This window comes from Amborella trichopoda, chromosome 9 (genome assembly GCF_054954075.1).
Source record: "Amborella trichopoda isolate Santa Cruz 75 chromosome 9, AtrichopodaSantaCruz75HAP2 v2.0, whole genome shotgun sequence".
In the NCBI taxonomy this organism is placed as follows: Eukaryota; Viridiplantae; Streptophyta; class Magnoliopsida; order Amborellales; family Amborellaceae; genus Amborella; species Amborella trichopoda.
This window is the reverse complement of record NC_142344.1, coordinates 21,581,538-21,725,716: the sequence shown is the minus strand read 5'-3', so window position 1 is coordinate 21,725,716 and position 144,179 is coordinate 21,581,538. Positions and strand designations below refer to the sequence as shown.

The 144,179-nt window shown below is 36.3% G+C and overlaps 3 protein-coding genes and 1 long non-coding RNA gene across 24 annotated transcripts; 2 read left to right on the top strand and 2 right to left on the bottom strand.

The window, feature by feature from the left end:
- Positions 1-2,781: 2,781 nt before the first annotated feature.
- Positions 2,782-15,873, bottom strand: LOC18436438 (Pentatricopeptide repeat (PPR) superfamily protein). 5 transcript variants are annotated; one of them, XM_088846694.1, is made up of 4 exons: positions 13,001-15,867; positions 7,644-7,789; positions 5,024-5,092; positions 2,782-3,331 (listed from the first exon to the last, which is right to left on the bottom strand). In XM_088846694.1, the coding sequence occupies exon 1, from the start codon at positions 15,357-15,359 to the stop codon at positions 13,152-13,154; it is 2,208 nt and encodes a 735-aa protein (XP_088702820.1). In that variant the 5' UTR covers positions 15,360-15,867; the 3' UTR covers positions 2,782-3,331; positions 5,024-5,092; positions 7,644-7,789; positions 13,001-13,151. The 5 variants fall into 5 exon arrangements, with proteins under 5 accessions (XP_088702820.1, XP_088702819.1, XP_020524228.1 ...); XM_088846693.1 differs by lacking the exon at positions 5,024-5,092 and having other exon boundaries at positions 13,001-15,082; positions 15,306-15,849; XM_020668569.2 differs by lacking the exon at positions 5,024-5,092.
- A 16,409-nt stretch (positions 15,874-32,282) lies between these two features.
- LOC148780450 (uncharacterized) lies at positions 32,283-33,430 on the bottom strand. Its single transcript, XR_016040723.1, has 2 exons — positions 33,285-33,430; positions 32,283-32,721 (listed from the first exon to the last, which is right to left on the bottom strand). It is a non-coding gene; the product is annotated as an uncharacterized LOC148780450 (long non-coding RNA).
- Positions 33,431-44,281: 10,851 nt separating this feature from the next.
- LOC18436437 (DUF3754 family protein, putative (DUF3754)) lies at positions 44,282-118,207 on the top strand. Of its 17 annotated transcripts, none has more exons than XR_016040721.1 (15): positions 44,282-44,896; positions 46,551-46,841; positions 52,686-52,865; positions 67,138-67,273; positions 81,212-81,549; positions 81,942-82,071; positions 83,913-83,991; positions 85,629-85,757; positions 85,866-85,910; positions 100,535-100,614; positions 102,682-102,778; positions 116,806-116,895; positions 116,967-117,020; positions 117,659-117,724; positions 117,810-118,207. XR_016040721.1 is itself a non-coding variant. In XM_088846679.1 (15 exons), exons 1-15 carry the CDS (start codon positions 44,379-44,381, stop codon positions 117,957-117,959), a joined length of 2,319 nt encoding a protein of 772 aa, XP_088702805.1. In that variant the 5' UTR covers positions 44,282-44,378; the 3' UTR covers positions 117,960-118,207. The 17 variants fall into 17 exon arrangements, 15 of the variants coding, with proteins under 15 accessions (XP_088702805.1, XP_088702806.1, XP_020524189.2 ...); XM_088846679.1 differs by having other exon boundaries at positions 85,693-85,757; XM_088846689.1 differs by having other exon boundaries at positions 44,325-44,896; positions 46,633-46,841; positions 85,693-85,757.
- Positions 118,208-141,891: 23,684 nt separating this feature from the next.
- On the top strand, positions 141,892-142,523 carry LOC18436436 (uncharacterized). The gene has a single exon (XM_006846456.4). The coding sequence runs from the start codon at positions 141,966-141,968 to the stop codon at positions 142,287-142,289; it is 324 nt and encodes a 107-aa protein (XP_006846519.2). The 5' UTR covers positions 141,892-141,965; the 3' UTR covers positions 142,290-142,523.
- Positions 142,524-144,179: the final 1,656 nt, after the last annotated feature.

The window sequence follows — 144,179 nt, the reverse complement described above, 5'->3', positions numbered from 1 at the left end:
ATTTGAAGATCTAAGCCTTTACAAGCTCAAAACCATTTTTTCTTTTTCAACAACGTTCATCTAATGATCACAAAGCGATCTAAAAATTTCGATAAGAGAAAAACTCCTTCTAAAGCTTAGATCTAAGCCTCTTAACAAAATGGACAGTGTATGTTAATTGGGCTTGAACATGACTTTGTGTAAGCATCAAAGAGAGAATATAATATATTAGTAATACGATATTATTGTAAAAACAAAAATGGTATATATTAATAATGAGAGTCATAATGATATAATAACATGTATAATGGTATCACATTAATATATATTAAATAATAATACTTTATTATTTATTTTTATTATTACTTTTATTATTATTATTACTTTTATTTTTATTATTATTATTATTATTTTATTATTATTATTATTATTATTATTATTATTATTATTATTATTATTATTGTTATTATTATTATTATTACTATTATTATTATTATTATTGTTATTATTATTATTATTATTATTATTATTATTTTCACACAACTGAGCCACACACTTTATCAAATATACAACTAATTCTGCCAAAACACCTCCACAAATTAGAGAGATATTATCTCAAATTTCAAGTTTTAGAAAGAGATAATATCTTAAAATTTTTGAGAGAGAAAATATATCAAATTCTAATTTTAGAGAGAGTAAGCATCTTAAATTTTTAGAGAGAGAAATTGCCTAAAATTTTTAGAGAGAGAAACTATATCAAATTTTCAAAGAGAGAAGCTATCTAAAATTCCTTAAAGAGAAAAACTATGTCAAAACTTTTAATTTTTAGAGAAAAATTTTATAAAGAGAAACTATCAAAAAACTTAATTTTTAGAGAGAGAAACTATTAAAAAATTTACTTTTTAGACAGAAAAAATATCTTAAAATTTTAAAGAGAGAATATATCAAATTTTAGAGAGAAACTTCCGAAAAACATTTGGACAAATAAACTATCTCAAAAAAAATTAGAAAGAGAAACTATCTTAAATTTAAATTTTTAGAGAGAAAAAGCATCTTAAAATTATAGAAAAGCTACATCAAATTTTAGAGAGAAATTATCTCAAAATGTTTAGAGAAAAAAACTATCTCAAATTTTAATTTTTAAAGAAGTATCTTAAACTTTAAAGAGAGAAATTATTTAAAACTTTTTAGAGAGAGAAACTATCTTAAAAATTTTAAAGAGATAAACTATCTCAATTTTTAAGTTTTAGAGAGAGGAAGTATCTTAAAATTTCAAAAAATTTTAGCAAACAGCTACTTTAAAAATTAAGTGAGAAACTATCTCAAAAATTTTAAAGAGATAAACTATCTAAAATTCTATGTTTTAGAGAGAGAGAGAGTATCTTAAAATTTTAGAGAAAAACTATATCAAATTTTAAAAAAAAATTACTTAAAAAATTTTAAAGATAAATTATCACAAATTATTTAGATAGGAAAACTATTTAAAATTTTAACATTTAGAGATAGAAAGTATCTTAAAATTTTAGAGAGAAAAACTACCTCAATTCTTTAGAGAGAAACTGGCTAAAAGTTTTTAGAGAGAGAAGCTATCTTAAATTTCAAATTTTTAGATAGAGCCATCTCCAAATTTTTAGATAGAGAAACTATATCATATTTTAAATTTTAGAGTGATAAGCTATTTCAAAAATTTTAGAAAAAATATCTCAAAATTTCAAAGTTTGATGTGCTCTCTTTGCGTGTTTCCAACTGTGTTTATCTACCATGGGAAAAGTCTGCTTCAGTAATTTTAATTTTTTCATGCATATATAAATATTTTTTCTGTAAATATTATCATGTTGAACTTTCATGCATACCAAATAACCCCTACTAGCAAAACAAGACGAGATTTGCATACCCTGAGTATCACTCAAAGCCATCCAAATAGTCCCGTTTCAGTAACCGAGTTTAAATATTAAAAAAGGTCAATCCATAAGCAAATATCACCTCCCTACCTTCAATTGAACTTGAGGTTGGTTGGTTGGAAGACTGGACCCTTAAGCCCTTCCTCATGTTTGAACCAAGATAGAGACAAACCCCAACAGTTTCAACAAACGCCTCCATTTGCAGGACCCTTATACTAGGGTACCATCATTTTCGGAAAATTAATATTTAATGGTTATTCATAGGCAACGCCTAATGGAAAATATATTATCTTCAAATTCAAACACTCCCACTAACTCCCCCGTTTATAGCTTTACCAAGTTCCATCCACAACTCGATTCTTATCAAGGTAACATTCTCATCCAAGACAAAATTAGAAGGAAATATATATATATATATATATATGAATAATAATCCTATGAGACCCTACCACACTCGTGTGTGTAGAACCTTAAAAGATCATCATTAAATTTAGCACAAATCTATAAAAAAATTATCACATAAATGTAAGACAGGACTTTTTTAGAGATCTGTACCAAATTTAATAGTGATCTTTTGAAGCCCTACACGCATGGAATATACATGGATGTGGGAGGGTATCAAAAGATCATTGCTATATATATATATATATATATATATATATATATATATATATATATATATATATATATAAAGAAGATCGTATCCCAACCGAATGAATTTGATATGTTTAAGAAAAGTCACATTGGAATGAATTTCATGCATTTTTTTTATTTTCCTGCACACTAAATTATTGATTGTAGAACCAGGTCAGTCATCATCTACCCCTTAAAAGGATACAACAAAGATTCAGTATCACACACACACATGCGCACGCACACCCACGTATACACACAGAAAGGATGGAAAACAAAAATGAAAATAATTAATTTTAATCAAATCAATTATCTGTCATGTACAATCTTTTGGGTATAATAGTTAGGCTGTTTCTGTCCTAAAATACATTTAACACAAAATAGTGGGGCCTAGACCCTTCCCTCCCCCAGTTGTTCTTTTCGTAATCCTAGATCATAATATCAGTCTCGAGTTATTTTCTACATTCTACTACTGTTCCACAATTGTGATTATCAAATCAAACCACCCTCAGCATTTGTATTACAAAAAGGTCAAAAGAATATATCATTATCCAACTGAGTGTGGTACATGGTACTCAATAAGAGCCATCCAACATCCATTCCTGATAGTAGATGCCAACAAGTAATTGCACATGAGCATGAACGTCATGCCCACTACACTTATCCACCATCCATCATCCAGGCAGGCAGCAGATGCTAAGTGGAATTCCTTCATTGCCTTTCCCCAGGAGCATAGCTCATGTTTTTGACAGTTGCATCTTTTTCTTGCCCCCTCATGCCCCTCAAGAACCAGCAGTCACCCCCAACCTCAGAGTAAGCTACAGAAACACCAGCAAAACAATATTTATTCAAGGACCTGTATGAAGGCATATCCACAAACTTACAATTATGACGCATTGTAGGAATTGATATACCAAGGAAATGCATACTATCTGAGGATATAGAATATGGAAAACATAGTCCATTGGGGTCAATTTATCATTATCCAATGGAATAGTGGATGATAATGGAGAAAGTGTGACCCATCATTGGGATTATAACTCTTATGTAAGCACCAGAGTCTCGTCACTATTAATCATTTCATCAGATGGTGATAACCTTACGGACTACAGCATAACATGGTCCACTTGATTACAATTTACCTTCTCTGAACAAATCCATATCCTTGAAAAAGCAAATTGCATGCAACTCTCATTTTAGCAATGCCAACCATTTAATGATGACGTATGTGGGGATTTCATCGAATTATACACTATCCAACAATTTAACTCCAGATATAACTTAGTAGTCTCAGACAACATCCAATCCTCGGTTACATTAGATAATTAAACTAGGAAACTAAACTAAATGGAAAAGCTATCACCACTAATCATATTACAATTTTTTGTCACAAGTTATCATGCATTAAATATAAGAAGACTAATCCCTTGATAATGAGTGAGAATAGGACACAAAATGAACAACCAAAATCTTGACTTCCCATTTCATGATGCATGAAGCAAATCTCTAATTAGATGCACAAAAGCTTAGACAAATCCACTTCTAAAAAGCAGCAAATCCACTTCTAAAAAGCACAAATTCTGCCAGGTTTTCTTAATAACCAATGAAATTTGTGAGCAATTAGACCACTTTAATCCATCTTCCTCCAATGAAACCATAGTTGTCAAAAGAGGAAACCATTGAGAAAGAATTTTGGGATTGCATAAGATAACAGAGTGCAAGAAATGTAAAACATAATTGCATATGAAATATAATAACCTAGAAAGTGCTAGGACAGATCAAGATTGGCATGCAAACATGGAAAACATGGGAAACATATATGGAACTTGAGAAAATTCAAGGGATAGTAAAAGTTGGGGAAAACGCATAAAATCTGCAGGGAAAGAAATGGCGGCAATGTAAGAGATACATGAAACGAGTTTTGCACAAATTTGGAAAACAGGCTCTTACCAGTTATTAGGAAAGGCAATAAAAGTAAAACTTCTCAGGTTTATATGGCATCCATATGACGGACTACTTGAAATATGCTATCGTAGGATGCACGAGGGGTGTAAAATGTGTTCCAGAAAGTGAATCATGAAAAGATCAGGATATCCTTAGAACATAACAACTGATGTCAACATAGGCACAATATGTAAAAATACAGAAGTACATTTACAAACAATTAATGCACATAACACCCTCAAGCTAAAGTCGAAATTCAACCCTCTCGAGTATTGAACAGCTCATATACTGCTTGTCCATTACCTCAGTGGCTGCGCTACCACTGCTTTTATGAGTGCAGCAGGTGCACGTTAGTACCACTTTTGAGTGGCTCAACCAAATGTCAGCAAAGGCTTGCTTAAATTTGGTTACATTCATTCTCTCTCTCTCTCTCTCTCTCTCTCTCTCTCTCTCACACACACACACACACACACACACGCACAAAGTTTAGAGGCTCTCATAAACCCTCTGAACCAAAAGCTAGAGGCTGACATGGAGTTCCCTAGCAGTCAAAGCAAGAGCCTCACATAAAACTCTACTGCAGCCAAAGCTAGAGTCTAACATAGAGCTTTGCCAAAAGGTCCTTCTCTCACCGTCTGCAAAGAAGAGGGGAAAAAGGAAATAAAATTTTCTTATCAGAATCCATGTTACCCAGATAATCCATTCATGCTGCCATTTTGCCGGTCGACACGTGTCAGCACTTGGACACCGTGTTGACACTTTCAAACACAGGGAACATTGAAAAGTATAATGCAGGTGTTTGAACCCAAGATATCATGTGCCATGTTCATGCAGTCTACCTCTATGTCAACTACATATCTCATAAATATGAACTATTCAATATAAATACATTAAAAATCTATTATTTTATTGATAAATTAAAATCCAGTAGAAATGTCTTCCCATGTCACTATTTTAGGCCAATGCATCTGCGTGTTAGACAAACATTGGATTCTGAACTTGGGTATCCTGTTTGGTTTGTGGGAAGTCCCTCTCCGGGAGAGATTTTCATAGACCAAGCCACTTTCCCATATTTGCTTCATGGGAAAGCGTGTTGGCATGACATGTGAAAGCGGCTTAACACTCTCCTAAGTATGAAGCTTATTTCTAGGAAAACTCTCTTTACGAGATATTTCCATTGAACCAAACATGCCCGAATAGAATAAATCCACAATTCGTGAACCACAACTACAAGTCTACAACATGTAAAAGAAAGCAAAGTTTACACTAATACCTAGTGTCCCTAAACTACCCCAAGTTTACCATGTCAATTCAGTGTTGCACCAATGCAACCCCTCATGTGCAAGAGTCTCTCTCTCTCTCTCTCTCTCTCTCTCTCCACACACACACACACACACATAAGCAGCAAGATTCTGTGAGCCATCTGGCCTACAAAGAAGTTGTGATGGCCCAGTTTTAAACAACTGACAGCTTCGTTCTCCTGAAAGAGATCTATTTGGGGTCGGCTAGTAGAGAGAAAAATGATTTGAAAAAAATGAATTGTTTCTATTTGAGAGAATAATGGTTTATAAAAAAAGATAAAAAAAATGAAACAATGCACTTATACATCGGCCAACCAAATGATAAAGATGACCAAGTTATCCCTATGAATATTTCAAGAGTATTCTGGTCATTTTATTTTTTGGTATTTATTTTTTTGACATTTTTTTTTTGAGAGAAATGCTCAGACGTATGCACGCCCCAAATTTTAGATGAATCTGATTTGTAGAAAAATTATTAAAATTCAAACGCTATCAGACAACCGTGACCTTGTGATGGACTTTGGATGGTGATGAGCCATGTGAAATACTGTAGAAATTTACTCATAACTGTTTGTAACTGTTTATATATATATATATATATATAGGAAGATACTACAAAACGCCTATAGGCGAAAATGAACAGTGACTTTTCCTACCCTCATCACTGTCCAAAGTTCATCGCACGATGATGATTGTCCAGTAGTGTATTATTTTTTTTTTATTTTTTTACAAATCGGAATGATCTGAAATTTGGAGCGTGTGTTCATAAAAAATAAGAAAATCTACAGAAAATATCAAAAAAAATATTTTATATGAAATAAATTGACCAAAATACCCCCGAAAAGTTTCAGGGATATTTTGGTCAATGTTTTTGTGAATTATTTTTTTTATATTTTTATTAGGTGCGTCTTACTAAGATGTACACACGCTCCAAATTTCAGATCATTCCGGATTGTAGAAAAAAAATAAAAAATGAACACTACCGAACAATCGTGACCGTGCGACGAACTTTGGACGGTGCTGAAAGTAGGCGGAATCACTGTTCATTTTCGCCTATAGGCATTGAGAAGACTTTTCCATATATATATATATATATATATATATATATATATATATATATATATATATATATATATATATATATATATATATATATATATCGAGTAAGGGCGTTATTAGTTTCATACAACCAATCTTGATGGATGGTTGAGAGTGCATCCACTCTTTGAATTTTGATTTTTTTATATAAATGGGATTAAAATGAAATTTGGGACTTTAGCACATCAAAGTAGGGTGTACTTGACAAAAATATTTTAAAAAAAAATTCAATTATTTGAAGTGACCAAGACACCCTTTAAAGTTTTCTGAGTACTTGAAATTTTTTTAAAATTATTTTTATCAGATGCCTCCTACTTTGATGTACTGACCCCCCAAATTGTAGTTTAATTTGATTTATATAAAAATAATAAAATAAATCAAAAAATAAATAAACTCTCAACCAATCGATCAAGATCGGATGGTTCAGCATATGAGTGATCTACTCTCAAAAAAACACTCTAGCATATTTCAATTTTTTTATATACGTTTGTAACTTTGTATGTATGTGTGTATTATGCATGCATGTCGCAAAGCGATAGAATTTCAAGAAATCATTCCTGTGTTAAACCATTGGTTTCTCATGTATGCACACATCATTGCAACGTAATAGCATCAAGAGTCAGATGAGAACCACATCCAATTATGAAGATGCTTAAGAAAATTTTGAACTATGCATTGCTGTCCAAAAACAATTAATTTAATAAATCATACACAGAGATCCCGATTGAAAATCAGTTTGCCTAGGCTAATATTAGTCAAATAAATAGAGTTTCGAGGAACAAGTTACCACATAATCTTTGCAACATCATCAAACATCACACTACATGCATGCATAAGAGTTGAGAAAACTTTCAGAGATGGAAGGATATCCTTAAATTTGCAGCATTAAGATACTCCATTTGGCATGAAGCACCGAAGATATCCAAACCATACCTGCAGTTAGTCAATACAGTGATATGTGAGGCTTAGCATTTTGACATTTTGATAGTTCATAATTTTAATGACATTTCTCATATGTATTACAATTCCTCCAATCACAGTAAGTGATACATAGGAAGTTAAGGAGACTAGTTACATATTCACTGTGTATAACATATTCACTGTGTATAGTATAACTGTTGAATACATAGGATTTGATTTGTTAGCCCACAGCTCACAAGAAGCAAACAAATAATACTTCTAGTGAAACATAAAAGATTTAAGCACATTAAGAGACTGTTTGATAACACCCTAATATTGTAATATTTTAAGATAATATAGAATCTAAAAAGTCTTGGGGGCCCCTATTTGTTAGCCGCCCTATTGGTTCTTGAGGCCCCTTCTCCACCACTAAATCTCAGACCCCAATAGAGCTCCTTCTTATCTCTCTCCTCTCAACGTTCATGCCTTTTTTCTCACTCCTGTACCTCAATCCCAAAAAGTCCCCATTGCTCAACTCCTTAAGATTTCCAAAATCCCCAAGCTTGGGTTGGCTGATTAACATGGGCATGAGCTCAAATAATTGTGTTAAAAAGGAATATATTTTTTGTGGGATTGTTGAAGAAGAGGAGGTTTGAAGAGGGGAGGTCGTTGCAGAAAGAGTAAATGGTGATCATGCCAGCAGCTGCGGAGATTAGGTGGTGGAAGCCAGAGCCTATGAAGAGGGCATGGGCATGCCTTGCTTCCTTGAGAGAGAGTGGTTGAGTAGAAAGAGAACGAGATAGTCAAGAGTGCAGGAAGTTTAGCTCATGGAATTTGAGTTGCAGATCTTTTTGGGATGTTGAGTCGAGTTTTTTGAACTCGGCCTTAAAATATTTGCAGGTGAATTAGGGTTCTCCCTTATTTATCATTTTGGGTTCTCTCTATCTCTTGGTCTTCCATTTTTAAGTCCAATTCGGCTCTGTGTAGTCTATAGTCTATAGGGCATGTTTAGGCATGTGGGTAATTCTCACTCTTTCAGTTTATTTAATGGTCTAGGATTCTTGGAACATATCACGGCATTCATTTCTCCCTATTTCTCTCTAAATTTTGGCCTCTCTTCTCTCTATCTCTCTCTTTGTTATTTACGAGTTTTGGTTGTCATTTGGGTTCCTCTGGATTAGAAAAATAATAAGAAGTCCTAATATTTAGTATTTTAGTGATATAGTAAAGAGCAAAGAGAGAGAAACCAATGAGCCAAAGTTGTTACCTGTGTGCCTGGGGAAGGCCCAATTAAGAGAGAGAAAGTCCTAAAGTTCTGGCGTACACAGAAAACTAACCCCCCATGCTCAAAGTGGCAGCAGGTGTGGGGAATTTCCTCCTCTCAAAACCTCAAGATCACCAAGTATGCCATATCCAGCAAGCTAAGGATGCAGTCGCATTATTAATGAATGACCACACAATCACACCTCCTCAATTGCATGCCATCATGCAATATCATATCATGGAATGCCATGTTATCAACATACATACATCATGGCTATTTCAGAGAGGCAGTCTCTCTCTTTGATGCCATGCCCATCGGAGACGCATACTCATGGACCGTCATAATCAAAGGCTTGGCTAATAATGATCAGTTGGGTAGTTCTAAGAAGCTCTTTGAGATGACCCTAATACATGATATTTATTTATTTAATATACAAGTGGACAGTCAAACGTGCACGGAAAACACATATTATGATAACATAAAATCTGAATATATAAGAAGCAAGGCAATGTCTTTATTCAAATTTTTAAATATTGTAATACTTATATCCTGTTTTATCCAACATACCCTAAGGGTCAGATGACTGTCTCTATTTCGAGCTAAATGGTAACCTCTGGCATATCACAAAAAGAAGGGAAAAAAAATTGAAATTGAAATTGAAGTCACGTCATCAGCCACGTTCTGATAACTGCTATACGTCCCAGTTAGACTGAAATCAACATGTAATGATATCATCTTCAACAAACAAACCCTAATATGGGTGTGACTAGGCACAAGAAGGATAATAATAGAATTAAAGGCCAACACTAACTTTCATGTCCAAGTTTAGACTTTCTTATAAATCCCATTCTAGCTTAGAACAGGTTGAACAAACAAGGAGTTAAATATAGTGAAACGGTACACATGAAGCAATAGCCTGAGTAGACCTACTGATGAAAACCATTAGGCCAACAAAGATAAATTTGCCGTTTATTTCATAGTTGGTGGAGGTAGGAGCAGTTCAAGAGGAAGATCGGTTCGGGGAATGCCAAACTGCAATAGGTTGGAGGGCCCTGGGGTTAGATAGCCGTCCATATAGTCAACGAGTTAAGGAGTTAGGTCCTAGGATACTTGGGAGCTAGATCCCATGTCACTGGGAACGAGGTTTTGACTTAGAGGGATCTAAGCTCCACCATACATAAAATGATCGAGCCAATACCCACTCGATCCATTATCATACACCTTAGCTTATACTAATGCCATAGTTATAGCAGTAACACAATTTAATAATATCATGAACTGACTTAGTATGATATTTTTTGATACCATAATTCTAGTATACCATGATGTGATATGCACCACGGTTTAACATAATCTAAAGAAATAAATCTATAATACCCAGGAGATGACCATCAGCACAATTAATAGTATAGCTCCTCTACTTGGAGGGATCCTACAAGCATGTAGACAAGTGTAAGCTAATGAACACTCAACATTTGATGAGCCATATTGACAAATATAACAGGTGAAGGAGAAGAATATAAAGATGATTGATATGCTAATTGTACACAAATCTATTGTTAGAATTTTTCTTTTCCTGATAAACTCAGTTGATAGAATTATATGTAGAGTTGTCTCATAATTCGTTCTATAGTTTTCTACATACAAAATATTTAGGGCATTTCTCTTCCTTTAATACATTATTGTAAATGTAATGCCTTTGTAAACCTGAGAATGCTCTTTAGATGACAAAGGAGGGACACTGTCTCCACATAAATGTCTCAAAAAATAGTAGTTGTAGCTACTCAAAAGTTCAAAGAATGGAAATCCAATTCTGAAGAGGAGGACCGGGGGGGAGGGGGGGGGAAGGGAGGGAGAGAATCTCCAAAGCATAGTTCCATACTTTATTATTGCAACTCACCCAGAAATATAGTGCTATTATTATTGGTAAGAACTTGAGTGCATAATAGCACTTGCAGAAGAGGCCCTCGAACTGGAATCAAAAACTAAGTTTTACAGAGGAAGCTGCTAAATCTACATAATCTGTGCCAACTGCAGTATTGGAAAAATAACAACATGCAACAACACACAACCACACACAATGTATTCCAGTATCTCTGGACTCTCTGCAAATACTAAATAGAAGCTCCAGCCATGTCAGTTTCATAAATTAAGCCTCAGGTGATGAGCCTACTTAGACAGTGACTTAGGGATCAGTCATATGGCCCAAGACCATCCCACATCTAAGAAGTTCAAATTTAAATTTTAAACCTTAAATATATAGAATTATGGTTCAAACTTAAACCCCAAGGAACAAACAACACATCATAGCTGTATCACATTTTGTTGTTTTAACATTTCTTCATTTGGCAGCCATTTTCTCAGTTTCAATAAATTATTTAATATACATAATTGCATGTGAATCTGATATCTAATTGGCAAATAATTGAAAAGAATGAATTGCCTTCTTCAGCAATCAGTAATGTTTACTATAAGACCTTGGGACAAAGAAGCCAACTGCAGCAGGGCCTAAGGTAGGACAGTGCCTCTACCATAACTCTGACAAAGGAGTCTCTTCAAACAAATTATATATGCAGTCCATTCAAATATTTCCAATTCAACTTGGAGCCATTGGTCAACTTGGAGCCATTGGCATCATAAACTAGGGTTATCTAAATTGTGACAAACTTTCTCTTCAATTATTAATTGGCCCTTTCAAACCAAAGGCAAATAAAGCAACTTGAACACGTGCAGTATGTCTACAAAATTATACATTATGTACTTATTATTTTATGTTATCATCACTGTACGTTCTATAACTACAGCAACAATACTTGGAGTTTATTTCTAACAAAGAGTTTCAGACTATGAGGAAGCTACAGTATATAAATGGCCATTTTTACCATATCCTGAGGTTTTATGCATACGTTTCTACATTATGTACTGCAAACATGTACCATATGAAATACTGAAAAATGGAAAGCAATACATCAAGGCATCAATATAAGTTGTATATCATACAAAGCTATAGTGTTGTTATATGTATATTACTTTCTTTCTTCGTCTTTAAATCTCATGCGTGCATGCAAAGATACATGCATGAATTTATGTATGTAATACATATGTTGAAGATGCATATCATTATGTATATATGGCTAGGAAAAGAGGTATGGTTAGGCTATGACATGACTGAGATTTCATCATCCTATCATTCTAAAACCTCCAAACGAGGTATTGAGAGGAATGATCACTAGTTCTGGAGGGTCCAGGTACTAAGCCTTGATAGATGCCAATAGATTTGGGGCCATGAACCACATTCATACACGCATGTTTGGCCACACACACAACGCACTTGATATAATGTTCATGTATCTTTTCTTATAATTATATAATGTTGACAAAATTCATAGTCAGATGTCAAATATCTCAATCACAATGCATAAGTATATTTCTGTTATGGATTAGAAACTTTTCTATTACATTATGCAGTGTTTCTACCAAAATAAAAACTAAGCACCATGCTATTATTACATGCCTATCATAAATCATTAGATGCCTATCATGCAAGTTCTTTTTTTTTCGTTTTCTTTCCCCTTATATTGATAACTGGATGTATATCATACAAGTTTTCAGTTCTTGAAGTATCTAAAACTTAATAATTAAATATCTGACTGAAATATGAAGCTGATTTAGTAGCACATAATACAAGCCTCAATTTAGAAAGAACCAGTTCCAGGATCCATCATGATACACCCAAGGAAAAACCAAGACACCATTCAACTTAACATTACTGAAGCATTATCACAGTTGGGAAATATATGGATTGGAGCAATCTAAAACAACAAAACACATCAAAATTCCAAAGTAAACAAAATAAGAACAAATCTGCCAAAAAAATTAAAAAAACGAAAGGGCAGATGCAAAATTTAAAAAACAAAAGGGCAGATGCAATGTTCAGAGAAAAGCAGATAAAAAAGAAGACATGTGGCATAGGATATTACCTCCTCATGGAGTGATTCAAATGTTGATACAAGAGCAACACTCGAACCAATGAGAGGCTAACAAGCGGAATGTTACATCAAATTCAACTTATTCATTAGTATAGCAGCCAAAAAGTTGCTATAGTCATGGTTTGAAGAGTCACCCCACTCATCACTCCTCACAAAATTTCTCGGCAACCATTTCACTACTGAGAACTTCATTCACCAAAACCCGAATAGCATGGATTTTGTGGTCCTTTCTTAATCGCTTAAACAATACAGCATGAGTACAAGAATCAGGCTCAAGACCTCTCCCCAACATTTCGGCATACAATCTAATAGCTTCCTGCCAATTACCCATGTTGCAATTCTCATCCATCAACAAAGTATAAGTGTATTTATTGGGGGATAATCCCTTTCCTTCCATCTCATAGAAGAGGCTATAAGCCTGGTCTATGCGTCCCTCTTTGCAAAGACCATTTATCAAAGCATTGTAAGTGATTTCATTTGGTGATAACCCACTCTCAATCATCTCAAAGAAAAATCTAAAGGCCATATATAGCCTACCTTCAGCCGCATGAGCATGGATCAATACCGTGTAAGTAACAATGGATGGGGATAATCCCCTCCACTTCATTTCGCCAAAGAGCTCCCTCGCTTCTCTAAGCTCCCCTTTTTGGCAGTTTCCCCAAATTAGTGAAGTATATGCCACAGAATCTGGAACAAAACCATCTTGCACCATCTTTTGCAAAAGTCCATATGCTTCATGTAAACTACCCCACCTGCAAACACCACCTAACAATACATTATATGTAATTCCATTTGGCGAGATTCCCTTCTCAACCATCTCATCCTTTAAGTGGAAAGCTTGGGCCACAAAGCCTGACCTAATCTCACCATCAATTAGAGTAGTGTATGCATAACAATCGGGATGCATTCCATTACCAACCATCTCATCAAAAAACTTCCTTGCCATAATCAAATCACCAGCTTTGGAGTACCCATTTATAAGAACCGTATATGTAAGAGTATCAGGAAAACACCCCCCAATGACCATCTCATGCATCACTCTTTTAGCCTCCTCCAAGGCCCCAACTTGGCAGAGGCCATAGATGAGAGTGTTATAGGTTATAATTGTGGGCATGAGATGTTTCCTTCTTAATTCATCAAACAACCAGAAGGCCTCCTCTAATTTTTTTTCGTGACAGTACCCATATATCAGACTGTTAAAAGAAATTATATCAGGAGTTAAATTATTGCTCAAAATCCCATCAAATTGCGACCTTGCTTCTTCCAACCTCCCTTTCTTGCAGAGCCCATTGATTAAGGTGTTATAGGTGGTGATAGTGGGGGAAACCCCATTGCTTATCATCTCATTGAAGAATTTGAAAGCATTTCTGAGATTTCCTCCAATGCAGTACCCATATATCAAAGGATTGTAAGTGTAATTGGATACAGCCAACCCATGAATTTGCATCTCTGTAACCAACTCCACAGCCTTGTCCATTTTGCCTACCTTGGATAACCCATTGATCAATACATTATAAGTAACATCACTAGGCATGCACCCTTTCTCCTGCATCTCTGATAAAAGATCAAGGGCCTCTTGAACCTTACCCTCTTTACAAAAGGAATCCAAAAGTGTATTAAAAGTGACAACAGTGGGGCTGATCCCAACCCTTATCATCTCTCTATAAATCTCTCTAGCCTTATCTACCAAATTCCCATCTCTAAGCATCCGAAGAATACGGTTACAATTTCGAACATCAGGCAAGAAGCCATTTCCCACCATGCTGTAAAAAGTTGTTACAGATTGTTCCACCATGCCTTTTTGTGCATAAATCAAAAGAAGTACATTAAGAAGTTTAATGGAGGATTCCGAGCAAACAAACCCATTCATCAAAAATTCAGGTAGTTTGTCACCATTGTGCTGAATTACATTTTCAATAACACGATACGCAGATTTCATTCGCCCTGACTGAGCAAGAATATTAAGAATGGAGCACAACACAATGGCAGAGCATTCGAATCCAGGGAGACGCTCAGTCCAGTAAAAGAAATGCAAAGCAAGTTTAGGTTGATCACGAATAGTATTGAGAACCCCTAAAAAAATAGATGGTTTTACAATCAGAGATTTATACTTCAATAACTTGCGAAACCCAAGTTTTAGATCACTGGTATTATTATTGAGCGTTCTAAAAATGAATTGCACGAGTTGGGTTTCACTGGTGCCTGATACACGTTGAGTTTCAGTGGGTTGTGGGTTCAGACAAGATTTAATGGCATTGGTGTAGAAAGAGAAAAAAATGAGGGTGTGGGCACATACCAGGATGTGGGGTTTGGAGGCTGGTAAGTAACTCCTGGTCAAAAATCTCATCATGGTGAGAAAGAAAGGAGAAGTGAGTGGAGGCCTGGTTCCTTCTTCCTCCTCTTCCTGCGCTCTTTTGCCATTACTGAGAGCCTAAAACCGAGAAGCTTTCTGAAAAAAAAAATGGGTCTCCGATTTCCTCCATTTTAAACTGAAAAGCCAGGAAATGGCTCTCAAAAACCCATTATAGGCGTGATATCATGAAGTTCTAGAAATCATTCTCCAAGAAATAAACGAGACTGAATGAGTTCCCATAACCAAAATGTTATGAAATAGGCCCCTGATTTCTACTATTTTATACGAATTTATCGGAAGTAGACAACTGAATCGATTTCAGCATGAAATAGATTGAAATAGAATGAATTATTTGGTTTTAAAAGCACATAAATGGGTTTGGCGTGGAGAGTTGAGAGCCATGTCCGTTTGAGATTTGGAACAATACAAGCTCCTCACTTAACCGAACCCCACCTCAGGAACGACGCTCACAGACTCCTTTGAGCCAAAAAACAATAAACCCCACAACAATGAGGTTAGACCCATTCCCACCCAAACAAAAGGAATCGGTGCTTAATAAACTATGCTCCCGCGGGAGCAAATTGTTCATTTGATCCAAAAATTTGGCCTGGAAAGATTTTTTGGATATGAAATATTGGGATCTAATTAATGATTATTTTCAAAAGATAAATTAGAGTTTGAACTATTTAATAACTAGATATTTCTGTCCAAAAATTGGACAATCTAAGTTTAATTTTGGGATATTATTTTTTTAGGTTCATAGAGCATGTATTTGTAATTTTTTGTTTTTAGGAGTTCAATATGTAAGTAATAGATGATACCTCTTCAAAAAATTTGTTTATGATGGATTTTTTAGGCCTTAATTCTACATTTCTATTTTGTGATGAGGTTATCAAGGCTCTCAATCAAATTGAAAACAAAAAAGAAAGTTTGAAAATTAAAAGAGTTGATTTTTCAAAATAAAGCATGTGTAAGATATTTATGAAACAGGTATGAAAGTATGACATATTTTTCATATTAATTTTGTTTGATGGAATTAGGTTAAAGAAGCTGAAGAATAAAGTTTGAGCACTTTCTTTTTAAATTTTAATCATGATGATTGATCTAAATATTGTCTGGTTAATATCTCTCACCCCATAGATCTCCTGTGATCAATATTCTAGATTTATGCTCCATAACGATGGTTAAACCTAAGAAATCCTAACCCTAGAGAAAATCTATAAATAGACACCAAGGGGGTCTTATTCTCTACACATCTCATCTCTCTTTCTTCTCTCTCTAGGTAATACGCAACCCTCTCTCCCATCTCTCTCCAAGATCTCTCATCCCTTTCTCTAAAGTTAGAAAGATTTTGGGTAAGGAAAAATAGGGGCACGCCCTTGCTATAATAGCCCAAAGATGGGTACACCCCATATTAGACATTGAGATCTAGTCTTACACCAAGTTGTTGCAATATTTTGATTTGATTAAGGGTTGTAGCCTAAGGTTTCCCACACTTTGAATATCAGAGTTAGATTATTGATAATGTGCGTCATTACAAGAAGAGACCTAGAGTGGGGTGTGCAAAGTCAAGTTGAGGTAATTTTTTGACATCTTATTCTACGGTCAGTCTTGTTATTTCTTGTTCCCAAGAGCCTTATGTGATTTTATTTATTGAATAAAAGAATTATTATTAGTGATAACAAGTGAGAATCTTTTTTATTAATGTTTATTATTTATTTTGAGTTGATTTAATTGTATTTGGACCTCTGTAAGAGCTTTAACAGGTAAAATAAAATTAAAATTAAAAACTGTATATACCATGTTAGTTCACCTTGTCGAACTTTCAATGACAAGGTTGAGTATCGAGAACTTGAACCACAACTTAGGAGACATAACTGAATTAAAAGACCACCTGAATTCTTCACCCACCTTAGGGAAACATTATGAAAGAGTTAGGATGAGCCAGATCATGAGCATACCAGTTAGCAAGAAGCAATAATCTATTCAAAAAAGAACTATTGGATAGAAGTTATGAAAGATGAATACAAGTCCACAACCCAAAATCAGTCTTGGAGTTAGGACCTTTACGTCAAAACTGTAACGATATCGGGTGCAAGTGGGTTTTCAAGAAGAAGCTAAACTCATAGGGGAAACGAGAAAAATACAAAGCTAAGCTAGTAGCCAAGGGATTCACCCAAAAAGAAGGGATAGACTACTATGAAACTTTTTAACCAGTTACAAAGTTTCCATCCATTAGAATTCTAAAAGCCATAGATGCCCATTTTGACTTTAAGGCCCATCAAATAGATGCAAAAATAACATTTCTCAATAGGAAGAACTATATATGAAACAATTGAGGGTTTCGAAGAGAAAGGAAATGGCAACCTGGTGTGCAAAATTAAAAAATCTCTCTATAGTCTAAAACAAAGTATCGTATCAGTGGTATATCAATATTTAAGAGACACTGACTCAGGCAGGGTTTACCTCAAATGAGGAAGACTATTTCATTTATAATAAATTTAGTAGGAGTGATGTCGTATTCATGTCTATATAGGTAGATGATATACTAATAGTTAGTAGCGCGATTGCCCTCGTTTTGGAAACAAAAGAGTTCCTTATACAACACTTTATAAAGTAGATCATCCATGGCTTAGATTTGAGTTTGAGATCAATGCAATCTTCAAAGAGCTTTATCTTACATCAATTCAACTCACACTCTTAATGAGAGAGAAAGATAGAGGAGACAACCTAGGCGTGCCATTCACATGGGACTAGAGAGAGAGAAGATAGTGTGCCACTTTAGAGCGAGAGAGTGAACTCATGTAGTGTGTGAGAATGAATGCTTAAGGGGGTATTTATAAGCTTCTAGTCACCAAATGTATAGATGCTTCTAGATAGATGAATCTAGTCTCCTCATATTACCATGTTATGACGACAAAAAGATGCTTGATCCTACGCTACCATCCACCATCATGCCACCAAGATGTGTGGCATAGATTTAAATATCATTATCCTCTTTTTTAATTAGCTATAATTCACTCCTATTTCATTTATATCAAAATACCAATGCTCTTTTTATTTAATTGAACTTAAAACCAACTTGGAGGGCATACCAATGAGGTAATTTTTCAAAATTCCAACAAAAATCAAATTTGAAAACTTCATCAATTTCATAAAAATATTTGAGGTTAATCAAATCATACCACATAAGCTACTTAGTTAAGTGCACAATTAGCACAAACCCTCAAGGTTTATATTGAAATTACAAATCCTATGTCCCTTCTAGAAGGCTCAGACATGTGCACAAACCATTTACTTTTCACATTTAGTATGTGCTCAAATTAAATTTCTAAAATCACAAAAATTCCACAAAAGAGCATAATTCATTGCTCCTCAATAAATTGAATAATATCATAAAGGACATGGGGGTCCCATAGGGGTTTGACGTCACCCCCATGTTACCCTCCACGTTGGGCAGACGTAGGACTCCCTAGGCCACAACATGGACACCTATTGGCCATTTAATGAAAACAAAAAAAAAAAAAAAAAAATTCTTGCTCAAAAAATCCAAACAAATTTCCAAAAATCCAAGAAATAATTTTAATAATTTCTCATCAAAATAAATAATTTTAACATAGCTTAAAAATATTTGTAAGGGAAATTAGGATCTTATAGAGTTGAATTAGAAATCAGAGCACTCCACTCGGCTAGATCTAAAATCTGAAGCTACATTCTCAATATGACCCAATAAATTCATGATGCATAATGTATAATCAGGAGCTCATGATATAGATTTGTAGACACCCCACTTCTAAAAGTGACAAATTCTGTGATATTCCTGAACCGTTAGGACTACACTATCCCAGTAAACCCTCAGACTATAGACAACCATAGGTCATACTGCTTGCCTTGTGATCTAGAATCCTACAGAATACCCTAATTTAGTAAAAAATCATTAAAAATAGCAAAATATCTCGTTTTAGCCCAAGTTTTGGCAGGCAGCGTCACAAGAGCTTGTAAATACCCCTAGAATTGAAATTTTACGATTTTGGGTAGATTTGATCTAGGTGACACTCCCAGTGCTGCCCAGCCAAACTGGCCCAAATCTTGCAAAATACCTTGTTGTAGTAAAAAAATCATTAAAAATAGCAAAACATCTCGTTTTGACCCAAATTTTGGCAGACAACAACACAAGGAGCCCATAGATCCCCTCATAACTGGAATTTTATGATTTTTGATAGATTTGGTTTGGGCGACGCTCCCAGTGTCGCTTAGCCTAGACTGACCCAAAACAAGGGCAAAGGCTATAAGACAAAAAAAAAAAAACTCTTTGATGGTACGAGCCTAAACTACCAGCGAAATGTCAGTTCAGAAAACGTTTAGCCTTGAATGACGTAAAAAGCCAGGTGTATCCGTCTAACCCCATATGATGTAAAGGTCGGGTGTATTAAAAAAATTCTAGCCCCATATGACGTAAAAGGTCAGGTGTATATGTCTAACCCAATATGTCGTTAAAGGTCGGTGTATTCAAAAAATGTCTAGCCCCGTATGACGTAAAGGGTCGGGTATATCTATCTATTCGTTGTATGACGTTAAACTGCTTAAAGGGCTCTATGGTTGCAGGAGCTAAAATTGCTAACTAAAAATTTGATTTTCAAAATATCTCTCTTTTCTAAATGATTCATTATATGTCTTGTATTTTAAAAAACCTTAGTTTCTTTGTTAAAATTATAACATGTCCAAAGCTCCTAGTTCTATTTCAAAACTCACCCTATTTTCAAAATTTTTGAAATGTCTCTTAAAACAAAGGAGCTTAGACACCTGTATATGATGATTACAGTGTTACTGTCTCATCTCCCTTTTCAAAATTGACCAAGCAAATCTTTTCCTAAACAAGTAAAACCTATAAAAGACCTTAGAAAACACTAAGGGAATAAAAAAAAGTGTCAAGTTTAAGAATTTGAAATTGTGAAAACCCTAAAGTTAAGTGGCATGGCCAAAAAATCCAACTTGAGTTTTAAGCTTGTGTAACTTACTAACATCTCACGCCGAAAACCTAAAGATTAAAATGCCCTAGGTGGGTGAGCGATAAGCGCAATGACTTGGAGGGATAGTTAGTATAACCTCTGACCACAAAACATCAAGATAAAATTTAAAATGTCTGCATTATCTTTATCACTCACCTGCCCCTTGAAGGACAGAGAGCGCCAAAGAGTGTCTACTTCTTTACCACTCACTTGTCCATGGAAGGACAAGGAGTCCCAAAGAGGGGGGGTAACTGTAGATACCTCATTTTTAAAACTGGAAAATTCTGTGATATTCCTAAACCCTTAGGACCACATTATCCTAGCCAGACCATAAACCACCATAGTCCACTGCCTGCCCTGTGATATAGAATCCTGCAGAATGCCCTGTTTTAGTAAAGAAATCTTTAAAAATAGCAAACCATCTCGTTTTGACCCAAATTTTGGCATGTAGAATCACAAGAGCTTGCAGATACCTTTAGAACTAGAATTTTGTGATTCTGAGTAGATTTAGTTTAGGCGACGCTCCTAGAGTCACCCAGCCCAAACTGACCCAAATCCTACATAATACTTTGTTTTAGTAAAACAATCATTAAAAATAGGAAAACATCTTGTTTTGATCCAAATTTTGGCAAACAGCATCACAAGAGCCCGAAGATCCCCCTCGAACTGGAATTCTGTGATTTTGGGTAGATTTAGTCTGGGCGAGACTCTCAGTGTCGCCCAGCCCAGATTAACCCAAATCCTACAGAATACCTGTTTGGTAAAACAAATCACTAAAAATAGTAAAACATCTCGTTTTGACCCAAATTTTAGCAGGCAGCATCACAAGAGCCCGTTTATTCCCTCAGAACTGGAATTTCACAAGAGCCAGTTTATTCCCGAATCATTTTGGGCCAGATTCAATAAACCTGGACCATTTTGGTCGACACTAGTGTCGTCCAAGCCTTGGACCAACAAAACGGCAATCCAAGCTGGGAAATCTTCGGGTTATGGTATGTTACCCATTCTAGATGATTTTCAACTATAAAAATGTCATTTCGGGATCATTTTAGGTTAGACTCTTGAGACTCCTGATATTCTAAAGACTCTTGAAACCTAATTAGCCTGTGGGTGCCTAGAGAAAACTTTAAGATTATGAGACTTGAGAAAAACTTAGACTTAAGAAAACCCTAACTTTAGGCCACTTGCAACCCTTAGATCAAGAAATCCATCCAACCAAGCCAAGGCTTGGTCAAAACCAGAAGAGAGACAAAGAGGATGTACGAAATAAACTCAATCGGTCCTGATATGTGCGAGGCCTCGAAGCCTCAGAAGTTCCGGGCCAACAGGCCCGGTCTGGTACATTTTTATTTCTTTTTGTGCTTCTTTTATATTTTGTTTATTTTATTAGGATTAAATTAGTTTTATTACTTTTTACATAGTATTTCGTATTTCGGATCAATGTTAGCTCTGCCACTGATCGCAGAGCAGATCTGCTCATTTTTTAATAGATCTATGTAACAATCCTAAAATTTCAAAAAAAAAAAAAGAAAAAAAAAAAAAAGAGAAAAGATACTTTTAAATAGGTGATGGTCTGTTTGAGTATGATGGTCCTTGGGGACCATCACTATTTTCAAAAGTTTTTACTTGGTTTAAACTTTTGCTTGCTGCTTGCCACGTCCTTTAGTGGACGTGGTTTTCATATGTTAAAAACAAACTCCTAACGCGACACCTCAGGTATGAGGTAGAGCCTAATAAAATAATATAATAATACGTTATAAGAATTTAAACAGGGGAGGTGAGCACTCCCACCCTAGAAAATTTTGAGATCTCTCTCTCTCTCTCTGGTCGAAACATAGTGAACTCCTCTCTCGAACCGAATTTTTTATCGGAAGCTCCCTCTCAAATATTTGTGGGTAAGTGACATCGTCTTCCTGAAAAATAGTCTGTTTTTAATAAATAGTGATATTTCCGTTCAGGATCTTTATTTTATAAGTTTTGTGTGTAAGTGACATCGTCTTCCTGAAAAATAGTCTGTTTTTAATAAATAGTGATATTTCCGTCTAGGATCTTTATTTTATAAGTTTTGTGTGTAAGTGACATCGTCTTCCTGAAAAATAGTCTGTTTTTAATAAATAGTGATATTTCCGTCTAGGATCTTTATTTATAAGTTTTGTGTGTAAGTGACCTCATTGTCTCAAAAAATAATGCATTCTTTTTAAAAATAAAATAATAATTATTTCTGCTTATTATCATGAATTTTAGGCGCGATAAATTTTATGCGCACGTGACCTCATTATCTTGAAAAATAATCTTTTTAATAAAAATTGTGATATTTTATATATGTTAGAAATTTTGAATGCTGTAAATTAGAAAAATAAATTTATTTATTTTTCTTGTCTATTGTTAGAAATAAATGTGATATTTCTGCTTTTAGTAAAATTGTGATATTTCTTTCTACTGTTTTGAATATTTAGACATTGTAAAATTCATGTGCAAATGACTGCCTTATTATTTAAAAATTGACATTTTTGCAATTGATTATAGTATTGTTGTGAAATGTTTATTTGTGGATTGATATCCCATAAATTGTGATAATTCCGTATTCTTGAATTTCTATAAGAGTTTTTCTATACATATTAAATTGGCAATTATGCTAGACTGCCTTTACAAACTGCTACCTTTCTAAATTTGAGCCCAAAATATTTGATTGGTTATTTTTTAAATGTTATAGAGAGTGACTGTTATTAATGGTTTAAGTGAAATTCATATTAATGATTTCAGTGATATGTTGAGTACATGATATTGCTGCTTTCGAATGTTTAAAGAGATTTAGAAATAATTTAAGTTTGCAAGTGGACTCATCCGGTTCGCCGGTGAGGTATAAGTGGACCTATCTGGGACGCCGGTAGGGATTAAGTTGACTCATCCGGTACGCCGGTGAGGTGTAAGTGGACCTGCAGGGATTAAGTGGACCTATCTGGGACGCCGATAAGGATTAAGTGGACCCATCAGAACGCTGATGGGGTATATAGGTGACCTACTTGGGACGCCAGTAGGGTATTTTGTGAAATCCTTTGAATTATGCACTGCCGTTAAAAGTGTTATAAGCATTTCAATTACTCGGATTATACTTAATTATGCATTTATTGAAAGTAAAACTGTTGATGCATTTATGTTAATAGATCTCATTTTGGAAAATATTGATATCTTTCAATCATGATTATTTTTAGGATTATGATGATCAGTTACTGAGTAGCCAAACTCATCAAACTATGGTAAACATTTTTTCAGGATAACTGTGGATTCATTTTGAGTGCTAGTCAAGATCAACCTTGGAAGATATTGTTGTTGTGCTAGCTTTCTTTTGTTACTTTGTAAGACCTCACCACTGTAAATTTGTCCTACCAATAGATGTATATATGTTTTGTCAGTCACATCTCAGGAATAACAGTTTTGTAAATTCTTGGGGTGTGACAATCTGACCTCAGATCCCACTCGCTATCACACATCTGTTTTAAAATTAGTTTGTGGTACGGATCTGAGGGATCTTCCTCTGAAGATCTCTCCTATTTGCATTGTAAACAAGATTATCAAAGTCAAACCCATAAGTTGAATCCCCCAAGTATAAGTGGATTTAAGGTGCACTCCCAAGAGAACATGAACACACATGGTGTGGGAGTTCTTCTCTTGGCACATGTGTAAACCTCTAACCAGTGGATCTCTGAAAGACAAGCTTCATATGCATTGTGAACATTTATGAACGTCCTACAAGAAGGCTCTAAGAGTCAGGGATTTAGGCGAATGCCCTCTGTTGGCCCTAACTTTCCCATACAAGGCTATCATATCATCGTGCTGAAACATAACAACCGACCATGACTAAAAGGTAACCTGCAATCCTCTCGGTACCTTCCATATACACAAATCCTCCTCATGACTTAATCTGGGTTCCATAACTCTTGATCCCAGTGTGCCGTGATCCTAGAGTCTTGTCGCTCCATTACTCCCACTAAAATTAAGAGATATCCAAATATCAGAATTTTAAAGCCTTAAAAGGACATAATTCTAACATAAACATAGCCTTAAGGTGGTTAAGCTTATACTTCAATATCGACATTGAGAGTAGGTAGGCTTGGACATGAGTTCGTAAGTTTCCTTGTCTGATGAATTTGTTCCTATATTGTGGTCGATAGGTTTAGGTTTGATTGTGTTTGACCACTAGGGGATAACATGGGTGGAGCCAACTAGATGGAGTTGTCGTAAGGTTTCACCCTTGGCTTGACAAATTGGTTGTCAACTAGCTCTTAAAGAAGCATTCATCCCTTGGCTGTTGAGTGTGCCATGTGCCATATTGACCTGATGATCCACGGTCCCTAACATGACTTCAAGGAGAGCACCAACTTGGTGATCACATAAAATCCCCAGCAAGAAACCTAGAAAAAGGAAAGAAAGGGGAAAGAAAAAAAAAAAGTTGAAAATTAAATAAAATAAAACTTACTCGAAATCCGATCCCTTTAACCTGGTCCCAAAGTTGGTGGCCGGCTTGATACACGCGGTTGAAGTGCCTTCATCTTCAACCTTAGAGCTTTGCTTGAATTTGAAAGTACCTAGGGAAGTTACATCCTAGGGTTTTAAGTTTGTAAAAAAAAATTGAATATGACATTAGGGTTTTGAATATGTAGAGTATCATTAGAGTTTCCTAGATCTAAATTAGGTTTTGAATGCACCTAGGATTTCTAGGGATTTCCTAAGCTAGTGTTTCTCTCTAGGGTGTATGCTATCTAGGGTTAGGGTTTAGGGCTCTAAAATGTTCTAAAGATATAATATGGCTTTAGTATTGAATTAGATGTCGAATTGAGCGTTTTATAGACTCCTCTATGCATCCCGACCCATTTTCCATAAGTTTCCAAGCGTTTATCTCTCAAAATTTTAAAATGTTTGCCAAAAAAAATCACTTGAAGAGATTCATGTCATTTTGGCATTGGACGATACAATTCGCATCGTCCGGTCCCTTGGGTTTGACAATGTGAAACCAAGTATGCGTGGAATTTTAACAGGATTCAGTTAGACTATCTTTTTAAGCCTTTAGATGGCAGTCTAATTCAAATTTGACCTATTTTTAGGAGTTTAATTCAAGTTTTCCTAGGTTTCTATAGCTTTGTTTTACTAGTCAGGACTGATTGTAGATTATATGTAATGGTGAATTTACTAGGTTTTTGTCGTCCCTAGCATTTAGGACTTACAAAAAATAAACAATTCCAAATTGGGCATCTACATTAAATAAGGTCACAAATCGCAAGGTTTTAAGGAAAGGGAAAGTATAGAATGAGACTATTTACCTCTAGTACAAGGTGAGACATTAATCTTGACCATTGGATATGAAATTGGGTGGCTGCAATTATTCTATTGACCAAGCTCAAACTTCAAAAGAAATTTTCTCGAACTTTGTGACACATCAAGTTATCAAACTTCACATCGGACGGTTGTAAGTAATTGTGACCACCTTGTATCAAACGTAAATAGTCTCATTGTATACAATTCCTTTAAGAAATCCTAAGGCCATATTAACATTAGCATTATTTTAGGTTGGCCATGCATCATCCAGGAGTATCTGGTATGTATGCAATAACGAGAAGAGTAATTTAAGAGGTGTGTAATCTGTTAATTTGTCCTCGTATTTGCATGATATTAATAAGATATATGATGCAACATTTAAGGATTTCCCGAGGTCGTGGATTTATATATTGCGATGTTGTGACTTGAAGCCAAAGCTTGATGTTAACTATTGCTTTGAAGAATGAGATTATCTCTAATTGAAGAATTGAATGAGGGAAGTCTTGCTTAAATATGAGTTTATCTTCATCACATGTGTTCTTAAAACTATAGGGAATGACTGCTTATGCAAAGCACGTAGAGTGTAGGAGTGCACATGTGCATATGCAAGAGAACTTGATGTTAAAATTCACATTTCACATGTACTAGAGACACCCTTAGCCTGGCATGTGTGTAGGTCGAGATCGTGGTTCATTTGCTTAAGCGTCCAGTAACTTGTACTCTCTGGTGGCATTGTCATAAGAGAAGCCCTCAGCTTGTGCACTTATGCAGGTCAGGTTCGTGGCTTGGATCCTTTTTACCTCAACCAGCAAAGCCTTTGTTAGTTTGTGATCTCTAGTGGTTTGCAGCATGAAGGGCATTCCAGTTATTTGTCTCCAGTAGTTGGATGTGCTCGGGGGATTTGTGCCCCACTAGTGAAGACACATATATGTAGTATGTGCTCTAGTGGTTCGGTGCACCCCAGTGAAATGTGCCCCACCAATAAAAAAGCATTTATAGAACGTGACAGTTAGTCTATTAGAGTCCGAAAAGACTCCCTATAAAGCATGTGACTATTAGCTATCCTGTTGCATGTCAGCTGCAATGATGTACCCTTCTGATAGTTGATATTTGAAGAGATGTAACTCTCTACCTAATGTGTACTTGAACAATCAAATGGAGTAGTTGAAAAGACACTTTCTCTCTTTGTAAATAGGGACGTGTTTCATCTAGTAAGTACAACAAAGTTTTCTTACTTTCTAAAGTATTTTATGAGAACTTTCTCTTTTTAGGAAGAGGTAAATTTGTTGCTTTAAATCTCGCAATACTTTGGCATTTGTATTGCCAATATAGTTTTCACAATCATTTGCTCACATGTATCTCGAGGATAAATTTACCTAGTTAAAGTAGGATTTACAATAATTATCTCGAGAGGGGATCAGAGAGATTGAAACTCCGTTGTTTCATTCATCATTTATTTATCTATGTTTCATCCTCTATACCCAACAAAAATGACGATTGAGAATCCTCCTCCATTTTTACAGTGAGAAAATAGGCTGGAAAGATGGAGAGATAATACCGAGGGGCGTTGAAGATCAGGGGACATGTGGTTTTAAAGAGAAAATAATATTTATAGGGAGAAGCGAGTAAAATGAATAAAAACGAGGAATGCTTATAAAGAGAGAAGAATGATTAGATAAAAATGAGGGAAAAGTATACAATAAGGCCATTTATTTTTAGTAAATCTTGTCTATTAAATGTGAAATTGGGTGATTGGATTTATTCCATTCACCAAACTCAAAGTTCAAAAGAAATTATCTCGAACTTTATGACACACTTAAGCTATAAGATTTCACAATGGATGGTAATAAGTAATTGTGACCTCTGTGTACAAGAGGTAAATGGCCTCATTGTATCCATTCTAAACCATGAGTGGCTGATTTTATATGTTTTAAGCTCGCTTGACCGCAAAGGCATTTTTATCACGAATCACTTGAGAATTTTGATAGAGGGTACATGCCAAAAGAGCTATGTGAGAGAGAGATTGGTGTTAAGGGATTGTATCTTATAAGGCCTTTTACTATTCTTATAAAGAGGCCACAATCACTCCTAGTTATTAGACATGAAATTGGATGACTTGAGGTATGTCACAAACTTCGAAAAAAAATTTGAACTTTGAGTCTAATTAATACTACACTTATAATCACCTCATTTAAAGTTTGATGGACAACAAAAATTGTGACCAATTTGTACCAAAGTAAATCGTCTCTTATATTTTTCAAAAAAAAGGAGAAAATCATAGATACCCCCAAAATCAACTTTCTAGACATCCTACTCATCTTAGATCTCGATACTATTTGTTCTTGTATTTTTCCTCCAGATAAAAAATCAATAAAATTGAAAATACAATTTTCCTCTCTCTATACCAAAATCTCCCATTTTCTCTTGTATATGCCCTAAATTTCAGTCTTTCTCCCCCCAAACTCTTTTCTCTCTCTATCAAAATCTGATTGTGCCTGAACTCTCTTTTCTATCTACCGAAATCTCACTGTCTCCAAACTCTCTCTCTCTGCCCAAACTCTCTCTCTCTATGAAATCCCAAGCTCTCTCTCTCTCTACGAAATCTATGAGCCCAAACTCTCTCTTTCTACAAAATCCCAAGCTCTTTATCTCTACGAAATCTCTCTGTGCCAAAACACACACACACTCTCTCTCTCTGTGCCCAATCTCATTGGATATCTTTTAATCTCTCTTTGTACCCAAACTCTCTCGCTACAAAATCTCTCTAAAATCTCTCATTTTTCCCCTCTCTTTACAAAATCTCTTTGAAATGTCTCATTTTTTCCCTCTCAACAAAATCTCTCTGAAATCTCACGTTTTTCCTCACGCTCTTCCTCATTGCTCAACACAGTGACAAAACTAAAATTAGAAGTACAAGGTCTAGAAAACAGATACAACACCGTTGCAAGTCTCTACCTTGCCGTTTGCTTCTTGTAAGTTTTAAAATCAATTCCTTACCTTGTGAGTTATTGTTGTTAATTCTTGTTTCCTTAATTTGTTTTTTTTCTTAGATTTTGTGTTTCTTCATATTTCTTTCCATTTCAATTTTCTAGCCATGTGGTACTCTAATTTATCGCTTCAATGGTATTTATTAATTATTTTATCATAATCTTTTTTATATAGCAACTGATACAGTAGTTCAGTCATTCCTTACATTAGTGGTATTTCAGTTGTATATGTTAGATTTAGAGAGCATGTAGGGCTCAAGAACAATCTAGAGAGAGAAACTATCTTGTTCAATTCTCATTAACAAGGAATGAAACCCTAAAAGGGTTTATGTACAAATACATATGTAGTGTATATACAAATACATATTTAGTGTAGACTACATTATCCCTACACAAATATACAATGACAATAAAAAGACAACTGAAAATTATACATTTTATTTTTGTATACACATTATTACCCCCTTCAAGCCAATTCAGACATGAGGAATGCATGAGCTTGTCCACTAGAAAATCATGGCGGCTCCGAATAACAGATTTGGTAAAAATATCAACCGTTTGCGCATTAGAAGAAATATAAAGGAGAGATAATGTACCATCAAGATAACGATCACAAACATAATGACAATCTACTTTAATATGCTTTGTTCGCTCATGAAAAACTGGATTAAATGCAATCTTAATTACACTTTGGTTATCTACATATAAAGGAGTGGGATTTGAAATAGAGATCATTGAAAAGAGCACGAACCTAAATAATCTCACTAGCAACAGAAGACATAGCACGATACTCAGCTTCGGTGCTTGATTTGAAAACAATGTCATGTTTTTTGCTCTTCTATGATATTAATGATGACTTAAGGAGCACACAATATCCTGTAGTAGAACGGCAAGTGTCTAGATCACCTGCCCAATTTGCATCAGCATATCCATTGAGATCTAAAGATGATGTGGAGTCAAAGAATAATATACGAATGGAAGTAACTCAAACATAGCGTAAAATTCGATGAACTGCTGATAAATGTGGTCGTCGAGGATCTAAAACAAATTGGCTCACAACATGGATAGTATATGCAATATCTTGGCGAGTCATAGTAAGATAGATGAGGGAGCCGATGAGTTTACGATACATTATAGGCTCAAGAAGATGATCTCCAACATGTGTAGAAAGTTTAATATTGAGTTTCATGGATGTATCAACAACCTTCGCATCGTTCAAGTGGGCACTGGAAACAAGATCAAGTGCATACTTCTGTTGATGGATGTAAATACCACGTCTAGAGCAAGAGATCTCAAGGCTAAGAAAATAAGATACTTCTCCAAAATCCTTCATTTGAAATTCTTCTTGCATTCGTAGCTTCACATCCTTGATGGAAGTGAAATCATTGCCATATATAAGAGTATCATTAATATATAATAAAATAATGATAAGTTCCATACTTTGTGGTACGAATAAATATTGAGTGATCATGTTTACTTCGAGTGAAGCCAGTTGCAAGAATGACAGCCCGAAAATACTCAAACCACGCATGGGGAGCTTGTTTGAGATTGTAAATTATTTTACGAAGTCAACAAACCAATGACTTATCTTGAGAGACAAATCCATGTGGTTGACGCACGTAAACTTCTTCTTGAAGTTCATCATTAAGGAATACATTTTTTACATCAATATATCACATGGGCCATTTACGAATAGATGCTAGTGCAATAAAAGTACAAATAGTCGTCATCTTGACAACTGAAGCAAAATGTCTTCATAATTGATGTCATGCTCCTGGGCATAACCCTGAGCAACTAATTGGGCCTTGTGTTAATCAAGTGTATCATCAGCTCGTAACTTGACTTTATAAACCCTTTTACTACCAATGGTATGCTGTTATGAGGGCAATGGGACCAAATCCGACGTGTGATTTACCTCTAAAGCTGCAATTTTCTCATTCATGTCTATACTCTAGTATTGGAGGTTAGATGCCTGAGAATAAGAAGATGGCTCATAAAACAATGGATTAATAATGGTTGCAAGAGAACAAGTATAGTATGGGCTAACCACTAGTAAGTTAAGATGATCAGGTGGAATGGGCTTTCGAAGTGAACGCCGACGATGAACATGACCAGTAAAAGGATCAGCAACTAGAGGTGATACATGATCAACACTTGACAAAGACGGCTCATCAAAATTAGTTACTGAAGGTGGTAATCCCTGATTTTCATGATAATGAGGAGGAGGAATATCAAAACTAGGAAAAATGAAAACTCAGGTCTATGTGTGGTTGAATTAGGGTGTGGACAGTGTTTGTGGAAGGGTATGTGCTAAAAAATGTAATATGCCGCGATATTCTAATACGATTAATAGAATGATCAAGACAATGATATTCTTTCTTATTTGATGGATAATTTACAAACATGCATTTGACAGACTTAGGTGAGAGTTTATCATGGGTAGAAGATGGTAAAAACACAAAGCATGTGCACCCAAGAATATGACGATGTTTTCTTTTAGCAATTTCATTTTGTTCCGGGTAAGAGGACATTAACGTTGATAAATAATGCCATTTGTGTGAAGATATACTTGAAATTCATTAGATAGATACTCCCCCGAGAGTCGGACCTAAAAACTTTAATGTTTTTCTCAAATTGATTTTTATCATATTATGGAAGTCTTTAAACACACTAAACACAATTGACTAGTGTTTGAGAAAATAAATCCAAGTACATTCAAAAAAGTCATAAATAAATATCACATAATAAGAAAATCCATTAATTGAAGGAACAAGAGCATGGCCCCAAATATCATAGTGCACTAAAGAGACATGATGGATGCTTTTATTATTGCGATGAGGAAAAGGTTGAGCCAAAATTTTGCCAACTTGCAACTCTCACAAACAATATTCTTATCAAATATTCTATGAGAGGAAACAACAGGTAAAAGCCCAGAGTTTAAAAGAGAAAGCATTTTTGTACCAAAGAAAATTTGATTGATTTATTTCATAAGGAGAAATGAAAAGATGACAAACGGACAGAGCTTGTGAAAGATGGGAAGGAGCTTCACTTAAAGTAATTGTCAAAAGCCGACCCTACTTAATGCCTCTCTCAATCCCTTTCCCTACTGCTAGATCCTGCACCACACAACCTTTATTAAAAAAAGAAACAAGGCACTGGTTATCAACTAACTGGCCAATAAATATTAAATTCAAATGAAGGTTTGGGATATGATGAATATCTTTCAATGCTTATAAGTTATTAGATGGGCCAGTGACACTGATATTACCAGAGCAGGTAACACAAAGTGGAGACCCATTAGTAGTAAAATAAGTCATATTTTCAAAATGGGGTTTTATAGAGGATAAATGTGAAAGTTGCCTTGTTAAATGATTTGATGCCCCTAAGTCTATGATCCAAGTATTTGATAAAGAATTTGAATTACTTGAAAAACCCATGGCAGCCAAAACCTGAGCAAGTTATGGGAGTGTAGTTGAGTAAATGAAATGAAGATCTGGCATGGATACAGTGGTAACAGATGTGGAGGCAGAATGAGAGTGACTGGAAGTGGCATCCTCCATGCTGGGTGAACTAAGAATGGAGGCGATTGCAGTCCATTGAGTCTGATTAGGTACATGAGGCTTGCCACGTGCCTAAGGTCGTTTTTGACAATAATTTATTACATGTCTGAGCTTCTTACAATAATTACAAAACGTGCACTTCTTGCACCGATCGGCCATGTGGCCTCTTTGTTTGCATATGTAACATTGCACTTGGATATAATTAGTATATTTGTTAGGGAAATTGGACGTGGCTAAGGCTACATCAGTGACATCTTGTAATGTTGATTTGCAAACCCCGAGAGAGCTTAAGCGAGTTTCTTCAGCTAGGAGATCTAAGAGGTAATCATCTAATGGTGGAGTGGGAGTAGAATGAAGGATTGATGCTCTCATGCTTTCAAACTCCGATCGCAATCCCATAAAAAGTGAAATAAGCAAAACTGATTTTGTGCTTTAGTAACAGCTTCAGTGGGTGGCTCTATCTCCATCGAGTCCATCTCATTCCATATACCTGAAAGAGTATTAAAATAATATTAAATTGATGGGTCCCCTTGTTGTGTCTTCATTCCATATACCAAGATCACCGTTTTTTTCAAATCAACAGTTTCTATATGGGGAAAGCCATTAAAGCTAAATGGAACCTCGAGCCTGCTATTGGTTATCTTCAACAATCTCAATGAACCAGCATCAAATACACAGCAAGGCAACTCATACAACTCTCCATAAAAAGTGCCCCAAAAATGCCCTAGAACGAGTTCAGGCAAACCTCTCTCTTTAAAGCAATTGGTCAAAAGGTCCAACAGAAAACGCCATTGTTGGAGGTCAATCTCTCTCTCTCTCTCTTTGCCTAATAAAAAATTGCATACGCAACTATTTGCAATGAAGTTTGCAATGAGAGGGCTGCAAATTAGCAGCAAAGGGTTTCAAAGAGTTAAGAACATGAAAGAGTTGCAAATATGTAGATGAACCAAAAGAGTTGCAAATTTGCAACGAAAATTTTGCATATGAAAATGTGAGAGATCAATGCTCCAATCGTGGATGATTAGGCAAAGTAAACGAAAATGGATTACTGACCTTCATAAGAAAAGCAATTTATGAGCAGCAACAGAGAAGAGATGATTGGATCTTTGGTGCTCAGATACCATGTTAGATTTAGAGAAAATGCCAAGCTCAAGAACAGTCTAGAGAGAGAAACTGTCTTGATCAATTCTCATTAACAAGGAATGAAACCCTAAAAGGGTTTATATATGAATAATATAGACCACATTATCCCTACACAAATTTACAATGACAATAAAAAAACAACAAAAAATTATAAATTTTATTTTTGTATACACATTATTATTATATACCTTGGATCTCACTGTAATATGCATAGAAAACCCTTCCGAATTTTTATTTTTTTGAAAATTCATTCTTAGGTATAATCTTATCTCAAGGACCTTACTTCATTTGTTATGATGAACTCCTAAGTATGAAGAGCAACACCAACAAATTATTTTGCCAAGAAAGTACGATTTAACAATGCCTATATTTTGTTGTAGTTGTTGGAATTAATCATGGATTTTTGGTTCTTAGACTCTTAGTGATATTTGTATGAGCTCCATGGGGTTTAAAGTTGAAATTTGAATGTTAGGGAAGGTAAAGAAGCATGCCACTTGTACATGAATTCATTATGTTCTAAACCTGGTACAAAGTGTGGCCAAGAATCCTAATCTTATTTTATTGGTATGGTTATTCATTTTCTATATTTTTGTGGTTGTTAATTGGTCATATATGGAGCATTTTGTTGGGCCTCTTGGTGTTTCAATGAGATAGGATTCCTCATGTCTTTATTGTAGTATTGACTGCTTATTTTCTTTAATTGAAAAAATGACCTTTAGTCAATTGAAAGAATTCGAAGTAAGGTTTGAATTCAAACAATATAGAATTGGAGCTTGAGTTTGACTCGAGCCTCAATAACAAAGGTTTAACACAAGCCAAGCCTACCAAGCTTAGGCACTTTCAAGCTTTGCTTCTAGCTATTTGAAGGCCCATGTTATAATGTTATACATGTAAGGAGTGGAGTCAAAAGTTAACACAAATGTTTGGAGGGAAATAATGGCTGATGACCTATCCATTGTAGTAGGTATAACACACATGGTCACAATAGGGCAACATGTAAATATAGCATTTGAAGATGACTTTTTTCAATAGTCTTTTTTCTAGTTTCCCTCTTTTCTGATTTCCTTTAGGGCCTGTTTGGGTACATGGATTTTAAGGCATGGATTCCTAATATCTTGGATATTGTCAAAATCCACCATTTGAATTGTTTAATGACTAGGATACTTAAAATCAGGAAAATTAAAATCATGAAAATAAGACCTACTTTTCCATGATTTTATTTCCACACCAAAACCTGTTTTTTTGCATTTCCAAGGCCCATGGATTTCACTCATTGGCTCTCTTGACCGAAAACATAGGGAGCATTTGGTAGGTATGAAAATTTTAGAGAGAGAAAGTACCTAAATTTTTTAAAGAGGGAAATTATCTTAAAATTTTTAGAGAAAAAAACTATCTCAAATTTTAACTTTTAGATAGAGAAAGTATGTTAAAATTTTAGAAAGAGAAAGTACCAAATTTTCTTAGAGAAATGAACCATCTCAAAATTGAAGGGATAGAAACTATCTCAAACTTTAACTTTTAGGGAGAGAAAGTATGTTAAACTTTTAGAGAAAGAAAGTATGTTAAAATTTTAGAGAGAAAAAATATTAAAATTTTTTAGAGAGATAAACTATCTCAAAATTTTAGAGAGAGAAACTATCTCAAATTTTAAGTTTTAGAGAGAAACTATCATATTTTAGAGAGAAAGTACATGCAAATGTTTAGAGAGAGAAACCATCTCATTTTTTTAGAGAGATAAGCTATTTCAAAAAATTTAGAGAGAGAAACAATCTCATATTTTTATTTTTAGAGAGAGAAACTATATCAAATTTTAGGGTCGGTACCTAAAAAGTTTTAGAGATAAAAACAATCTCAAAAAAATTTAGAGAGAGAAACTATGTCAAATCTTAAGTTTTTGAGAGAAAGTATTCTTAAAATAGTAGAGAGAAAAAGTATTATTAAATGTTTAGAGAGAAACTATTATAAATTTTAAAAACAGAAACGGCAAAAAAAAATTACAAAGAGAAATCTCTTTTTTAGATAGAGAAACTATCTCGAATTTTGAATTTTAGAAAAAAAAAAATATATTAAAATTTTAGAAATAGAAATTACATCAAATTTTAGAGAGAGAAACTATCTAAAAATTTTAGAGAGAAAAACTATCTCAAAATTTTTGGAGAGAGAGTGGGGAAAATGGTTTAGGAAAGGGGATAAAGGTTCTAGCACCTTCCCCCTTCCCCCTTCCTAAACCATTTTCCCATCATTAGAAATTACATAAAATAATTCTAAATATAATATTGAGTACACCAAAATAATGCACAAGCCTTCTCATATAATCCAAAAATTCAATCAAAGTCTCATCAAGTCAATACATTTCCAAAATACATAGCAACCTGGCCTACAAGCCAAAATCACTTATCACAAAAATAGAAATCTTCTAAATGGGTGGGGCATGCCACCCATGAAAGGATCTCATGAGCCCCACCATCTAGGGCATGGTGGGCTCATGTACACTATGGGCCCCCATGCAATTTTAAATATTTTTAAAACTCAATAAAATAATTTTAGAATTTATTCGAATATTTAAATCAATGTAAAATCAATACTTCTGATTTTATAAATCCAAATTTGATAAGTAAAACATCCACAGATCTAGAAAAATTCAAATAATAATTCTAAAATCATATATATCATAAAAGAAACATAATTAAATTCATTAGATTGGAAAATGATCCATACGGTATAGGAATTAAATCAATCAAATATTGGGGCACTCCACCTTCAACTGTGGACTACGGACCACACTTGTTTATCAAACCGACCCAATATCTCCCATGGCCTGTAGTCCATGCAGGGGCTCATTAGTGGGTCACCAAAGTCTGACTGATGAGCCAAGAATCCTAGCATCACCTTGAGCAATTAATAATGTTGATCTAGACTTCAATGAAATCCATAATCCACTTCACAAATCTTACGCATCACATACACCCTTTCAAAGCCAAGAACTTTTTCCATTCATTGATCAAGTGATTGATACTTTTGGGTAGTGCAAATCTTGTTATTTTTGTGGCAAATGATATTCAAACAAAATTATAGATTTACATAAATGCAACTTGATCAACACAAGGTATCGACATCCATCAACACTAGCATGTGTTAAACCAAGCGGCTAGAACGAAATTCTTCTGTGGTTCGGCACAAAATCGGACCACAAAAGAATTTCATTTTGGCACCCAGTGTGCTAGACTGCCATATAAGCATACAAACCTTATTCGAATTCTAACCGGTTTGGCACACTGGGTGCCAAAAGGAAATTTTTTTTGCAGAGTGTTATGCCTACAAACCTTATTGGAATTCTAATCGGTCCAACACACTAGGTGTCAGACCGAATTTTTTTTCCAGTCCGACAAAAAATAGTGTCAAATTGTAAAAAATAATTCAGTCCAGCACCATGTTATAAGCCAACAAACCTAATTAGAATTCTAACCGATCTGGCACAACAGGTTTCCCACCGAAATTTTTTTGCGATCCGACACGTTTTAATACCGGACCGCATTACAGGGCTACAAACCTTACTGAAATTCTATCCGGTCTGACACCGGTTGTGAAAGAACGACCTATGTGATATTTTGCCAGGGAATACAATTTTTTTTTTTTTTAATGACAATAATCATCCCTTTTTATTTTGGCAAAAAGATCACTTACAGATAGTCTTATTACAATAAATAAATATTTCAAAATAAAACAACACAACAATAAAATAAAACTCAACCACTTGGTCCCATTTTTATAACTTAATATTATGCTTGAGAATATAAAATAAACTAGCAAGAAAGTAAAAGAGAAGATGCCGAAGATTACCTCAATCGGGCTTATTACACCTTACACCGAGTCACTACATTCAATGGTATGGGATCAGCGGTTTGACTTCAATCTCGAACCGAAAAACTAATTTCGGCCAAACTAAGTAACCACCCTCAAATCTCTACAAAACCCTAACTCCAAAATAATTAGACTCAAACCCTAATTTTCCCAACCCTTAAATCTTTAGGTCAAAAGAGAGAGAAAAGGAGACCCAGGGTTGGGGCGTGCCTCCTATTGGTATTAGGAGAGAGAGAGAGGGATACAGAAGGAAAGCGTGAGAGGAGAGAGGGGTGTGGCCCCTAGGGAGGAGACAGAGAGAGAGAGTTTATGGGAGAGAGAGAGGTGTGTAGAGATGGGGGAAAAGCACCCCTATTTATAGTGAAATTTAGGTCTAGGGTTTCTCATAGTTTGCATCTTTCTTGAGATTGAATATTGACCGTTGATCAATATGACTTGTGGGGTGAGAGATCTGAGTCATCCATTCCATAGATGGGCCATCAACATTATAGAAGTTGCATGGACCATTATCCCCCTTTCCTTAAACCATTTTCCCATCAATATATTTAAATAAATTAAATCTATTAAAGATATAGTGCATACCATAAAATTGTATATTCCATCTCATATTTTCCATAAGAATATTTCAATAATATCAAGTCAAGAAATTCCTTCAATAATCAAGATAAGATATGGTCAATATTTGATAATATGCTACAAGATAGAGTTACCATATCTTAAAGTCTTGAACACAAAGCAACAAAAACAAGAATCCAAAGGGTGGGGCGTGCCACCCCTATGTGGCACATGTGGGTCCCCCACCCATATGCCACATAATAGGCTCATGTGCACTTTGGGCCTCCTATGAAATTTTATAAATAGTTTTAAATAAAACAATTATATATATATATATATATATATATATATATGAATTTTTATAATTTTGTAAAATCAATAACTGTATTTTTATAAGTCCAAAAATCATAAGTAAAATGTATATATATATATATGAAATTTTATAATTTTGTAAAATCAATAACTGTATTTTTATAAGTCCAAATATCATAAGTAAAATGAAAAACATGCACATGTTCTGCAAACTTGATACATTTTGCCATCTTTAACTCATTATACCTCCTCATAGCCATGATTTGCTTCATAAGAGAGGGTGCAACATACCCTCTCTCAAGTTTATCATAAATCTCACTTGTAGTATAGATTGACTTATACTCAGAAGCATATGAGTCAGTCGTGGCAAATAAAAGAATTTATTTGCATCTCAGATTTCTTCTCTTCCAATTGGCGTACTCATCTTTAATGACTTGAGAAGAGTTGTCAATTGGACGACGAGGTCGGTCCTCAAAGAATACCTCATGCAAGTTTCCTCATAGAGCACAAATTTGATTTTTCTTTTTCATGAAACAAAGTTGGTCCTATCAAACCTTTCGGTTTTCAGGATCTCTGAGATGAAGGTACGAGCAACCATATATTTTTATTCTCAAGCAAAAATAAGAAAAGACTCATAATGGCAATCAAGTAAAACTAGCTCTGATACCAATGAAAAAAATACCTATGTGATATTTTGCCAGGGAATACAATTTTTTTTTTAATGATGATAATCACCCCTTTTTATTTTGACAAAAGATCACTTACTGATGGTCTTATTACAATCAATAAATATTTCAAAATAAAACAGTACAACAATAAAATAAAACTCAACCACTTAATGTCATTTTTATAACTTAATACTATGCTTGAGAATATAAAATAAAAGAGCAAGAAAGTAAAAGAGAAGATACCGAAGATTACCTCAACCGGGCTTATTACACCTCACATTGAGTCACCATATCCAATGACGCGGGATCAGTGGCCTAGCTTCAATTTCGAACCGAGAAAGCTAATTATGGCCAAACTAGGTAACCACCCTTAAATCTCTACAAAACCCTAACTCCAAAATAATTAGACACAAACCCTAATTTTCCCAACCCTTAAATATTTAGCTCAAGAGAAAGAGAAAATGAGACCTAGGGTTGGGGCGTGCCCCCTATGGGTCTTAGGAGAGAAAGAGAGAGGGATAAAGAAAGAAAGCGTGAGAGGACAGAGAGGGGCGTTGCCCCTAAGAAGGAGAGAGAGAGTTTATGGGAAGAGAGAGGTGTGTAGAGATGGAGAGAGAGCACCTCTATTCATAGTGAAATTTAGATCTAGGGTTTCCCATAGTTTGTTTCTTTCTTGAGATTGAATATGGACCGTTGATCAAGGTGACTTGTGGGGTGAAAGATCTGAGCCATCCATTCCGTAGATGGGCCATCAACATTATGGAAGGTGCATGGACTATTATCCCCTTTTCCTTAAACTATTTTCCCATCAATATATTTAAATAAATTAATCTATCAAAGATATAGTGCATACATTAAAATTGCATATTCCATCTCATACTTTCCATAAGAATATTCAACAATATCAAGTCAAGATATTCCTTCAATAATCAAGATAAGATATGGTCAATATTTCCTAATCAATATTTGACCATATGCTACAAGATGGAGTTACCATATCTTAAAGTCTAGAACACAAAGCAACGAAAACAAGAATCTAAAGGGTGGGGCGTGCCACCCTATGTAGCACATGTGGGCCCCCAACCCATATGCCACATGGTGGGCCATGTGCACTTTGGGCCCCCCATATATATATATATATATATATATATATATATATATATATATATATATATATATATATATATATATATATATATATAATTATTTTATTTAAAACTATTTACAATTTATTAAAATAAATAACTGTATTTTTATAAGTCCAAAAATCATAAATAAAATATTGAGAGATTCAAAAAAATTCAACTAATAAAACTAAAATCATTTCAATAATAAAATAAATACAATTAAATTAATATGATGGGAAAATGATCCATATGATTTTAGGAATTCAATTTGTAATTATGGGGTACTCCACCTTTAACTGTGGACCACATACCACACTAGCTTTATCGAATTGACCCAGTGTTTCCCATGACCCATAGTCCAAACAGGGGCTCATTAGTGGGTCACCAAAGTCAGGCCGATGAATCAAGTGGTCGTAATCCCAGTCTGCGGATTACAAGTCCTCCCCCAGAGACGAGTCAACGTCACCACAACCTGAAACGACCACAGCTCTATGGCGCATAAGGGTATCTCTCGCACATGCATACATTTCAACCAAAGGTGCATATCTGGCTTTCCCTAACGATCTATCGATATGCATGCCGTGTGATAGAATATGGATGAGGGTTTGGCCCCCATCTCAGTAGGCCTTCCATCACACACAAGGGTCACATAGTCTCTCGGTTCACTCATCGAGGCATAAGCTTCGACCTCATCAAGGGCTAACCCAAAACTTTCCTCGGTTAATTCTTTGTTAATGTACCTTGGGTTTTCCAACCGTCTGGCCTAGATCGATAAGTACAGTTTGATATAAGCAAACACTATTCGCTTAGTATGGTCCTCGATGGACCATACTCCCACTCAGTTTATGTTTCACTATAAAAGTATTTTAATACACACTCATAAGGTCCATAACGGCCACATAAACCCAATAGTGCTGGACCGCATTACAAGCCTATATAACTTACTGGGTTTTTAATCATCCTGGCACACTGGGTGTTGGATCGTTAAAAAAAAAAAACATAAATATTTACTCCAAAAATAGAGAGAGAATGAGATGGCAGACAAAGAGAGAGAAAAAGAGAGAATGAGAGAGAGGGCATGTAGAGAAAGAGAAAGAGAAAGAGAGAGAAATAAGAGATAGGGCGAGTAGAGAGAGATCGCAGGTGGAGAGAGAGGGAGAAAGAGAGAGCAGGTAGCGAGAAAGAGAGACGATGGGTAGAGAGAAAAAATGAGAGAGAGGGTGGGTAGAGAGAGAAAGTGTTGCCATAATAGCATGTGATTAAAAACATAGGGGAAGAGAGAGGAAAATAGTATTTTTGTTCCAATTTTATTGACTTTTTGACTGGCAGTAAATACAAAAAAAACAATATTTGGGTCTATGGTGTGATACAAAAAGTAGAGCAAATTCGTACAGATACTTTTGCGTACACTCGGATCTGCACCAATCTCTAGAATGATATATGCTCAAATCTTAGAAAAACTGAATTAGTTTTTAAGAAGGTAGAGAAAGTGGGGTTGCTTGAATTATCGGCTAAAAAAATCCTAGATCTATATATATCCGATTTTTTTATGAGTCCACTGCTATGCCAGCTTCAAATATATATTTTGACCTAAAAAACACTTCTAAATTTAATTAAATCTAATAATAAATTAATTTTCAGAATAAAATAAAATAAATAAGAGAATTAAATGAAGAAAAACAAACTAAATTAAGCCAAAAAAAGAATTACTTACCTCTAAGGACTTGAAACCCAGAGTTTTGGGCTTGGATCAGGCTGCTCATCCGATATGCTCCACCATCTCTTTTTTGGATGCATTTTCTTGCTGGAATTGGTAGATCTAAGGTTATTTGCCTTAGATTCCTAAAGCAGGATGAAAAGTCGAGAATTTTAAGTATGGTCTATTTAGGTTTTTCTTGAGAGGCTTTTTTGGGATTGGAGGTGAATTTTCTTACTTTTTTAAGGGTTTTGGAATCTTCTCAGGTTGAATATGAATTTTGGGATTTTCAGTGATTTTTGAAGATTTTGAATATGAATTATGGGATTTTCTGTGATTTTTGGGGATTTTTTCCAATTTTTTAGGAATTTTCCAGGGTTTTTTATATTTTCATGCATTTTTGGGCTATTGTCCTAATTTCAAGACTTTCTACGGGATTTTTTTATCTCTTTTACAATCTATTTTTAGGTTACGGAGAGAGGTATTTATAAAATTTAATTGGTGATTTTTTTTTTACTTTTTTGAATTTTTTTATTAGAATTTTTTGAATTTATCTTCATGTTTTGGCCTTATCTAATTAAAGAAAACGCGTTTACTGCGTCATTAGAGCGCATCTAGATCTGCAGGGGCCTTACGGCCCAGCCCGCGACTTAACACTTGGGTCTTACAGGTACTAAATTGTTATTTGTTGTATCGTTTTATTTATAGCTCCGATTCAAACGATTATTGGACCGTTAGAAAGCTCTCGGGGTCTACTTTAAGTTGGGATAAGTTTGGGGTAGTTTTGAGGCAGTTATATTGGGTCTAGGTTGCCTATGGTCTACTAAGAATTTTATGATTATTTACGCTCATACTCGAGGTTTTTAGGAGTTCCTTTAACCAGAATTTTGAAAGAGTGTCTATTGCGTTTTAGAGAGGTAAATTATCAAATAGGGTATCATTTGCCTAAAATTACTCACCACCTCTTCATGTAGCTTTTTTTCTCCATAAGTTGCCCCTTTTCAGATTTGCAAATACCAGACGGGCTATTCTTAAGTTATCTACTCTTTGTTGTCTAGTACTTCAATACAGAACAACTAACCAAATCAAATTCTCTCTCCCACTGCCTCTTTCCCATCCAACCTTTCTCTCTCAATCTTTCGCCCCTCTCACTCTCTCTCCTGTTGCCTCTCGCTCATCTCTCTCTCGGGGCCTCTCGCTGCCCCTCTCTCAATCTCTTGCTCATCCTCTCTACCCCTCTTAACCAAATAAATGTCTCTCTCTGTGAAGGTTGTAGCTGCAGCTCTCAACCCTCTATCAAGGCAAATTCAAGGCCACTGACTCTCCTGTCCCTGTATGAACCTCAATCTCTCTTTCTCTCAGACAGTAATATGATTCTCTTCCAAGTAATTAAGAACAGAACATGATTCTCTCTCCCTCTTCCCAGTAGTTAAGAAGGGAAGTTCGAGCAGATCCTCTATAATATTTTTGGTTTAAACCAGACTTACAATCGTTTGTGCATTTATATTTTTTAGAATTGCATATGGGGTTCTCTGCTTTTACTTTTTTTCTCAAATTTTTGAACTGAAATTTGCCCAAATTCAAAGGATTTGGCAAGTTTTTCATTTCATTGGACTAAATTTCAAGCCCAACAGTTTGACAAAGACAAAATATCTGAGAATTTGTGTTCCTCTCCTCTCACATATGAACAAAGAACTTTGAAAAACTTCTAAAAAGAGGTTGATGGAGAGATTTTGGGCGCTACAAGTGTCGGTGAGGGAGAGAGACGATCCTTTAGTTAAGAGGGGCAGCGAAGGTGACCGAGAGATTGAGAGAGGGGTGAACGAGAGGAGAGGCGATAGAGAGAGAGAAAGGGGGGAGCGAGAGGCATGGGAGAGTTTGGGCGGGAGTGAAGAGAGCCGACCAAAAAAACAATTTAATTAAACAAAACACGGGGGAGGTGGTGCTCATAATTTGGAACAAATGACATTTCATTCAGTAATTGACCCCACAAAAACCCCATAGAAGTGTATGTAATTTGCTAATTGACCCTTCAAAAGTGTACAATCCTAATTTGGAAAAGTACCGGGAGTTAGGATGTCAACAAAGTTGATTTTTGGGTATTTATAATTTAAAAAATAAAATAAAAATTGACAGAGGTCCATGTGTATTGTTCACAAAATCGTCAGATATAACCGCTAATCGTCTCGTTAGATCAACCGGTATTTAAAAATTTATTTATTTTTATAAATTCTCAAAAATAAGAAATTCAATTTGTAATACATTTTTAAATATTCTTTATATTAGAGTAAAGATTAAAATTGTTTTGGTCACTAAAACTCACTTTTATATGTTTCTATTTTTTTTAATTTTTTTTAAAAATAGCCATTAAAAAATATAAAATGGGTTAAAATCTATTTTTTCATTAATTTTCAACTTCATTTGAACATTTTTTGTTTTAATCATTTTTTATAAGTTTTTTTTATTTTAGTAGATTTTTTTATATTTTTATAATTTTTTTAATAATTTTTTTGACCACCAAGAATTTTTCCAGTTATATCGATAGAATCGGCCGATTTACCGATAATGCCCGTTAAAACCGTTTCCAGGGCCACATCCGGTTGACAGTTCACTTCGATTTTGCCATGCGTCGAATCTTTACGTGCAGGACCTTACATTGTACTTAAGAAAATGAAATGACAAAGTTATCTCGCCCTCCGGATAAACCCCATCTCCCGCTCTAAAACCGCTCGTTACTCGCTTCAAAATCCACAACAAGGAGAGCTAAGCCCAGTTCCTTGCTCCCATGAATTCTCTTTACCATCATCTCCATCACTGTCTCTTCTCCACCCATCATCCTCATCCTCATCCTCATCCTCATCGCCGTCGTCTCTTCCATAGCCCTTCTATCATTCACGTCTCCTTGAATTCTCAGGGAGCTTCTTCATATCTTCACTCTAAACCCTCCAATTCTCTGTATAAGCTCTCTCCGTCTGCTTCCCTCTGCAATACCTCGCCCTCTGAATCTCTCTCTAGACCCTCGCCCTCTGAAGCGCTCCCTAGACTCTCGTCCTCTGAATCGCTCTCTAAATCTTCGCCCTCTGATTCTGTCCCCAAACCATCATCCACAGATCCTCTCTCTAAACCCTCAGAATTAAAAACTGGTGGTGTTGAGCCGAATTCAGATGGAGGAGAGAGGAACATTTCAGGAATTCCAGTGCCTAGGCAGCGGTATGTTCCAGTATCAAAGAGGACTCTTTTGGGAGGAATTCTTTCCATGTTTGACTCTCAGAAGGAAATTGACGAGTTTCTTCGCTTGTCATCGTAAGTTTTTTGTTTCATTCTTTTCTTTTTCTAAATCTCTCTCTCTCTCTCTCTCTCTCTCTCAGCGAAGCTAGCGAGGTTCTTGGGTGGGCATCCCACTCATTGTATTAATGTATGAACATATGTAGAAGAAGTACCAATTACATTTGTCAACACTCTGTCTCTGTAGATAGGGTCCTCACGACAAATACACTATGTTCCTAGCCACTCAAGGCTGTTTGGGATGTCCAATTTGCCATCTTCTATGAATGATTCTTACTGGTACATTCTTTGATGGGGCTATCATTGTTTCCAGGTTACTATTTCTAATCTTCGGTTTTACCTCCCTTAGTAATCCTTGGAGAGATTAATTGTGGTGCTCTTTGGCCCTCCTATTTCCTTCTTGCTTGGTGACCTGGATTATACTGGGACAGAAACTCGGCAAAGCTTGACTAGGTACTTGTTGGTGAATTTACTTGGGACATAGTTTTTTAGGAGGCTTTGGATACTTTTGCCAGATATAGCAATTGACGCTGAATCTCCACAAGATAAATCCGCAGGTGGTGAAGATGTGGTCATGGCGCTCGCTATCAGCCTTACATAAGTAGCACATATTACCCCATTGGAGACCCATCTTTGAATTCTATCTATGGTAATTAGCCTCTTTCCATAGGCTGATCATGTGAACCAAGAGGCCCTAAGGTGGTTGGTTTTTCCCATATGGCTATCAATGTGTTGTGAGCCTATTCTCAATCACTTTTTGCTGGTAGGCTACTTTCTTCAATTAGACTCCAAGTTGATTGTTTCCTGCCATTTGGAGGCCGGAGAGTTGGCCCATTCTCATACCAAAATTTAGAAATGATAATGGTTCTTTCAAGCCCCAAATCCATTATAATTTCCCACTCAAACAATTCATGAAATGCCCTTCATTGAGTCAAAGGTCAAACTAAAAGTTGATATTGGAATCATCTCACTTGCGATTGGCTATGTCTCTTGATCAGAGGAGTATTTCATGTGTATATTTCCAAGCTTAATATCCTCTCCTTACAACTCTAGAGGTCCATATATGGTGTCTCCAAAGGTAGTTTTTTCTCATTAAATCCAACCACAAGGATTATCTTTCACTAACAAATTCCCATGCAAGTAGTTAAACATTTCATCAAAAAAAAAAAAATTCCCATGCGAGTTTAGCTATTAGGGACATGTTGATATCCTTAATTCTTGTGGTACCAAGTCCAATGACCCATTTACTATTTCTCTTGATCTATGGGAGTTGTTATTTTATCTTCCATGAAAACATGTGTTCTAGTTGTTTCAGTCTTCTTTTTGTTTTTTGGAGTTTTCTTGTGTTTGTTTTGTGAGCAATGGTGGAATTATCTTTTGAGAAGCGCTAAAGAAACAAATTGTTGACTTTGTCTGGAACATTTGGTTTATTTCTATGAAAATGATCCATTGTATATGTTCTCCAAAGTCCAAGCGAGTCTTTGTGTCAATTTATGTTATTTTATTATTATTTTCCTATTTTTCATAATTTTATTTGTTTGAGTGTATGGTATTTGTAGTTTCAATTGCATTTTATTGTAAGTTTTTTCGTCAAGGATCAAGCTGTGCATATTGCACAGTTGTTTTATGTGAAGTGCAGATTTGGCAATTGTTGTGATCCTTGTGAATGCAGGTGTTTAGACTCCATTATTCATGCTGAGCACAAGGGAATTCTCGAAGAGATGCGACTTGATTATAGCCTTACCCATTTGCAGGAGGGCACTAGAAGAGAAGAAATTTATAAGGAACGCTTTATCAGCCAATTGGAGGATCAGACTTTTCCAAATGGGCGGCGGCATTTGGGGCTTGATTTTCTTGGCATCAGAAGAAATATATTTGCTCAAAATCTAGCAAACGAGCAAGAAATAGATGAATTTGGATCATTGACACTTTCATGTGACAGATCCCGTGTTGGGGAGTCAAGGTTAGTGACATTGTCTTTCATGGAGTGTGTAGTGGCTCTTTCAGTAATAGTACCTATTATTATTGGTTGTAAAAGCTTCAATGGTTTTTGTTATCGTGTGTGGGTATGTTGTTTCATATGCAGAAACATATACAGAGTCTGAATTATATCGTATTCTTTCTCTGTAAAAGATGCACATGCATGGTATATTTGTCTGTATCCAGGTGGAGTGATGCAGGCTGGCGCCTGCAAGATGTTGCTTAAAATCACTCAACTAGCTGGGTAGGGTGGAATTCCTCACACCAGGAAGGAGGAATCACCCAACTCCTAATAGGAGGATTCACTCCACTCCAGGAGTAACAGAAAAATGCGCGCATCCAACAATAATTTCATTCAAAATTCGTCGTCTCTCTTTAACCATGGTATAACACTTTTATAAACTCAAAACATAAGTCTACATGCATCCAAGGACCCCCTAATCAAGTCCCTATACATTGGAAGACCAAAACCCACCTTTGAAACTCTTAAAACAATTATTACATGCAAAACAAACCTATGACCCATGCAACAACTATTCTAATGCAATCCTAGTTCCCATGGAATCTACGTGCACACAACTCAAGTTCTTATGTGAGTTTTTCCAACGAAAAATGTATTAATTTTCAGGCATGCAACCTGTTTCCTATACAAACATTCCCAAAGCAAAAAACTTACATATCATGCATATTTAACCATTTTTCAGTTAGTGCACATGCACGTGCACTAACTGAGCATCCAACTTAGTGCTGAGTGACCATGCCATAGCTGGGCACTGTATCAATCACCCATTCTTAAAAAGTACTCGACCTCGAGTTCATTGTGAGGTCTTTCCAAAGTTACCGCTTCAAGGGGGACATTCTACTTGGTTCTGCATCATACTCCCCTTGTTGGGGAAAACTCATTCTCGATTTTGAAGTGGGTTAAGATGAAATTAATATAAATCGTCTTCTATTGTGCCACTCTAATTTTATTAGCTTCATATTCCATGAGTTTGTGAATGCACATTTCCAATGAACTTTCTTCAATAGAAAACACGGTCACCTGTTTGGAACAAATAAAACATCAAACACATCACAACCTCTAAGTAAAATATTCGGCACTGCCTGATCATGAAACCCCTTTATATTAATCTTGGCAAATATAACATGGGAAATTAGTAAGGGAATATATTTTTCGCAATAAGAAACTTCTATCTGCCTTGGTACACAATTTACCGCTTCGCCTCTATCAAGAGCATGCTTCTTTGTCCATATAGGGAAAGCCCATTCTAGTGCACCATACTATTCAAGAGATAACCCATCTTGTCGATAGATTGCCACTAGTTCTAATCCTTGATGTACAAGGCTATGTATTACAAGAATGCTGTAAGCATATTGATTTGCATGCCAACAATATGGGCAATACTTAATGGGTGCGGTTTGTATAGGGCCGAGGCTCTAAACAATCAAAGTAAAGTGCGCCTTCAAATAGTGTCGAGAAATATGATTTCAATACTGGAAATCTTTGTGATATCCTTAAAATATATTTTGATCTTTAATTATAAAATTTAAAGCTTAAAAAATAGTGCAGATCTAACAAATTTATGAAAACTTGAAAATCTTGAAAATTGACTGTCCAAAAATGCATTACAACATGCACTATTTTCAAAACTTGAAATCCATTTTTTTCTCATGTCCATGCATCTTGATGTCGAGGTGATCAATTTGAGGATATTTGGGCATCAAAACAAATCTCGTCTAGTGAAAATTTTGAGGTGGGCTCTAATTTGATTGTTTAGAGCCTCGGCTCTATATAAAATTTTTCCATACTTGATTGCCATCAACAATAGTGCTAGATCTGCATGTCTGTCATCAACAAGGAATATGCAGTTTTGCCCAATTTTGACGAGACCCAATTCAAGAAAACAAGAGAAAAATGTGTTCCTAATTATTGCATCTCTCATAGCAACTTTATTCATCATGTTTTGTCCACATTAAAAATTATTACATTTGTAGCATGTTGTAAGCTTACTATAATTGTCCATGAACATACGTGAGATAACTCGCTTACAAACTTTAAAATGGGTTAAGATGAAACATACATTTGTAGTCACAACTTCTTTCATTTAGAACAAGGTAGTTGTTGTTGGGGCTCTCCACTGAAAACAAAGCAATAGCCCAATGTAATCACCATCATCTTCACCATCATAATCACCGTCATATCATCATCCTCCTGACCAATACCATGTTTTTTGTTGAAGATAGGACTTTCTTCTTTCTTTTCATCAAAGGTAGGATCACCAATTACATTATAAATTGATTCTTCTACCGAACTCAAATTCTTATTAGGTTACATGTCAAAGATTGGTGGTAAGTTCCAATCTCCGACTTCCAAACTTTGTGAGAAGGAAGATGAGCATAAAGGATCGTTTTGGGCTCTACTTTAGGAGCCATTGCAAACAATTGCAGTGTCTAGGGTGCTTAGAATGAACCCACTTTGATACCAATTTGATGCGGGCCTAGGCCTACGAGATGTTGTTGAGAATAACTCACCAACTAGGTAGGGTGAAATTGCTCAAGCCGCGAACGAGGAACCACTCAACTCCTAGTTGGAGGATTCACTCAACTCTAAGAGTAGTAGAAAAATGCTTGTGTCTAATAATAATTTCATTTAAAATTCGTCATCCCGCTTTACAAATATTGTATAACACTTTTATAAACGCAAAACCTAAGGCTACATATTTCAAATGACCCCTTAATCAAGTCCCTATACATTGGAAGACCAAAACCCACCTTTGGAACTCCAAAAACAATAACTACATGCGAAGCTAACTGATTACCCATGCAACAACTATTCTAAAGCAATCCTAGTTCCCATGGAAACCACATGCACATGCAAATCAATTTCCTATATGAGTTTTCCGAACAAAAATACATTAGTTTTCATGCATGCATCCTATTTCCTATACAAACATTCTAAAGCAAAAAAATATAATAAATGTCATGCACACTTAACCATTTTTCCAATGCACATGCACACGCACTAACAGAGCATCCACCTTGGTGCTGAGTAAGAGTGTCGAATAGGAACATGCCTTGATCGGGTACTGCATCATTCACCCCTTCTCGAAAAGACTCGACCTCGAGTTCATTGTGGGGTCTTTCCAAAGTTGCTTCAACTCTTCTTTAAGCGGGTTTCTACGTGCTCTTGCATCATGGAGGTACATCTTTCTTCAATGAAAACATGTTTAGTTAAAAAAAATAAAAAAAAGGGCGCATGCATATCATAGGTGCATTTATTAGTAAACCATTGTCCAAAAAAAAGATGTATTCACTAAAGCAAAGTTTATTAAACTCTGCATTATCTTTTGGCTTATTTAGTGGTTAACTTCAAGTAGCAGATTTTTGAAATGCCAATTTTGTTGTCTCGTTGTGCGTTATTTCTCGTGCACTTAAAAGTTCCCCAAAATGAAAGATTTACTGACTTTCCTCTATTTCTTGCTCACACGTTTCCTTGACTAGTGACCTTCGTGTTGTCTCAAAAAAGCAACTGGCTTTTCATGTGAGCTATAGATGGTTAGAAACAATCACCACCAGCTTGTCGAATACCCTAAGTCTCCTTGATAAGCATCACAAAAAGGATAGCTTGAGAATCTTGTTTTATGTTTATTTCCAAGAGAGTTTGGAGAGGATGCTAGAGCTAATTGTCCTAGATGAAGATTGTTGAGCAGTGATGGAGGTTGTCCTTCCATTTTCTTGGTAATAACTTAGAGAGGCGTCATGGTTTATGATACATGCATTGCAACTTCGAATTGGAATGTCTCTGAGGCTTTGAGGAAAATGTTACGTAACATTTGGGTTGTAATTATGGTACCTGGTGGAGTACGTTGGGTTTTGGAGGACTGAGTCTGGAACTGAAAGGTAATATTGTGTAGTGAATAACAGTGTTTTAAAATGCCGCCGCATTACCGCATATGCGGCTGCATCATGTGGGATGCGCTCGCATCTGCATTAGAAATAGGCGCATATGCGCTTTTGACAGATGCGGCTGCATATGCGCCGCATCAGGCCGCATCCCGCATAGGCTGCATCGCACCGCATCCCAGTGTCTGCCGAATTTTTTTTTTGTTTTGCCCCTCGGGGAGGGGTAAAATGGTCTTTTTGACCATCCAAATGTTAGGGAAATTGTTGGGGGGCCCTAACGAAGATTTTCAGTCATGTTTTTGGCTTTTTTTGCATCAAATCAAGGTAAAAAAAAAATTTAGGCAGAATTTTTTTTCATCGAAATCTTCGATTTAGCGGTTGTTTGATACTTGGATGTTCATTGGATGCCTTTGATTGTTGATTTGGACATGTTAGGGTGAATTTGTGATAAGAAATCAGGGTTTTCAGAGGTTGTGAAGAAATCGAGCAGTGCTTCATAGAGTCGGAAATTTTTTTTTCCTTCTTGTACAATATTACTATTATACATATTTTGGGGCAATGTTTTTTTACCAATCTTCTAGTAATAAGGATCCGCTTGAAAATATGCTAAACTAAAAAATCCCAAAGATAGAAATTGTGTGATATGTTTGCTCTGTGGAAATATTTATATGGGTAGTTAACTGGATACAGAATTTCGACAGCTAATAGTTTTGAATTAATCATTAAACTAAAATACCTACTATCACATATATCACCTTCATATTTTTTTCTATGCATTAAGTTATTTTTTTAGATTTTTTAGAATTTTTTTACATTTATTGACCACATTATCGCAATATCCGGCCGCATCGCCCCCCCACCGCATCAGGGCCGCATCCCCCATTTTAAAACACTGGTGAATAACGAACCTCATGAATAGTTTGAGACCTAACTTCAAGGAACTAAACTCAACCGACAAGTTTGCCTAATTTCAATATCAGTGACTGAGTGCTTCTATGGATAGCCTGTCCACATTATGAATTATTTCTTCTGCTTCTTCCTTCGATGTGCTGCCACCCGTACTGAGTTCAAACATTCTGTGATGGGTTTATTCAACGGTAAAATCCTTTGTTAAATTCATAGTTGTTTGAGATGTTCAAAATTGTGCTGGAAAAACCCAATTACTTATGAGGCATACAGTTTGATGAAGTGGTTTGACCTAATAGACTCATAGATCTTAACAATGTTTTGGCTGGATTTTGAATTAATGCTATTTAGGAATTAGGAGGTAGTGTAGGTTCAGACTTGATGATAAGGAGTTAGGACTCTGAGTCTGTGGTCCTAGGGAATGTGAATGGGATGCAAAGTAGTTGATCGCCAAATGCTAATCTGTTGATTCACTTTGATCGACAAAGAAAATTTTGTTTAGTGCTTTTTGGGATACTTCTTTTGTGTGAGCGATGAGCAATGTTAAAGTTGTTATAACTCATAACTCATGTATTGCCCTTTCTATTTTTTTCCCCCAAGGTCCTCTGTAAGTTTCTTTTATTCTCTTTCTTCGTTTATTTAATATAATATCATCCTTAAAAGAAAAGATGGTCATCTACTGATGATCTTGCAAGTGGTGGAACATGCATCCTTTCATGTTGTTGTTTCTCTATTGACAATCAGTCCCCTTTTGTTGCACTGGGTTTTGATGTCCTCTTGTGGAGTAAGGTTAATAGTTCATCTTATTATGAATCTAAATGGGTAATGTTGTGATTTATCTGACTAGGCTTCCTCAGATCGACTCTTAGAAGAGGATATATTATGCTTAAACTTGGTATTGTGAGTAATTTATTTACTTTCAAACTGTGATTATGAGATAATAATCATTGAGCTATGCTTGTCTTGCTGGAGCTAATTTCTTTCATACAATTCTCTCATTGGAGGCAATTCTATTTAGAGTAGCTGTTGCAACTCGATTCCAGCGAACTTTTATGAAACTTCTACGCAATGCGGAGTTTGAAGAACTTTCGGTTCGTGATTTACAGTTGAGATCTGCATTAAACACTGACTATCTGCTGACTTTGCCAATATTTGTTGACTGGAAGAAAGCATCTGAATCCAATGCAATAATATTTAGGTAAGATCTAGATATTATGATCAGTTTTCTTTGGTCCCTCAATGCATATAAGGTTTCATGAAAATAAAATTTCTTATTCATGTCAATATACTCTAAATGATTTTCATATTACGATCTCCTTGAAGTTCTTTGTCGGAAACAACTTAAGAAGCTTAATTTGACTCATCTATAGACGTTCTTCCTGGTTTAAGTAAATATCAACATGTTCCAAAGAGATTTTACTTATACCAAAAACATTACGTTATATTCATGCAATCTTCATTAATTGTTCTATGATATACTGAAGAATGCTATGTGTACATGCATAATTTGATGTGCCTTTGCAACCTGCAATGAAAATGTATTAGCCATTTCTCAGCAGAAAATTATAATATTGGTCAATTTGACAATTGAATCAAGATTTCAACAAGAATTTTTTAGTATACAGGATTGTCTTGCTGAAATTGCAGTGTTAGAACGTATCTTGTTGCTTTATACTTTTAACAATAGATATACTTATTAGGTGTACTTCCATGTTGGATGTCTGTGATCTAAATTTGTTGGAAGTCAGAATAGCAATCTTTTTGGCATCAACTTATCACAACTTAGTTTCACTTGTTAACTTTCATGCTATCTGATTTCTTCATTGCTCAATATATATTTAAGATGGAAGTAGATATGAAGTAGTATCGAGGGAATCACATGAGGTATGTAAAATAAAAAATTTGCAAAAGACTTATACAATCTTTCATTTCACATTGGGAAAACCCCCACTTACTACACACTATAACAAAAAAAATTACAGTAGTCTTAAACACAAGTGTGCCCTTATTATTTGAGAATAGTTTCTTACAATTCAAATGAAATAAAATAGAACAAAATAAAGACAAAAAAAAAAAAACAATGTGCATGAGCTTAAAGTATCCAATGGGAAGCCAATTTCATAATAACTACCGTACGAACACCGCAACGGTATAATTACAACTCTTGACTATCACTCACTCTCGATAGAACAAGAAGGGTCCGGTTTTGATCTAATCTCGGGAAGCAAATAAATCTTACTACCACATGACATATTTCTCATACTCACATAGATCCCAAAAACAACTTAAGATTGGGCATAGGACCATGTGAAACAAACGGGGAGAAGTCGGAGCTAAAATGGGCTTGAAACGCTATAGTTTCGGCTCTAGGGTAATTCAAAGGTCCAAACCACTTTGACATCAAAAAGTCTATGTTTGGTGTGTGGAGCTACGGGAGAGCTCACTGTTATGCTTCTTATGCTAGCATTTCTAGCAACATAAAAGTCTCAACAGTTTGCACAAGATAACATGGAAACTATATCTACAAAAGCACAAAGTAGAAAGGCCCTCATCTCTCTAACACTTAACCACATTAAAAGAAAACTTATGAGAGAGAGTTGCTTACTATTGTCATAAAATTTCAGCAGCATTTGATTGGCACAACAACAAGCAAACTTCGATTGAGAAAAGTGCATGATGAAGTGGTAGACATCACACTTCATCATGGGAGAAGAGCATGAAAGGGGTGAGTCTATTTAGGATCTTAGAGATGGTATAGCAAAGAGGGTTATGAGAATTTCCAGCAACATTTGCTAGGCATAACAACAGCCAAAACTTGGTTTAACAGCAGCCATGATGCAATAGATGGTGCGAGATGAAGCTTAGAGTATAAGGCCTTCAGCATGGGTTATAGGCTAGTAACAATCAAATGGGTAGGCAACACAAAAGAAGACCTTTGAAGTGGGTTAGAGAAGAGCTCAAGGAGTGGGGCGTGAGGCCCTTTTGGAGAAGAGCTGTGAGTTAACTAACAAGCTTTTAGCCAAGAGCAAGAGGTCCTATTTATACTTCTCATGTGGGGTACACATCTTAGATTAGATCTCAAACCACCCATAGAGTGATCCAAGGGTTGAGAGAGGTTTAAGACCTAGCTTATTCAATCATCATTGATGGCTATCACATGGATGGTGATGAATGAGTACGCCCTTATCACCGTACCCAAATAAAACCTTCACAACATTTCCAACAATATATTATTTGTGCCCTTTAACCCTAATTTTCAAAATAAATGAATCCCAACCATTCATCTTTTAATCACCAAATCACAACCCTTAATAAAATATCTCCTATTCAAATTCAAAAAAGGGGTGGCGTGCCACCTATTAAGTTTATATGGTGAATTTTCCTTCATAGTAAAGCTTAGTGAACGGTCACATTCATGACATCATCTTGTGTCATGCTTTGTCCTGTTATCCCCTTCACACCAATTAGAAACCTTCATTTTAAATATTTAAAGGATAATCCAATCAAATAATTAAAAGATAAATTAATTTGAAAAATATGGAATCTCTACATTCCCACATGTGAACTCACACGTGCTTTACATATATGCCATAAAACACATTATACATAACAAGGTTTTATATCCATACAAGGATCCCATATCTAGTTTTAGGGTTTCCATGTTATTCCCATTGGGCAATGACGTGGCTGACCTATGGGATGTACGTGGGCACACACTGGCCATTTGTGAGCCATACACTACATGTACGAACGTCCTTAATTGGAATTAGCACACAACAAATTTGTGAATGCATTTTCCTTGGAAAATAAAATTCCCAAAAATCATATAAAATTATAATAAAACATTTTTCATCATTTCTTGTCAAACATTAAGGTTTGACAACTCTCTTAAATCCTGGGTGGAAAAACCCGGTTCCATAGGAGGTCGGTGTGTGTGGTACTCCACTGGTCTAGACACGGAAACCCAATCCAATTTCTCAGACCAACCCAACAGGCCCTTATGCATCACAGACTTTAGTTTGGATTTGAGTGGACTTATCAAATCTAATTGATAGTTGGATGGACTCCAAGGTTGTTCAATGGATTACAGGTGCCCCCCAAGGACATGCACTCTTGTGGAAGCTGGGCTCCTCTCTTAGCACACATGCATAGTTCTTATATGTGGATCTTACCTTATCAAAATGGCTTCTCAAAATGCGACTGCCAGTGCACATACTGTGAGCAACCTATATATGTTAGGGTTTTAGGCTTATGTCATCTTACTAGTGGCAATATGACTTTTCAAAGCCTTAATGGCAAGATTCTCTCTCTCAGTGGGAGTGGGTGAGAGGCAGAATCTGAGTGCTTTGCGAACTGGGGCCCAGATTTTAATACCCTGTGTATTTATGAGGCATTGAGAGTTTGCATTTTGAGAGAGTGATCTCTTGGAGAGGTGTGAGGTTCACTTCTGAGTCAAGACGATGTAGGTTAGGATGCCTCATAATTGATGTGACTAGCCAGGGCTTGGAGAAACCAAACGAATGTAAAGGAACCTGAGTGTTTGAAATGAGAGCTGGCCTTGTATGGAATGGTCATGACTTGAGAGACATGAGTTTGTAGCCTGACACGAGACCATTCCATGGCATGTGCACAAATCATTCGCATAGGAATCCACTCTTCCAAATGTATTATTTGACATTGGAAGAGCCAGGGCACATTTTCTTTGAGATGGCCCTTGTAATAGAATAGTAATATGTCCCACAAGGGTGCACCTGTAATCCATTGAGAGTCGGATGGTGGGAAGCTCTGCCTCAGTAACTTTGATGTGATTATGTATCCTTGCCATAGACTGTGGAGCATAGGTCTATTGGGTCAACTTGAGACACCGGTGGAACATCATTCAGGACTAGCCCAATAGAGTACTCTCATTACTGAGTCAAAGCCTTGAAATCTCACATATACTTTTGGTCCAATTTAATTATAATAAGAAATGATGTAAATATGCATAAATATGTTTCAAATATTTATTGGGATTTTTGAAGATTTTTTTGAATTTTTTAAATCACCAAAAATGTAATTTTTTAAATTGTTTGCGCTAAATTCCTTGTGAAGACATCCATGTGGATCCCATGTGGTACTCGAGTGGCCATAGGGTTGCCACATGGCTCCTTGGGTCCCTCACGTTGGGCCCCTTTTTTTGGGTGTGGATCCCCATGCATTGGGGCCCTCGTGGCACTTGATTACTTATTTTTATTTCAAACCTTATAATATTTTGTTATTTATGGTTACGACTTAAAGTTGAATTTTAATCACATGCTTAATTGCCACACATGTGACTTGCTTGGCTTGTGTGAAGCCAAGGCAATTTTGAAATTAAAAAAATTGTTTTTAAAACAATTATCCACATGGGATATATCCTATGTGAACATATCATGTGGAAGTTTCCCATCGGTGTAACCCATGTGAAGGGTGTGAAGCCCATGTGAAGGGTGTGGGTTGAGTTAATTCTATTGATGGTGTCATAACCCCTTTTCACCTTTCCCATGTGATTGATACTTTTTAATAAAATGCCCTTGCCCCTGTAGAATCTCTACACTCTATCGGATTTAATAAACATTGAGGGCTTTTATGTAAGCACACTTGGATGAGTTTGGAATTAAACCATGGGATTAAGGACAAAAATGGTAATGTGGCTTTGATTTAGGTTTTAGTGAGTGATAATGGTGGCAAAATCTCATCCCTTCATCCTAGCGGTGGATGGGGATGAGTGGCTAGGATATTTTAACCTCTCATATGCCATTGATGTGCATCAAGGGTCCTACGTACACACTTCATATAAATACCATCATAAGGTCCAACTTAACCTTAACTTTAAGAAACATATTTTCATAAGAAAAATAACTAAGAGAGAGAGAGAGATCCATCCCTCCATAGCCTCCACCCACCAGTCTTTACACCTTGAGCTTTACCATTCCCTTGATCATATTTTGAAGTTTTTATGGTACTCCCTCATCATATGAGATCAAGCCCACCTTAAGCTATGATCAAGGTAAGCTTTCATTGAGTTTTTCTTCATCATTTCCATCTTCTTCCACTTCATAACTTGCTGTAAATCTGTGGTTGCAGTAGCCTTAAAATATATTTACCCTTTGCTTCACATGATCTTCATGCAACCCTTGAAAAGTGTAGTCCCACACTTGATTATGAGTTTTATGCCTTGATGATCTATTGAATATGCGTAGTTTATCTTGACTTCCTTTGCACGAATTTTCTGGAGCATTTGTTATGCTTGATATTCATATTCCAGAGATCTATCATCACCTTTTGAATCATGTAGAGTTCATAGTTTTACATGCAATCCTGTTTTGGTGGACCGATGGACTACACTACATAGTTTTGCTCTATCTTGCATGTTTTTGATCCGATCTCTCTTGTTCCTTTTGCAAACTGTCGTGTATTGTTTTTATCATTGAATGTGGACCATATGAAGTATTTGTAAAGGTGTATAAGCTTCCCAAAAGGTTATATACCCTTGTGATACTTGAACCACTCGTGCACTCATCTTTGGGACAAAATAAAGTCCTTCAAAGGCCCAATCGTGGCCTGGGCACAAGGGGTTCGAACCATTGGGTTCCCGAGTATTTTGGCACTCTAACATCTCTGTTTTATTTTTCTTATTCTCTGTTATTACAATTGGGGTAGTTATGTTCATGTAATTTGTTTATGCGATGGTGTATTTTCATTGTATGTAACTAAATGTTCCATTTTGAGTTGGTGTGAGTGGCATGTAATTTGCCCCATAAGGGGACTGTTTTAGAGTTGATTTTCAGTGGTATCTAAAGTCTAAAAGTGCTTGTATCATTGTGTTAAAGTACGAGAGTGTATTTGCTTTGTACAAGCAAAACTTTTGTAGTCGAGCATCGAGTTGTATTGTTATTTTTTTGTTTAATTAAAGTGTTCCTAGACTTTGTACCACTTCAGTTACGGCCCAGCTATGCTCACATCGGGCTCACACAGGGCTCATACAGGGCTCACACGACATGAGGCGAAACTAGTCATACTGACCATGACTAGAGGAAAAACCCTAAAACCTCTCGGTTCATAAAACGCTCTAAGAACCTCGTCTTAGTCAAAATGCTGTTATTTTGTTCTATCTGGATCCCAGTACGCAAGAGACTTCAGTAGCCACAACTTTCTTGGTCACTCCCACTGTGACTTTGAGGAGGGCTGGTATTGCATACAAGACCTTGAAAGGCCATATATTGTTCTTCAATTTTGACAAGAGTTGGATGGTTAGATTGTATGTTTTGGATGCATAATAGAGGAATTATTGATGTTTTGGTATCTGTAGTATCGTCACCTTACCTTTTGTTTTTGATAGATCTGCAACAATATTCTTATTTTTCCTTTGCAAAAATTCGCTACTTTTTACCACACATCGAGCAATGCTAGGGAAATAGAAAATTTCTTTTGAGTTCTGTTTGAGCCATTTTGCCAGACGAATTCCCCCCATTGCTTTGTTGATGTTCCTTATTGAAAATCATGTAAAAGATATTGGAAAAAGATTTATATAAGGTGTCAACCTTATACTATCGAAGTAAGGTGCACCTCAAAAGTCCTCCAAATGAGAATATTTCGATGTTGGAAAACCGTCCGATTTGATCCATCTTGACCTCAAGATGTATGGATACGAAGAAAAAAAGAATTCAAGTCCTAAAAATAGTATATCTTATGACCAATTATTTGGACTGTCTATTTTCAAGATTTTCACGTGTTTATAGATTTGCTCGATTAGTACCATTTTTTAAATTCCATAAATAGGGATAAAACTATATTTTTCAAGCCGTCATATGGTTTCTGACATTTGAAGTACATCTCTAGATGAAATTTAGATGTACACCCTACATCTATGATATAAGGAGGGTGCCTTATAAAAACCCCACTGAAAGATATGTTGTATTATATCTGGCTGTTTTGAGGGTGCTTTATGAGTAAGAAGCGACTCCCTCTTGCATGAATCATGTAGTCATCTACTATAGGTTACCCCATTTGTCACTATTCACTACATGTTATCTGAATGATTTGCAAACAATGAAAATCTCCCTTTTGCCTATTTCTATCCTGATAACCAGAATTCAACTTTTGATTAGCAGTTCTAATAAATCTGGAATAACTGTTCTTTGAACTTGGTAAACATAAGTCCAATCAATACAGGTATCTTGCATAATTATTGTTTACTAAAAAGAAAATCTCAAAGCGGTGATAAATCTTTAGGAGTACAGAATGTTCCAATACATGTGATTTAACAGTATACTTCGTCACTTTTGACCGGTCAACATTTGAAAAGTTGCTACGCCCGCTAGTGGGCTGCAAACTAGGTGAACCATAGAGTAATTGTTCCTCTTATGCCTGTGATAATTGTGAGTTCTGATTCTTGCTTTTTTATTAGGCTCTTTGATTTGTTTTGCTTCGTTTTATCTGATGGTGAACCATGACAAGCCACATGATCAAGAGGAGTGGGCCTTTACTACCTTTGGATTCTTTTGCTTCCTTCTGGCTCATATATGCTGCATCCACCGTGTCGAAGCACTTAAGAACCAAAACAGAAATGGGTAGTTAAAGCGTGGGTGGATTTATCATTAAAGATGTTAGGAGAAATCAGGGCAGAACTGGATAGGGTCATTGTGGGCTCGATACTCGATAATCACTGGTTAAATTGAGTTTTTTCTCAGGGAAAGGGGGAAAAATCTGTTGATATTAATGCCCTGAGGTTCCTTTGTGAGCCTCTTTATCAATCTATAGGTGGGGTTCATAGATGAGGTTCATGTCTGTTGCCTTATCAAAGGCCTGACATATCTAAGGGGCTGTCATATCTTAAAGAATATAGTGTTAAATGACAATTAACCAGGACATTCATTTGTAAAAAATACAGTTTAACTGTAAACCACAAAAGGTGAATTCTCGAAATCATGAATACTTAAAAGGGTGTGGTTCTATAAGGATGCAACCTTAAACAATCCAATTAAAGCGCACCTCTAAAATTTATCATAATATGTAATTTTGGTGTAAAAAATTATGAGGATTATCTGAAAATCTATTTTCATATCTAATTATAAAATTTTAAACTCAAAAAATGGTTAAAATCAAGTAGATCTATGAACATATGAAATATTGAAAATGGATGGTCTAGATAATGTGTTGCAAGATGCACTATTTCTGGGACTCAAAATATATTTTTTTCTTCATATTGAGGTGCATCTGTAATTCTACATTTTAAGGTTGCAACCTTATATAAATTTTTTCCATACTTAAAATACTAGAACTTGAATGGTTCTTGGCCCCTTTTTTGCTTCTAGAGTTTCACAAACAAAACTTTATCTCAAAGGTGTCTATGACAGGCCACAAAACGAAAGACCTAGAAGGACCTTTTTTATGGACTGGATGGGGCTTTTGCATGCTTAGGCCTCTTACTCAGCTAATAGGGCAATGTGATCATTTGTAATTTCCTGAGGGGATTATTCTCCCCTTTAATTCTAAACACTTTAGCTGGGATATCCTTGTTGGGTATATGGTTTTTCAAGGCCTGAATATCCTTGTTGTTATGTTGTTATATATTGTTATTTGACTTGTTATATTATATGATAACTTAAAGTACATTTTTGTCACAAGTTTATTTGTTTCACACAAGTGCCTTTGTTGGCATGTGTGAGGTTCATTTTAATTTAATTTAAATATTGAATCCAAAGTAAAATTGAAATTTGAATTTGAATTTAAAAAATATCTTCACACGTGTGAATGGGACATTAAGCTCGTTGTGGTTCGTTTGAAATATTAGATTTATAGGTAATTGGCTTTCATAAAGGTGTACCTTTCCTCATGTGTGAGTTTTACTATTTACTTTATTGCCCATTGCCCTTGATGGATCTCTACACTATTTGATTATTTAATACTAAGGGCTTTTGTGTAAAGGTAAGTTGGATTCATTTGGCATAAAAATATGGATCTAAGGACAAAATGGTAAAGTGGCCTTACTTAGGGTTTAATGTGGTGAGAAGTGTTCTCAATCCCATCCCATCCCTTCATCCTAATGGTTGGATGGGGATGGGTGGCTAGGGTATATTGGCCTCTCATGTGCCTTTAGATAGGTGCATCAAGGGTGTTGAAGATATCCAATCTTTCACCCTACCCACTTTGAAAATTGGATTTTGCTTGAATTGAGTAGAGAGAGAAAGAGAGAGAGCAAACCTTGAGACCTCCACATGCCACCCATTTTCCTTTGAGAGTTCCCATCCTCCATTGATGATCTTTGAAGCTTGATGGTGGTCTTTCATTACATAAAATCAAGCTTATCTCCTACGATGATTAAGGTATTATCTCTCTAAGTTGTTTTATTTCAAAGATCATTTTATCCTTAATCAAAGGTTATTGAAAATTTCATTTACAGTAATGTTTTAGCTTCTTTAGACCTCCATTTTGATATTATCTTCATGCCATTCTTACAAAGTGTGATCCCTCACTGGTTTATGTGTTTTATGCATCGATAAACCTTTGATCATGCATAGTTTCCTTTGATCTACCTTGTACGAATTCTCTTGAGCATTTCTAAATCTTGTTATTCAAATTCCAGAGATATGTAGATCCTCTTAGAAGTGTATTTGGTCATTTAGAGTGGGAACTTTTGCATGAAAAGTTGTTGTGGTGGACCACCACAAGTAGGTTTGCTCTATCTTGCTCTATATTGATCCGATTTGCTCCATTCTTCTTGCAAACCTTCTTAAATCTATTTTGTGGACTCTAAGAAGTAGTTTTAAAAGTGAAAGAGCTTCCTAATTGGACTAGACACCCTTGAGATTATAAGCCACTCTTGCACTATTCATTGGGACAAAATTAAGTTCCTAAAAGGCTCGAATTTGTTGCCCGAGCACAAGGGCATGACTTCCGACATGTTTGTATGCATGTTTATTTACTGTATTTACAGTTATTAAATTATTCATGGTTGAAGAATTTGTGTATGTTAAGTGAAAAATAGAATTGTGCTTTTAATATTGTAGTATGAGCTTTATTGCTATGTTTTATTGTTTATGTGAATTGAAATCTCATTGGATTATTATAATCAAGTGTATGATGTGTATAAGATATTGTGATATATGATGAGGATGAAGAATGAAGATGAATTTTTTGTGTAATTTTGATAAAATGAAGAATTTTAAGTGCAAGTCATGTAATATGTCGTCTAGATGTATATTTTTAATATTTGGACATTGTATCGAGTTTAATTGTATTTTTGAGTTAGGTATTTGTAAGGGACCTATTAGGGTTGAATTTTTATTATTCAAATGTGTATAAACGAAGCTTGTAGGCTGGATTATGGTTTTCTATTGAGATATTCATGTATTTAAGCCTTTGAGTTTTAATACAATGAATTTTTTTTAAAGATTGTGTACCTAGCCACTTGGTCTTATACCACCAACAATCCTAAGATCCCTAAAGGTGGCATGGACGTTGCTACCACCCTCTAAGTGTTTTGCCACAATATTTTGGCATCATGCTACTGCTGCACTTTTGGCTTTCAAAGTCAAGAAGATGATTTTCCACTGAAGTGTTTAAAGGGAACATCTTCCCCTATTATCACATTAGTGGGGTTTTTTCTTCCTGCTATGCCAGTTGCACGGGGTTTGATTAATTTGGAATCTTTTAATAATTTCTTATTGCACACATACCTTTGGTTCTCCATAACCTGTTGGAAATCTTGTAGTCCGTCATGAACTGGAGATAATTTTTCAGCACCACTGTAATTGTTTTTGATGGAATTGAGGTTTTGGTTGGAGGACCTACTAAACTTCTTAAAATTTGTCTTCCTGGAATGACTTTCAGGTTGTTTGAGGAAGTTTAAACCCTTTGGATTTCTTCTTTAAGTTCGTTCAAAAGTTTATATCCTTTGGATTTCTTCTTTAGGTTTGTTCAAAAGTCCAGGAACATTACTATTTGGTAAAGCGCAAATCCTGCTATTCAAAATTGGGTCGTAACAGAATGCGTTGATAATCCATAAGTTTTGTAGCCTGCCATTTGGTTGTGCTCACTGTTTGTTGTTACCTTGGCTTTCCTTTTGCTTCATGCTGGTTGTATGCAAAAGCCTGCATCCTTAGACTCATAAAGCATTCCAAAGATTTCCTGTTAATTGACTTAGTTTCTGTCTCTCTCACTTGAGTGACTGAGAATAACCGGATAGTGGAATGTACTGCTGTTTGCTAACTTTGTTCCTGGGTTAGTCAACTTAATCTTTGTACCTTGCAGAAGCTCTTGCTAGAATTTCCAGCAATAAATGCTTAGGTTCAGGAATAATTAATAGGGAGAAAACATGAATTTATCTTTCATCTACTATTAGAAATCTTTCTTACGTTTTGAAAGTTGGACAGGGTCAACTAGCACAGTATATGCGGTTTTTAATTTTTCTCTTTTCTACTGGCTAGAACACTTACAAAGGTCCAAATACAACAAAATAAACTCAAAATAAATAAATATAAATAATAAAACAGGTTCTTACTTACTGCACTAAACTGCACAATATAAAAATAAACTGCCAAAATATTACCTCAACTGGACTTGATACACCGCACTCTAGGTCTCCGCTTCCGATGGCGCACGTGATCATCTCAGATCTTATAAGTATGGGAAGCCTAGGCTAACCCTTCAATCACAGAGAGCAATGGTGGAACTAAAAGCAAGCCTCAAGGCTAATTGTATTGGGCATGCCCCCTTTTTCTTTCACAAAATTTTTTCTAAGCCTTTGAGGGGCTTGGAGAGATGAGAGAGATCCAAGAGAGAGAGGGGTCGTGTGGCTCTTAGAGGGGGAGAGAGAGAGATGTAACCTTAGGCATATAGAATATGACCCCCCATAGAGGCTATTTATAGAATCATGGTTAGGGTTAGGGTTTCTAGGGTTACCCATCCATATGGAGAATAGATCCAAGCCATTGGTCATAGGTGACCTGCAGGGTGAGAGATCTTAGCCTTACAGTTCTTAGTTTAACCATCATGGTCTAAAGGAAGGTGCAAGAACCTTATCTTTCAGGTTCTTTAACCTAATTCCATCAAATATTCCATATGTAAAAACTATATTGCAGATACCTTTAATTTCCATATTTTCTCTTACACATGCTTATTTGAAAATTAAAATCTCTTTCCAATTGCAAAACCTTCCTCTTTTGTTCACCTTAATTAAATGCCATCTTGCGTGGTCTTCAAAATAGGAAGGTGGAGTGGGGCACGCCACTTATGAAGCCCTAAGTGGGCCCCACGTAGCCCCTCCACATCCAATATTATGGTGGGACCCATGGACAGTAATGGCCCCCCCTATGTATTATCGTTTATAAAATCAAGAAAATGATTTTTAGAAAATGATTGCATGATTTTTAGAAAATGATTGCTATTTTATTTTCTCTCTGATTTATTAAATACTAAAAATTCAGTTTTAGCCTTTTTATAAAGAGAAAAGTTTATATAAAGCTGAGGCTCTAAACAATCAAATTCGAGCCTACCTCAAAAATTTCATTAGAAGATGTTGTTTTGATGCCCAAATATCCTCAAATTGATCATCTCGACATCAAGATGCTTGGACATGAGAGAAAAATAGATTTCAACTTTTGAATATAGTTATTTTGTAACACATTTTTGGACCGTCAATTTTCAAAATTTTCAAGTTTTCATAGATCTCTCGATGTACACTATTTTTTGAGCTTTAAACTTTATAAATAAAGATGAAAATATATTTTAAGGCTATCAAAAAGATTTTCAGTATTGAAACCACATTTCTCGACACTATTTGAAGGTAGGCTCTAATTTGATTGTTTACAGCCTAGGCTCTATACAAACCGTACCCTTTTATAAATCTATTTTGAGAAATTTTAATTTCCCAAAGACTTTTAAAAATGCATTTTATTAATTTAAAAATCATTTAAGGAAAAAGAGTGAAACTACTAAAGCACTCCATCTTCTACTAGGGACTATAATCCACACCCATTTTCTCAAACTGACCCAGTAGTTCCTATCACGTCCATCACAGGGGTTCATGACTGGGCTACCAAAGTCAGCTAATAGGTGAGGGGTCATAATCCTAATCTATGGATTACGGGTTCCGCTTAGGGACAAGTCTTAGGTCACACAGACTTGTGCACACACTTCGCATGCGATGCATACGGGGGTTATCTCTCGCACATGTGCTTTCATCACCCTCAATGGTGCTTTGCTTACCAATACGGCTATCATGTGTACATGCCGTGTGATGGTATAAGATGAGGCTTTGGCTCTCGTCCCTTCAGGGCCCACCAATCACACTGATGGTATAAGATGAGGCTTCGGCCCTCATCCCTTCAAGCCCACCAATCACACACAAGGGTTACAGACCTCATTAAAGGATAACCCTGCTAACTCTTCTCAATTGTGCTCTATGCTCAGGTGTTTAGGGTTTTGGTACTCGACTGGCCTAGCTTGTCAAGCCTAGGCTGAGTCTCGGCAAACAATATTGCCAACCTCGGTCCTTCTGGACCGTACTCCCATTGGAGTTCTTTGTTCCACTATATCAAAATTACATGCTCTCAGAAGACCTTTAATGACCACAAAAACCCAACAAGTTTTGGGATAGGTTGAAATCTCATATTATCTGAATCTAGTGCTAGACCCCGCCAACTCTATCAGCAAGTAAAACCAGCCATTAATTCATGTATTTAATTGGTCTCTTGTCAATTAAGTGTAGCTGGTTGCTCATAATTATCACATTCGAAACATGTGTTTTGAATAATTAATTACTATGAATTTTCTATTTTAGAGGGCTTCGAATTATGAGTAGGACAATATCAATATTTGCTCCTATTTTTTTGCCACATCATTCTTTTTCTTTTTATTTCCAACCAAAACATAGGTGGAAATATGAAGAACTTTAGTGACAAGAATGTCACCCATGTTTGCTTTTAACAATATGGCATGAAGAGATGTTATTTTACTATGGGGATGTATATATTTCTTGCCCCCAAATATGTACCATCAGATGTCGAATTCACTGTTTAGAGTTTAAATAGCCATATCACATATAATTTGTTTAATATAAAAATAGCTCTCTCTCTCTCTCTCTCTCCCCCCCCCCCCCCACGACCACCACATACATAGATCTACATATATGTATCTACATATATGTATGCGATGTTATAGGAAGCAAGTCAAGTCGAGGTTGCTTGGTTGGGCGGGCCCAATAAGATGCCTAGTCGATTTGGAGTTTTGAATTTATGAAGCGTGTGATAGTATGATCCTTCTGAGAACCATTGGGGACTGAATATTAAGAATGTTGTGATTTCCCCAATGAATGGTTTTCCAATGGATTCTTGTCTTATATTTTATATTTACTTATCACTTATGCTGCTCCAGTCATAGAGCTCCTTTTTTTCTGGTTATGCTACTAACTATTTCTTGTATTTGTTTCCCTTTTTCTTAATGCATAGGCGTGGATATGCTGCTGAGAGGCAGCGGGGCCTACTTCTTGTTGAAAAATTGGACTATCTTCAGTCAAAATTTCTGCAAGAGCTCTTCCGCAACTTGTCAAAACCTCTGAAAAAAGTTGGCATCTGGATAAATGAGGTTGGTTGAATGTTTACGGCAGGGGTGAACTTTCCTATATTATAAATTTATACTTATACTTAAATGCATTTGGTATTACATGTATAGCATAGAAATAAATGGGCTGTTGTGGCCATTTATTGGGATGTAAATTAGTTAAAAGCCATAAGTTTTTATGAAGCAGTTCTTCTAATGACGTGCAAAATGTGTCAAGTGGAGCAAGCGAAAATTATTAATTATCGGAGCAGCAGGTTCCTTCTAATATGTGCAATTATTTGGAGGGTGCGAACCCCAGGCGAGCTACTAAGAAGAATACGAAGAACAATATCTGATCTGGACGTTTTTCAGCTTATTTTGGGATTTTTTCAGTGAATTTCCTGTTTATTTTAAATTTCTAATTGAGTGTGTGACCTTCAATTATTTTACTTCAAATTTAATTTTAAGTTACTTTTAAGTTTTTTTTTTTTTGTGAATTAAGTTATTTTAAGTTAGGACTGTGTGAGTCAAGTTTTCTTTTAGTTAGGGGCATTACTGACTTTTGTAATTAAAGTTCTCTATGGGATCATTCCACGAAGAAAAAAAAGAGAGAGAAAAGCTCTAACTTGGAACCCTAATTTGGGTTTGAAGAAGAAACTATAGGTTTCTTCAGATTTGTGTGTGTGTTTGCCCTTGGTACTGTTATCTGTTTTCCTCCTCAAAAAATCTATCACAATTGGTAGCAAAACACATGATTCTTGAGCAGCAAGGGCAGAAATCTTTGGTCAAGTCTAGGGTTGACTGAATTTAGAGCAGGGTTTATTGATTTCAGCCAAGAATTTACTGATTTCTGCCCAGTGTGTTTTGATTTCCGCCATAGAACTTGCTGAATTCAGCCTAGGGTTTGTGATTTCAGCGAATCTATGATAGTAGGAATGGATCATGGAAGGGGAGCTCTCATTGACCTAGCCCATGATGCCAGAGATTATGAGATTGAGGATCTCATGAGGTAGGTTCAGAAGCTTGCACAAGAATTTGCGGACTTCAATCATGGGCAAGCCGATGATCTTTCCACCCAAGAAGATGTCGAGTACAACTCTCTTTGCCGTTGTGCAAAGTGACAGAAGAATTACTCTAGGGATTCCAATTTGCAGTTGGATATTTTTTATTTTGACGGTAAGACTGAACCATAATTGTTTATTTATTGGTTGAATATTGTAGAATGGGTTTTGACTACAAAGAAGTACCCGATAATAAAAAGGTGAAAATTATTGCCACAAATTAAACAAGGGTTCCTTGGCATGGTGGCAACAACTTAGGGTTAGAAGTGAAAGAATTGAAAAGCCAAAAGTCACTTCTTGGGAGAAGATGAAGAGTAAATTGAAGGAAAAGCACCTATCTGAAAATTATTTGCGGCCCCTTTATTTAAAGATGATAACATCCGTTAAGGTGAGGGGAATGTGGATGAATACATTTCATCAGTTAATGGCCCAAACTGATGCGGTTGAAAGACAGGAGAAATCCATAGCTCGTTATGTAAAGGGGCTGAAAACATCCATACAAGACGTGGTCGTGTTACAACGTTATTAGACATTGGATAAAGTGGACGACCTTATTATTAGGATAGAAGCTCAACAGAAGCGACCTCATCAAGGTGGGAAGCAGCCCAGGGTGGTACATGCAGCTGTGGTGGAAATTTTAGACGAAAAGGTGACAATATCGTTGGGTTTTTGTGGCCATTAAAGGCCTTACGAGAGCATATAATCAATTTTTGATATAGTGGAACAAAGAACTCCTGTGGGAGTATGGTCCAGAGGGACCGAGATTGACAAATGTTGTTTACCGAGACTTTGAATAGGCTTAATGAGCTAGGTTAGTCGAGTTACAAAATCCTAAATACCTGGGCATAGATCACAACAGATGAGGGTTAGCAAGGTTATCCCTTCATGAGGTCGGAGTTGCCCAGGGTAGTGAGCTAAGGGACTATGTGACCCTTGTGTGTGATTGGTGGGTCTATAGGGACGAGGGCCAACGCCTCTCCTTAAACCTTCATACGACATGTACACATGATAGGCATATCGGGAAGCAAGTCACCATTGAGGTTGATACATGTACATGCGCAAGAGATAACTCCTATATGCATCATATGAGTTGCCTGTGCACTGGTATGTGTGACCTTGGACTTATCTTTAGAGAGGAACATGTAATCCATAGATTAGAATTATGTCCCCTCACCTATTGCCTGATATTGGTGGCTAGTTATGAACCCCTGTGAAGGAATGTGGGTCAGGGGAACTACTAGGTCAGTTTGAGAAAGTGGGTGTGGATTATAATCTCTAGTAGAAGATGGAGTGCTTCAGTAATTTTGAATTCCTTAACATAGTTGGATCCCATTCCTATCAAATTAACTTAGAATTAATTAATTTGACCTGAAATTATTTTTAGATTAGTAGAATGAACTTTTAGAAATATCTGGGTATTTTATTTTCTAAAAAATGGACTTCTATATAGTCGAGAACTTAATTTTCAGTATTTAATAAATTAGAGAGAAAAATAAAATACTAATCATTTTTTAAAAATCATTTTCCTCATTTGAAAAATAATAAAACACATGGGGGTCCATTATGGTCCATGGGCCACCCCATAAAATTGCATGTGGGAGGTGCATGGGGCTCACTTATGGCCTCATGAGAGGCACGCCCCACTTAAAGGAGTCACTTTCTTATTTTGCGGTAGGCTATCATGGCATTTAATCAATTTGAAACAAATCAGGAAGGTTTTGCATTTTAGGAGATTTGAATTTTTAAATAAAGCATGTGTAAGAGATTTATGAAAAAGAAAGGAAAAAGAAATATATTTTTTATATTATGTATATTTGATGGGATTAGGTTAAGAAAGTTGAAGGATAACATTCTAGTACCTTCCTTTCTATCATGATGGCTGATCTAAGGATTGTAAGGCTAAAATCTCTCACCCCACATGTCTCTTATGATCAATGGTCTTGATTTATTCTCCATAAGGATGACTAACCCTCGAAAACCCTAACCCTGAGGCTTGCTCTATAAATACTCTTTATAGGGTACCAAAATCTCTACACCTTGAATTACCTCTCTCTCTCTCCCTCACAAAGATACATGTCTCTCTCCCTCTCTGATCTGATATCTCTTATTTCTCCAAGCCTCTCAAGAGACTTAGAAAATATTTTGTGATAGAAAAATAGGGGGCACACTGCAACCCTAGTGCAAAGAGAGGGGTATGCCCCATATTGTAGGTATTGGGGCCTAGTTTTGTGTTCCACTATTGCTCTCTGATTAAATGGTTGATAGCCTAGGTTTCCCATACTTTTAAGATTTGAGATAGACCATTATCTCGTGCGCCATCGGAGCAAGAGACCTGGAGTGGGGTATACCATGTCCAATTGAGGTCATCTTCTGACAAGTTTAATTTTATGTTATGCATTTTATGTTTATTGTTCCCAAGAGTCTTATGTAATTTTATTTATTGAATGAAAAAGTTTTATTTAGTGGCAGCAAGTGAGAACCTCTTTTGTTGTTTTTCATCATTTATTTTGAGATTTATTTGTTGTATTTGGATTTGTGTAAATGTTCTAGCCGGTAGAAAAGTTAAAAATTAAAAAACCATATATACCATGCCAATTCACCCTGTCCAACTTTCAAATACAGTGGCTGGTTGGGGTTTCGACTTGCTGGTCCATCGAAACAGCAAACAGAATGGGTGACGGGGCAAAGGTCTAGTTTCCCTAATTGACCAAACAACAATGTTATCAAGTGCTATAGGTGTTCAGGAATTGGACGTGTCTCTTCTCGACACAAAAGGAAGTTTGTCACCCTTTTTAAGGAAGTTCTCGAAGAGGACCGGGCAGTCACTCAATGAAGACCCTGTTTATGATGAGGTGCCTGAAGAAGATGAACCTGAGGTTCATTTAGTGACCATGAGAAAGTTTTGGTGATTCGCACAGTATGATGACACCTTGGCTAGGGGAAGAAAAATATTGGTTGCACACGAAGATTTTCCACACATGATGCACTGTGTAAGGGAAGGTTTATAATCTCAATATTGTGTCTCAAGGGATGGTAGACAAGTTGAAGTTGAAGAGGGAAAACCATCCAAAGCCATGCAAGATAGCTCCGTTCAAGATGGGTAAAGAGATAACAATTTATAAATGCTGTCGAGTTTCTTTTTCAATTGGGAAGCATTATAAAAATGACATATGGGATGATGTGCCCTTGGATGCTTGTCATTTATTCTTTGGAAGACCGTGGCGGTTTAACAAGTGCACCCTACATGTGGGTTTAAAAGATTTACTCTTTTGTTCAAGATGGGGTTAAAGTGGTTTTATGTCCATCTAAGAAGGAAAGTGCATCCAAATCAGATGAAGGTTGTACTAATCGTTTTTTGTTGGACTTTATGGAGGAGATGGACAAGTCCAGGATGTTGTATCTAATGGTCTGATTGCAGGAGCAGCCTACTAGTTTAGTTCCACCACAGATAGAGCCATTAATGAGAGACTATCGTGATGCATCCCATATGAGCTTCCTTAAGGAGTACCGCCTATGCGAAACATCCAGTATCACATAGACCTTGTTCATGGCCGAGCTTTCCGAACAAGGCAACGTATAGGATGAGCCTAAAAGAATATGAAGAGTTACAAAGACAGGTTACAACGCTTTTGCAGAAGAGGTTCATTTGAGTGACAAGGAATCCACATGTTGTCCCGACTCTATTGACACCATAAAAGGATGGAACTTGATGTATGTGTGTGGACAATAGGGCCCATTAATAATATTACAATTAAATATGTCTTCCCAATTCTTCGTCTGGATATATGCTGGATATATTTGCTGCTGCTATGATTTTTTTGAAGATATATTTGCGGTATGGGTACCATCATATGTGAAAGACAGTGTTCAAGACACGGGAAGACCTTTTTGAGTGGTTGGTGATGCCATTTGGCCTCTTTAATGTTCTCAGTTCCTTTATGAGAGTGATGAATCAGGTATTTAAGCCTTTTTTGTGGAAAGTTTGTGGTGGCCTATTGATGACATTCTAGTGTACAACACTAGTGAGCAAGCACATATGGAGCACATGTGATTAGTGTTTCATTTGTTACGGGAGCAGCAGTTGTATATGAAGCTGAAGCAGCATGGTTTTTATTGGTTATGTTATTTTAGCTAAGGGCATCGAGGTTGGTCACCAAAAGGTAGCAACCATCAGGCATTGACCTAATCCCACTACCATCCATGATGTTCACAATTTACATGGGTTGGCGAATTTTTACAGGTGTATTAGGGGCTTAAGTTTGATTATAGCACCTATCATTGATTGTTTGAAGAAGGGTGCATTTGCATGGATGGATGAGGCCAAGAGAAGCTTTCAGTTAGTGAAGCTGAAGATGACAGAGGCTCCTATGTTGGCTCTTTCTGGCTTGTCTTCTAGTTGGTTTGTGATGCTTCACATGTTGAGATTAGTGCAATAGTAATCTGTGAGGTGAGAGAAACAAAACAGAGCCATCCATTCTTGAAATCAGCCATCATAATATATAGAGGAATTTAATAATCTTATCCCATGAATCAATCTAGAATATGACCAATCAAAACGCGTCTACTTACAATTCCTTTTTCTCTCACAAAAGAATTGTAGAAATTCAAAGAGTCTTGGTCAAAATTGAAAGATTGAAAGAATATTTTACAAACATAAATTATTTTGTACATCCACAAAATTTTGTCGCAAAATCTTTCCTTATGATTTTCCAATTTTTTTGTAACAAACCAATTATTATTCAAATCTATTGGATTCCCCACAAGATCTCCCAAAATGCTGGGAGATTTGGGGACGTCCATCTTTGTGGGGCACGAGGGCCCCACATCCCACGTCATTGTGCATCCTACACGTATGGGGGCTACGCCCTCAACCCCCCCCCCCCCACAAAAACAAACAAATGAACGTCGGTCCCACTATGCCCCTTCATGTTGTAGAAGTTTTGAAAACGTCCTTTTAGGGTTTTAAACCTTTTAAACAATTTATTAAAAAATTACAGGAACATAAATAAAGTTGAAAAAATATTTTTGGTGTTCTTAAGAAAAATATAAAACACTCAGAAATACTTCTAGAAGTGGATTGGTACCAATGGGTTAAGAAAAAATGACTGTCGGGGCACTCCACCTATGCAAGATTTGTGATCCACAACTATCTTCTCAAACTAACTCAACGAGGCCATGGCCTACAGTCATGTGCAGGCGGTCAAGATTGGCCTGTCAAAGCTGGCCAATAAATATTGGAACCACAGTCCTATTATGTGGATTAGATACCACCCTAAGAATTCAGATTCTATGGTCAATAATGCAATTGAATTTTGCTTCTTAGACAACTAAGAGATGGCACCACTACCATACATGAATATATATCCCAAAGTGGATTAAGCTCATCCGGATCTCCTTGGAAATCTGCATTGGAAAAGCCCAAAACATTAAGAATATCAACATCCCCATATGTAAGAGCATAATCACAAGTTCCTTTCAAGTACCTTTGCATTCTCTTAATGGCTCTCCAATGTTCCATTCTGGGATTACTTTGGAATCTACCAATTAAACTTTGTGCGAATTCCAAATCGGGTCTAGTTCCCATAGTTATATACATCAGGGAACGTACGACATTTCTATATGGTTTACCTTCAATTTCTTTTCTTTCATCATTATTCATTCATACAAAGGCTTAGTTTAATTCTTTTCTCCATGGGTGTTTTAATAGGCTTGCATTCATTCATATTAAACTTTTCAAGAATCTTCTTGCAAAAAGTAGCTTAAGATAATTGGAGAATCTGGTCTGCTCTATCTCTTATTATATTAATTCCAACACAAAAGATGCTTGTCCCAAGTCTTTAATGTCAAAATTATTTGATAACAAGGACTGTTTCCCTTATTAGTTTTAAGGAACTACTAGCCAAAAGGATATCATCCACATACAAGGTTAAGACCATAGTTACCGGAATCTCTCCTCAGACCTCGCGATTTCGGTTTCAAATCCCGTTTCCACATTTCTGTTAAGGAATCTCCATGGAAACCCATTTTTTTTAAACCAAAAAAACTCGATTCCGTAATTTCGAAATCTCGATTCAACATTTATTTAGAAAATATTTTTTGGAACCAAGGAAACTCGATTCCTTAATTTTGGAATCTCGATCCAACATATCTAAAGAAACTTGAACCCACTAGTTGTGGGTAGACGCTCCCAAATAGATCGAATCTGGATTCCAACGAGGATTAAATCTTGATTCCATGTCAATTGATACATGATTCTGCATGTAATGAATCTTGTTTCGTTAGGGTTTTGAATTAAGATTCTACCCCGTATAGAACATTGGTTCATAGGAGTAGAGAAGTCAGAAGTGTGATTCATTCAATATAGAATCTTGTTTCGACCTCCATGAAATCTCCATCCAAACTAGTTTGCATTCTTGATTCCTGAAACTAGTCTACATGTAATGAATATCGTTTTGTTAGGGTTTTGAATCACGATTCTACACCGTATAGAACATCGGTTGATAGGAGTAGAGAAGTCAGAAGTGCAATGCATTCAATATAGAATCTTGTTTCGATCTCCATGAAATCTTCATCCAAACTAGTTTGCATTCCTGATTCCTGAAATTATATAAAGTTGTTAAAAAAATCACAAACTATGATTGTTGTTTGTGTAACCTCATCGCAATAATCTATGGATTATGATTTCAGTTACTTGGAAACCCAATTAGTAAGAGGACTTGTTTATACAATGTTTATAGACAATTTCCAATAGTAGCAGGGCTAGTTTACGCAATTTTAATACTTCATAGATAGTTTTCAATAGTAATATGGTCATCATAGTTATTGAATGCATAGAAGCACACCAATGACACATCCAGAACATATGCTAGCTCCATTTTCAAACAAATCGCCCTTTTTGTTTTTTCCTTGACCTTGTATAATTTAGTCCATTTTCCTTTAACTACACCTTGCAAAAGATACTCAACGGATCATGACTTTTGAGTTATAAATTCACTGCATACCTACATGATTCATTGAATAAGACTTATTAGTTTCTTGTTAATAATAACTACAAAAGTAAAAGTAATGTTTTATTTTCTAGTGGATATGATGCTTTGAGGTCCTAAACGATAGCATTAGGCGGCATGTGTACTAGAAGGGGGTATTGTTATTTTTAAGGCATGTATTTTAAAAGGAATTTATTGAGTTTGTGTTGCTTTTTTAGGGGTATTGTTATCTTTATTATGTTTTTTATATTTGCGTTGATGTAAACTGCTATAGTTTCTTTATCTTGCTCATAGTTACGTGAATTGCTTAAGTGATCTTGCACCACGTCCAGCCTTGCAACATTGCTTATTACTGAACTACTGATTGTAAAGTGGTTATTGATAATGCTATTTTTACTTTTTTTCTTTGATTTAAATGCCTATAAAATGATGTTTCTTATATTTGTGCTGATGTAAACTGCTTTGGTTTCGTTATCTTGCTCTGATTTAGCACATTCCCATGCACATTCACATGCATACGATGGGAAGAAATAGAAGATGAGGAACGGTTAGAGTTTATCATATGGACCATAGTCCTAGGTCCATGCATGCTCACTTCCGACGCTCCTCCTTGGCTTCAAGGAAGAATGTGAGATCATCAAGAGTGCTGGGGGTATCACATGCCACCAAGTTGGCTGTAAAATTCTCTCATGAGGGAGACAGAGTGGATAAGAAGACGGTCACTTGAGTTGGCATATCAAATGCTATGCCGGCCTACTCAATGTCCTTCACTATATTGCAAAAATCCCTCACATGATCACCAATTTTCGAGTCATCTGGCATCCGGCAATCCATGAGCTTCTTCATGCTCATCACCTTGTGAGAGTAAGATGGAATATCAAAGGCTTTCTTCATATTTTCAATGATTTCTTTGTCTATCCTACACTCTTCATATTCTCTTTCCTAAGTGTAGGACATAGTGGCTAAGAACACATTTCTAGCACTTTGATTTTTGGTGCTCCATGTCTCATAGGCATCACATCTGGCTTGAGTGGCATTAGATTTTGGCACATTTGGAGGGTCTTAAGTGATCATAGGGATGAGACCCTCCTCATGGAGTACATAGCCCACTTTCCTCCTCCATTTGACGTAATTCGACCCATTGAACTTCTCTTCTTTAAGCAATTCAGTAACTATCGACATGGAGGCCATTGGCAAACACTTGAGCAACGTTCTAATACAATCTAGGACTCACAAAATGACTCAAAGGGACCTCTCTTAGAATTTTGGCTCGGATACCACTTGTGAGTGTGTAAAAACCAATTCTCTTGACTTGGACTACAATGTAGACAAAATACAAGCGAATACATTAAATTTTCCAATACACTTGAAATTACAAATTGCAAAATCAAATTACAGCAATGTCATTATAACAACAGTGAGCTATTGACTTCAAAATACACTCAAATGAGAGGATACAACTCAATTAGAGTCCCTTACACATGAACAATACAAGCTACAAAAGGAAATTATCAACCTATACATGTATATTGTGCATTTGGAAATTTTGCACCACTCAAACTTACAAGGAAAAATTATACATCAATGAAGTCATAAAACTCATCACAATATGATCTCCATTACTTCAACATATATATGCTCAAGTGTGCAATGCATCATGACCATGAGAAGCCAATCAGAGCTCTCGGGTGCCAGGTTTATGGCATTTGGTTTTAGCTGTGTCATTGGGTGACATGCGAGGGCATACCTCAAAATTGGGCCAATACATCATCAATCGAGTGGGAAGCCACGCATCTACAGATACACACTTAAAACATGGAATGATTTGTAGATATTTAAAGATCAAATCAAGTGGGAAATCATGGGAGAAAACTGGGCTCTTAAATCACAAAAGCAGTTCAATTGAGTTCACAATTCGGTTCCCAAAATTTCTGCATAGTCTCCTCTTATGAAACCAACAATTCAAGGGATTAAAACGAAGATCTAAGTGATCGATATGATCATGAAAATCTCAGAGAAATATCAGCCTAAATTACTCCAAAATTCAAGGAAGAAAGCTCATGAAAACTATGTCAAAATATGTATGGAAGATGCTTTCAACTATATAGATCAAGGGAGATCAAAGATGATTCAAGGGATCAAAGATCTAATTATCAAAGGATGAAGGGATGTTTATGTAATTGAGAATTTATAAAAAGGAGAAACCAAATGGATCAATGAAAAGATTGTACTCAATTGTTGAAGGATTTAAGACTAGATCATCCATGGCTTAAATTTGAGCTTTGTATCACCATTGATGGAGTAATAATGAAGCTTCAATAGAGATTTCTCTCATCCTAACTTTGAAGACCACACTTAGAGAGAGAAAGGAGGAGGAGACTTAGCTTGGGCGTGCCACACAATGGGAGACAAAGAGACTATGGCGTACCACTTTTGGAGAGAGAAAGGATGAAGTGAACTCATGTGTGAAATGAAGGCTCAAGGGGGTATTTATAATTTTCTAACCCTTAAGTGTAGAGATGCTTTTAGATTAATAAATTTTGGCCCTCCATATTATCTACCAAAAGCTACAAGAGAGGCTTGATCCTAGCCCACCATCCACCATCATGCCATAAAGATGTGTGGTATGGATTTAAACGCCTATATCCTCCTTTAATTCACCAAACATGTGCACAAACCCCTTGCTTTAAGCATGTGCTAAAAAGATTTTTTTTTAGATCTCAATATGTCACAAAATTACATAAAACAATCCCATAGCATAAAACAAAAAACTGCATAATGAAATGGGGGTCCCTTGAGGGGGGTTGATGTCACCCCCACGTCATCCTCCATGTGGGGTGATGTGGGGCCCCCTAAGCCACCACATGGACATCCATTGGCCATTTAGGTGTCCCATGTGGGTCTCGGGGTACTGTCCTTCTTTGTCATTTGCCCGAAACAATTCTAAGAAGGATTTTCTTGCCCAAAAAATCCAAAAATATTCTCAAAAATCCTTGAAAAATATTCTAATGATTTTCCATCAAAATAAATCATTTTAGCATTGTTTAAAAACATTTACAAGGGAAATTAGAATCCTTGGAGTAGAATTATGAATTGGAAGACTCCACTCGGCTAGATCCGGAATCCAAAGCCACCATCTTAGTTTGACCCAACAGACTCATGATCCATAGTGTATAATCAGGGGCTCATGATCTCAGCCTATCAAAGTCAAACTAATGTGTGACCCTAAATCTCCAAGTATAAGTGGATTTCAAGTGCACACCTTAGAGGACATGCACACATGGTGTGGGGGTTGCTCTATTGGCACATGTGCATACCTCTATCTAGTGGATCTCTGGAAGAGCGGCTTCTCATACATTGTGACAGTAGACGCACATCCTACGAGAAGGTTCTAAGAGTTAGGGATTTAAGCCAATGTCCTTTATTAGCCCGCACCTTCTCATACAACGCTATTTTGTCATCGAGCTCATATAAGCACGAAAATCATACCACCATGGTCCATCACGTAGTTATGAGTGACTGACATTACGATCAATCCTGACTTAAGAGGTAACCCTCGCGGTACCTCCCATGCATATAAATCCTTCTCATAAGTTAATTGGAGTTCCATAACTCTTGGTCCCACTGTGCCAAGATCCTAGAGTCATGTCGCTCTTTTACTCCCACTGAAATCAAGATCCATTGAAAATATTAGAATTTAAGGCCTTGAAAGGACATAATTCCAATACATTCCACCTCTCTCCCCCCCTCTCTATTCCCCTCTCTCTTCCTCGGGGTGAATCTTACCTCGCTCTCTCTCCTCTGCAAACTAGATTTCTCTCTCTCTCTTTCTCACTCCATTGAAGGTGATGTTGTAGCAGTAACTAATGAGTACTTAGAGAAAAGAGAGAGAAACAATACAAGAGGAAGAAAGCGGCCTCAAATAAGTTGCAAATGTGATATATCTTAGTAAAGGGAGCTAGTAGAAGGGGTTATTATAATAAGTAAAATTGGTTTGGTTGTTTTATAGGTCACTTAAGTTGTAGGTACATTTTAGTACTTCTACCTTTTATCTAAGGGCTGGTATTGCACCTTGCATTAGGGTTCTGGGAGGGAAAAAAATCTTATATAAGGCAGATCTGGCCAACTTTTGCTTGACTTTGAATGAGATACAGCTGGACGGAGGGACAATCCACCATTCCCGCTCTCCCTTTTCCTTTGGGGGGGTGTGATCTCTAGGGTGGATTCCAGCCCTCTTTCACATGTTTCTACTTGATCTTCCCTCTCTAACTTCCATGTTTTTCATCATTCATGCATATCTGAACTGATTGTGCTTCATAAAGAAATAGAAAATCATTATGGGATGCATCAATTTGTATTAGAGCAGATTGATGTTGCCCTAAGACTGCAACTTCAACTTATGGCGCTTAACAAGGTATTGCACATGAAATCACCTGGTTGATGCTCGAGATGAAGAGATCAAACTTCTAAAAAGGTGAGTAAAATCTCTAATACCTTGTACGGTTAGAAATGTTGGGGTTATGTGGCCATTTAAAGGCCTTACGAGAGCATGTACTGAAATAATTTTTATAGTGATATCATAGCTCCAGTGGGAGTATGATCTAGAGTGGATTGTGAGGCATTATTAGTGCCGTGACTCACCTGAGCTTTGATGGGCTATGGCTCAGGTTAATGTCTAAAACCCATAGCCCTGGGCATTTGTGCATAACCGATAAGGGTTTCAATGTGGGGTTATCCCTTGATGAGGTTGGAGATGGGCCCAGGGTGGTTGGTGAGGGGACTAAGTGTGACCCTTGCATTCGATGGTAGGCCGCAGAGGACAAATGCTAAATCTTCATCATTACCATCATACGACACGTACACTAGATAGCCGTTCGGGAAACAATCCTCTGAGTGAGGGTGTGTGTCATGTACATATGCTGAAGAGATGTCTCTCTGCAACACTGAACTGTGTTGGAAGGACCTATGAGGTATCGTATTTGGACTTGTCTTTAGGGAGGTACCTGTGATCCATGGGCTAGAAACGTGTCTACTTTATTTATTGACTGACTTTGATTATCCAAGCATGAGCCCTTGCGAAGCGCTGTGGGTCATGGAAACTATTGGGTCAATTTGAGAAGATGACAGATGCAGTTTCTAAAGAGGATGGAGTCTTCAGTATATTTGTGATATTCCTAACTCTTTTCATCCAATTACCATCAAATCATCTTAAATATGTTTAATTATATTTTAGATAATTAAAATGAATTGTTGGACCTCTTTGGATATTTTATTTTATTGAAAAGGGATTTTTAAATAAACAAAGATCAATTTCTTGGATATTCAAAAGCCGGATACCTTTGATTTTAATGCTGACATTGGATTGGAGGATATAAGCCCAACAAATGGAAGTTGGAGTCTCTGACAATTTGATGATGCAAAATCTCCATCTCAAGCTTGGACCTGGGATCAACCGCTTTTGTACATTATGAGAGATTGGCTTCTTAACATGAAACTCTTGTGCTTCTTTGACATTTTTGTTTTGGGGGGGGGGGGGGCGGGGTCAGAGAGAGAGAAACCTAGTTTGCAAAGAGAGGGAAGTTCACCACTGTGGGTTTCTTCATGATGGGTAGAATGGATGATTTTTTAAAAGAAAACTGTTAGGATGGGAATTTGGATGGAAGAAAAGATAGGAGGGGGTTTCACTGCCAAGTTTAAGCTATTGAGGGATCCACGGGCTTTCTGTGGACCCAACGGTTTATTGGGGGTTACAAATGCATAGATGGGGGTTTATCTCTTTATTTCTTAAATAGAATATGCAGTGCTGTTTTTCTTACATGAAATGTGATATTGGTTTTCATCTATTTTTGCCATATTTGTTTTGACCTTGGTGTATAACAATATATGGATTCTGTTGTGGCCTCATGCTAATGATGCTCCTTTTCTCCTTTTGTCAGACATGGTGCAGAATTGGTGATATGGAACAATTCCAAGTTTTGTTTAAGGGAATCCGGAGTTGGTTAAAGACGCCCTCTCGTCTAAAGGAATTGTTTTCAGAAAATGAAAGGTCATCCCATGGTGACCCGTTAGGAGCTGAATTACAATCTGATAGTGACCTCCCAATATGGCTTGCTGCACAAAAAGCTGTCTCTCGATATGAAGACTTTTTGTCATCAGTTGGACCTCGTGAAATACTTTTTAGGAAGTTGCTCGTTTGGAGCGGATTCCTTCCTGCATTGCCAACTGTGTCTGTTGTGCTTGATTGTGAAAGTACAATTTCAGAGCCTCATCTAAGGTTTGAGTAACTAGATCATGTTTACTACCATACTCAGAAACATAGTTTGCCTCTTGTTCACTCTTCTCATCCCCATCCCAAGGCTTCCTGGTCTCTATGTCATGGATGAGTGATTCCTATATTAGGAGCAAGATAATTGGTGAAATATAATATAATGGTCAAGGTTTTGCATGTTCCATGTTAACTATAGTTTTAGTTTTCTAGTTTTGAATATTGGTGGAAAGATTTTACTTTTGGAGTATTATTAGTAGAAAATCTAAGGTATCTTAACTCAGAGTTAGGATTTTTTAATTTACTTACTTGACCTTCTTGTGGCAATACTATGTATATTTGAGATTGAAATTTCTTACAAACTGGACAAGTCTCTTTCTTATAACAATTCTTGTCATTAGGCCAAATTTCTTGCCAAGGGTTTCACTTAGTGATATCTGGAAACCTGCAACGAGCGAGTCTTGTGGAAATGATATTGTAAAGATGCTTAAGGCTGCAATATCTGTTCTCTTCTCACAATCTATTCTTCAGGTATACCATTGAATATGTTCTAAGAAATATTTTGTTTTTATTTTATTGCTATATTATCCCAAATATGGCCTTTTGTGTAGAATTAAAGAAGGAAACCTTCCAGTTTCGGATTTTTAATACTAGTTGTTAAACAAGTTTATCATCATGCTTTATATATCCACTAGAGTTGTTTAAGAATTAGGATTTAGCAATTTTTTGTATGTGGTATCCTACTTACCTGTTATAATTTGAATTTTATGGATTACAATAGAGTAACTGGAAGATGCAATAGCAAAAGGTATGGATCCATATGCTGAATCTGTGGAGAAACCATCTCTCCTTTTAACATGAAAACCAAAAACATGCCCCATTACATCATTAAAGAAAAGTGTTCTGCAAGGACAACATGCTTCTGGGAGAGCATGTCCTGCTGCAATGCCAGGCTCCTTTTGATACTAAGCAAAATACAATATTAAATGTGTATGTGTATGTGTGAGTGTGAGTGTGCACATGTATGCTTGGACCTGAGTGTGTAATTTATAAAGAAACAATAGGGGCTCTTTGGTGAGTGGTCAGGGTTGCCTTTTTCCTCTAATTACTAAGAATTTTAGATTTAAATATAAAAGTAAATCCTTTTCTACCCAGCTTATGAAATAATGAACTTCATTCACTCCTTTTGTTCCTCCTAATCTTCTCCAATGTTCAAAAAGGTGGATTTTGCCGCCCAGACAGGCATCTAGATACCTGGGCAGCCCTAGAGTGTGGGGTTTGGGAAGGGGGAGAGAGAGAGAGAGAGAGAGAGAGAGAGAGAGGGTTAAAGAGGAGCCATATAGAAATGAAGAGAGAGAGTGCCGTAAATGTGGAGAGAGTGCAATAAATTCAATGGAGATATAGGGAAGAGAGAGTACAATGGAGTGAGAAGCATCTGTTGGGGAGAGAGAGGGGACACATATTAGAGAGAAAGAAGAAGTGCCATAAGTATGATGGAGAGAAGAAGAGTGCATAAATGTGAGGGTGGGAGGAGAGACCGAGCGCAAAGAGAGAGAAGCATGTTTGTGTGTGTGTGTGTGTGTGTGAGAGAGAGAGAGAGAGAGAGAGAGAGAGAGCCATAAATGTGGAGAGAGCCATAAAAGTGATGGAGGGAGAGAGAGTGTCACAATTGTGATGGGGAGGGAGGGTGCAATAAATGTGATGGAGAGAAACAACGGTGTGTATGTGGGGAGGGAGGGTGCAATAAATGTGATGGAGAGAAACAACGGTGTGTATGTGGGGAGGGAGGGTGCAATAAATGTGATGGAGAGAAACAACGGTGTGTATGTGGGGAGAGAGAGGATACAAGCTGTAAGTAATGAAGAGAGAGTGCCAATAATGTGATGTTAATGTGTGTGTGTGTGTGTGTGTGTGTGAGAGAGAGAGAGAGAGAGAGAGAGAGAGAGAGAGAGTGCAATGAAGAGAGTGCCATAAATGCAATGGAGAGTCCAATAAATACCATGGTTCTCTGTCTCTCTCTCTCTGTTTTTCTTTTCTTTTATTTTGCTTTTTAAGCCAAGGTGTACATAGGCGGGATTTAGGTGCCTAGGTGGGTGCCTAGGTACATGCCTGCCTAGGCCCCTTTGCTTTAGAAGGCTGCTTGGACCGCCTAGGTGGCCAGGCGGCCGAATTTTTCATCACTGATCTTCTCTTTCATTTCAATGATTTGTCCAACAATTTATTGATTTTTGTTTGTTTACCCCATTTTTGATATTTATATTTTGTAAGTTGTGCATCCAATATTTTTGACTACTTTCAAGTTAGCTCTAATAATATCTATTTATCCATGTATATGTCCCCTAATATTTGGTTATTTTTGGTATGCCGTGCAGGAACACTGTCCTATTGAATTTTTGTTTGGTGTTTCAGTCATTATAACAATAGTTTGCTACATGGATAAGCCCTTATTAGGTATGTTATGACTTGAATGAGAAATCCCTGCGCACTCTTCCTAGTAATGGTCTCATTCTAGTACTGCATTGAAGTCAGAAACCATAGATATCTGTGTAAACCAGTTTTATCAGATTCACTATGCTTTGGCTGAGGTTTTGGCCTGTAAATTCCTATTAACAAGGAAACAAATCTCTAGAGTGTGTTTACTTTTTAAAATGAAACGAATAACTAGGACTGAAGGATCTCTCAATGCGCTTGTAAGTTCTTCATGAACACTGATAATGGCATGTCAATCGAGAAGATAAAGGAAATTTCTTCATTGTTAACTTACCTGAAGACAAAAAGTACAACATAAATTGCTCTTGAAATTTAAAATTTGTGGAGGATTGAACATACTTGTATAGCACAAATACATAGTTTGTCGCACAATTAAATTTCTTTAACTATGATTTTCTTTGTAAATGGCATTATCAATACCAAATAAACATTATCCCAGAAAAGCTCGATTAGAAATACTATACTATTTTATTTGGCTTCTTCAACGCTTACTGGCCAAAAAAAACTGCTTTTTTATCGATATATTTGTGAATTTTTATTTTTTAAATTATTTCTAAAAAGATTACTTGATTTACCCTGAATAGGCAGAAGAGCCGAATCACTTCTCTTCCCTTGCCAAATTAACTCCGAGTCAAATCTCTGCAAGATCATAATCTGATGAACTGATGTCGTCATCTAATGCCACAAGTTGACTCTGTTTGAAGTCGCTGCTGTTATTCTTGGTACTTGCACGTATTAGACCAGATTCATATGTGCCACTTGTGATCTGAGTAGATGAAATTGATTGGGGGCTTTTATTCTATTCTGCTGTATGAGTTCTGATATTTCCCAATTCAGCAGCACCCTACGTGTTTTTCCCCCATATTCACAACTAGGTGGATCTAGTTCACCCTGTTCAAAATTTACCTCCTCCTAAGTTTGATACAATTGTTATTTTTTTAGAAAGTACTATTGACATCATTGGATACGAATGTATGAGCCCTTTTTGATGAGTATTTTCAGCTATTCTTTAGTTTTGCAATATGTTTTCAATGAGGCACAGGTTCAAGGTCACTGCACAAGGGAAAACATTTGTCTTGCTTCTAATTGTATGATAGGTAAAAGATCAAATGATGTGGAAGGTGATTGGAAAAGGATTAAGGAAGCTCAGAGCTTCTCCATTGGTTTATGTTCTTGCTGTTTTATACTTGTTAATTTTATTGTTTGGGTCTTCAGCTACCCATTCCTATTTATATTATGTTTTTGCTCCTGATGAATCCACTTTATACACTCGGTAAATTTCTTTAAGGATGAATTTGAAATGTTTAATATCTTTAAAATGATATCATAATATGGTGAAAAGTCATTGTGGAAACATATTAACGGCTCTACATCTATCAAAACAAGTCTCGGCCCCCAAGATAAATAACCAAGCTGAGTACAATAGAAAACATATACCTAGTACATTAAGTTCGTACCCTAGTTTTCCTATTTTGTTCGACTGTTATCCATATCGAATGATCTCGGTGGTAAATGTGGTTACTAATGATTCCCCAGTACTCAAAGGTATATCCTGTTTTTGAGATTTTACTAATTCTCGTGATCAAAATTTGCTCCAGGAGCCAGCATTCGAAGAATTAATTTTACTTTATACTGACCAAATGGATCATACATGTGGTGAAGGTTGCGATGAGCTTCCTTCTTTGGAACTTAAGATATACGAGAGGATTCCCCTTCCTGATCTGCCAGTACGTTGAAGCATGTCATAAGAAGAATCACATTTGATTTCTTGATCCCTTAGATTCTTAAAATGCTTATACATGTATATCACGAAGTAACTGACTAATGTATTGCAGGTTATCTTTCCTCACAAAAGACTTTCATTTCGGATACTAGATACGGTATGTTTATTGCTCTAGCTAGTGATCTTGTCACATTTCACATGAATTAATCTGTTTCTTTTTTATAATTATGTTCATGAAACTCTTGAAAAGTTGATATCATGATCCATGTGAATATTATTGATTGCGCTTTTATGTATGTATCATCATTTATAGAGTTCTATTTATGAATGACAATGATTAACTTTCTTAAGTGTTGGAGATTTTCATTGTTTTTCTCTGATGGCTTCTGCTAAATGCAATGACAAAGAACCGAACAATTGTTTGCTGTTAATTCAGTAACATGCTAATGGAATTAAAGGCTGTCAACTGTCTCAATTCGAACTGATCTAAAATCAGAATCTACCCAATGTTTTGCTTGTTGTTAGCTTTTGAAGACCTAACCTTTCTTTAGCAATTTTGACTTTGTTAGCATTCTAACAAAGCTTTTGCTGAATGCATGCTGTTGTTGTATCCATTTCGTTTTCCTTTTTTTTTTTATTGATAAGTCACCATTTTTATTTCGTTTTGTAATTGTGTGTGTGTTTAAAAATGGTAAGGCTAGCCTGTAGCAATTATTCAGGAAAATAACTCCCATAATCAAAACTGCATTTTATCTTTGCATAACTACTCTGGCCAACGAGTCAGCCATTGACTTCAATTCTTGCAATATATGAGCAAAACCCATGTCTGTATTTACCTCAATAATAAAATCTCCTGGAATATGGCGGACAACTCTCTATGGATAGGTTGCTCCCTTGGTGGCCCATGCTTTCATAATCTTGGAGTCCCTTTTTCCTACCGCTGACTTCCATTGCAGCGCTTGGAGGTGAAGATCAGTCAGCAGTGATCATGTTTCAGCGTCATTTGAATCACCTACCCCAACAGGTCCCCAGTTGTTGAATTTATGTCACATTAGTCGGTGCAAAAAACACCACTTTAACTAGCCTGTCCCAGCTAGTTCCTTCGAAGTTGAGTTGAAACTTCTTCTGGAGGTTGCCAGTTCTATCATTGAAGGCATCTTGGAGCTGAGCTTACTGTTTCATGCCACTGGTTGTGTAGATCAGAGACTGAGAAGCCTTAGAGCCTGCTTTTTTTTGTGTTGGGGGGGGGGTGTGGTTGGCGCAAAGTAGCTTTTTGTATTAAATAAAGTGTAAAAAAGTATGCAAATTACAAATGCTAATTGGTGTGCACTTTACATAACCATGGTACTGGTCATTTGCACAAAAATTCCCAAAAGGAAACAAGCTTTCTTCTGAGGTGGGTTTAGGAAGCACCATCTTTGGCAAGAGAGTCAACATCCAAGTTTGATTCATGCCATATATGTCTAAAGGATTTTCCTTCTAGGATTGAAACTTTGATCAAAGATGGTTGCAGCCTCCAAGAATAGGAAGTAATTCTATTAGCCATGTTTTAACGTTCACTTAATTCCCTTCAACGAGCAAAGGGGTGCCCTGGCTAGCTTCAAATAGTTTAGCTCGCTGAGCAAAGCCATATCCTAGGCCAGTGTGTAGTTTATATGTCCTATTTCATAGTTACCATGGGCGGGAGAAAGAAAAGCTTTGGGATCGGGAGCGGAAGCGCATAGCAAGGAAGCCGCAAAGTTCCGTGGTTGAGGAAATGACTTCCATAGATATAGGGATCAAGATCCCTGACTTTTAGGGATCAAGTTCCATAACTGCAAAGGAGTGGATCCCTAATGCAATGGGATCGCATTTCATTGTGTTAGGATCAAGGTTCCCGTAGTCTAATTATCCACTGCATTGTAATCTAAGAGCGAGTTCTGTTTAATAGTATTTTTAACTTTTCCAAATTCACAAACCCAAGTATCAATGTATATAAGAATCATGTCATTGAAAATTTCTTGGACTTTTTGTTATCAATGGAATAGTGATACTAAAAACTTAAATGATGATGTAATACCTAATAAGTCCTTTGGCACGAATGGAGCTTTGTGTCGTCTGCGATCTCTCTCTTTCTCTCTCCTCTTAGTTTTATTCAACTGGTGAAGAAATGCATTCATTGGGGACTTATATGGGCTCTTATTCTCTTCAAATTCCTTGGGGAACATTGTGGTCTTTCTCCCTCTCAACATTGTCAATAATGAACTCTCTTAACTCCCCTATTGTTGTAGACATCCCATTTTAAATCTGACAAATTCTATAGTTTCTTGAACCCTTAGAACCACACTTATCATAGTAAACCTAAATCCATAGCCCACACAGCCTACCCTGTGATCAAGAACCATTCTGCTTACCCAGAACCTTGCAGATACCTTGTTTTGACCCAGAATCTTGCAAACGCCCTGTTTTACCAAAACAATTATTAAAAATATTAGAAAAATCCTTTTTGATCCAAATTTTATCTGAGAGCTTCACAAGAGGCTGAGGAACACACCGAAAGTGAAAATTTTCAATTTGGACCAATACTGGTTTGGGCGACACTAGGAGTGTCGCCCAGCCTAAACTGGGTGACACGAGTGGTGCCGCTCAGACTTGGGCGACACCATTTGTGTCGCCCAGCCCTGTTCAGCCCCAAATTAGAAAATTCCATGTACGTTGATTTTCTTGATTGTTTGTGTTATTTTTACCATGTTTGTTTGAGCGACTCTAGGAGTGTCGCTCAAATCCGGATCCCCAAAAATGGTATCTTTGGTTGAAGGTTCTTTTGGTTATGGAAAGATGCCCTTCCCAACAGATCCTTGGCCCTTTTAAAACCTCATTTTCGTGGCCATAGAGGGGAGACCAGACTTCCTTAGAGAAAGTCAAGCCTGAAATCCAAACCCTATGCCTGAGAAATCTTAACCTAGACCTAGGGAACCCTAATTCTAAACCATCCTTAGGGCACAACAACCCTTTGAAACCAGAGATCTGTGGGTCAACATCCGAATCAGAGAGGCAAAGAGGACGTCGGTTCTAATACAGGCAAGCCCTCGAAGGCTTGGGATCCCGGGCCATCTGGCCCGATCGGGTATATTTCTTTACTCTTTCTTACTTCTCTTCTGGTTTAATTTATCTTAATTGGTATTTTAGTATTTCAATGCTTTTTAAATTCATGTTTCATATTCTCGGATCAATGCTGAATCTGCCATGGATCTGAGAATGGATCTGCCCGTTTTTGGGCAGATCTAGCTTCATATATGAATTCGATTTGTTCCACTTTCTCTACCACACGTTATTTTTATCAGTTTAAGGTGTCAGATCAGAGGGATCTTCTTCTGAAGATCACTCCGATTTGCTCTGCAAACAATTGTAGGTGCATTGAAACCAGTCAAGAACAGACTATCTCAACTCCCCTATTGTGGACTTTCTCTCTCCTTGCCCTCTCTTGTTGCCTTTCTTTGAAATTAGACACAAGTCACAATTCACAAGGTGTGTAAAGTATTGAACTGTTCGATATATAAGAAATCAATAATTAGAAAGTTTTGTAGGTCATAAAAAAATGGAGATCTACACTTCATTGTATATGAACAAAAAAGTGTGTCGTTAAAACTAGCACCCAAAGTATATGACACTTGATTTTATGTTGGTGGAATTGCGGTTCCACTTTCTCTTGAAACGATGATTTTTGGTATAGGGATCTGCGTCCCATTAATATATGGAGTGTGTCGTTAAAACTAGCACCCAAAGTATATAATACTTGATTCTATGTTGGTGGAATTGCGGTTCCACTTTCTCTTGAAACGATGATTTTTGGTATAGGGATCTGGGTCCCATTAATATATGGATCAAGATCTTTGATTTTTCTAGATTAAGATCCTTAATATCAAGGAAACACCCGGAATTGAGATCTTGTGGTTCCGCTTACTCATGAAACAACGATTTATGGTATAGGGATTTGGGCCTTATTAAAATATGGATCGAGATCTATGATTTTTCTAGATCGAGATCCTTAATATTCAGGAATCACCGGGAATCGAGATCCCATGTTTTGGAGCACCAAAAGAAGATCCCGGAGCGGAAGCGACCCCTCCGTAGAAGATCGTGGTAACTATTGTCTTGTTAGGCATGAAAAAGCATGGATCGTTTGGACTGAGCAATTTCAGAATATGCCACCATACCAGCCAAACCAGGGTTCCCAAGAAAGGAGCCATCAAATCTTAGTTTCACAGAACTTGTAACAGGTGGGGTCCAAAGAGAGGATTTGGAAGTAGTCATTGGTTTGGATCGAAGAAGGTGTTTCCAGTTCTATCAAACTCAGCCACCAAAGAAAAACAATATTCTTGGCTATAACGAGCCAAAATGATAATGGTCGCTTTCAGTTTATCGATGGTTGCCTTGGTATGGGATGCTTCCCTTTTGAAAGCTTTTTTAGTTTCATTCCAACCAAATAGTCCAATTGCTTCCAACCACATGGTCCAATTAGTCACCAAAAAAGTAGCTCGCCATAGCACCAGGCTTGAGGATGTGAAAGAAAAGAGGGGGGCAGGTGGGGGAGCCACCAAACAAAGTAGCAAAATTCTTGGCTATAACGAGTCCAAAAAATAATGGTTTGTTTTAATCTGTCGATTGTTGTATTAGTGTGGGACGCTTTACTTTAGAAAGCTTTGCTGTTTCATTCCAACCAAATAGTGCAATTGCTTCCAACCAAATAGTCCAAGTACTTGCCAGAAACGTAGCCCGCCATAAAACTAGGCCTAAGGAGGTAAGAGGGGTTGGGGGGGGGGGGAGAAAAACACGATAGAGCTGTTGGACTAATAGGGGTGTAATACGAAAATAGCCAAACAAGTTTAGGATAAAGGTCTAAATCCATGTGGCTACCTTACAATGAATAAAGCGATGGCCAATTGTTTACAAAAAGACTAAACATTTCGATTGGCGAGACCCACCCTGGTCTCTAAAAAAAGAAACAAAAGGGCAAAAACATGGAAAGAATAATTAAAAATGTAAAAATTGGACATAATTCCTAAAAGAAGGAAAGAAAAGGGAAAAAACAAGTGCTATTAGGAAAATTACATTTATAATTGCATGCCAAAATAGTTAGTTTTTTATATATACTGCATAAAATACCAAATTTAAAGCTATTATATAAATTCAAACATCTTGAGGAAAGAATTGTAAAGGCTTTTTAGTTTCTCCTTTGTAGATCTACTGCTTGGATGAGAAAGAAGGCATCAAAATAGGGCTACAACCTTTTTTGGAGCAAATAGTCCAATTACTTCCAACCACATGGTCCAATTAGTCGCCAAAAAAGTAGCCCGCCATAGAACCAGGCCAGAGGATGTGAAAGAAAAGAGGGGGGTGGGTGGGTAAGCCACCAAAAAAAGTAGCAAAATTCTTGGCTATAACGAATCCAAAAAACAATGGTTTCTTTTAATCTGTCGATTGTTGCATTAGTGTGGGATGCTTTGCTTTAGAAAGCTCTGTTGTTTCATTCCACCCAAATAGTGCAGTTGCTTCCAACCAAATTGTCCAAGTAGTTGCCAGAAAAGTAGCCTGCCATAAAACTAGGCCTAAGGAGGTAACAGAAGGGGGGGGGGGAGGGGAAAAGAAAAATGCGATAGCGTTGTTGGACTGATAGGGTTGTAACCTGAAAATAGCCAAACAAGTTTAGGATGAAGGTCTAAATCCATGTGGCCACCTTACAATGAATAAAGAGATGGCCAATGGACTAAAAAAAGACTCAAAATTTTGATTGGCGAGACCCACCCTGGTCTATAAAAAAAGAAAAAAATGGGCAAAAACATTGAAAGAATAATTAAAAATGTAAAAATTGGACATAATTCCAGAAAGAAGGAAAGAAAAGGGAAAAAACAAGTGCTATTAGGAAAATTACATTTATAATTGCATGCCAAAATAGTTAGTGTTTTATATTTACTGCATAAAATACCAAATTTAAAGCTATTATATAAATCAAACATCTTGAGGAAAAAATTGTAAATGGTGAAAAGAGAGGCTGCAAATCGCTCATATACGGCAAATCGATTCTCAAATGCTCGCTGAAAGTTGAAATCCTTGAATTTTGGTTGTATTTGATCCAATTTTCCAAATTCTTTCACCAACTAAAATATTAAAATTCAATAAATCTCAAATTTGGGGCTTTTTAGTTTTTCCTTTGTAGATCTATTGCTTGGATGTGAAAGAAGTCATCAAGATAGGGCTACAACCTTTTTTGGGGCAAATAGTCCAAATACTTCCAACCACATGGTCCAATTAGTCGCCAAAAAAGTAGCCCCCCATAGAACCAGGCCTAAGGATGTGAAAGAAAAGAGGGGGGTGGGTGAGAGAGCCACCAAAAAAAGTAGCAAAATTTTTGGCTATAAAGAGTCCAAAAAATAATGGTTTCTTTTAATCTGTCGATTGTTGCATTGGTGTGGGACACTTTGCTTTAGAATGCTCTGTTGTTTGATTCCAACCAAATAGTGCAGTTGCTTCCAACCAAATAGTCCAAGTAGTTGCCAGAAAAGTAGCCCGCCATAAAACTAGGCCTAAGGTGGTAAGAGAGGTGGGGGGGGGAGGGCGGGGGGGAGGAAAATGCGATAGAGCTGTTGGACAGATAGGGGTGTAAATCCATGTGGCCACCTTACAATGAATAAAGAGATAGCCAATGGACTAAAACAAGACAAAAAATTTCGATTGGCGAGACCCACTCTGGTCTCCAAAAAAAGAAACAAATGGGCAAAAACATGGAAAGAATAATAAAAAATATAAAAATTGGACATAATTCCTGAAAGAAGGAAAGAAAAGGGAATAAACAAGCGCTATTAGGAAAATTACATTTATAATCGCATGCCAAAATAGTTAGTTTTTTATATTTACTGCATAAAATACCAAATTTAAAGCTATTAAATACCAAATGTAAAGTTATTTTATAAATTCAAACTTCTTGAGGAAAGAATTGTGAATGGTGAATAGATAGGCTGCAAATCGCTCATATACGGCAAATCGATTCTCAAATGCTCGCTGAAAGTTGAAATCCTTGAATTTTGGTTGTACTTGATCCAATTTTCCAAATTCTTTTAACAACTCAAAATTTCAAATTCAAGAACTCTCAAATCTGAGGCTTTTTAGTTTCTCTTTTGTAGATCGACTGCTTGGATGTGAATGAAGGCATCAAAATAGGGCTACAGACTTGTTTGGAGCAATTAGTCCAATTACTTCCAAACACATGGTCCAATTAGTCACCAAAAAAGTAGCCGGCCATAGAACCAGGCCTGAGAAAGTGAAAGAAAAGAGGGGGGCAGGTGGGGGAGCCACCCAAAAAAGTAGCAAAATTCTTGACTATAACGAGTCCAAAAAATAATGGTTTCTTTTAATCCGTCGATTGTTGCATTGGTGTGGGACACTTTGCTTTTGAAAGCTTTGTTGTTTCATTCCAACCAAATAGTCCAAGTAGTTGCTAGAAAAGTAACCCGCCATAAAACTAGGCCTAAGGAGGTAAGAGAGAGAGAGGGGGGGGGGGGGGGGGAGAGAAAAATGCCGCAGAGTTATTGGATTGATAGGGGTGTAATCCGACTATAGCCAAACAAGTTTATCATGAAGGTCTAAATCCATGTGGCCACCTTACAATGAATAAAAAGATGGCCAATGGACTAAAAAAAGGCTAAAGATTTCGATTGGCGAGACGCACCCTGGTCTTTAAAAACAGAAACAAATGGGCAAAAACCTTGATAAAATTGCACATAATTTCTGAAAGAAGGAAAGAAGTGGGAAAAACAAGTGCTATGAGGAAAATTACATTTGTAATCGCATGCCAAAATTGTTAGTTTTTTATATTTACTGCATAAAATACCAAATTTAAAGCTATTAAATACCAAATTTAAAGCTATTATATAAATTAGAACATCTTGAGGAAAGAATTGTAAATGTTGAACAGGAAGGCTGCAAATCGCTCACATACGGCAAATCGATTCTCAAATGCTCGCTGAAAGTTGAAATCCTTAAATTTTGTTCTACTGGATCCCATTTTACAAATTTTTTCACCAACTCGAAAATTCAAATTCAAGAACTCTCAAATCTGTGGCTTTTTTGTTTCTCCTTTGTAGATCTACTGCTTGGATGTGAAAGAAGGCATCAAAATAGGGCTACAGCCATTTTTGGGGCAAATAGTCCAATTACTTCCAACAACGTGGTCCAATTAGTCGCCAAAAAAGTAGCTCGCCATAGAACCACGCTTGAGGATGTGAAAGCAAAGAGGGTGGCGGGTGGGGGAGCCACCAAAAAAAGTAGAAAAATTCTTGGCTATAACGAGTTCAAAATAATGGTTTCTTTTAATTTGTCGATTGTTGCATTGGTGTGGGACGCTTTGCTTTAGAAAGCTCTGTTGTTTCATTCCAACCAAATAGTGCAGTTGCTTCCAACCAAATAGTCCAAGTAGTTGCCAGAATAGCCTGCCATAAAACTAGGCCTAAGGAGGCAAGATAGGGGGAGGGAGAGCAAAATGGGATAGAGCTATTGGAGTGATAGGGGTGTAACCTGAATATAGCCAAACAAGTTTAGGATGAAGGTCTAAATCCATGTGGCCACCTTACAATGACTAAAGTGATGGCTAATGGACTAAAAAAGGCTAAAAATTTTGATTGGCGAGACGCAACCTGGTCTCTAAAAATAGAAACAAATGGACAAGAACATGGAAAGAATAATTAAAAATGTAAAAATTGCAGATACTTTTTGAAAGAAGGAAAGAAACGGGAAAAAACAAGTGCTATTAGGAAAATTACATTTATTAGTGCATGCCAAAATAGTTAGTTTTTTATATTTACTGCATAAATTACCAAATTTAAAGCTATTATATAAATTGAAACATCTTGAGGAAAGAATTGTAAATGTTGAACAGAAAGGCTGCATATCGCTCATATACGGCAAATCGATTCTCAAATGCTCGCTGAAAGTTGAAATCCTTGAATTTGGTTGTACTTGATCCAATTTTCCAAATTCTTTCACCAACTCAAAAATTCAAATTCAAGAACTCTCAAATTGGAGGTTTTTTAGTTTCTCCTTTGTAGATCTACTGCTTAGAGATGAAAGAAGGCATCAAAATAGGGCTACAATCATTTTTGGGGCAAATAATCCAATTACTTCCAACCACATGGTCCAATTAGTAGCCGATACAGTAGCCCGCCATAGAACCTGGCCTGAGGATGTGAAAGAAAAAAGGGTGGCGGGTGGGGGAGCCACCAAAAAATGTAGCAAAATTCTTGGCTGTAACGAGTCCAAAAAATAATAGTTTCTTTTAATCTATCTATTGTAGCATTGGTGTGGGACGCTTGGCTTTAGAAAGCTCTGTTGTTTCATTGCAACCAAATAGTGCAGTTGCTTCCAACCAAACTGTCCCAGTTGTTGCCAGAAAAGTAGCCCGCCATAAAACTAGGCCTAAGGAGTAAGAGAAGGGGGGGGGGGGGGGGGGGGGGGGTTTGGGGGAGAAAAATGCGGTAGAGCTATTGGATTGATAGGGGTGTAACCCGAATATAGCCAAACAAGTTTAGGATGAAAGTCTAAATTCATGTGGCCACCTTACAATGAATAAAGAGATGGTCAATGGATTAAAAAAAGGCTAAAAATTTCGATTGGCGAGATGCACCCTGGTCTCCAAAAAAAGGAACAAATAGGCTTACATGGAAAGAATAATTGAAAATGTAAAAATTGCACATAAAATCTGAAAGATGGAAAGAAACGGGAAAAAACAAGTGCTATTAGGAAAATTACATTTATAATCGCATGCCAAAATAGTTATTTTTTATATTTACTGCATAAAATACCAAATTTAAAGCTATTATATAAATTCCAACATCTTGAGGAAATAATTGTTAATGTTGAACAGAAAAGCTACAAATCGCTCATATACGGCAAATCGATTCTCAAATACTCGCTGAAAGTTGAAATCCTTGAATTTGGTTCTACTTGATCCAATTTTCCAAATTCTTTCACCAACTCAAAAATTCAAATTCAAGAACTCTCAAATCCGAGGCTTTTTAGTTTCTCCTTTGCGGATCTACTGCTTGGATGAGAAGGCATCAAAATAGGGCTACAACCATTTTTGGGGCATATAGTCCAATTACTTCCAACCACATGGTCCAATTAGTCGCCAATACAGTAGCCCGCCATAGAATCAGGCTTGAGGGTATGAAAGAAAAGAGGGTGGCGGGTGGGGGAGCCACCAAAAAAAGTAGCAAAATTCTTGGCTATAACGAGTCCAAAAAATAATGGTTTCTTTTAATCTGTCGATTGTTGCATTGGTGTGGGACGCTTTGCTTTAGAATGCTCTGTTGTGTCATTCCAACCAAATAGTGCTGTTATTTCCAACCGCCAAATTGTCCAAGTAGTTGCCAGAAAAGTAGCCCACCGTAGATCTAGGCCTAAGGACATAAGAGAAGGGGGGGGGGGGAGAAAAATGCGATAGAGCTGTTGGGGTGATAGGGGTGTAACCCGAATATAGCCAAACAAGTTTCAGATGAAGGTCTAAATCCATGTGGCCACCTTACAATAAATAAAGAGATAGCCAATGGACTAAAAGAAGGCTAAAACTTTCGATTGGCGAGACACACCCTGCTCTCTAAAAAAAGAAACATATGGGCAAAAACATGGAAAGAATAATTAAAAATTTAAAAATTGGACATAATTCCAGAAAGATGGAAAGAAAAGGGAAAAAACAAATGCTATTAGGAAAATTACATTTATAATGGCATGCCAAAATAGTTAGTTTGTTATGTTTACTGCAGAAAATACCAAATGTAAAACTATTAAATAAATTCAAACATCTTGAGGAAAGAAATGTAAATGGTGATAGGAAAGGCTGCAAATTTCTCATATATGGCAAATCGATTCTCAAATGCTTGTTGAAAGTTGAAATCCTTTAATTTTGGTTCTACTTGATCCAATTTTCCAAATTCTTTCATCAACTCAAATATTCAAATTCAAGAAATGTCAAATCTGAGGCTTTTTAGTTTCTCCTTTGTAGATCTACTACTTGGATGTCAAAGAAGGCATCATAATCGGGCTACAATCGTTTTTTGGTGTCTTACAACCCCCCACCAGGGGGGGGGCTCTGTGTGTGTGTGTTGGAAAGCCTTCAGAACCAGCACCCTTCTTTGCCTAAATGACCAGGGTGGGTCCAAGGTAGGCTCACTGAGTTTTTAAACACTATTAAAAGGTTTCATATAATTGACGGTATGGTTGGAGAAGATTCCTTTTGATAATTCTTTTCACCCTCTAAGAGGTAGGAAGCTACTCTTCCATGTTGTTACTTGTGTGTGTGTGTGTTTTACATCATAAGGGTTCAAGACAGCCCAATAGGACATTAAGCGGAAGGCCTTGTCAGCCCAAACATTGCAAAAAAATTCTGGGAATCGACATATGTGGCCCCGTCTACCCTAAAATATGGCACAAATCGTTGGGGGATACATCTCAATTCTTTCACAACTTACAAGCGACTTAAGGTCAAGTTCTATAGTGAAAGGTGAACACCCGAACAATTGGCAACCGACATGTTGTATGAATTGGACTGCCAGTCTATTTGAAACCACATTAAACCATCCCCAAATTGAATGAAACTTGGGGAATATTTGGATACAGGGCAGGAAAAGTTCTCACCAATTTTCATCATTGTTGGACACCTGGGTAGTATGTTTTTTTTTGGAAGCTGGACTGCTGGTGATTTGAAGCATCTCGTCAAATATCCACTATATGGTCTCGGAATGGGATAAAACTTGGAGGGTCTTCAAGATACAACTAAAGGGACCTTCCAGTCAATTTTCATGAAGTTTCAATGTTTCAGTGGCTTACATGTTCTTTAAAAATGCTAAAATGCTAGCGAATTGAAGGCCCCTTTGATCTGGCCACCATATAAAGGGAGGTCATATATAATGATCTCTAATCGATATGAAACTTGGTGGGCTTGTAATCTAGAGGATTTCAAGCCTTCTTTCCAAATTTCAGGTGTTTGGACCGTCAAAGAGAAAATCATTCTCAAAAAACGAGAAAATCATTCTCAAAAAAAGAGAAAATCATTCTCAAAAAACGAGAATATAGACAACAAAGAGAAAAGAGAAGAGAGAGATATGTGAGACGTGAAAGGAGTGAGTTTCGTGAGGTCTAACTAACATAAAGTCACCGACCGATAGTGGTTGTGGCTATGGAGCACAGTACCAGACTACGGTCCCATGGAAGTGAAACCTTGGATTTCTTCCTTCTAAAGGGTCTTTTGTCGCACCAAAATAAAAGAAACAAAGAAATAAGTCAGGAACGGTGGGCTGCCAAGTGCAACCCCACTTGTTTCGAATTCCATTGGAATGTTGTAAGAATCATCAGAACTGGTTATATTCAAGAAAAGCAGCTTCAGATATGAGCTCAAAATCAGCATGACTCTTAAAGTGATGAGAGGAAACCCTTGGTCGAAAATGAAGAAAATCGGAGCAAGTTGTATGCTTAAGATGGCAATCGAATGGCTCGAAAAGGAGCACGGCCAAATTGAACGGCTCGAAAAGGACTACAATCAAACTTTGGTCAGACCTACACAACTATGATCCGATCATCAGTTATTTATCTGAGGTGCCCTAAGGAGACCCTCCAAAAATTAGTTCGATCCGACAATGGATGACCAAGATCCAACCCCGCAAAGTTGGAAGTACAGTTCTCTTATACATGCTTTATATGAAAATTTAAATCTCGTAATTTGCAAAACCTTCTGTATTTGTTTCAAATTGATTGAGTGCCTTGATGGTCTACCACAAAATAGGAAAGAGGCTCCTTTACGTGGGGCGTGCCTCTCATGAGGCATAAGTAGGCTCCACGCGCCTCCCACATGCAATTTTATGGTGGGGCCTATGGACCATAATGGGCCTCCATATGTTTTATTATTTTTCAAATCACAAAAATGATTTATAGAAAATGATTACTATTTTATTTTTCTATCTAATTTATTAAATACTGAAAATTCAGTTTTAGACTATTTATAGGTTCTTTTTTAGAAAAAAATACCCAGAGATTTCTAAAAATTCATTCTATTAATCTAAAAATTATTTAAGGTCAAATTAATTAATTCTAAATTAATTTGATGGGATTTGGATCCAACGATGTTAAGGAATATCAAAATTTCTAAAGCACTCCATCTTATGATAGGAACTATAATCTACACCCACTTTCTGAAACTAACCCAATAGTTCTCATGACCCACAGTCTATCATAGGGGTTCATGATTGACCTACTAAAGTTAGCCAATAGGTGAGGGGACACAATCCTAGTCTACGGATTACTGGTTCCCCTTTAGGGATAAATCCAAGGTCACACAGACTTGTGCACACACACAACATATATGGTGCATATGGGGGTTATCTGTCACAAATGTGCACGTATCACCCTCAGTGGTGATTTGCTTCTTGATACAGCTATCATGTGTACATGCGGTGTAATGGTTTAAGATAAGGCGTTGGCCCTCATCCCTGAAGGCCCACCAATCACACACAAGGGTCACACAGTCCCTTAGTTCACTACCTTGGGCAATTCCAACCTCTTCAAGGGGTTAACCTTGCTAACCTTCATTGGTTGTGCTCCATGCCCAGGTATTTAGGGTTTTGTAACTCGACTGGCTTAGCTCATTAAGCTTAGTTTAAGTCTTAGCAAACAACATTTGCCAACTCAATCCCTCTGGACCATACTCCCACTGGAGTTCTTTGTTCCACTATATCAAAAATTGATTACATGCTCTCATAAGGCCTTTAATAGCTACAAAAAACAAACAAGAACTAGTGTTGAATCAAAATACTGAGCAGTGGATCATGGCACGTGCGAAGTAATGTGGATCAAAAGTGTTCTTTTTTATTTGGGTGTTGGAGTTAAGCTTCCCATGAATCTATATTGTGACAGTGAAGCAGCCATTCATATCACAAAAAATCATATATTTCATGAAAGGACTAAACACATTGAAGTAGATTGATACTTTATCAGAGAGAAGGTTGTTGTCAAAATCATTCAAACTCCTCATGTGAAGTGGAAAAGATCAACTTGCAGATATCTTCACCAAAGCCGTTGGACAAGACAGGTTACATGATATCACAAGCAGGCTGGGCATGATTTATGTCTATGCACCAGCTTGGGGGGCAGTATTGGAAATAAAAGGAAGAAGCTTTATTGTATTTGATGGACTGAACTGTTATTTATTTTTTGGTTAGTCCTTATTTGTCTTATGTCTCTAAATAAGGGCAGTATTATCCATAAGTTATAATTAGGATTATTATTTAATGTTACAATAGAGGTATAGGTCACAAGTGACATCTAAGCCACTCATTTTCCCTCTCTCTATCTCTCACATGTCTCTCTCTCTCTCTCTTTTTCTCACTCTCTCTCTTTCTCTCTCTCTCTCTCTCTCTCTCTCCCTTCTTCGTCTTCATCTTTATTTTCTTTTCTCTCTTTCTCACCCAGATCCTACCAAACTGTTTTCTTCTCTACTTTAATTTCAACAGGTCGATTCAATCAAACCCTAACCAATCCAGCTGACCTGCCCATAGAGAAAAAAATAAAAAAAAGAGGGGGGGAGGGGGTTTAGATGTGCTTTTCATTTCTATTGTCGTATAGTTTTTGCTGAATGTTGTATTCCTTTCAACATTTCTGTTGTAGTTGTTCAGAAGGCTTCCTTTTTTGGCAGGATTGTGGTTTATTCAATCAGATTTTTCCCTATTGAGCCACACTCACTACCTCTTCATTTATTTGCAGCTGCGGCTAGATATTGCCAGCATACTTGGATTGCTGGCCTATTTTGTAAATTACAAATTTGAGGACATCCTTTCTTCTCCGTGAGTTCAAACCTTGTAATTTATTAGATTTATGTGGAAATACATGCCACTTTTTGTGTTGGTTTTATGATATTGCAGTTAGTGTAAAGAAGGTTCATTCTTTGGTTAAATTTGAACTGATGCAACGTAAGGATTTATCTATTAGACCCAGTAGGAAATACATGCAAATTCAATGGCCATATCTTCATGTTTCTTGTAGCATTTTTTATTGTTGCACATCTGTATTAGGAGTTGTGTTTGTGGTTTGTTGCATCTATTTTAGAACTTCTAATGTGTTTCCCGAACTTTTAAGTATGTTTAGTGTAATATGCGACAGACAATCAGACATGGATTGCGAATGAAAGTCTTGAAATTGTTTGTGTGTGTTGTTAATTGTTGTTTGACTGGCCATTGTTGAAGAAACATTTCAGAAGCATCATAGATTCGGTTTTCATAATTTATCACTTGTTCATAAAAATGCATCATGTTGCACCCTAACATACACGCCAAGAAGGATGTATACAGAGGATGAAGGAACCAAAAACCACAAAAAGAAAAATAGACAAAAATATAGGGTTGGGCAAGTTTGCAAGACTTTTCTTGAAATAAAGCTTCTCCCCCTCCTAGAATTAATGTCGTTTTGGAAGCATCCATGACCAGTAAATTTCTCTTTTAGTGGGCTTGAAAGCAGAATGTTTTTCTTTATAAAACTTGACAGAAGATCTATACTCTTTTGATGATGGAAACTCTTGATGTCATTATGACATAAGGTACATAAGCTGTGTATGCATTTTGAACATTGAAATGCCAGCAAGAAAGACCTCATGTTGCGTTTCTATGTTATCATTATCCTCGTGCAAATGGGTATTTATTTTCTCAATGCATGAGAATGGCATATATACACTTGCTGTCACATCGTTGCAACAATTGCAAAGTAATAAGCAGGTTGTTGCTTCTTTGGTCCATTTAGGCAGTATCCAAAGTATTCCTTGGTCAGGTAGGATTTTATGATTCAAATTAAGTGGAAGCACTCACTCTATTTGATGGTCTTAGTTGTATTTCTTTTTCATGGTACATGAATTGTGAAGGACTCTTGTCTTGTTGGTTGATAGGCTGCTTTGGAATTTGGGTTTGGCTGCATATGTACCCTTCTGTCCGGCCTCCAGAATATCCACACAAATGGCCGGCCTCCAGAGTATTCACTTCAATGACCAATGCGTTGCCCCCTTTGTCATCTCCTCCTTAGTAGGGTCTAGGTTCTTCCATATTATACTGTGTAGGATCATACACTGCATCCATGTCATCTTCTCTAAGCTTCTCAGCTCCGAAGAACTGTCTACTGGATTGACTTTCTTGGGAGTGATACTTGCAAGTAGCTTCAAGGAATGCATATGTTGGGTCATGCATTTTTATTGGAGCCCTGCAAAGATCCGTTCCTCACTGAGTATCTTGGGGTATTCTAGATCTTCATGTTGAAAGTTAATTTTGAAATGCTTTTGTTTGGGTGATACATCATTTATCATCTCCACTTGCAATGATGCATGGACATTGGCAATTCCTTGCTTTATTGGTCTTACCTCAAATTGTGCACATTACTTTCCTGCTAAATTCTTATGTTTTCCATTGCTTCATCTTTGGTGTTTAATTGGCGGAAGTCAACATTATCAATGTGACATGTATGGGCAATATTTGGCAAACAAAGTCCTCTCTTATACCTTTGGAAGGATTTTGAGTCGTGTACTATTTGTTCAATATTTTGCACCCCCAAATCTGTTATTAGTAGCATGGTTAACCACCAGATGTTTATTAGACCATAAAGATTCAAGATTCATTTAAGTCGGTGTGAGATTCAAGATTCCCACAAGTGGGTGTTGGTTTCCTGTGTTTTGCATACGTTTGAAGTTTCTTTTGTCTTTCCTTAATTTTTTTGTAGTAGGTCGTTACATTTTATATTCCTTCTGTCTGTGCTTTTTCTTCTTCTTATACATTATAATTGTAGTATTATGGGTGTTGCTGTGCACTCAAATTCTTCATTTTGGAATATGAAGATGAAAGTATAATCTCTTTGCCATTTTTATGACCATACAGATCCGCATTTCTTCTTGATACAATTGCAATCAGTGCACTTATAATATATGTGACTAGAGTTGCACTAGGTTACAAACAGACATGGGATCGCTATCAGGTAGTGTCAACTATAACTTCTCTACTGGTATACCTTGTTTGGCTTTTCTCTTTATTACCAATCTTCTGGTGACAAGAGATCCTGGCTTGCTCATTCATTTCACTGATTTATATCATTTTTTTGGGAACTTCTTCCTTAAATAAAAAGGCTTTTAGTATTCTCTTCTGTTTTTTCTTAGAATTCTTTACAAACAGTGCAAACCTTCTTTGTTACTCAAAGATTCTAACATTCTAAGATGTAAATGCTATCAGATTTGAATTTAACTTTCTTCCATTACCTTGTAGATAAGTGATTGTTTTTTTATTGTAACCTGATGCATCTATTAAATTGGTCTATAGATTCATTTTCTTGATTGGTTTTTGTTCTTGATACTATTTATTTTTTCTGCTGATTTTGCTTTTAACTATATGTTTCTACCATACCTTAGGTGCTTGTTGGAATTGGTAATTCGGGGCCTTTTCTTGTGAATTAATGATGCGTTTATTCTTTTTTTAGTGGCTTTGCAGTTGCTTAATACATTCCTTACATTGTATGTTTCTTTCGTAGTTGTTGGAAATGCCAGGGAACCCGAATCGTTTCCGGAATCGAAATCGCGGCCGCCTAGGAGATTCTTGTTTTAGGAATCGACGTCCATACAATGGGAATCGTGGGGAACGAGATTCCTAACTTCTTGGAATTGCATCTCGACCAAAATAGATTCTAGATTCATTCATATCTAGAATCAAGATTCCAGCCCCCTTGGAATCGAGATTCCCACACCCTGGAATCGACACTCGAGGAATCAAGATTCATTGATATGTGGAATTGAGATTCCGACATTTATGGAATCGAGTTTTTGACATATGCGGAACAGAGATATGTTGCAGTTTAGAATCATGATTCCAACATCTTTGGCAACAAGTTTCTGACATATATGGACCCGAGATCCATGCCAGTTTCAAATCAAGAATTACATTAGTTTGGAATGAATGCGTTTAACCCCTATCACGAATCGAGATTTCAATTTTATGTAGTAGGAAGCCCCATACACACTTTGAGCCTTTCAACTTTAGAACCTATATCAGATGTTTCTTATTAGACTTGTAGAGCAAATTTAAAAATGATTGTGTTGACCATTGATCTTAGAGTCAAGTAATCTATTGGCTATTGATCTTAGGGTCAAATAATCTAATAGAAAAATTTATACAAAAGATATGTATTTCTAAATTGTGATTTTGACTTCATTATTACATAGACAAAATAGGATTTTGTTGACAAAATAGGATTCTGTATTTTTAAAAGATATGGAAGCAAGATTCCATATTGATTGATTCGCACTTCCCTACTCCTATGAACCGATATAGTATATGTTGTAGATTCTAGACTCAAAACCCTAACGAAACGAGAATCATTACATGTGGAATTATGTATCATTCGACATAGACTCAAGATTCAATCTTTGATGGAGTCACGATTCGATGTATTTGGGAATGAATTTCCACGAATAATGGGTTCAAACTTCTAAAAATGTATAGAAACGAGATTCCTAAATTAAGGAATCAAGATTCTGTGCCTTCGAGAAACGGTTTCTGTGAAGATTCCTTAACTATATTGTCGAATCGGGTTTCCAAACCAGAATTGCAGGGTCGGCAAAGAGATTCCGGTAACTACGGTTTTTTTTTTTGAGTAAAGTTAACTTTTGTATTGCTGTAGAGTGTTAGAATACAGAAGAGGGATCTGAGAGTACCCACAAGTCGGGTCACTCGGTCAAAAAATAGGTCAAGAGATCTTGTACAAAAATTGGGCTTATAGACCTACCTGATTACAATAGGTATACTTGTGAGTTACAAAAAATGGGGCTTATAAAATTGCTCGAGTACAAGATCGGTACTAAGGTGTAACTAAGGAGGTGTTTGGCTTTGTTGGGGAATCCATTGCTATAGTTCGTCGCCAACTATCATCTCTGCACGATAGTTTACACATGGATCCTTCCAATGAGACTTTGCAAACTCAGAAAAAAGAGTACACTCAGAATTTGCAAACTCTTCTGGCCAATGAAGAAAGATTCTGGAGGCAAAAATCAAGACAAAACTGGATAAAAGAGGAACACTCCAACACCAAATATTTTCACTTATCGACTGTGGTTAGAAGGAGGACTGATAGAATTATCTCTTTGAAAGATCAGAATGGGAATCTCTTGTCTAATGAGGATGATATTGAAAATCATATGATTGGCTATTTTAAAGACCTATTGGCTCAGGAGAGCAATATTGACCTTCACATTGATCAGGTCTTGCCGCCATTCCATCTCAATTCTTCTCAGAAGGACAAACTAGTGGAGGCCGTATCTATGGAGGAGATTAAAGCATGCATTTGGGACATGAAAAATGAAAGTGCTCTAGGACCAGATGGCTTTTCAGTGGAATTCTACAAGTTTGGATGGGAAGTCATTAAAAGGGATCTTCTTTTTGCCCTTAAAGATTTCTTCACTAAGGGTAAGCTGCTCAAGCAAATCAATTCCACCTTTATTTGTCTGATTCCTAAAGTCGATGCACCTAAGGTGATGAAGGACTTTTGATCTATAGGGTTATGTAATGTCTTATACAAAGTCATCAGCAAAATAATTTCTAATCGCCTACGAGTTGTTCTTGCTGATTTTATTGACCCTAGGCAGGCTGCTTTTTTGAAAGGTAGGCTTATCATTGATAATATTCTCATGGCAAACGAACTTATGTCTCTTTGCTATAAAAACTCAGATCAGCCTACAATGTGTCTGCAAATCGATTTGAGCAGTGCATATGACACAGTATCCTGAGATTTTATAGTGGGTAGGATGCATGCTTTGGGTTTTCCTGACTTATTTGTTTATTGGGTTCACTTGTGTATTTCCACTACTTTTTCTGTCCTGAGGAATAGCTCACCCAAAGGTTCTTTTTAAAGGTAAGAGAGGCTTGAGGCAAGGGGACCGTCTATCTCCTTATCCTTTTTTGTTGGTCATGCAAACAGCGTGATTGTGCTATGTTGCAAGGCATGGTTCCTAAGGCGATTCCTTCAAGGTGTGACTATGGGGTCATGCTGATGACGTGCCTATTTTTTGGGAGGCATCAATGTCCACTGCCAAAGCTATGTGTGAACTCATCTAAAAGCAAGGTATTTTTCTTTGGTGCACCACAGGGAGGACGGGGACGAATTCTAAGGGAGTTAAAGTTTGTTGAACGGCCTCTTCTTGTTCGTTATTGGGCCTATCATTATTTCGTGGACATTTGAGGCACAATTATTGTCATAGTCTGGTGGGTAAGGTGTTCGGTAAGATCGGATCTTGGTAGCCTTTATGCCTATCATATGCCGGTCGACTTCAGTTGCTTAAGTCTGTACTGGGGGCGTCATCAGTTTTCTGGTTATTATCCTTTATTCTTCCGAAGAAAACAGGTAATATGATAGAGAGACTACAGAGAAACTTCTTATGGGTCGGGGAAGCAGAAAAAAAAGGTGTTCATCTTATAAAATGGAAACGGTGTGTCTCCCTATGGCTGAAGGAGGTGTTGGGGTAAGAGATATGGCGGATTTTAATATCGCAGGAATGATGAAGCTAGCATGGAGGATTTTGGAAAACCCATCCTCGTTGTTGGCACGGTTCTTCAAACATCGATATTTTAGGAATTCCTCTATTTGGGAGGCTGAAGGCAGAAGAGGATGTTCTCAAGCATGGAAGGGGATTTTACTTGGCTTATTTCATTTGAGAGGTAATGTACAGTGGAATATTGGAAATGGTCAGTTGGTGGATTTCTGGATGGACCCATGGTTAGTAGGTCAGCCACTTTCAGACCTCCACGATGATAACATTCAGGAGTTTATGGGGGCTGCTGTAGGCAGGAGGGTGTCAGATTTTATTAGAGGAGTTCCTCAAGCTTGGGTTCTGCCGCATCGCGCATCCCGCATCTGATTCTTTGAGAAATATATGGAGAAAGGTTGAGAATTATACTCTTCCTCTACAGCCCAAGACGGATTTACTGGTTTGGATTCATTCTGCTAATGGATTATTCTTTATTAAAAGAGCATCGGAGTTTATTAGGCATCAAGGTTCATCACAGCTTATCTTTCGTGCACTTTGGTCCTCCAAATGCCACCCAAGGGCGAAATGGTTTTCATGGTTGGCCTTGCATAATCGATTACCCACTTCGTTCTTACTACAGCAGCGAGACATGCAACTGGATTCTTTATGTCCCTTTTGTAGTAACCATGATGACAATCTTTTTCATCTATTATTCCAATGTACCTTTGCGCAGCGTGTCTGGAGATCACTCGCTTGGAGATGTGAAAAAAGGTTTGTCCTTGGTACCTCTGTCCCTGATTTACTTCGGTGGTGGTTGCTTTTCATGTTTAAATCACATGGACTTCATAATATTTGGTCTTCCATCTTTTTTACTGCTATTTTGATTTTTATGGGAAGAGCGCAACAGAAGAATTTTTGAGTCAAGACCTGCCAGTTGAGAGCTTATTGTGAAAAGAATTATCGTGCATGTTCAGGCACTAGCAGAGGTTAAGAAGTGGTCTTTCCATTTATTAGAAAAGGCCATCATTGGTAAACTTCGGATAACTTGGCAGCAGCAAAGGGCTAAGCCCTTTACTTCGGTAGCGTGGTCTTTTCCTGAGACTCATTATTACAAACTCAATATTGATGGTGCTTCCTTGAGAAATCCAGGTCTAGCAGGTGGTGGTGGAGTTATCAGGAACAGTGCGGGTGGTTTTATTGCTGCTTTTGCATATTATTTTGGTTTTGCTTCTAATAACCATGCAGAATTCTTGGCATTTGAGGAAGGAGTTCAATTGGTTATTTGAAGTAATTCCTATCCAATCCAGATTGAAAGGGACTCAGCCTTGCTTGTGAATGTCATTCAAAATCGATGCAATGCTCTATGGAGAGTTAAGACGATTGTTGACAATTGTTGCACTAGACTGTCTTCTCATTGATGGTCCATCACACGTCTTTCATGAGGCTAACATGGTTGCTGATGCCCTGCCTAAGAGGGCAGCTATTGGCCCCGGTGCTACTGTGTGGTGCCATAGACCACCAGATTTTCTTTCCTCTCTTTATTACATGATCTGGCGCAATTGCCCTACCATAGGGTTGTAACTTGATTGTTTTTCTCTGCTTTTTTATTAATGAAAAACAGGTAGGGGGCCTTCTCCCCCACTGACTTACCCAAACAAAGAAACGCATGTACGCTCTTTGTGGTCCAGAGCAAAAAAGGAAATGGACTGGCAGGGTCTTTTGCTTGGGCCCTAGCTCTGTCTTTCGTCAGAAGATCGGCAAACGCGTTGGACGTCCTCCAAGTATGCTTCCATAAGACGATCATATCCCTGCAAGTGTAGGCAATCTCATAAAAAATCGAAGATAGGTACCATCGAGGTGGTGAAGTGCATGATGCCTAGGAAATGACATTTTGGGCGTCTCCTTCCACCAACAAGTGTGATCCCCATGAATGGTTGAAGCTTTTATGACCCAAGAGCAGAGCCATGGCTTCAGCATACTGAGAGTCTTCATAGCCTAAGTGTTCGGAATAAGTGAACAGGATATTGCGATAATGGTTCCCCAGAGAGCGTTCGGAAGAGAACTGAGACTACATTTTTGTGGCCTTGGAAGACCCTGGCATTCATTTCTAACCAGATGACCCTGACAGTAGCTGCGATGGCAGCCTTCCACAATATTCTATCGGCCTTTGGCTAATGACAAGCATGGTACGAGGAGATAAGAGCTTTGATCAAGGGTGGAGTGACCCATTGAAGGCAGAACAATTGTAACACTTGGCTCCACAGGTCATAAGCAAGACTGCAATGAATGAAGAGGTGTGGATTTGATTTCCCCTCACTTAGACACATAACACATCTGTTGGGGATTGGAATCCCTTTCTTTTGAAGCTGGTCAACTGTGAGAGCCCGTTGAGAACAGGCAATCCAGTTGAAGGTTTGCACTTTGGGAGGAGCAATGGTGGACCAGACCTTGGATAGGACAGAGATAGGATTGAGTGGGAAGGTAGGGGGTTGAATAAGTCTTTTGTAAAATGAGGCCACTGAGAAGGTACCAGAGGGAGCAGGGTCCAGACTAGAGAGTCCGTCCCAAGTGAAGCTATGAAGATGGAATGCAAAGCAGCTGAAAGTGAGAGGAAAAGTCTAGTTTCCTCTTCAGTGATGTTTCTTCTGAAAGAGGGGTTCCAGACTCTTCGGCCCCTTGACAGGACCATTTCATCTGCAATGGTAGAGTCTTTGTTAGAGGCAAGATGGTTGAGGGACGGAAAGAGGTCCCTTAGAGGAGTGTGTCCTAGCCAGAGGTCTCACCAAAAGCGCACTCTTGTACCTTCTCTAAGATGAAATTGGATGACTTTTTTGAACAGTGAGAGGGAGGAGGCGAAGGACTTCCACTCTCCTGAGGTCCTACTCGGGGATTTCCTCTCAGACACCCAAGTTTCTTCCGAAATCCTGTATTTGTTGCGTATGACATGAACCCATGCCACCACCATTCTCTAGTAGGACCAGGTTGTGTTTTCTTACATTCCTAATCCCTAGCCCTCCCTGGAGTTTGGGTAATCGGACCTTGTCCCAAGAGATGAGGTGACATTTGGTTTTCTCAGCCTGTCCTGATTAGAGGAAATTCCTCATTAGCTAGTCTAGGTGGTTGGCCACCGAGGCTGGCATGTGGAAGATAGACATTAGGTACACCGAAGCATTTTCCAATGTTGCTTTGACCAGCGTAGTGCAGTCAGCCAGAGAGAGGTATCTCCCTTCCCAACCTGCCAAGCGCCTGTCAACTTTGTTTATGACTTGGGACCATTGTCTCTTTTAGGTTTTCCCAGTCCTAAGGGTAGACCCAAGTAGGTGGTGGGAAAGTCCTCCACTTTGCATTCCCAATTTGGAATTAGAGCCCTAGTTTCAGCATTTGTGAGTGCCAACCCATCATCTTTGATGTATCCATATTGACTTTGAAGCCTGTAACTGCTTCGAAGCATTTGCGAAAAAGCCTCAGATTTTCAATTTCTTCTGGAGAAGCATCTAAGAACACCAAGGTGTCATCTGCGTATTGCAGATGAGATACTATTAGGTCTTGAGGACTGCAATTGAAGCCAGTGAGAAGACCTTCCTGCTACATACAAGCGATTTAGCGACTAAAGACTTCTGCTGCGATGGCAAAGAGAAAAGGGGATAGTGGATCCCCATGGCGGAACCTTCTCGAGGATGGAAAGAACCCTTTTGGAGTTCCGTTAACACCGAGAAGTGGGGATGAGAATAGCAGCCTCTCATCCACTTTCTCCAGAGGTCCCCGAATCCCATGCTTGCCATTGTCTCGTTCAGTAATGACCAGTCTACATGGTCATACACTTTTTCTCAATTAATTTTGAAAATAAGACCAGGCTTCTTGGAGATGTATCTAGAGTGTAAGCACTTGTGTAACACTAAAGCCCCATTTAGGATTTGCCTATCTTTGATGAAGGCTGACTGAGACAGCACTATGATTAGGGGAAGTACTTGTTTTAGCCTTGAAGCCAGAACCTTGGCCAGAATTTTGTAGGAGTTGAGCAGGCTAATTGGACGAAAGTCCTTTAATTCCTTTGCCCTTTCGACCTTAGGAACTAAAGCAATGAAGGTGGAATTGATTGCTTTATGAAGGATTCACCGTTGGAAGAATTCCTCAAAGAAGCTCTTGAAGTTTGGTTGGAATGTTTTCCAAAAGATTTTGAAAGGGGCAATGGGGAATCCATCTGGATACGGGGCTCTGTACGGTGCTCTGTCTTTGGCTAAGTTGTCAATAGCCTTGGAAATTTCCTCTTCTGAGAAAGGGTGTTCTAGCCAGAGTGCCCAGTAGTCTAGAAGAGTTAAGAAATCGAGGTTGGTCATCCTTGATTTGTGATCTAGAGGGGCAATGTAGAGAGTCTTGAAAAATCCAAGGATGATCGACTCGATTTCCACCGACTTAACCAAATATTGATTATCCACTTTGATAGTGGAGATCGTATTGTCTCTTCTGCGATAGTTAGCTAACCGGTGAAAGAAACCAGTATTCTGGTCCCATGTTTTCAACCATTTAACTCTGGACCCCTGGAACCAATACAATTCTTCTTTTTTAGAGGGGAGAAGTATTCCAGCTTGGTTTGGGTTCTAAGATTTGATTTTGTGGCTGTCAAAGGTCTGGACTCCTCTGTTCGATCAAGGTCTTGGATGGAATTGTGCAGAGAGGATTTGGTTTGGGAGTAGTTTCCCAGTATGGACTTACTCCAGGTTTTGAGGGAGGCTTTGAGGAGTTTGATTTTAGTTTGTAGCCTATAAACTGCTCTAGCCGAAACTTGGGTTGAAAAAGAGTTCCACCATGTAGGAATCAGGGTGGAGAGCGAGTCCTCTTCAAGTTAGGCTAGTTCAAATCTAAAAGGCTTCGGTCCTTTCCTGACTTCTTGGGTGTCCAGGAGAATGGGGAGTGGTCCGAGGTGGTTTTAAGCAAGGCTAAAGCATGAGATTCTAGAAATTCTTCCTACCAGTTCAAGGAGAGGAGAAATCTATCTAGTGTAGAGAGGGATGGTTGAGAGGAGTGGTTGGACCAAGAAAACGGTTACCTTGAAGAGGGATATCTAGGAGTTCATGGTAAAAAATAAAGTCCGAGAAATCCATCATTCCCTGAGAAATGGTGGGATTGGAGTATCTCGCATGAGACCATCTGGTAATGTTGAATTCCCCACACAAACACCAAGCAAGATGAGGTAGGAAGGCAACATGGTCCAATTCAGCCCAGAAGCTAGGCCTGAGGGAGGCTGAGTTGGGGGCGTATATGGCCGAGAATTTCCAAGGGAAACCGTTTGATGTGCGAGATTGAAGGACAGTGACCGAGAACTCCCCTTTATGAGAATATAGGAGAAGGTGTTTTGATGGGTTCCAGATCACCCATATTCCACCTGATACCCCGAACGCAGGCAGAAAGGCCCACTGGCAAGGCCTTCTACCCCAAACGAGGCGAATGTGTTGGAGGGTAGGCTTTGGCTGTTTGGTCTCAATGAGAGCTAAGATCGAGGGGAGGTGTCTAATAGTCAAGTCCTTGACAACCTCCCTTTAGGATGCCTGTCCCAATCCTCTTACGTTCCACGTAAGGATCGTCATTGGTTAAGGGTGGGGGCAGAAGAGGAGGCAAGTCTAGCAGACCTACTCGAAGAGGGAGAGGAGGTTGTAGGTGAGGGCCCTTTTAGGGAGTGTCTGTCGTATCTGATCGAGGAGATTAGGTTGAGGAGCTCCCTTTGTCCTTTGACACTCACCTTAAGCCGGCTCTGTGCATTTGCGAGTAGGAATTGGTGTGCTGGGCCTTCGGGGCCTTCATGTTGGAAACCCATGATTCTCTGTTGTTCCCATCCCTATCGACCCCTCAGCATTGGCATCAGCCAAAGGGGGAGAGATGGGTGTGGTTGGTGACATGGGCAACTCCCTGTCAGGCGACTCCCTGGGTGCGATTGGTGACCTGTGCGACTCCCTATTTGGTGTAGAGAGTAAAGAAAAAGAATTGATAGGGTAAAGGTCAAGAGGCAAGGTGGGGAATGATTCAAGGTTTGAGGGTGAGGATGGGATAGGAGGGTAAGCTGGGCCTGGGGAAGCAGGAGGAGGGTCAAAAGTAGAAGTGGGGGAGGATGGGGGGTTGGGCGTGTCATCTCAGGGTGGAGCAGTGGGAAGAGGCAGACCAGAGGTTAGGAAACCCTGGAACGTAGTAGGGAAGAAGAGGGATTGGACATTGTAAAAATGGGAAGGCATATTTGGGGGGTAAGGGACAGGGCTAAAGGAGATGGCGGTTCTAGTGTAAAGAGAGGAGGGGTGATAGGTCAGAAAGTGGTAGGATTGGGGGCGGTGGGGGGGGGGGGGGGGGTAAGAGAGGGATATGGCCAAGGGAAGGAGGCTGGGCAGGTAAAGTGCAGGGTACGAACCCAGCAAATGTGAACTAGGTGTGGGGTATAGGAGAGATGAGGGGCAAGCAAAGAGGAGACCAAGGTTGGGTTAGGGGGATATTGAATTCCTTTCAAATCCTTTGGACATTGAATCTCAAGATCACTTCAATTTTCTAATTCTTGTGGCATTAATCATTATATAAATTCCCATAGCAGTGGCCTTTACTCCAGAAGAAACAAACACAATTAACATCTTTGTAGGGGAAGTTATCCGTGGAGGATTCTTAAATAATTTAGATGTTGAGATGTCATGGAACTCCTCTCTCTCTCTCTCTCTCTCTCTCTCTCTCTCATTCATTAGGATTTGACAACCCTGTTATATGTGTAAACTAGAACCCCTAGTATTGGGTCCTATTAGGATTGCGTACTTAACAAACTTGAAATAAAATAGGCAAGTACAAACTATAATACGAGCATGAAAATAAAGCATAAAATCACACACCATATGAGAACATAAAGATTTGTGTGGTTCACCCGGAAGGGACTACATACATTGGCATGACAAATTGAAATCTACTATATTGATGAGAATTGCCTCACAAATTTTGGGACACAAGCTTAACTCGCTAACCCTTGACAAAACGTAGTTGAGCAACATTTTTTAACTGGCTCACTCGACCAGCATCACCCACCAAATTCCCATCTCTATTCCTTAGCTAAACTACTATCTAGGGAGAGAAACTTGAAAGTAATTTCTTACTAAAAGGATATCACCAAAATCTCAATGGGAACCATTTCTCTAGAAGAAACCAGCCTCTTACTCTACAAGAGGCACCATTGCAATGTTCCTCTCTAGTTGTTTATCTATGGAGGCGTTGCCTCTCTATGTAGGAGGCCCCTACCTTTCTCTTTAGCAGAAGCCACGTTTCCAATATGGTGACTCCAAATAGGGCAAACGTATTCTTTCCTCTCATTCCTTATATATATATATTGGAATCCAAAGCAAATAGGAAACTTCAATTGGTTTTCTAAGTAAACTTATCTATATTAATATCAGTGTATCAAAAAGCGTTAGGCTGATCCTAGCGACCTAGGGGGTCCAGGCCTCCCAGTGCCTAAGCGGGCACCCAGAACCTGGATGGCTGCCCAGGTGAAAAAAATACACCATTATACCAAATTACTAATGTACTATTCCAAATCCAAGTTGAAAAAAAAAAAAACGATAGACGTCGAGAAGAGAATTTTGATAATCCATATTGTTAAACAGTAAACTGTAAAACCATACTAGTGTGTAGGATATAAAAGTCAACACTCAACACAACAGAAATATACAAAAATTTAGAAAATATACAGTCTAACAAAAGTCAACACTCATGACTCAACACAACAGTCAACACTCAACACTCAACACCAAGAGGCAAGAGTCTTCAGTCGTCATCATCATTCATCATCATCATCATCATCGGAGGGAATATCAATACGGCAAGCCTCATCATATGCATCAGAATCGAGGCCATCATCATCAGAGTCATCTCCCTCTTCAATATAATGCTCATCTTCCTCTGTTTCTTTTGAATCTACCTCTTCCTCCTCTTCTTCTACCTTCTTCTTACTAGTATGTGCAGTCGGTGAAGATGAGGCCCTAGGAGTCTTGGTTGCTCTACCGTTTTCTTTGTTCTTCTCTGAACTCAAATATTATATAATTTCCTTCCTGGTAGCCTCAGGGACATTTTTACACTGGGCAACATCCTCCTTTTGTATCCTTTTCACAAAAATTGCATCTAACGCAATTTTTGTCATTTGGATTCGGGTTGTATCCATATTTTCAACCCAGATCTCCACTCCGACTAACTCCTGAAGACGGCATCTCAAAATAAAACAAGTAATCTAAAAAATAAAGCTTTGCACTTACTTTGGTTGCTCGAGCTCCAAACTTTGAGAAACGCTTCGATCCAATGAAATGTAGTTTTTTGGATGTTTCTTTCTCTTTAAATGGGGTTCTTGTGGGTTTAGGTTTCAAATGAACCTAAAACCCATCGTTCTAAACTTTTATATCTTGGAAAAAACGAAAAAAAAAAAAAAAATTACTTTTCTGCCTCTGCGCATGGCGCAAGCCGTGGGCGGGGCGCTAGGCAGCCGCCCGCCCAGGGACCACTGCCCAGTTTGGCCGCCTAGGCTTGGACAATGCGCCCACGCCTTCTGGACCACCTAGGCGTTGGACGGTTCATTTTTTTGAACAATGATTAATATCCAAATTAATATCAATCTCACATAACACAGGACTCCCTATAGAGTAATTTTGAATGTCACCATATCCAACAATCTACACCTTGATATCAAAAACCACATGCTCCCATGATAGCATCCATTTGATAGGTTTATGATTTGTTCTTGATCCACCAAACAATTTCCTTTGTCGTTCTTTTTTTAAAAAGATTGTGCTCACCATCATATTTATCCATCTCAAACAAAAACATTTGCATATTTTGTCATGTATTTTGCTTTGACTAAATGCAAAACCTTAAAGTAGTGTTTGACAACTGGAGGTTCTGGCAAAAATGACGTGCACACCTCCATGGGTCCTCAAGGAACCAAGAGCCTCCTATTAAATGAAAAGGGCAACCTTCTCATGGGAAAGCTTGCCCAAGGGGATTTTTTGCTTTTGTCTTTTTTAAAATTGATCTTAAGAAGAAAATTTGAGGTTTAGTTCACCTCATTAAGGTGCATCAATAAAAGATATAAGAAAGTAGTTCACAAACCTAAATGCCCAGAATTTAAGGGGTATTTCAGTCAATTTTTATTTATTTAGTTTTAGTATATTTTTCTGAAGGTGCATACGGTGAGAAGTATAATGTCCAAAATTTTAGCTTAAAAAGATGAAATACTTGGGCATGCTCCCTTAACTACGATAGTTCAGGCTTAAAAATTTCCTAAGTTCATCACACAGTTTTTCATAGTTCATTAGAATTCTTAGACATGTTATCAAACATAGTATTCTACATGTAGAAATACATATCTTCAAGTTTCTAGGGTCTAGAGCTTTCTGTGCATCCAACTTCCAGATGTCAAACATACCCCAAGAGCAACAAAGACTTCCTCTCAATAAAAGATGATATCATCTAAGAAGCTCAAGGTAACATTGCAATGTTTCTCTCTCTAAGAAATTCAGTTCCCTCTATGTGAACCCTTGCCTCTTAATGCAAGAGGCCTTGCTACTCTCTCTAGATGGAGCCATATTTCCCATATGGTGATCCCAAATATGACACATTCGTCTCCTCTCATCCTATATATATATATATATATATATATGATTAATGATCTTATGAAACCCTCCCACGCCTATGTGTGTAAGACCCCAAAGGATCACCATTGAATTTGGCACAGATCTCTAGAAAAGTTATCACATGGGTGTAGGACTTGACTTTTTTAGAGATCTGTGCCAAATTTAATGGTGACCCTTTCGGGTCCTACACATATGGGTGTGGGAGGGTCTCATAGGATCATTACTCTCATATATATGTATATAGGAAAAGGGCTAGGGTGGTAGCATCCCCACACCCAGTTACCACATCATGGTATCCATTCCTACCGCTGATGCCCCCAATTAACACGTTCAAAATGTAACTTCCTAATCTATTGAAAAAAATGAGTAGGGGCCCATCTTTCCCACTGAATTACCCAAATATATATATATATATATATATATATATATATATATATATATATATATATATATATATATATGAATCCATAGAAAATAAGAAACTTCAATGGTACCAATATTAATATCAGTCCCATATAACATGGGATTTCCCTATGGCTGCGATTTTGGATATCATTGCATCCAACATCTCTCTCCCCCTCTCCCCAAAACAACAAATGGGTGAAAAATTTATAGTTCCAATGATGCGAGGAATTATGATGATAGTTGTTTAGATTTTCACCTGAAGATGCTAATCTGTATTGTAAATGTTAACTGCACATCATGTTTAGGCTGTCTTAGGTGGAAGGGGTCCATTATTATCCCTCGAAGCATATCTGATGTGGCATTTTAAATAACCAGTTTGTGCTTATTTATCGAAGTATATTTCTGTATTTTTTCCATTTTCTTACCTGTAAAAGAAAGAAAATCTTGTACAGCTTCTTGTGAACAAGACATTGTACGAGAAGACCTTGGCAAGTGGTTTTGGTTCAGTGCACTTTCTTGTAGATGCCTCGGAACAGCAGCAGGTGAGCGCAGAAACCACTTCAATGTCTCTCTCTAGAAAAATTTCTGAAATTTTCTTCTTAAATGAATGCAGTACAAGGAAGCAATTTTGGCTTATGTGCACCTCCTCAAAGCAGATAGAAGCCAGGTATTATATCTTGTTGCTTTGGTGTTGACAGAGCATTTTGTCAATAACTGATGGAACTCGTTGCAACTCGTAAAGGTTTTCATTCAAATTGTGATTGTCCATCTACCTCTCTATGCCCCACATACACTATAAGTACAAACAGTGGATTGATTTGCTATACTAAAAATTACTCCTTGATTCGTTTCTTTTATGGATATTCCTTTTGATTTTTATTACTTGGGAAGACTTGGAAATATTTACACATACCAGGACTTTAGCTTTCTAATGCTGCTTTGAATTTGGAAAATACATATTGGAAATTGTCAATAGTACATCAAGAATAAAGATCGACAAAAATGTGATTTTCTCTTGAACAAGACCTTTTAAGCCCTTAAATGTCGTTCTTTCTTGAAGGAGCAATGTGTGTGATTTCTGTTCATACTACAGTGGCTCCTTGGGTTTGCCTTTTTAATGAGCGGTGTTTGCAAAACGAGTTTGTTTCATTTATTTTGCTTAAAACCAGTGGTAGTTTTACAAAACAGTTGCACTTCAGTAGTTCTTTGGCAGAAAATGTTGACCTAGATTTTACCCTAGTAATCTCTTCTTATCATGGGCTTTAGCTGTGATGGCATTTTGCACCTCTATCGTTGACATTGCAGAGACTATCAAGAAGTGCAGTCGGGGACACATGTGAGAGATTCATTTATGATATATTTGGAGAGAAGGTATGAAATTTGTAGATGATGGCAGTTCTTTTCTTTTTTGCTTTTCCTAGGCGTTTTCAAATCCTGGTTAGGTTTATTGCTTTAGGTGGAGATGCCTATTGAGAAAGCTGTGGAGACACTCATTAGATTGGGGCTTGTAGAGGAGGTTTTTGATGAAGGGAACACGACACTGCATGCTCTCTCATGCTCAAAAGCGTATGAGGCTCTTAAACAACGCTGGGATTGCTTACTGTGATCAAGTTATGCAGTATAGCATTTATTTTATTTTTTTGCCTTTTTAAATTTCAATGTATCATCATGCATAACATTCAAAATATGCATATCTTGAGAGAGAGAGAGAGAGAGAGAGGAGATTTATCAATGTAGGTTAGATGAGCTTTCAAATTGTATGATGCGGATGTTTAATTAGAGAGAGATGTATGTATATATATATATATATGTATATACACATGTATAAATAAAGAGCTTTTGGGCCGTGCTTCAGACGTCTGATTGTATGAGAGAGAGAGAGGGATTTACATGGATAAATGTTCGAGCTCTATGATCCCAAAAACATGTGTCAAGCACGGTTAGAGATGAAGCAGCTAATTTCATTGCATCTAAAATTTCCATTGTTAACAAGGGAAAGCCATTGCATCTCAAATTTCCATTGTCAAGCCCGCCAATATTTGCTCCAGTGGAGGAACACTTCAGCTCCACCGTCTCTGTTTTGATCAGTGTTTAAGAGATCGCCGATTTTTTAAAAATCAGCCGACTAACTCAGGATTGGTTATTGGTCGATTTCGATCTGGCCCGATTTCAATGGTTATATATGCAGGAATTTTTTTTTAGTGCACTTGTCGGACTAATCGGTACTAATCGTCACAAATCGGTGGATTAGTGCACTAATCGGCGATTTGTTTTAAAAATCGGCTGATAGTACACTGTCATAGTGTAGAGTCTACAAAGCTGTCCTTATAACATTTTCTATATATTTCTCCATTTTTTCGTTTCCCTATTCTTCTCTTTCTCTACTTAAAACTTTATATATTATTTACGAATTTTTAATTTGCTAACAGCAAGGTTTGCCGTGTTGGGCGAGTTAGTCGGGCGCGACAAGGAGCCAAGCCTGTTAAGTCCCTCAACTTGGGGATATAAAATTTATTCATTGTTCATCTGATTTGATCTTCAATCTAATACCTACACCACCAACCCTTGAGGGGTACATAAACATACACATAGACACATACATGAGAGAGGGAAATTTATCAAAATTGTCACAAAGAGACGAACAATTTTATACTTTACCTATATTTTTAATGGAAAAAGTTTATATAAGGTTGCAATCTTAAAATGTAGAAATAAAGATGCACTTAAAAAATCCATCGAAAAAGGTTGTTTTAATGTTGAAAAACCCTCTAATTGATCATCTTGACATCAAGATGTATGAATATGAGAAAAAAAAAAGATTTTGAGTTTTAGAAATAGTGCATCTTGCAACACATTATCTAGACCATCCATTTTCAAGATTTTCATTTGTTTATGTATCTACTTGATTTTAACCATTTTTGGAGTTTAAAATTTTATAATTAGAGATGAAAATAGATTTTTAGATAATCCTAAAATAAATTTACACTAAAATTACATGTTATGATAAAACTTGGAGGTTGCCTTAATTGGATTGTTTAAGGTTGCAACCTTATACAAACCACACCCATTTTTAATTGAATTTCAAAATACCCCAAAAAATAAACATGGTCTTGAGATGAAATATTATACTATTTTACAATATTATATAATATTATATTATATTATATTATATAGTACCTAGTATATATTGATTACATACTATATAATATATAATATTAATATAGTAAATATATATTAATCACTAAAAAAGTATTGCTTCAAATGCCTAATCATTTTATCCGAAACCCAATTATGCTTATAATATTTATTATTTTTTTTTTGCTTTTTTTTATCTGACTAAAAAACCAATACATGTAAATTTTAAACATTTTTTACAACTTTTTTGGGAAGTTTTTAAGTTTTTTAGAATTTTTTTACCAAATTTGCATTTTTTAGAAAAACTTGAGGCACTACCGGTCAATCTAATCGGAATTGGTCAGACTAATCGGATCGGGCGAAGACCTACTAATCAGCCCGATCCGCTTGTTTTGAACACTGGTTTTGACAAAAAAAGAGAATAATGGCGCTTCCACGCAGCATGCATCAAGTGTATGGACCTTAGTTGCGTCTTGTGGCGTATTGTTATAGTTTATAGCCGTATAAGTGTTTGCACACACGTGTATGTGTGGAGAGGGGGATTACACCAAGTTTTTGTTTCGTCAGTTGATCAGCGAATTGAGGGGATTCCACCTAGCTCGACTTCTGTTAAATGCTACAACCAGTGAGATTTTTTTATGGGGAATTTTTTTTTAGAGAAAATTACGTAGAAATCTATTATAGTTTACGTTATTACGGTTACACCAAATAGTTTTTGTTATTATACAACTATCTGTTTTTTTATCTTCCATATCTCTATTTTTTAAAAAAGATAACGTTGCCCATTTTTGGATGTTCAACATCCGAATTTCTCATATTTTTGGGTGTTGAATAACTGAATTTCTCATATATGCGCTCTTTAGCCATCCGATCTAAATTGACAGTTAAAATGGCTCTAATCACATTAAATTTGGGATATCCAGTTTTCTTAAAGGGTCATACCTTCAAAAAAACAATTTTAAAAAAATATTTATAAAATATAAAATGACAAAATACTCTTAAAAGTTTTAAGGTTAGTTCGGTATTTTATTTTCAAAAATATTTTTTCAATGGGCCCCATTGAGATGATGATGCACACCAAATGGTACTGATAAATAATATTGTGCTCGCTAGGGGTGCTTCCCCTCTTTACAAACCACATTTGAGGTGTGGATAGGATCCAAATCATGTCTCGCAAACCCCTAAATAGAGTTTCATGGAAAAAAAATGAATTTGGGGATTAAAAAATGCCTCATATACACCGTGACACATATCAAATTTATATGTCCATTTCAATGGGAGAGAGAGGGATTTGGAATTTTTGGAGCTCCAAACAATAATCAGATTGAGAGGAGATTAATTTTAAGTATGGCAATTTTTTGGGAGCACCCCTACTTTTTTGCAAGGTCCTAATGGTTGCTCACGGTTCTACTAGCACTACAAAACAAATGAAAAAGTATAAACAGCAGTGGACCTGTAGAAAAAAATAATATTGCTCTTGCCTGCAGCTATTAATGACAGTTTCTGTGAGGGAGACTCTCTGAAAATTTCATGATTGCAAGCATGTTTTTCAGAGAAATGCCTTGGATATGTTCAGCTTTGGGAGCATTATACTATTGTGATGGCACCTGGAATAAAATCCAGAATATGTTAACAATTTGATCGCCAAATCGAATAACTTTCAGTCAATGCCGTCGAACCGCAGTTAATGCTATGGAAGGGGCAAGTGCAGACTTTTGATCTCGAAAATTCATCCGTTTTGGATTGTATGCTCGAGGGCGATGACTCCTGATCCTCTAAGGACTCAGTTTTGGGGACCGCTACCGTTTGGTGAGAATTGAGTAAGAGGTTTCATTATAAGGCTCATTGGTACCACCACTAAGACCCCAGCCCATTCTTACTGGCTAACTTAAGTTCTCAGTAGTGTATAAATAGGACTAGTAAATCTCGATTTTATATAGAAAAAATTTGATTTGTATGCCCTTATGCAATAGAATTGTTGTCAAATGTCTCCAAATAGGTAAAGCCATCAAAGATATGCAAAAGCCTTTCGAGAAAGGGAACGTGAGTTCCACATCAAGTCAAAGCTTCAAGAACATGAGAAGTGAGCAGCGTAGCATGCCCTTTGATATAAAGCAGCAAGTTAATGGAGATTTGATACGTATGTTATGTCATGGTCTATAATTTTCTCTTCCTGAATCTGTATAACTCTTTGCAACCTCGGCAAGGGTCTTCGAATTTGTATTAAAGGATTGGGGAGTAGGTGTAAATGAACTAGTAATCTTGAGTCCCTAGAACTCTTCTCTATAATAGTAAAATAAATGGTCTCGTTAATTTTTTTTTAGGGTGTTTTTCGAGGATGTAATTTGTGTCTCATTTGTGTGCATTGTCAACTTTGGTCCCTTTGGACCATACTTCCATTGGAATTATTTGTTCTGCTATATCACAATTAGTTACATGCTCTCATAAGGCTTTTAAATGACTACAAAAACCCAACATATCTCACTTTACCTTTCAAGGCCTTCAAGTCTCTCTTCCTCACTCGCTCTTAGCCTCATCTCATGCACATGTTTAATAAAAACATTTGCAATTAACCCCTTTGTAAGAAAGCCTATAATTATTACCTCATTGGGAATATATGTGATCTTGATCTCTCTACGTTGCACCTCATTTCGCAGACAATAATAGCAGAGCTTTATGTGTTTGGATTTCTTTTGGAATTGTGACTATGTCAAGAGCTTTTCCATGTGATTTTTGAAACATTTTTACTGATATTTCTTTGATTTTTTCACAATTGAATCAGTCAATTAGATCATATTTTTTATGAATCAAATTGTTGTAGCCTTTCTCAATGAGGAATTAGAAGAGGAAATATACATTAAATAACCTGAGGGTTTTGAAGATAAAGGAAAGCATAACCTTATATGAAAATTTAGAAAATCCCTCTATGACTTAAAACGAGCATCGTGTCAGTGGTCAGTGGGAGTGATACCGTATTTATATTATCATGAGGAAGACGACTACATTTATAAAAATATCAATTGGAGTAATTTTGTATTTATATCTTTATATATGAATGACATGAATAATTGTTAGTAGCTCGATTGTCTTTGTGTAGGAAACAAACGAGTTCCTTGCACAACACTTTGATAACAAGGATCTAAGGGAAGCTTCATATGAGTTGGGAATCAAGCTAATAAGAAATAGAAATGAGCGAACATTTCAACTTTCCTAGGCAACTTACTGCAAAAGAGAACTAGAAAAGTTTGAGATGGACAAATGCAAGCCCATATCGATCCTTGTAGACAAGAAGACAAAACTTAGCCTGTAAATGTGCCCTAGTTATGATGAAAAGAATAAATTCATGGGAAGAATACCGTATAGAAGCGCATTAGGATCTCTGGTATATGGCATGTTAGAAACAAGGTCAGACTTGTCCTTTGCCATGAGCATAATTAGCTGGTTCCAATGCAATCTTTGGGATTGAGCATTGGCAGGCAATTAAGAGACTTCTAAAATTCCTACAAGGAACTGAGAACTATGCGCTGACACATGGGGGAGGATCAAAAATTGCTATCCAAGGATATACAGATTCGAGTTACTAGGGTGATCCATATGACGCAAAATCCACATCTAGATATGTGTTCATCCTTAGAGGAGGGGTTGTTTCTTGGAAATCAAATAAACATGATGTGGTGGCATTGTCCATCATAGAATCAGAGTACGTGGTGTGTTGTCTAGCAGCCAAGGATGATGTATGGATTAAGAAGTTTCTTAATTGGTTAGAGTTTGAGTCTATATGACGTGTAAGTGTAAGAATCTTCTACAACAACTAAGCGGCAATATGCGTGTCTAAAGAGTCATGATTCCATAAGAAGTCCAAGCACATAAAGCATTGTTATTATCATCTGTGAAATGAGGTGCATAGTGGAGAGATTGAGATCACATATATTCCCATATAGGTAATGGTTGCGGAGCCACTTACAAACGGGTTACCTGCAAATGTTTTTATTAAATGTATACATAGAATGGGACTAAGAGAGAGTGAGGAAGAGTGACTGTAAGGCTTTCAAAAGCCGAGTGAAAGATGTTGAGTTTTTTTTGCTATTTAAAAGCCTTATGAAAGTATGTAACCAATTTTGATATAATGGAACAAATAAGTCCAATGGGAGTTTGGTCCAGAGGGATCAAAGTTAGCAACTATTATTTGTCGAGACTCAGACTAGGCTTGACAAGCTAGGCAAGTCAAGTATCAAAACTCTAAATACTTGGTCATAGAGCACAACCGAGAAGAGTTAGCAGAGTTATCCCTTGATGAGGTCGGAGATGCCCAAGATAATGAGCCAAGGGACATTGTGACCCTTGTGTGTGTTTGATGGGCTTGAAGGGACAATAATCAAAGCCTTATCACATATCATCACATGATATGTACACATGATAACTATATCGGGAAGCAAAACACCATTGAGGGTGATGCGTGTACATGTACGAGAAATCACCCGCATCTGCACCAAATGCAAATTGTGTCCATAGGTCTGTGTTACTTAAGACTTGTCCCTAGGGGAACTTGTAATCCATAGACTAGGATTGTATCTCATCATCTATTGGCTGGCTTGGTAGCCCAATCATGAACCCCTGTGATAAATTATAGATTATTGGAATTACTGGATCAGTTTGAGAAAGTGTGTGTAGTTATAGTCTCTAGTAGAAGATAGAATGCTTCAGTAATTTCGTTATTTCCTTCACATATTTGGATCCAAATACCATCAAATTAATTTAGAATTAATTAATTCAATCTTAAATGATTTTAGATTAATAAAATGAATTTTAGAAGTATCTGGATATTTTATTTTCTCAAAACAGATATATAGATAGTGGTAGGATAGATATTTCTATAAAAAATCAATGGTATTTTAAATATTTAAAGAGAAAAATAAAATAATAAATGATTTCTAAAAATAATTTTCATAATTTTTAAAATAGTAATGCATATGAGGGCCCATTGTACTCCAGGGGCCCAACTAAAACATTGCATGTAGGGGAAGTACATGGGGCACACCTGGGGCATGAGAGGCACGCCCCACATAGTACTATTCTATTTCCTATTTTGTGGCATGCAAAATAAGTTACTTAATCAAATTGAAGTAAAAGGGAAGGTTTTGCAATTAAAAGAGATTTTGACTTTTCAAAAAAGCATGTGTAAGAGAATTATGGAAATTAAAAAAGAGAGTAAGATATTTTTCATGTATTGAATATTTGATGGGATTAGGTTAATAAAAGCTTAAAGGTAAGGTTCTAGTACCTTCCATTAAATCATGATGACTCTAAAGATTGTATGGTTAAGATCTCTTACCCGTAAGTCTCTTATGATCAATGGTATGAATTTATTATCCATAAAGATGGTTAACCCTAACAATAGTTAACCCTAACACTAAGTATGAGTATAAATAGTCTCTATGGGGACTCTCATTTCCTACACCACAAGTTACGTCTCTCTCTCTCTCTCTCTCTCTCTCTCTCTCTCTCTCTCTCTCTCTCTCTCTCTCTCTCTCTCTCTAAGGTAGCATGCCACCCTCTCTCTCTCATCTCTCTAACCTCCCCAAAAGTTATAAATATTTTGTAAGCAAAGAAAGAGGGGGCACGCCCCAACCTTAAGAGCTTAGAAGGGGGTACGCCTCGCATATATGCCCAAAGGCCCTAATCTTGTTCCACCATTGGTCTCTGTAATTGAAGGGTTCCTAGCCTAGGCTTCTTATACTTATAAGATTTGAGATAGACCTTGATCTTGTGCGATATAGAAGGAGGAAACCTGGAGTGAGGTATATCAAGTTCAATTGAGGTAATCTTCTAACACTTTACTTTGTGTTTTGCAGTTTGTGTTTTTTTAATCCCAAGGAGTCTTATATAATTTTTGTTATTGAAATAAAATAGTTGTGTTAAGTGGCAGCAAATGAGAATCCATTTTGTTATTATTGATCATCTCTTTTAAGTTTATTTTGTATTATTTGGATCTCTGTAAGTGTTCTTGTAGGGGTAGAGAAAAGAAAAATTATAACCTGCATAAAACGTGCTAGTTCACCCTGTCCAACTTTCACTCATTGCCCCTTATTTTGTAATATAAAATAATTTGAGTAATGTCATTTTACATCATTAAGAGGGTGGGATAAATATCTCTTTAAGAAATTAATAGCATTTTACTAATGGTTAAGAAGCAGTCATTGCTCCATGTGTGTGATGTCACACTTCATGTGGATGATGTCATCCTCCACTATAGTTAACAAATAATTCTTGTTCTATCAAAAATTTCTACTTCACCCTCGAATAATTACCTAAGATGCCCTTAGACAAAAAGGTATTGTATGGTAGGGTAAGGATATCAAGTGTTCAAAATTATTGAGTATTTTAAGAAAATAATCACATAACCTCATTTGAGTATATATATATATATATATATATATATAAGTGATTTGGATTTGTATAAAAAAAATAAAAATACGAGATGAGATCATGACCATTGGATTGGATCCATATTCAATTTGAGCATTCGTCTACATTGTAGCAGTCAGCCTGTGGGCTGACAGCATCCATTCCCATATATATATATATATATATATATATATATATATATATATATATATATATATATATATATATAGATTTGATCATCCCTCACATTACAAGTTAACATTAAGAAATAGATTAGTGGATCTTTTTTATTTCTTAAGGGTTGCAAGTTGGGGATACTTCAAAAAACTAGTCTTACCACATTCCCAGTTAACATTGAGAAATAGACAGAACATGTCATCCTTTTTGTGAAGTTCATTATTAGGTTGAGGATATTACGTGTCCAAATTCGAATACCTCAAATTACATCTAAATAAGATCTTACCGATGACTAAGAGAAAAGGGTCATAATCTGGTGCTGGTCTCGCCTACGCAGGATCTCTCGAGGGGTGAGCTGAAAGTGGTCCTAACTTTTGGCTTTTTATGCACAAAATGGCCTCTCTCAGGACTCGAATATGTGCTCTTGCTCCGGCTACCCTAGCCTTTTACCATTACACCGATGACTAGCATATAATATTTTGATAGGTCAAAGGTTCGGATTCGAAGATATATGTATGCTACTGACCTTTAGCACCTAACGTTTTCATGTGGGTGGATATGATGTTGAGATTCTTCTATAGTATGGTGGGTACATTATTGGGCGGGTACTCTTTATTGTTCAATATTTAATATTGAGTGCCTATTATTATAGGGTCCGTTGTCTATCAAACATCCATATCAAAGATGGATATTAAATAATGTCGCATCCACTGAAAGTTAAAAGGGTTATGTTAAGGTGGTCATATTATATAGCATTTTATAATTGTACTCAATAAATTTTGGACATTTATATATCTTTGTTTTGTAATACAATATTTTATTTGTTTGGGTATTTTTTATCATTTGGAGAACGTATAATATCATCCACATGGGGTATGACTTAACCCACATGGAACAATAAATGCCACTAGTGTGCTCCATGTGGGTGATGTCGCACCATGTAGATGATGTTACACCCCTCCTAATAACAAAAAATATCCTTACTAAAAAACATTTCATATATAAAACATTGGTATATAAGTATCCAAAATTTTTTACTATAATTATGAAATGCTCTATAAAGTGAGCACCCTAAACTAACCCAAAGTTAAAATGGATGGTGGAAAAGGGAATTTAAAAAATAATACTTTTATTTTTCATAAAAGAAAAATTTCATAGTTAGATCATTGTTATGGCTAAGATTATCGAACTCTAAAATGTTGGATTGAAAATACATCTTTGAACTCACCAAATAATTTTCGATTGAAAATTGCAATAGGTTAAAGGACAATTATATTTGAATGCATTTTGTATCGTTGAAGAATAGCTTATCCAATTAAGATCTTTAGACTCAATATCCAAAGAGGTTTGCGCAGAAGTGCATTGCGAGATTTAAGCAATAGAAGCTTATCAAACTGTCTTTGTAGCCGGCATTATTTAGTATTGAAAAATCCTTAAAAGGCATGTTGTAAGGGATCAATAATTGTTTAGGAAATGTTTGAGAAAACTTTCTAATTTTGCCCCTCCATCAAAACCAAAATAATTTTTTGGAACATAGGGCCTTTATCGGAAAGGGGTTGGGTCATGGTGGTAGCACCCCATATCTAGTTGCCACATTGTGGTTTCCAAGGGGTTGGATCGTGGTGGTAGCACCCCATATCTAGTTACCACATTGTGGTTTCCAATCCTGCTGACATTGCTTTCTGATATTTTCAAAAAGTTAAATCCCTAAACAATATAAAAAAAAATTGGTAGGACCTGTATTCTCTACTGAATTACCCAAAAAAAACATTGGTTTCAAGAAAGTAATCATCCCACTCCACTAGAAAAGTATGCTTTTTCTTCCTAAGGCAAACCCCAATAAAGAGTATTTTTAAGGCCCTAAATTAAATTGTGCGAAAGAGTGCCTTACGATACATTTGAATTGCAGGAAAATATCATGCCCTAGGATTGCATATACATTATCCAACTAGGGCTATCATTCCCTAGGATTGCATATACATTGTCCAACTAGGGCCGGGTCAGACCAGTCCCGGCCTGTTGCTGCCCTTATGTCCAACATTTGGATGGTTAGATCTAGTTGTCAAGGTACTCAAGATCCTTCTTTATTGATATACTCATCTAATGATTCTAAAGTGGATCTCACGATTTCAAATCATGAAAATGATTGTCACATGCCATGGTAGCAAGCGTATATGTGCTTGTAAGGATTGGATGTTGAGGAAAGGCTTTGTTGTAGCTACGATTGGATGTTGAGGAAAGGCTTTGTTGTAGCTAGTGAATTGCATGCGTTTGCACGTGGAAATATAATGAGGAATGATAAAAAAATAATAATATACAAATATCAATAGAAAATGTATATAATCGGATCATTTACTTTTGATACAAAAATGTCACAATCATTATTAACTATTTGATATGAAATTAGGTGGTTGAGAACATATCATTGTTTGGGCACAAAGTCCAAAATAAAATTTTTTAAATGTTGTGAGACACTTGATTATATTAGATTTCATGTCTACAGCTCAAAATGATTGTGACTTCTTTGTACTAAAAGTAAATGATCTCATAATACATAATCCCATGATAAAATATAGGAGACATATAATAACAAATAGCAAATAAAATATATAAATAATAGGAAATATACAATAAAAAATTAAATAGGAAATGATTTAAAAGTAAATAAAAACATAACTCCTTTCCAACTTCAATAGTAAGTGTGAAATTGCATAAGGGATCAATCATGAATAACCGATTGTAGTATAAAATTCAAAAAGTAAACATATTGCCTAAAAAAATAAAGGGAAAATACCTCCATAATCTTTAGTTTTAAGTTTTATATCTCAATAAATCAATGTTTCAAAACATATCGTGGGTCATAGAAATTTTAAGTCTTGTATCTTCTAACCACTAAGCAAACTTTATCCCCTTTTAATCTATTTTTTTGCCCCAAACAAATATAATAAAGACATCCTTGCTAAACACCATATTTTTTCTTTCTTCACGTGACTTTTTTCTAAATCTCTCTCTCCATGACTTTTTCCAAACCCTCTCTCTCCCTTTTTTTCCCACTCTCTCTCTCCATGGTTTATTTTTATATATATATTTGTTCGATTTCTGTAGATTTTTTCTATTATTTACATGGATGATTAATTGTATGTAGATTATGTCTGTTTTTAGAACCCAAAATGAGAGAGAGAGTTTTCGGGAAATACAAGGTAGAGAGAGAGTGAGAGACCTAGAGAGAAAAAGTGGAGAAAAATACAAAGAGAGAGAAAGAGAGAAAGTGGGGGAAACTACAAAAAGAGAGAGAGAAAAAGTGGGGGAAAATACAAAGAGAGAGAGAAAGTGGGGGAACATACAAAGAGAGAGAGAGAGGGAGAGAGAGGGAGGGAAAGGGTTTGGGAGAATCTCAAGGAACAGAAAACAAGGGTTTGGGAGAATCTCAAGGAAGAGAGAGAAAGAGAAATTTGGGAAAAATATATCACGTAAAAGAAAAAGTCTTTAGAATGAACATATCTTTTTTATATTTGTTAAGGCTAAAAAAATAAATAAATGTGGGTAAAATTAGTCAAGGGCTTAGGAGATATATTTTAAATCCTTCGGCCTATTGACATATGAAAACCAAAAATAGGGAATACGATGATATTTTTCCAAAAATAAAAAATAATTCCTGAAATCGATAACTAATTTAATTAATTAGTACATATTAAATAAAAATAACTATAAACATTGAAACAAAACAATAGAAAACATGAAATAATAAAATAACAAACTTATTAAAAATTAACCACAAAAATATTAAATGTTTGAAAAAGTTGAACACCATTTAGCATACCCCATAATTGGTACAAAGATTGGAAAATATAGAAGGGTAAGGGCCTACAGTTGTGTGGTAGCGCCCTACACCCTAGGTACCATATTATGGCTTTCATTCTCACTTACACTACCCCATTTCAAAAAAAGCTAGAAGAAGATAGAATGTATGCATGGTATCAAAATCCAGGTATTTACTTTTTGGGATTGTATATAATGAGATTATTTACCTTTGATACATAGAGATCACAATTACCTCGTCCGATGTGAAATCTGATTGCTTTGGTGTGTCATAAGTTCGAGAACATTTTTTTTGAACTTTGAGCTTTGAGCTTGGTCAAAGAAATAAATATAACCACCCAATTTCACATCTAATAGTCAAAATTAATTGTGACCACTTTGTACCAAAGGTAAATTGTCTCATTATATACTTTACAAATAGACACGTATTTTGTTTAAAAGATCACGAAGAGTACAAATTTTATTAAAATAAAAAATTACAAAGTGGATACAAAAATAATAAAGCACAATTATTGCTCTCTCTATCTCTCAGCAGTGCATGTAAACGTAAGTTTTTGTTGCATGTAGAAATGTTTGAAAAAGTGGCAAGCTTTCTATGCTTCCCCTGCAGCATAGAAGTTCTATCCTCCCCCTTTTCCAACCATCCAATATGAATGAAGGACTAAGATTGTCTCAATCACAATGCCACGTCTTTACATCATTTTATTTTTAATTTTTTTCTATAAACTATTTTGAAAACAAATTTTAGAATTTCATTCCTCTATTAAACTCGCACTAGCAAAAAATAAAAAAAAAAATTTTCAATAAAAAAAAATGATCAAAATACCCCTAAAATTTTAAGGGGTAATTTGGTCAATAAAATTTATTAAAAATTTATTTTTAATATTTTTTATAGGTGTGCCCCAATGAGAAGATAGCACGTACCAAATTTCAAATTTATACAATTTGTATAAAAAAAATTAAAAATAAAATACTTTGAGATGTCGGATCTAAGATCAAAAGATGAGTGGCTCTCTTGATCAAATTTGGACGGCTAGATGGTAGGAGGAGGATAGAACTTCTATGCTATAGGGGAAGCATAGAACCTTTCCCAAAATTGGATGTTGGCCTTTCGAATAAAATTAAAAATGGATGTCTCTACACTTCTAAAATTTGGATGTAGGCTTTTAAAAAGGGTCTTTTTTAAAGGCCTACATCCAAAATAGGTTTTTCTATAAACTATTTTGACACCATTTTATGTTTCTATAAAACCTTTACCAAAATTGGATGTCCGTACATCTTTTATAACGTAATTTTTAAAAAAATATAACTTTACCCTCCTTAAGGTTTCTTAAATTTCACAATCACATTTTCGGATGTTGAATATCCGAAAATGTGACATTTTCGGATGTCCAACATCCGAAACCATTTTCTGATGTTCAACATCCGAAAATGTGACATTTTTGGATGTCCAACATCTGAAAATGGTTACGGATGTTGGATATTTGAAAATGTCACATTTTTTTATGTTGGCAATGCAAGCTTTGTGAAGTGTGACTGATATTTTCAACAACGAAAATACATTGAATTCGGATGTTGAACATCCGAAAAACCCTTCAATTCAATTGTTCAACACTCGAAGAAAGGTAAAGTTGTCTTTTTAAAAAAAAAAATCGTTACGAAAGGCAAAAAACAAACAAACATGTAATAACATAAACTATTTAGTATATCCATAATAACGTAAAATATAACGGATATATGTGTAATTTTCCCTTAAATTAAATTATGGATCTATTATTTGTTGCCAATGTTGGTCAAAATGGGAAGTCATGAGTTCTTTATTCAAATTAAACTCGAATCCCTAAAATCCCTCAAACCAAATTTCTACGCCAATTTTTATTATTTTATAGTGGTATGGGTGCCCAAAATTTATTATTTTTTAGAAGTCATTTGTCCTACAATTTCTGTAGAAATATAATCTCATTTTATTCTTGCCACACTGTCCGTCCTTTAACAGCACAAAAAGATTATATAAGGTTGCAACCTTAAAATGTAGAATCACATATGCACCTCAAAAATCTATCGAAAATGTTGTTTTAATGTTGATAATCGATCATCTCGACATTAAGATGTATGAATATTACAAAAAAAAGTTTTTGAGTCCCGAAAATAGTGCATCTTGGAACACATTATCTAGACCATCTATTTTCAGGATTTTCATATGTTTATAGATCTACTTGATTTTAACCATTTTTGGAACATAAAATGTTCTAATTAGGTATGAAAATAGATTTTAAGATAATACTAAGAATTTTTTATAACAAAATTACATGTTATGATAAAATTTTTAGGTGCACCTTAATTGGATTGTTTAAGTTTGCAACCTTATAGAAACCGCACCCTAATATAATATATACATTAACAAAAACAAATAGATATAAAATATAGGGAAAATTACATAAAAATCCATTATATTTTACGCTATTACGGATATATCAAATAGTTTCCGTTATTATATATATGTCCGTTTTTTACCTTTTATAACACAATTTTTTAAAAAATACCACTTTACCCTTTTTCGGATGTTCAACATCCGAAAATAGGCCGAAAGTTAAACATTAAATTTCCTATTTTCGGATGTAGGGTTTTCGGATGTTCAACATCCAAAAATACTTCGATAGTTTAACGTTAAGTATAATATTTTTGGATGTTGAACATCCGAATTTAAGAGATTTTCGGATGTTCAACATCCGAAAATACCTTGATAGTTAAATAAACCTTTGTCTTCTCTGTTTTCGGATGTTGAACATCCGAAAATCTCTTAAATTTGGATGTTCAACATCCGAAAATGTTATACTTAATATTAAACTATTGGGGTATTTCAGATGTTGAACATCCGAAAATTCTTTAATTTCGGATGTTTGATATCAGAAAATAGGAAATTTAACGTTTAACTTTAGGCCTATTTTCGGATGATGAGCATCCGAAAATCCCACCAATTCGAATGTTCAACATCCGAAAAAAGGTAAAGTAGTCTTTTAAAAAAATTTATGTTATAAAAAATAAAAAACGGACATACATGTAATAATAGAAACTATTTGATATATCGGTAATGACATAAAATATAATAAATTTTTATGTAATTTTTACTAAAATATAACTTTAATTCCATGGCAGGCCCAGTGCATCCAACAAATTTTCAATCGCACTGCCAATTGTTCTTCGCCGATGCTTGGCGCACGCATTAGAGAAGATGTTGCGGCGCACGGAATAAGAGTGAACGCCGAAAATCTTTCAAGATTTCGCGTGCGAAAACTCGGAAGCTAGGAAAGTCGACGAAACGCTGGTGAAACTTTCAACATTTTGCGTGCGAAAACTCGGAAGCCACGAAACTCAACGAAGAAAAGAGCCACTCTTTTACTTTAGTATTTCGAGAAAGAGGGGGAGACAGCTTCGTCATTTCCTTTTAACAAGACGATGACCATTTCAACATATTCATTCCTTCCTTCCAATTCTACGAACACGGTATCGGAGTCCACTGAAACAAATGTCAAAGCTATTCATTTTTTTGGTTTTAATTTTCTATAATTAACTTTTTAATGCTAATGAACCAAGCTATGATCGATTCACGTCGGGTTCAATACCCGATCAAATTCATCATATTAAATTTTTTATAAAAGGTTGGGTCGCGGTGGTAGCACCCTTATATGTCGTAGTTCTCACTTTATAGTTTTCAATTCTGTTGACACTCCCCACTAACACTATAAAAAAACTAATTTTTTAATCTATATGAAAAAAATGAGTATCCGCTGGATTATAAATAAAAATAAAAATAGAAAAATCAAATGAGCCAAGTTATCAAAATTTTCTTTGAATTTTTATTATTAACTTTTTAATGTTAATGAACCAAGCCATCCGATCTTGCCCTGCTGAAGGATAGAGAGGGAGAGATATATGGAGAGTAGGGCCCGGGGTCAGGCGGATTCCATTGGCATTCCCAAGGTATTTCCCTACTGGGCCTGGGCGAGCGTGGGCGCAGCCAGGGACTACCTAAGCCTGGTTTTTTGGGTGCGGGCCTCAAATTCGGCCGGGACAAACCTGGAGTGGACCTACCTTATATGGTTTCTGGCTAAGCTCGGGCCCGGGTGGGAGAGGCCCTAAACGGCCCTAAGAGAGAGTCAGTTCTGCATAACGCTTAGCTAATTGAAAAGAGTAGAGAGAGAAAAGTCTTGGTGCTATTTCAAATCTATGAAAAAGAGACTCATTTGCCATTGCAACCTTCTTTCTCTAGAATCACGAATTTCCATATGGACTAGCCGCTTTCACTGGGTAATCCAGACTTTTCTAAGTAGGTCTAGCACCCAATCCCAAGATTGAAAAGGGCGGGGGCCCAATGACCTTTATGTTCATACCTATACAGAAACCATCCGCGTGGTCTATAACCCAATCCCAAGACTTTTCTTATTATGGTTTTCATTCCCACTTACTCTACCAAACTTAAAAGAAAAACAGGAAGATGATAGAATGTATACGTGGGTATCAAAATCATGGTATTTGCTCTTGGGATTATATACAATGGGACCATTTACCTTTGAAATATAGAGGTAACAATTATTTACAACTATAGGATGCGAAATCTGATAGTTTGGGTATGTCACAAAGTTCGAGAACTTTGAGTTTGATCAATAAAATAATTGCAACCACCGAATTTCACATTTAATGGTCAAAATTAATTGTGACCACCTTGTACCAAAGGTAAATGGTCTTATTCAGTATTTAAAAAAACCTCGAGTCGAACCGGACTCGCCCAGTTCGACTCGAGAATCGCCATGGACGGATCGAATCGGCGAAAAAAACGGGAATCGTCCGGTTCTAGAGAGAACCGGACGATTCTGCACAGTGACTCGCCGATTCACTGTATGGAATCGGCGAGTCCGTACAGTGAATCGGCGAGTCCCGTATGGTTTTTTTTTTTTTTTTTTTTTTTTTTTTTTTTTTTAAATCCATGATCGAATTTTTTGCTGTTTTTTTTTTTTATAACCCATGATAGAATTTTTTGTAATCCATGATCGAATTTTTTGTAATCCATGATCGAATTTTTTGTAATCCATGATCGAAATGTTTGTTTTTTTTTCTTGTAATCTATGATCGAGAGTTTTGTAATCCATGATCGAAATGTTTGTTTTTTTTTTTGTAATCCATGATCGAAATGTTTTTTTTTTTTTAATAATCCATGATCGAATTTTTTGTTGTTTGTTTTTTTTGTAACCCATGACAGAGTTTTTTGTAATCCATGATTGAATTTTTTGTAATCCATGATCGAATTGCTTTTTTCTTTTTTTGTAATCCACGATCGAATTTTTTGTTTTTTGTTTTTTGTTTTTTTTTGTAATCCATGATCGAATTTTATGTAATCCATGATCGAATTTTATGTAATCCATGATCGAATTTTTTGTAATCCATGATAGAATTTTTTGTAATCCATGATCGAATTTTTTGTAATCCATGATCGAATTTTTTGTTTTTTTTTTTTTTTTGTAACCCATGATAGAATTTTTTGTAATCCATGATTGAATTTTTTGTAATCCATGATCGAATTGCTTTTTTCTTTTTTTGTAATCCACGATGGAATTTTTTGTTTTTTTATGTTTTTTTTTTTTTGTAATCCATGATCGAATTTTATGTAATCCATGATCGAATTTTATGTAATTCATGATCGAATTTTTTGTAATCCATGATCGAATTTTTTGTAATCCATGATCGAATTTTTTGTAATCCATGATTGAATTTTTTGAAAATTTGTGATTTTTTTTTTTTAATCCATAACCGAATATTTTTTTGTAATCCATGATAGAATTTTTTGAAAATTTGTGATTTTTTTTTTTTAATCCATGATCAAATTTTCTTTTGTAATCCATGATAGAATTTTCTGAAAATTTGTGATTTTTTTTTTTTAATCCATGATCGATTTTTTTGAAAATTTGTTAATTTTTTTTTTTAATCCATATTATTCAAAGAGAAAATGAGAGAGATGATGATTCTGAGGCCACCCTATCCCAGCCATATTATTCACATATCGAGTTCTAACAACAACAGTGTAGGGATGAGCACGACAGTGCAGGTGAGCATGAAGGATGGACAAGCTTCGGGGATTTTAGATTGGGAACACAACAAAACACTAACACTCAGGGATTTGAGAATAGTCAGACGCCTGCTAATATCGATGATTCGTTTTTAGATCGAATCAATGAATTGTTAAACGAATTCAATCAATGGCACCAGCGTGACCAAGAAGAACAATAACGTCATCTATCATTTTATTTTTAGATCATATGTTACTAATTTTATGCTTTATTGTAGTCCATGTATGTTGATATACTTATTCCATGATAATTATATGTTTATCCTTTTGTGTGATGTAAATTAAATGCTGAATGGCGGTTCATGCAGGGAAAGAACATATCAATATTCGCATATTCATTCAAAAACATGAAAATTCTTAATGGAGTACCCTCATTTCTTATTGAATTCCTAAAAAACAATATTTATAATGAATTTTAATAATTTTTTCGGATTTTTTTTAAGCTTTATTCTGACCGATTCACCCGATTCCAGATCCGGATCGCCGATTCGCCGATCCAGATAGGTTTTTTGGGTGCCCGATCCGGGTCACCGATCCGTTTTTTAAACCATTGGTCTTATTATATACATTTTTTTACTCTTTTCTACAAATAGACAGGTATTTTATTTAAAGGTTTGTCTAGAGCATAATTAGCGAGTCGGGGAATATCAATATATTGGTTCAATATAAAATCGGAAATAAATTGTTTTTATTTAAAAAAGTCGGATGAAAAAATCAGGTCAAAAATACAAACCCACAAAAATACTTAACGTAAAAATGTCGCAAATATAACGGACTAGGCTCAAAAAATTCGAGTAAAAAATTCGAATAAGTTTAAAAAAGGGGCACCATATTTATGCTAATTATGCCAACATTATAGTCATTAACTATACACCATACTAACCTTACTAAGTATACACCATACTAATTATATCAATATGCACCGTACCATCCTTTTGCACTATATTTACCCTTTTAGAGAGATAAGGCGAGAGGGGAGTGACCATTTCCTTTGACAGAAAGAGAGAGAGAGATGGCATAGGAGAAAGAAATGCAGAGGGAGAGAGAGAGGTGGATGCAGAGAAAGAAATAGAGAGAGAGAAGGGGTGTGGGGTAACCACGGATCTCTCAAAGAAACACATAAAGAGCAAATAGGGTGAACTTCTTCTGAATCAGAATGGTGTTTTTTAAAGTAGATGGTGAACTTCTTATGAAGAAAATCAGATGGGAATCGTGCTGTATGGGTTGAATCTGATGGGTTGAATCAAGTTTAGGGAAAAGCCCTTTGTATGTTTTTCCTTAGTTTATTTTTACTAATATGTTCTTTGAGCTATGTTAATTTGGGGATTTTTGAGTTATGTTAAAATTGGGGACTTTTGATGTGATCTGGAAGTTCTCTATCAGATTGTTCCTCTATTTTTTCTAATTTCTTTGAAATGTTGTTAAATTTAGGAATTTTTAAGCTAATGTTAAATCTATACTTCAATATCTCTTTCTCTAAAGCTTGCACTATAAACAATGGTTATCTTTTTCCTCTCTCTCTCTCTATCTAGCGATCTCCATACCCATCAAGCATTTATGATGTAGTTCAATTTGGGGATTTTTTAAACTTATTTATCTTTGTTTTTTCGTAAGTTCTTTGAGATGATTATCTTTCTCTCTGTGTACCCATCGATGAGATGTTCTCTATCACATGGTTCTCTCTGTGTGTACCATGGAGGATTATTAATAGAAACATTATTTTAAACGACTTGTTATAAAAATTAAAAAATCGCATATTAAACTTCTTCATAAAAAAACGTGATTTTTTTACGCTATTTTGAAAAATACGCAGTTTAAAATAGTTTTAAAAAAAACTCCGATTTTTTCAAAAATCACGTTTAAACGCCGATTTGCTAACTATGGTATAGAGTTAACAACCCCTCAAAATACAAATGTTCAAGCTAAAAGGGGTTGTTATGGGTGTATTTATCAAAATAATCATTACTTTTTTATTAAACAATTATTTAAATAGATAAGTTTAGCATTACGCATTAGCAAATTTGAAATTTCACAAAAGTACAATGGCATTTTGGAAGTTAGTGTCTTAAAACTTTATTTGTAAAGTGTCTTTGTGTTTCAGTTAAAATTTCAATTTTACCTCTTATAGATATAATAAAAATACTTTTTATTTTATAGTGATATTTATAAATTTACCCCAAAAAAATAACTTTTTTTAAAAAATAAACAACAAAATTAATAAATGCACCGTTCACCACTCTCTTTATCGTGAACCTTTATAATTTGAAGGGTTGTGAGGTTTAGAATATCTCTTTATTTAAAAGACGAACTTTATTAACATAAAAAATTACAAAGTGACTTTATTAAAATAAGAAATTACAAAGTTGACACAAAAATAATAGAGCACAATTATTGCTCTCTCTATCTCTATCGCTCCGCGGTGCATGTCAACGTAAGCTTCTGTTGCATGTAGAAATGTTTGAAAAAAAACCCCTTTTACAGGCTTTGATGTAGGCGTTTCGAATCATTCCATTATTTAATAGGAAATGTGATAAATTCGAAATAATTTAAAAATCCAGCTATATCTCACATTAAGTGTGACTTTCATTTATAAAGCTTGGGTGGCCAAATTATTGGAGGAGAGTATTCTCACCAGTGTTTTAACTAACAAAATAAAATAAATAAAAATCGTTTGGATACCTGAAAACTCTGAAGCGAGGAAAGTCGACGAAACGGAAAACTTGGAAACCACGAAAATGAAGAAAAGAGACGCTTTTACTTTTGTGCATCGAGAAAGAGGGGGAGAATGCTTCGTCATTTCCTTTAACAAGACGATGACTATTTCAACATATTCATTCCTTCCAATTCTAGTAACATCGTAACAGAATCCAATCAAACAAATGTCAAAGCTATTCATTTTTTTCTTTCAATTTTCTATAATTAACTTTTTAATGTTAATGAACAAGCTATGTTCTACTTGCATCATAACTTGCTCTTCCTTCCCTCACAAGAAATTTCTTTGTTTTTTCCAACAAAAAAGAGAAAGAACAAAGCTATGTTCGATTCACGTCGGGTTCAATATCCCGATCAAATTCCTCATTTAATTTTTTTAGAAAAGGGGTTGGGTCGTGGAGCACCTCCATACATACTTACCACATTGTAGTTTTCAATTATGTTGACATCACCCATTAACACCTTCAAAAAAAGATAACTCCTTAATCTATAAGAGTAAAGACATGTCTTCCCCACTGAACTATAAATAAATAAAATTAAAAAAAATCAAATAAGCCAAGTTATCTAAATTTTTTTTTCAATTTCTATTATTAACTTTTTAATGTTAATGAACCAAACCATCCAATATTTTCCTAGTGAAGGATAGAGAGGGAGAGATATATGAAGAGTAGGGCTATTGAGGGACCCGGGGTCGAGCGGATTCTTCCCAAGGTAATGTCTTACTGGTTTTTTGGGTGCGACCTCAAATTTGGCCGGGACGAACCTAGGGTGGACCTACCTTATATGGTTTCTGGCTGAGCTAAGACCGGGTCGGAGAGGCCCTAAACGGCCCTCAGAGAGAGTCAGTCCTGCATAAGGGTTGGCTAATTGAAAAGAGTAGAGAGAAATATATGAGAAAGAGACTCATTTGCGATTGCAACCTTCTTTATCAAGAATCACGAATTTCCCATTGGACTAGCCGTTTTCACTGGGTTATCCAGACTATTCTTAGTTGGCATAGGACCCAATCACAAGATTGAAAAGGGAGGGGGCCCAATGAACTTTATGTTCATACATATAGACAAACCAGTTACTTTTGGTTTAAGGAAGTCACAAAGGCTCTTGTCCATCGAATTTTCAATTAAGTGGTGTAAGAATGTACTCAAAGTTCAAAAATAAATTTATCAATTTTTATAACACTCTTTTAAGTCATCCAATTTGACATCTAATGGCTAGGTATAATTGTGACCTTCTTGTAACAAAAATATATGTTCTTTTTTTCTTTTTCTTTTGAGTAATTCAGTGGGGATGACGAGCCCTTACCCATTTTTTGAATCATTAGTAGTTTTTTAATGTGTTAGAGAAATAGAAGCCTAAACCTTAATTGGGGCACAAGTGGTACTATCACCACAACCCCAACCCCATTCTCAAGATAGATGCTATTATATTTCACCATTGTACAATTGCAAATTCCCTACTACCATTTTTTAAGGATGAAAAAACTTTAGAAAAATTTATAGAAAAATTCTCTTTTATTTTCAAAATTTAAAGATAGTCTCATATAATTTATATTTTACACTGAAGTCTCACTTCTTGAGCACGTAGAGTGTATTTTAATTTTATCTCTATTTATATACATCCGATTAAGCTCAAATTTGATAAGTTCATATTTCTCATCACATACACCTATAAAAATATTAAAATAATTTAAAAACTAATAACAATAAAATACCCTATAGCATTAAAGGGTGGTAATTTTTAATTTAAATTATTTTAAATTTTGTAAGTGTGGAATGATGAGAAGCACGATCATACCAAATTTGAGCTTAATCAAATATATAGAAAAATATATCAAATTAAAATATATTTTATTTTATAAAGAATTGGGACTTGGCTATAAAATATAAAATACATGAAACTATTCTTTTAAGGACACAGTTTCTATGAGTCCATGTAGAAATGAATTGGCTTTTAAAAATCTATTTTGAAATAGATTTTCGGACCCAATTTTTAAGGACATATAATTTCTAAAATGGAGATCATGAATATTAAAAAAAAGAAAAAAATTAAGAAATAAAAATCATGACTTTATTAAAAAAACATTTGAGCCGATAGTTTACATTGGTTTTAGATGGACTACCTATTTGCATCCATATGCTTTATACATTGGGACCATATATTGTATAAGCTCACATGAAACAATTTTCTTTTTTTTTTTTAACTTAAAAATAAAACAAAATTATACTATAAAATTTCCAGATTTTTAATTCTCAATATTAAAAAAAATCAACTATTGAAAAATAAAAGGTTTAACTTATTTTTAGCAATCCAATATGACGAGAACCAAAATTGGGCCTTGTTACTTCAAATTTCGAAGTTAGGTGTTCTCTGACTTAGGGGTGGCAACAGGTCGGGTAGTGTTTGGATTCAACCGGAGCTGGACCCAAACCCAAAAATAGACCCGATAGGACTTCAAGATATTGAAGTAGGACCCAAAAATGTATCGTGGGACCCAGACTGGATCAAACTTTACCTAAAAATTAAAATATCTATATATTTAAATATATTTCGTAAATTAAAATCTCAAAATATAACATACACAAATAACGTTCATGTCCAAGATTTAAACCCAGAACGGACCCGCCGGATACAATATTTCCCCATATCCAAAACGACCGATATTTTGGGAGTAAATCCGGAAAAGATAAAATGGTGGGCCGCCCTATCTCAGGGCATATGCTCCTTTTTTGGGTAATCAGGGCCTTTGCTCTTCATATAATAAAAACAAACAAGCAGCTCATTCACCGTACGATAAGCCATCCTAAGGAAAACAAATGATCAGATGAACTGCCCACATTATCCTTTTAAAGGTGACAGAGGCAAAGAAAAGCTCCTATTTTCCTCAACGGAGACGTAGTAATGGTCCGGGCCCTACTTCAATCGTCTTCCTCCCTTTGGGCTAACTGATCCCGTTAACCGGTTGCCTCCATTTGCTAGCCGCCACGTGTCGGCTCAATATGCTTTTACTACTAGAAGGGATCAACGAATGACGACCTCTCATACGTAAGCTGGAGCCAACAGACAAACCCCAAAAAATCGATACTTTCGGTAAATTTCGGTTCATTGAACCTGGACACCCATCCTTCTCTACAAATACGGCCCCAACCCGTCTTCTCACCTCCGTAAGAAGCGGCGAGCCGTTCATTTTCCAGCGGAATTTTATCCATTTTAGGCGAGTTTCGGGGTTCCAGAGTTTTTTCCGGCATGGCTCCTGCAGCAGCTGTGCGATTCTCCGGCAAGGGGGAGGAGGAAGGGCTCAAGAAGACGAATGAGGAGTTGCAGAGAGAATTGAGGGCGAGCCTAGAGAGAGAGGAGAGGATGAGAGAGCAATTGGAGAGGGTAATTCGACAGCTGAGATTGCTCGAGGACGCCGAGGAACGGCTGTGCACGCAGCTCGGGGAGGTCGAGGCCGAGGCCCTGGACCAGGCCCGAACCTACAACATGCAGGTCCAGGCGCTCACACTCCGTCTCTCTCAGGCCGAGGCACTCCTCCAAAAGACACTTTGCAGCCAAGCTCTCTCTCTCTAACACACACACTTTCACTCTCTAGCTTTAAGATCTGTTTCTCTGTATGTATTTTTCTTCTCTATCCGTTTAGGTGCTGTGGATTCTTGAATACTTGCTGTGCTGTATATTTTTGCAAGAGTTGTTTGGATTGGCGATGGTGGTGGTTCGATTTTTTGCCAGGGGAATTTTGTTTGGATCTGACATGTTGTAAACTGAAAGTTGTGCAGTGTTTTAGATGGGTTTTTGATTGAAAAAGGCTGATTTTTATGTTTTTGCTTCCACATTTTCTCTCTCGATTCATTTTATTCCTTTTTCTCTCTCTTTGTTTCCCATTCCTCAACGATATGCAATCCTTACTGTCATGGTGCAACTTTTATCATCCCAATTTTCAATCAGAAAATTAAGAAACTTCGTCGGAATTTTAAAATCCTTCATCAGATTCATTCCTCTCGAAAAAAATTGGAAGGAAAAATGTTTATGGAGTGTGCCTACCTCATACTATTGATGTAAGGTGCAGCCCTAAATTCGGAAAAGAGGTTGTTCCGATGCTGAAAACCAACAAAATGATCATCCACTCAAGATCTATTGACATGAAAAAAGAAAAAGGAATGGTACTGGAAGGCTATTTAGTTTTTGTACTAGGCCATCATAACTGCTTTTTATAATTAGCGGTAAAATATTAATAGGGTGCAGTTGGCATGCATCTGTAGCTGGAGCGGCAAGGTGCACCTTCCAATTTTATCATGTATATAATTTTGATGTAAAATATTTTTAATATTATCTTTCGAAATCTATTTTTATATCTAATTATAAAATTTTAAATTTTAAAAATAGTTAAAATCAAATAGGTATATAAATATATGAAAATTTTGAAAATAGACGGTGTAGATAATATGTTATATAATACACTATTTTTGAGACTTAGAATCTTTTTATTTTTCATGGTGATACATCTCGATGTTGAGATGATCAATCAAAGTAGATCATCTCGGCCTTGATCATTATTGTTGTAAAAAAAATAATTAAGATTTCAAGCTCTAAAAATAGTATTTATTATAACACATTATTTAAATTTAAACCATTCAGTTTGCCATAAAAATAAGTGTTAATGGATTTATAAGATTTGTATTATTTTGTAGCTTTGAATTTAATAGTCGATGTTAAAAATTGATTTTAAGGCTATCATGGATATTTTGTATCATTTTTTTAGCTTTGAATTTCATAGTTGGTATTTATATGAATTAAAATTTTTTAAAAATAACTATTTCATATAAAAAGTAAATTTTATTGTGCTCTTTTAATAAATTTTATATTATTACATGTACTCCATTAAAATGATACCGGAATATATTGCCTCTAGTAAAAACATAGTGGTTGTTTTGGAAAAAGGAAAAATAACTTTGTGGAGTGTATACTTTTAGCTGGTTGGAAGCTCAAACCTGAGTAAAAAATAATGTTTTGTTGTGCTCCTATAGGAGCACGTTGTATTTATGAACCCCTAATGAGGTAGATGTAATCACATTTGCTGATTTAAAAGAAATTGTACATATGTTGACTGTATGAATATTTGAAAATAAAAATATGAAAAATTGGTTAAAAAAATAAAATAGTAATTTTAGTTGAGAAATCATATAAAGGAGCCCTACAAACCCTAGTACTCTAAATATGACATATCAAAGGTTTTATAAATATACCTTACAAACAAAAATTTTTGTTATAGTATCATATTTATATTAAAATTTTTGAAAATATACCTTAAATAAAAAATAATTTAAATAATTCACAATTATACAATTTTAAAACATTCTATCATTTTCAAATATACTAAAAAAACTTCGTCCAAATTCTAAGGCACTTTTCCTTCCCAGTCGAAACAAAAAGCTCCCCTAAGTAAATATTAAAAATTTGGTA

Coding starts and splice junctions, on each gene's coding strand:
- LOC18436437 (XM_088846679.1), top strand. CDS start 44,379: ATGAATTCTCTTTACCATCATCTCCATCACTGTCTCTTCTCCACCCAT. Junction 83,992..85,692: donor CATGGATAAGCCCTTATTAG/GTATGTTATGAC, acceptor CATGTGGTGAAG/GTTGCGATGAGCTTCCTTCT. Junction 117,021..117,658: donor TCAAAGCAGATAGAAGCCAG/GTATTATATCTT, acceptor TTGACATTGCAG/AGACTATCAAGAAGTGCAGT.
- LOC18436436 (XM_006846456.4), top strand. CDS start 141,966: ATGGCTCCTGCAGCAGCTGTGCGATTCTCCGGCAAGGGGGAGGAGGAA.
- LOC18436438 (XM_020668568.2), bottom strand. CDS start 15,359: ATGATGAGATTTTTGACCAGGAGTTACTTACCAGCCTCCAAACCCCAC.